Below are 144,179 nucleotides of genomic sequence, written 5' to 3' on the forward strand. Positions count from 1 at the left end.
TAACAGTCACTGACACATCATGAAGGACATACATGCTTTTTTAGGTGAACTAAAAATGTACACATTAAATATTTCCATTTCAATTTTGGGCATGGAAGCCACCTAAAATCCTACGCTAACAACTTTGTATAACACAATATATTTTTTGAAAAGCATCAAATTTTTATGCTTTATGCTGTCATTCATCATATTCAAATAAATGACAAATGTTGGCACAAAGGTAAAAGCAGTGCTCTAAACATGTCCATAAGGGTTTCCTGATGTCTAACTGGTCTTGCCGTCTGCCACTGGGAGGATTAAGTGTGGGGCTGAAGTGGTGGTGTGACCCCCTTCCCCTGATGTTCACTCTCCCTCTCACATTTTCACTCTCTACTCCTCATTACCATCAGTAAAAAATATCATCTTGAGAAATAATAACAGCTCATTGGATTCATCTGCAATTAATTCAGTACTGCAGAGATGAAGCAAACTTGTAACGCTGTGTGTGTGTTACTGTATGTGTGTGTGTGTGTGAGAGAGAGGGGCAGAGAGAAAGAGTTAAGCCCAGCATTATCTTTGCTCAGTTTGTGGCTTTTCCTCCATCAGCAGCAGTATTATTTACATGAGTCCCAGCAGGGAGCCTGCTTCTGGTCTAACACTTCAGCTGGTCTCTCGTTGGTATTTTGACATAACGGTTTAATCTAGATTGAGTGAAATAACAAGCACAACATGCAAATTCCTACTTTTGCCACATAATTACATAAGACATATCATAAATGTATCTTTTTCCACACAATTTTAAGAGATCGTACAGTTGGGTTTGGATTTCCTGGATGTAAGCATTATAATATTACTATACATTTTTTAACTGTGTACCCTTAATTACTTAATCCTCTTATGCCCCCTTCGGTGCGCTGAAAAACAGGGTCATCTGTGTGTGTTTATGTGCTTGTATGCACTGAATATCATGTGAAAATCTACTGTATGCGTGAGTGTGTCTAATATGCCCTGACACTTTACCCCACCCAAACACACCGCGACTCCACGACCTCAACTGATTTCAGCCCCTCCCTCCACCTCTGTCAACCTCTGAACAAACACTCAGCCAGGCCCAACACATCATAATCAGATCAAGATATATATCTATGTACTTTTGCACATGGGTGTAGATTTCGGGGGGGGGGGGGGGGGGGCATCTCCTTCAGTATTTGGAATATGTGTATTTATCACCCCTAACAATAACATAGCACTGAATTGTTGACAAAATTAAAGAGATTTACACCTTACCTTTTTAAGGTAATTTAAATATTACCTTAAACTGATGCACAAAAGACAGAATTGATGCATAAAAATGAACCAGAATGCTGATAACTGATGCTTTGTTCAAATCAATAAAATTAAATGAATTTTAGTGTAAACTGAGAAAGCTGTATCGTATCAGAAAATTTCCTGGTGAATGACCCCCGAAGCCCCCTATTTAAACAAAGCTTACACCTTTGCATGTGCAGTATTTATCAGCAGCTACAGCAACCACAGTAGCATCTTCAAACTTACTGTAAAACCGTTAATAATTTATTCACTAAAATCTTCTTTTCTGCAAAAATTTCAACATGCATATCTATACTTTGTTTTTCCTTTATCCACTGCCAAACAACCACTAGTCAGTTTCAGCTTAGTTGTTGTTGTTTTTTATATAAAATACACATGAATTATTACTTCAGTCACTTTCTGTTAAACCATTTCATAAAAGAAATTCTCTAGAATATTTCCATCTCCTTCGATCTCATGGCATTTTGGGCCTGCTGACTACACAGAGGCTTTGCGGCTGACTTGCTGGCTGGTTGAGTGTGACTGGTTGGCTTAGCGTCAGCTGTTGGCCCAGCCAGGCTCAGCTCAGATTGCTCCAGATTAGGAGATGGGGCACTCTGAGAGCAACTATGATCCATATTAAAGCTGCATAAAATGAAAATTGCAAAGATTTAGAGGCGGATCATAGGCCACAGAGAATTTAATCACAACCTGGCAGTGTGTGTGTGTGTGTGTGTGTGTATGCAACTCTCTGCATAATACAGAGCGCATAGTGACATGAGGATTATCGATGTAGGCTGTATTTACTTATCAACCCAGTGTTCCGAGATGTATCACAAATGTTTTATCAGAGCTGCAACTCCTTCTCTGTCATGGCTACCCGAGAGCGTGATGATGCATGAAAACTGTGGAGGTTTTTTTTTTTTTTGTTTTGTTTTAAAAACTGTGGAGACAAATGTGATGTGTTCACAGACAAAAAACGGACATGCATTTGTTCTGTGTTGGTGTGTGAGTGGGCGAGAGAGAAAGAGTGTGTGTTTATGTGTGAGCGGACGCAGCCGGGGATGATACTGTTCCGGTGTCCTCAACACTTGTAATCCCCCTAAAGCTTTAAATACTGTTACTGTGAATTCAAAGGGTAGTCTAGTAACAGATAGCTGAATCGAGGTCCTAAATTTTTGGTTGTAATAATTAAACTATATTCTCTTTAATATAATAATAAAAAAAAGAGTTCTTATACCTTGAAAAAAACTGCATCTGATGTAACTCTAACTTTTTTTAAACTGATTTTTATACAGAATTAGAGACTTTGATTTGGCATATAGGTGTGATGAATATTGTTATATGAAAAAAACACTGTATTTGGAGTGGTGGCAAATAAATATTACTAGATCAGAATCTAAGGATGCTTGCACTTGAATTTATATGATACTTAGTACTTCAACTGTTCCTCAGTACATGTCAAAAGAAAATATTGTACTGTTTCTGCACTACATTAACAGCTGTATTTACTTTGCAGATTAATACAAACATGCAATCAGGGCTTTACAAATGATGCTGTAGATGAAGATTGAACCATCAAAAGTTCTTGCAGTAAATCAGTTGTACTGATATTATTTCTGTACTTTCACTTGAGCAAAAATATTAATGCACTTCTATAGGTAAAAGAGATTTTTTTCATGGTGCTACTGTTACTCAAGTAAAAGTTTTTATACTTCTTGTCTGAAATACATATTAACAGGAATCCAACATATTATTAGCAAAGAAGAAGTAGGGTATTCATAGAAAATCAAACTCAATTTAATATACAGAACACATCATTAATAATGCTAATTGTTATCCATGAATCCTTGTGATCATGTGAGCTACCTAACACTACATCACAGTGCGGCACTTATGCATAATGGTGAGGTGAACCAGTTAGCTAACATTTACGTAGCCGACAACATTTAGGCCAAATTTTCGAGTATGAGACCCTGACTTACTGTCTACCTCAGAAAGCACTGGCAAAAGTGCAGAGGGTGATTCTAATGCACCTACAACTGCTGCTTAATTAGCAGCTACAGGCAAGTGCAAATGAGAGAAGACCTGAAAAATATTTAGAGAATTATCTCAAGTGCAACTTAGTTTTATACAATATAGGCCATATCTAGCAGGGGGGTTCTTGCTCTTTCTCTCTTTGAGCTAAGGGGTCCTTGGCCTGAAAAACGCTGGAGACCCCTGTCCTACACCATGAATTGATGTATAAAAGACACAAGTTGGTGCATAAATTATCCCAGAATGCAGGAAATTAATTGTTTAAATCTCAAAACTTTCTTCTCTTACTTTGATTGTTACCATACAGCTGTGAATTTGTTTTCATGGGAGAAACATTTATTTTATTTATTTCATAGGGTACACAGGGGACACGTCCTCTTCAACATTTAGAATGTGCAGTTGCCCCCCCTAATAAAAACGTGAATGCAGTAGAGAGCTTTATTTTGGCAAAATTAAAAGCACCAAATAAAAAATCAGAAAAGGCAAAAATTGGTGCATAAAGAATGCAGGAAATCAAGTGTTTGTTGCTCAAAATTTTTCAGCAGAGAACCATCAAGCCATTTCTAAAGAGGTTGCTATAAGTGTAATCTTTCTATACAATATCAGCAATTTTTTTTAAAAAAAAATACTCCTTTATGCTGCATTATGAATGTTTTTTGGTTTTTTTTGTGTGTTTGTGTGCGTGTGTGTGTGTGTGTGTTTGCAGCCGTGGGCTACATCTGCTTGAGAAACCTGACAGAATTCATGACTTGTGCCCTATTTGTGCTCACCTGTATCTATGTCTCCGTTACATCTAAACACAAATGATGTTGCCCACATGAATATCATTTCTTTCTCTCCTTTGCTCTCACTTTCATTGTCTCTTTCAGGTCTCTCTTCTGTTAGCTGCTTGCTCCTCTCATTTCTCTTCCCTCCCTTTTTCTTCCATTCCATATTTCCAAATCCCTCTCCAAGAGCACATTGCGTGTGTGTGTGTCGGCATCATTGTCGCACACACAAATGTGCACACACGCACATGCACAGAACGCAGACTTAGATCGAGCAGATGGTGACCGTATTCATTTTTTCCCCGACTAACATTAACCATTCATTATAGACAGCAGACTAAGCCAATCCCACATCCTCCCCCATGCAACATGTACACACACATCCACACATCCACACACATGTCCAATAATTTTGCCATCAGCCCATTGACAGTCCCAAAATCTTGTGTGCCCCTCAGTCAGTGTTGATACTCTCTCCTTCCAGACGGTCCCAGCTCTGCTCTGACTCAATCTGTTGACATTTCTGATTCCGTCCCCATGACTCAAATTTCTCCTCCTTCACTTCAGCAGCCCACAACAGGAATAAGGAGCATCTGACGCTTCCCTCTGCCTCCCCTACCATCCAATCCTGCTTTTTTTTTTTTGTCTTTGTTCCCTCCACTTCTGACTGTCTGGCTTCTTTTGGCAACTTCCCCATAAGTAAGAGACACAATCACTTTGTTTTCTTCCTTTGTTTCTCTTTCCCTCTGCGTCTCGTTTACCTCCTCTCTTCTCCGTCTGTAATCAAATAGAGAAAAAAAACTAAAACCTGTTAGGCGGTAAATCAGGTTTAATCTCTGGCTTGAAGAAAAGATGAACATTAATCCACATCTGTCCATACAAATGTTTACCGCTCATATTTCAGACCTCATTAGGCCCTGCTGTTAAGCTGCATGCTCACGGTTATACATGCATGCTGCAAGAAAAAAACAGTAGAAGACAGGCAGGGAGGCTAATGTGTTTGTAAAAATGTGTTTTCGTGTCAAAGTTTGTGTGCTTGCAGACATGCACGCTCACCTCTTTGGATGCCCCCCCTGTAGTGAAAGCCATCTGAGGAGGTTTTGGCCCTCTGCCTCTCTGTGTTGTCTGAAGGGTGCAGAGGCAGAGAACTCTCACACACTTAAACTAATGAGAGTTTTAGATGCAGTCAGAGAGCAGTGTGAGTTAGTGCTCCTCAGCCACCCGCTGGACATCAATCGCCCTACGGCCTGAAGGCTTTACTCAGTTCCTTTTGCTAAACTGCACCCATCGCTGACCTTTCCACACACTCTCACAGAGCTGCACGCACGCACGCGCACACACACACACACACACACACACACACACACACACACACACAGTCGAGGCATCCAGTGGAGTCTAAACTTTCTGTGATCTACAGCAGAAAGAAATGTATCAACATGGTCTGCAGCAAGCTCTTCAAGACAGAAGTGGACACAAAACACAAGCAGCTGTAAAAAAAAAAAATAAGTTTTCTGTTTTTTTAAAGGTACCCTGTGGAGATTTTGACCACTAGGAGTGCTATGGAGCAATGTTTTTACAAGTGGATTTTACAAATAAGTTCTTTTGGCTCTTATATGACTGTGAGAAAAAGCGAAAACATGGGATGAAGGCAATGAGCCGTGAAAGAAGAAATCACTCACTTATTAGCAAGTAATTGGTAAAAAGTACAAGATAATTCCCTGAAAATTAGTAAAAACTAAAACTAAATAAAATGAAAAAGACAGTATAAACAAACAACTAAAGCAAACAAGACATGGTGAAAAGCACAAAAAAAAGTATAGGATTTTGTAACATAATTTTAAATATACAGTAAGGATTATTAAGCATAGCTTTTCCTTGGCTTTTTTCTTTTTTTCTATACATTTTTTCCTAGCTTTTAAAAAAATACTTTTGTAAATGTAGTAATTTCTTGAAATTTGTGGAACATTTCTTATCAAGTTGCTCATTGTCTTGTCTCATGCACACCAATATGTTCAGGGTTCAAAAGTTTAAATACTTGTGAAAGGCGTCTGAGAGCAGCACAAGAGAAGTGATGTTGCAAAGAGTTAATATGTTTATTTTGTACTTTTTTCTCAATGTTTCTGATATTTTTTGTTGAGCACTTTGAATTGCCTTGTTGCTAAAATGTGCTATATATAAACATGCCTTGCCTCGCCTAACATGTAAGTGAGTAACATGATTGATTCAATACACATTATTGCCATCCAAACTGCTATCTCCAGGGCTAAAAATGAAGCCAACACAGAGGTGCCAAAAACTGCAGTTTCTGAAATGGCCACTTGAGGCTGGCTCCAAGAGTGGGTCAATCCCCATATGTGTGTGTGCATGTTACATCAGCCTGGTACAAAAACAGTTTTGGTCTCTGTGGCTCATTTCCCCTTTAATGACGACTGTAAGAGGGCTGAATTTTATATAATTTACCTGTTTACATTTTTCAGGGCTTAAAGTTAGAGCATAATTAAAGGCTGCTTTGAGTGACAGGTGGGTGCAGTCGGTTGACAAGTCGCTACCATGGTGACAGCCTTGGTTAGGTTTCATAATCATAGTGTGACCCCAAATTCACACAGTATGGGCAGTTGCTGTTGCTATGGATCTTCAGTTCATGAAAGTTCATTTTAACTAATTAGTTCACTAAAAAAGTCTTGTTGAGCATTTGGTTGTACTAAAAGACCCCCCAATGAGTTGGATATGACCATATTACATGACTACATGTAGTTTTAGTGGTTTTAAGCCTGTTTTTTTGCTAGCAAAAAATTGCATAAGTGTTACTATTATCACAATAAACTATAGCTTTAAGTGCACCATGTTAATTAAGCTGGCAGCTAGAGTTAGTTATCTCCACCCTCTTATACGGTCACTACTGGATCCAAGAAAAAAAAAAACCAAACAAAAAAAAAAAAAAAACAAGAGGACAATGGCCAAATGCTGCGCTCAAGGCCTCAAAATGGGACCTTTGTGACATCAAAGTGGCTGAGCCCATTATTTCTACAATAAATGCTGCAACCGTTACTGCCAGACAGTTGGTTGCACTAAAGAAGCATAACAAAGGCAGTGAAGAAGAGGACTGCAAGCTGAAAAACATAAATTAAAATCAGCTTTGAAAAGATTTATAAGGAAAAAAAATTGGTAGCCCTCAAGCATACTCACAAGGCTTTCAGTGAGAAATACTGCACGTAAACATCCCTGTGTTTAAATGGAAAGGGCACAGAAAAGCAATTACATTTTTTACAGGTTAATGCATTGCAATCCACAACTCAAGATGCTAAATGTTTTGTTGGGATAACTTTTTTTGAGGTGGTAAGTTGCATTCATTTTTAAGATGTTTTAAAGTGTCTTTATTTTAGACTTCTTGACAGAAACACCAGACTGTTGCATTGTGTTTTATCACATAACGATCACAAATTATGGCTCCTAAGAGTGTTAAAAATGAATTGGAGAGCTCACAGTCTCAACTAAAAATGAATATTATCATCCTCATGTTGTACTGCACAGCTATTGTATTGCATATCATGATTTTGTCATTATCTATATTTAATAATATTATTTCCAAAATAGATGCAGTGATAGCTCTACATGTTGGCTTTATTTGGTGGGATCATTGTACACTGTCAATGTTTTTTTGATTATGACTTCACTTACGACTATATTATACTCACAAAGGCCATGAACCTTTACTGTATGTGCTGACTGATGACTGAAGTCAATTAATTCATTAGGTGGAGGGTTATGATACTTGGCAGAATAATCTTTGCATGTGTTTGCTACATATATCACAGGTGTGTCAACATGCATTTGACTATGTCCTTATCTCTTCATTTTGTGTGGTGTGTCCACATTATTTTAGTACATCCCCTCCCCCAAAATACTGTAAAGACAAAACACATTAACACAACCCCTGTCTGTCCTTTTGTCTCCTCTCCATCCAGCCCCTCTTCTGTCAGTCACCCCACTGCCCTAAAACTGTCCTAAATGACTTAATCTACCGGGCGACAGTCCTCCACCAGAGAGGCTGCTGAGTGAGGAGCGGTTCTGTGCGCTGTAAGGGGATTGCTGTAATTACTGGGATCTGTGCACCGTATTTATCTTTTCAAGGGACGGGTGATCCTGCCATAAAAAGCCCAACATTTGGCAGTTAACTAATGCACACCATTAGATTGATTGTGCTGGATTTGTGTTTTGTGTGTGTGTGTGTGTGTGTGTGTGTGTGTCCCATATTTCCCTACTGCTGTCATGCTCTGTGATGTGTGTTAAATAATGCTTGGTTGTTCTCTTTAATCCTGATTAAATGGAGGTTAATGTGTGTCTGTTATACTTTTTCACAGACTCTCCAGCCGTGACCTTCCACGACTAAAGAGTTTGCATAAATGAACAGGCTTAAGAGACATGATTAGACGGAGGGAGATGCAGCGAGACAAGGCCGAGGTACAAGGTTCAGGTGGCATCAGTGTCTGTATTTGCTGTCTTGATGTCTCGCTACGTGGGAACAGCAGAGACAGAACAACTGACATTTAGTGGCAAAAATAGATAAAAATCATTGTCTGATATGCTCTTTTCTTAAACATAAACCTCAGCAGCTTTAAAAATCTGACATTAGGAGTACAATAAAACGGAGAAAATAATGAAAGAAAATGAAATTATCACTCTTCTTGGATGTGGCAGAGAAACAAACAGATTGACCACGCTCTTCTTTCCAAAATCCTCCCCCGTGCAGGCAACATGTTCCTCACGTCCATCTTGGCTGTGTTTTTTTCAGATATTTGGTGTCAGTGTGTGTGTGTGTCTGTCTTTGTGTGTGCGTACGTGTAAATGTGAGCATGGGTTTGTGTGTGTGCCGGGTTGTGAAGACGGAGGCTGCACCAGGCTGTCCAGCCTACACACAAACCGTCCCGTCGTTAAATCACCTTACTGTTCCATCCACCATCCACTGCCCTGAGCATGTTTTTCATTTGATGTGTGTTTTGGTTGAAATGAAAGACACACGGGGAGAGGAGAGTGAAAATAAAAATGCAGGGGTATCGAGACAGGAGGTATAAACACTGGATGTCAAAGTAACTTCGGACTGTGCTCTCTTTGCATTAATAAAACTAACTTTTGCCATCTTTGTCACTTCAAACTCTCTTGCACACACTCTCATTTAATCTCTCTCCACTCTGTCCTCTTTCTCCCACTTGTTCCTTATTAATTTTTATGTTTCTGACCTCGGAAACGGGCATGAGTACACAGATATATTACAGTAATTATCTAATTTTACAGTGCCATTAAATGTCACAGAAATCTAGAGTTATGGCATTAATACAATAAAGAGGGTTTGGGCCAGAGGGATGATAACTTAATACTGGACCAGTCTGTAGCACACTGTCTGCTATATATATTTGCCATTGCCTTTATAACAACAATGTGTTTCATAGTTAATTTGCAACTGCAAGCATGATATTCAAATCTATTGAAATCAGGTGAAAATCATAATAAAGGACATTTTAAAAGTCAAATGCAAAGTTTGGTAAATTTTAATTTGTTCTATTAAAACCCGTTTTATATTTAGCTGAATATTTTTGAGCACAATCATAGTTCTGCACAAGGGACAAAACATACATTTACATTCTCATTTCTTTTCCTCCAGAATTCAGATTTCCGACATATTATATTTAGATTCTCCTCATTTTCCCGGATCCTGGCCGGCAATAGTGTTATTTACTGTGGCTCTGACTGAGGCACATTTGGGAGCAGTTCAAATTCAAAGCTGTGCCAATCTCCTTTTTCTTTTTTTTTTTTTTTGTCTTTTTTCACCCCCTTCCATCGCCCTCCATTCCTCTCACTCACTCTCCACTCATTTCTACCTGCCTCTATCCCAGTAGATGGAGATGTGAAATATTTAAACACACTTTGTTGTTTGGGGACAATGCACTTCAGCAGATGGGCCATCGCCGCACAGACCCCAATGTATGCAAATCTCCATACAAAGCAGCCCAGGATGTTTTCAATATAACACAAGTGCCTCAGGCCCTGTTTTAATCCCTCTTTACCCGCAGCCAATGCACTGTTTCATCCAGTCAAACGCCTTAAGCGCTATGTCAACTTGGACATCTGGCCACATAACTGAACCAAAAAAAAGAAGTGTGCATGTGTGTTTGGAAGGGAGCATGTTTGTGGAGGGTTAGAGGGGGAGATGAAGGTGATGCAGTGCATGCTGTCAGACTGAAATATCTAGAGATGAAATTATCAGTGGCATCATTAGTGGCAGAGTACATCAAAGGAGCAGGCAGTGCAGTTTCTTCACCCTCCACACCAGGGGAAGCAGGTGCCAGTGCTGCTTTCTTCATTGTCTCTTAACTTGTTTTGCTGTTTTCTCACTTGTTTTTCTCACCCCCCCACCCCCCCCCCCCCCCCTACCCCCCACCCTCTAGGAATAAGCAACCACAACTACACACACAAGTGCATATGCGTGCACAGATGCACGAACACACACACACACTAGTGTACACAAATGTGGTAACACACGCGTGCCGCCTGCAGACTTTCTGGTCAAAACACTGATTTCTGCCGTTGTGACATCTGAAGGGTGCTACAGCACAGCCAGACACCTGGATACACATGGCATCTTTCACTACTGTGTGTCAAAGTCCGTGTATGTGTCTCTCTGTGTGTGTGTGCGTGTGTGTGTGTGTGTGTGTGTGTGAGAGAGAGAGGGTTTGTGTGCAAGGTGTGCACTAGGTGTGGGGGGAAGGTGCCATAGAAGGCAGCATCTCCCGAGGGTAACTCATCAGCTTTTCCTGGATGGACCACAAGTTCAGATGCTTGTGGCAATGTTGCATGTCCTCATTGACCTACATGATACAGAATGCACACGTACATGTATGTGGCACATACGTCCATGCAAACCTACATGTGTACATGGAAAGATTTATAAATTCACATGGGAAATTAAGGTCACATCTGATCATGCAAATACGTGTCAGTGTTTATGAGGATTGGGTGGTTTATTGGGTTTAATTTCTAATTAAACGTTGGCCGAACTCTCAGGAATGAGGGCTGACAAGCAAAATAAAATGTGTGAAAGACAAGAGATTATAATGTATTGGACTTCATGATGTTACTAAGGCAAAAAATATCGCATGAAGAGGTATGCTAAAGAAACCTTTCTCCTTTACATTTTGAATGCTCTCGTGTTTATTTGCATAAACAATACTCCGCAATTTTTTTGTAAATTATTGCACTGTATTTGAATTAGGATATTTTACTTTAATTTTACATTTGTTTGACAGCCACTGCTGCCGGTCATTTGACCATTTTTCACTATATTGAAGCTATTTTATCAGAATAATTCAGGAAAAATCTGTAAAATAAGAGTGTTTTTTTTTTCTGTTGAACTTTTAGTGCCATCACTTTATGGAAGGTGTTTGATAGTAATAATTCTGGAAAAATGCTGTAAAATAACAGTGTTTCACCGCAAAACCACTAATGAAAATGTCTTTAATAGCATGCACAATACTCTGAATTAGAAAATTTAACTTTAATTTATAGTTTTTGTTTGGCAGCCACTGCTAACAGTCATTTTTCCATCTTTAACTTCTTTTTTCACAGTTATTGATCTATTTTTAAAAATCATTAACACGCATGTAAAATTTTTTGTTTAGACTTTATACTAACAATGGAAGTCTAAAAAATAAAATTAAAAAAATTAAAAAGCTTTAGTAGGTCAACATGCAATAGGGTCAGGAGGAGGTTATGTTGGGGGGCTTGCAGTACATAAGGATGTGTGAAACACGTCTTATTTAGTTCATGCTCTTGATCTTTAGATACTCTGTGTTTTAATTCTGTTTACATTTTGTTTTTTGTTTACAGTGCTGTACCACAAACCGCACCTTTGGGGACATTACATTTTTCTAAGTCTAAGTGTTTTTATACAATATCTAAAAGACATTTATAACTATAGTTTTCACACACACACACACACACACACACACACACACACACACACAGGTTTCAGTGATGACTTTTGTGCCTTTGCAAATTACTTCAAAATTTACTTGGAACTAAAGATGTTAAATACCTGCACTTTGTTATTTACAGCTTAATAAAACAGTGAGGATTAAAATATAGCACAGGTCAGTGCTTAAATGATGAGAAATTAGTTCTCGATCAAGATCTTTTTCATCAAATTGTAAAAATGTGTTCAGGTTATGAAGTAGCCACTATATACCAGAGCTCTGTAAGCATATTCCTTTTGCACTGTGTTTGTAGCTGGCATGAGAGAGACTGCCTGCAGCTTGTGTGATGGTCTGTGGATATGTGTGGATGTAGGAGGGGGGGCGGGGGGCGGGGGGGGTCTTGTGTGTGCATGTGTACTTAAACCTCAGGCCATGAAAGTGTGTGTGTCTGTATGTGTGGCTCATTATGTGGATTGTGGTTGCATGTGTATGTATCGGTGCGTGTGTGTGTGCGCAGGGGGAAGAAAGAGTGTAGGTGAGTGCAGAAGACAAACCTGTCAGTTTCACAGCTGGTTTCTCTGGCTGCAGGGCTCAGGCCGGAGCAGGGTGACACTCGGCATCACAGCACCGCAGCACAGGGCCCGGGGTAAACACACCATCATATACTGTAGGCAGATGTACACACACACACATACCTTGGTTGGCTGCCCTCACCCTGCAAGACCAAGAGACCAGTGAAACACACCACCTGGGCAAGTCATCATATCTTGTCAAAGATTTTTTTTCTCTCTCTTTTTGGCTCGGTGGAGGTGTGAACAACATCACAGACCAGATTGCCTGGCAATGGGCTGACCATCATGTTGTAAGGAAGGGGTGGGGGGAGGTTGAGAGGAACACAGAGTGAGAGAAATAACAAGAGATAAAGTATAATGTAAGATGAGAATGGCTTTTCTTTTTATTAGCCCTGTTGGAGGATGGAGTTGGCTTGTCTCCCCGCATCATGAGCCATGGCTGCTTGATCGGCTATCGACTATCATGGCCACTCTTGACGCATTATTGATGATAGAAGTTGATGTGGACTATTAGCTGGATGGTCCCTTCCTGCGTCAAAAGGAGACGGTGTTCCCATCCTTTGGTCTCATTTCAGGACTCGCTTCATAGCGTGTTCCCAAGCGAAGTGGACTCTCTGTGGGTAGAAGAGCCTCAGGCAGTCCCCCTCCTCATCCCTCCCTCCAAACCAAAGCACCCCCACCCCCCCACCATCCCCACACATTTCCATCTCCACTAAGATGGAAGTGATGGCAATTTCTTCAGGGTATTAGAAGGATGTTGACCCTTTTTTTCATAACCAGTGGAGTTGACAAGCAAAAAGCACATCAAGGTACGAGAAAAAAGGACAGTTTTAGCACTGAGGTTAGGAGACATATTCATCCACAATGTGCAATGTCAACGTGTTAATTATGATTCTGTGGAGCACTCGCGAGTAACACAACGCAGGTATGCTCAGAAAAATAAGCAGCCACCTTGTGAATTCTGTTGACATTTTGGGGAGAAAGATCCTAAGTGGAGTCAATTATAAAAATAAAGTAAACATGTTGACAAGAGGAATGAAACTGTGTTTTGACTGCTGCTGTCAAGGGAGGTCCCCCTGTCTAAAGTTTACACAGCAAATGATTATGCCTCAGTGATTCTGCCCTGGATATGTGTGTGTCTTTGCGTGTGTTTCAGTGTGTGTACTCAGCGATCAACTTCTGCTAAATACTAATTACTGAATACTTAGTACGGATGCCCTTTCTATTGGGTCCCTTTAGTATAAACATTCATTATGGCTCTTTTTCTCCTTTGTACCCCCATCATCATTATTCCATCGCATCCCCCGAGGAGTGAGACAGAGCTGAGGCCGGGGCCGGACCCGGCTGGGGGAGAAAACACTGTAGAACCAGAGCGCCAGGACCTGGGAATGCACACAAGTGATATTTGTGCGCGGAGATCAAAAAGCGTTTACCTTTAGATGTTTCCCTGATATGAATATTCAACATCCTTATTGAAATCTAATTTGGGTCTCCTTGTCTCAGGGGTCTTTTCATCAGTGCCTGTTGCCTGAGGCCACTGCTGATTGACAGCCAAACTTTAGTAAAGAGCAAGCAGGAAAAAAGGGGAGATCTGGTGGTGTTGGAGATGTGAGCGGTGTGAAGCCGGGGAGAGCTGGAACAGATGAGCGGAGGGGTGCTGAGGGCGGCGTGGGTGGGGGGTGGGGGGGGAGTGGTGGCGGGGGCTGACGGGGGTGGGGTATTTAACCTCCTCGCGTGCATGCACAAACAGAATGCTGCAGATTATTAGGAACTATGAGGGAAAATAATAAGCAAAAGAGAGTTTTAAAACTATTTCTGCAAAGACACATCATTTAGTATTTCTTATTTTTAGTAAAATAGCAAAGATCTGCATATTTGCAATGAAGAGTAGCATAGGTGTAAAATGGGGAGCAGGGGACACATCCCCTTCAATATTTACATTTGTCACCAGTAGCAGGACTTTTATTTTGAATAAATCAAAGACATTTACACCATAAACTGATGCAAAAAAATGCACAAATTGATGTATAAAAATTTGCCAGAATGCGGGAAAATTCAGTACTTGTTGCTCAAAATTTTCTAGCAGAGAACTACCAACCCCCCCCCCCGCCATTTCATATATATATATCCCTAATGTTGAAACAACACCTTTGCTTTTTATTAGACGATAAATCAAATAGTTTATCAAAAGAAAATGAACAATTTTGATAATCCAACAGCTTTAGTGCTTTTTCATGCAAACTTTGGACTATTTGGAAAACAAAGCAATTTGAAGACATTTTACTGGATTCAAGGAAGCTTTGATTGACATTTATCATTTATTTTTTGTTATTTTATAGACCAGGCCATTAATTGATTAATTAAAAAAGTTGTCACCAGATTATTCAATAATGAAAGTAATTGTTAGTTACAACCCAAGAGCTGCAGGCCCTCAAGATATAGCGAGTAAAAAAATTCTACAATGTCAATTTCATCAGATATACTTGCTATTTAAAATTAGTCAAATTCTTTTGCTAATCAATGAATCCTTTTTAAGTGAAACTATGTAACAGTTTGTGGTTCCAGATGCTCAGTTGTGAAGATCTGCCACTATTCTTTGTCTCGTGTGATATTAAACTGACTGTTGTTTGAATTTTTTTCTGACACTTTGTAAACCAAACAATAACTGTGGAGTTTGTGTGATGTTAGTTGCAGCCCCGCTACAAATATATTTAAGCATAGATGAAGACTTCAGGGGGAACACAACAGATATGTCCCCCTCAATATTTAGAACATGTGCATTCGTCCTCACGCATAAAAACACAAAAGTAGCAGAGGACTTTTATTTTGATCAAATTAAAGGCATTTACACCTAAACTTAATGCAGAAAAGGCAGAAATTGATGCATAAAAAATCACCAGAATGGAGAAAATGTAATGTTTGGTGCTCAAAAGTTTTTGGCAGAGGACCCTCAAGATCTCTCCATTTCATATATATGCCCCCTCCAATGTTGAAATAAATCTATACTGGTGTATTTAAGCATAACAGAGTAATTGTTGTATTGGTATGTTTATCACACTCAGTGGCAAGACAGAAGCATTTATATATAACAAATATAGTTTAAATTGTTATGAAAAGCTTTGCTATATTTACACAGTGAGAGTATTGCATTAGTTCTCTTCTTGTCTTAAGCATCTGACGCTTCCTGCCAAAGGCATAGCACCATATTGTTTTCTAAAATTATATTTCTAAACATTTGTTCAGTCATTTGTCTCCGTTTCTGACTCAGGACCTGTGAACTCCGTAACCATTCATTTGGCAAAATAAGAGCAAGAAAAAAACAAATTCTGTGCTCTCACTGTGTCTGCAGGGGAGAGATAGACTGCAATGATGGAATACATTTGTATCTTTCTTTTTCTTGCTTATACAATAACAAATATTAGAGGCTGAAAACAGCCTGAGCTGCCCCTCTCCTAGTGCAGCTCTGAAACCAGAAAACAAACACTGTGAAGGAAGATTCAAACCAAACATACCTGTGGAGCCAAAAGAAGCTGATACAATGTTAGTTTAATAACAAAAACTGCAAGTGTTGGATATTACTTTGTTCTTTAGAGTCTAATACTCCTATCGCTGATGGTGCTGTACCATGTGCATGCACACACACACACACACACACACACACACACACACACACACACACACTATCCTCATCTGGCCAGTGGGCTGAGCATGGTTTAATGTTATTATTGCGCAGGTGTGGGTCTTGTCCCTCAGGGTTCCATTAAAATGATGCCCCTCTCAATAGCGGCTCCATTTGCTCTTTAGATTTAACACAGGCCATATGTCTAGCAGGAGGCAAACAGCTGATGGGGTTTAATTGACAGAAATCAACATATTTGGGTGTGTGTGTGTGGGTCTGTGTGTGTGGTGTACTAATGGTGGACGTGCTTGGGCTCAGGGGATCCCTTTAAAGGGTCAATTGTGTATCAGAACAGAGTTTGGAAAGAAAACGAAAGAAAAAGGAAAGAGGGCAAGAGAGAAGAGAGGCTGCAGAGACAGACACGAAGAGAGATGTTGATGGGAAACAAGAGTAATTCATAATGGAGACAGAAAAAAACCCACCACAGATTCAAAGCACAGTTTAGCATTGCAGGACATAACCCCGCACATCAATGTGTGAATACATTTCCTTCATTTTGAGCTGACACTCTTGTCCATTCCAGGAACACCGCTGTGTACAGAGTGTTAACTTCATGTTTCATCTCGCTTCACAGAGACACTGTCCCTGGCTGCAGTCAAATCATGTAAAATTACCTCTGTCACAGAGCTGATTTAGGCTCAGGAGGGAACCCAAAACAAATGAGAGTGTATCCACTGCAGGGCACTCAAACTTCATCAAATCATGCGAGACACTGGAATAATTCAATTTGACATACCACACCATTTTATGCTCACGTAAAGGTCCAGTGTGTAAAATTTAGGGGAATTTAGTGGCATCTAGAGGTAAAAAGTGCAGATTACAACCAGCTGAAACTTCTCCTGGTTAGATTTCCTTCAGTGTTCATTGTTCAAGAGGTTTTTGCAGGATGCAACATTATCCACGGAGGTTGCTTCCTCTCCAAAACAAATGAACCAGGCGGTTAAAATGGTAAAAATACTGAATGAAGCAGTTTTTTGTTAAAAAATGTGATGTTTTTCCGATATGGCTCATCATGGAGGGGCTGCTAACTAAGTTGGCTGACGTGAAAACACAAATGGCTCTGACTAGAGCCAGTGCTTGGTTGGTTTGTTCTGAGCTACAGTAGAGACCAGCCCGTTCTCATTCCCAATCTGTCACTTATGACCGTTGAGTTGGTGATTTCACCGACACCAACAGCAACATTTCGCAGCAGTATTGACATGCCTTCAGACAGCCTCAGTTTCAAAAAGCAGCTGGATAGCACCTTTCATGATTCACTGCCGGTCTGCCGGACTGCACCTGTCGCAGCGGTATGACACCCTGCTGGATGCCATCAGTTTGAAATGCTGTCGGTAATGAATTAATATAAGGAGCTGGAGAGTTCCTATAGAGTGGACATTCAGTTGGTCCAAACCAAAGTTTTTTTTGTTTTGTTTGTTTTTTTATCAACCTAACAATGCACTTGTGTTGGTCAAGGAAATAAACGTAATTTTTTTACCAATGTTATGAGTTTATTTTGAAACAGCAGAAACAGGTAAGATACCTAGCATGTCATATAAACATGAACGGCAACAATGGCGGTGCAATATCATTAATATAAAAATAATTTAGGTCATTTATACTTAAAGAAAGCTTATTTGTTACATTATACTCGTTCTTCCATTATATCCCCCTAAATCCTACACACAGGACCTTTTAACAGAAGTATTTCTTGTACTGTATATATTTTTGAAAACTAGGAGAATAGTTAAATGTCTTCTAAGTCATGAGGGATAGCCCAACATTAGGCTAACAGGCGCAACGCAATTAGCACATAAAACCTGTCAATGGCCCTCAATATCACAGCCCTCTAAGGAGCAGCAGACTTATAAAGCCTCCTGATCTACCACTACAAAGTCATTAATCCTTCCCACACAATGACCAGTCTTAAACAGGGCCTCTATATTATTAGGTAGTCCTATATGGCAGTTTAGATTTGCACTAATTAGCATTCAGATCAGGGACAGCAGAGGCAGCCCCTCCACCACAGAGGAAGGACATAGGATGAGATGGCGACACAGTGAAATGTCATTAACTTGATGTTAATTACTAATTAATGGGCTATTTCATTTACATGTATCTCTGGCTCTCTGATGGGGCTTGCCTTTACTGGGTTACTCTTACCAGCCCACAAGTTGGGGGAGGGTTTATCTCCCCCTCTCCTCTACACTCACCCTCACAGTGTTTCATCTCTGCTAATTAAATAGTGGGCCACTCATCATGATTATGTCTGCTTTTACAACACCATTTCCCAGTCAGTGAGAGCACTCCAATAAGTGACTGACCACCTTTTCGGCTGCTTTTTTGTATGTACCATACATCAAAACCAAAATTCACTGCCAACTTCACTCCACTCTGCTGACTTCTATCTGACTTGTTACTTTCACTCACTTGTGACCCCCTCCCTTTCTTTTCATCGCCACGCGGCAGCCACAAGCCACCCGTCTCCATGGCAACCTGAGCCATTCGGTCCCATGAGAAGGGAGTGGGTTGGGTTGACTAGCGTCTGGCCATTCGCACGTGGGCAGTGCCAGCTAGCCAACATGGCACACAGCATCCTGCCATATGGTGCCGCCACATACGTCCTGCTAGCCCGGACTCTGGGATCTGGGCCTGTAGCGAGCCGCTGGTGTGAAGAGGACAGACCTGCACAAGACCCTGTGCAGCAGCTGATCCACATTCAGACTTGGCTAGTAGTGCACAAATTGTTCTGAGCTTTCTCAGCTTCATAACCACAAAACCTTCCTCATCCTTTGTGCATATGGGTGTGTGAAACTACTCTTTTAGTGTGTTAATGGGTAACATTCCCTATATGTCATCTGAATGAAAACTTCAATCTACACAGAAGGCCTCCTCTGCATGGAGAGGAAAGTCTTCAGAGGCTCTATGGCACTATGTGCTCTCCTCATTGTCAATACTGTGCTGCCTCTCTGTGGCACTGCACAGAAAATACATGCAGCAGCCTGAAATATCTTACCAGCTCTTTATCTCCATCCCTCATAATAACAACACAATTGTCAAAAGAGCCTTTATGTTTAAAGTACCAGCAGAATGGAATAATTTATCTGTTGTCCTGGAAACTTCGAGATGAACTTCTCATTATCCATGCAGCTGTATGATAACTTACGTTTACATGTTTCTGACTAAATTTCATTATCCACTCACACTCTTCTGTTACCCATTGTTAGCCACCTTGTGATGTGATGTTTGCAAATTTTTAATTAATCAATGTTTGCGGTATATGTCCTTTTTTTCTTTTTGTTGTTGTTGTTATTTTTTGTCCAGCGTATCTGAAAGCCACACTTGAGTAAAAATATAGATATCTTACCAGAAAATGACTTCGTTAGAGGTTAACGTCACCTCTTAGAATAATAGTTGAGTTAAAGTCTTGAAATATCTAATATTTACTGTAACTAAGTAAAAGTAATAGTATTATATTAAATTCAATTAGGTATTGAAAGCAACAGTATAAGTAAATGCTGTTAAAGCCTACATTATACCTGGAGGAAAAGAGGTCTGTTTTACAACTTAAAGGATACAAAGAACAAAATTCTTTCCCTTCCACTCTTTCATTTGTCATTCCATTCGCTTCGTGCTCCTTCCTTCCTCCTTTCCTTTTGTAGTAAGTATCTAAAATACTTAAGTGAGATGAGCCAATGTGTACATTTTATTTAGGAAATGTAGTAGAGTAAAAGCTCAAAAATATAAAAAGTACAGATATTCCCAAAAAGTACTGATGTGCTGTAACAAAGTATTATTACTTTGTTAAATTTAACCACTGTTTATGTGTGTTGTCTGTCCATACATTGCCATACTGTACTTTCATCATTTTTATCTTATTATTCTGTCATTTTTCTATTGTTTTATAGTGACTGTGAGAAATACTGGGACCTCTCAAAAGAGAGATGGCACATGTCAAGAGATTTTATAATAACAAACAAATTTGAAGAGACCGGTGCTGACAAAATATATTTTTATTCAAAGTTAATATATGCTTTTAAATACAACACATCTTAAAAGCATCAGAATACTGCATTGTCTTGCGTGATTGTATTCTTTCATCATACATATCTTACATTTTATCAAAAAAGATTTGTCAGAAAGCTTTCAGGACCTGACAGTGAGATATGTTGGTGAACAAACTCCAGTTATTTCTCATGTAAATGTTTACATATTGCAGGATGTCAACACAGTAACGGGAAAAAAAGGGGCAAGCAGTGAAGGCAGCTGTAAAGAATGCATCTGCTAAGGCGTGTAAAACATCTGAGGAAGGTGCCGCGTTTGGTTTAAAAAAAAAGTTGATGGTTGAACATTCATGTAAATATGTTGTGTATCTGAAAGGTCTAGGCATACATTTTGTGTATGATCACCACAAAACAAAGTGTAGAAGGTGAATTAAAGCAACATTACTCGCAGATATCAGATCCGATATCAGATCCGATATAAAAATAAATAATTCTAAATAGTATCTTTACTTATAAATAGGGCTGGGAATTTATCAGTATTAAAATTATATGGTGATATGAGACTGGATATCATGTTAGATTTTGGATTTTGTAATATCTTGTTGTCTTTTTAAGGCGGTATTACAGTAAAATGATGTGATTTTCCAAACTTACTGTTCAATCATTTGGCTTTACCCACTTTGTCATTATATCCACAATACTGATTGTTGTTATTGTTATTTATAAAAAACCTCATTTTCTAAATATCACGTGAAAGCACCTATAGTCAAACCGACAATACTGTTTCAATATTGACATCAACGTATTTGGTCATATATATTGTGATTTAATTTCTCTCCATATCACCCGGCCCTACACTGACAGAGAACAAAGGTTTGAATAAATCTCATTCACTTCTTATACCCACATGTTTGCAACGACTGACCAACCCGTTAGACACATATTGGCCATTTCAGAAACAGAATCTATACCAACAAAATATTCAGCCAAAGGATACATTTTCAAATGTTTATAGAAAACATCCAAGAGACGCATATACCTTTGTATGTGAGTAACAAAATATCCCATAGAAGCAACACAACTCCAACAAAAAAGGCAAAAATGTAGCGATGTACAATAATCCATAAATGACACTGTGCGACCACAGTGAGAAAATCTCTCTCATTGCTTAACTAGGCACAAAATAATAAATGCATAGATTTAAAGGTACAAGTGTCAGGTAAGTATCTAGTTTGAAAATGAAATCCTAAGACTGTGCTGTGAAAAGCTAAATGCTACAATCTCTTCAACATTCAGCCAGAGCTATGCAGCTCGCTTTATGTTGCTACATACTTTGCAGTAATATCGATACACCCAATGTTCTCCGGATTTCTAATCCTATCACCCACCAATGCAACATTCATCATGTCAGTGACAAAGACAATTAAATTTCTCTAAATGAGACAGAATGGAGAGACTCTACCTCTGACACCATCATGACATGTGAACCAGATCTCTCCTGTGCTATCTTTTTTCCAAATACTGACATAATTTCATACAAGTGCGACAAGAAAGGTGGATGGATCTTTAAATGCCAAAAAAGCTGGAGATCCACTTTTCACCAAATTGATAATGAGGACCAAAGTGCAGGCCAGAAAAGAATAAGAGAGGAAACTGGACTTGCACAAGAGTCTATTAAAGGGAAACTATAGTTTTTTTTAACCTGGCCTCTCTTTTTCCCATGTTTTTGTGTCTTATTGACTAATGGAGACAACAATTTTTGAAACTGGTCCAGAATTAGGAAAGCCACAGCAGCGAAGCAGGCAATGTAATCCCTATAGGCAAATAAGCAGTGATGATTTATGACCACTAAAAGTGCTGGCTTTTGCCACTGAGCTAGGCTATATAGAAGGCTATATAACAGCCTATTTATGCAGTGACCTGCAGATCTCTCAATATTGGACCGATTTCAAAAACTGTTGTGTCCATTAGTCACATAATGTCTGTTACAAGTGTCCTGCCCCAAACTTAATATCATACAATGTTGAACGCTGGTGTTGTAGACTGATGATGAATTTTGATATGATGTTTTGTTAATTGAGATATTTGTCTGAAATTTTGTAGTACGGCCTTCACAATACTGCTGTTTTTTTCCCTATGTACTTTTTCGTGTATTCTCTATGTAATTTACTAGGTTGTTGATTGTCATTTGTTTTCCCACCCTGAGTGGTTTAGATGGTTAATCACACCTGCAACCACAGAGCTTGTTAACCGGTTGGTGTGCATTATATACAAACATGGGTGTCTCTTTAAACATTTTGACCTGACGAAGATCCAAGTAGGATTGAAATGTGGTGTGCAGGCGTTACTTTTTTCTTTAATGTACTCCATTCCTCCCACAAACACAAAACTATGGAAAAATAGTGTTCAGGTTGAAAAATACCAAAGTTTCCCTTTACGGTTATTCATACTGCATCAAACTGTTGATAACTTACTATGATTTTCTTTCATATTACCCAATCTATTCATTTTTCCTGTCACCTAGCTGGATATATTTCTTTTCCAAAGTTATTTTGAAATTGACAACAAGAAAAAAACCAACATAAAACCATATAAATATATAAGTACTCCAAATAATTAAGTGAGGTATTTCTATTACATGCAACCACATAGAAAGAAAAAAATAATTAATTTACCTTTGGTCTTTCTACTCAAAGAATAGTCTTTGAGACAACAAACAGGGAGAATGCACTCCGTCAAAGCCTTACAACTCCCCATGACCCCTTTCACCCCCTCAGACTGTAACAATATGACGAGCTTGTAACCATGGAGACGGGGGACTATCGAAGGTAGATCATACAGGACATTAAAGTGCCTGCCAAGTAATTAGTGGCTGGGTAATGAGGTGTCACTCAGACAGTGATGGGTGTGTGGGGCGTGCTAATAAAAGACTTCAGGTAGGCGAGGCTGGACTCTCCCCGACGTCACCCACGTGTGCTCATGCCACCTCCCCTCCCCCACCCCTGCAGGGTAAGAACACACCACCTCGGTCCGTCACATCTGTCAGAGAGCTCCTGAGACTAACACATCCATCACTCTATGAAAACACGTGAATTTCCACCTCATTCCAAATAAGACATTCTGTAACAAATATCGCGCATTAACAGTGGCCTGGCGACTGTTTTTCCACCACGTGCTGCACAAGCTGGGACCTGGAGGTAGTGTAGACTCTTTGCTTTCCGGTTCTACCCTGAACTGACGGAGCATCCTCTAACACAGCTGTGTTTTTCTAGGATTTGAGGCTTGAGCTCCACAAGATTTTTCAGTAACAGTGTGCAGACTCTGCTGTGTGCTTTTCAGTAACAGCTGCAGTTCTTCCTCACTCAGACGGAGTGCTGATCAAAGTGTCCCAGATCTTACATGTGGGCTTTATCCATGTGCCATCCATTGGTTCCAATGTGGGTAATGTCCTAGCTGCTGGTTGCCCAAAGTTGTATCTCCCTTGAGGGGTTAGCATGCTAGTCCTTCTGGTGGCTGCGGATTTAGATGTGGATGTTGTGGTGGCGCACCTTACTAGAGTCAATGTCGACCCGGCGGGCCTCAGCGAAGGCCAGGAAGGTGCAGAGGCCCAGCAGGTTGACTGTGGTGATAAGAGCAAACACAGATGTCCAAGAGCCTGTGGCCTCGATCAGATACCCCGAGAAATATACCAGTAGGACCCCTGCACAGAAACACACACGCACACACCATTAGTAGCATATCATCACAAAGATTTAAACAAAGCTCTCAGTAGCTTCAGTTTCTCCGCAGAGAAAATGTCACAGTCCATTACACATCCCTCACAGGACCAAAAACTGTCATCCTCTGTTCCCTGTATTATTCATCTGACAAAACCTCCATTATGCTCCCTTGATGAAATATGCATGGCACATTGGAGCCAGCATGACTGACAGCAGACACATCAGCTCAAAGTTTGAATTTAAACAAGTGGATGAATTATTTCACTTCACAGATCAGTGCAATTAAGCAACTGCAGGTGAAAGATTCATCACAGGTATTTGTTCCCAATGTCCCTGCCAGAAACTCACCTAAGAAAGCACCACATGTATTCATAACACCTGTAAGAGAAATGCACATACGCACATGTAAAATTCAAGATGTTTTTAAAATTGCAGCCATTCTTTAAAAAATGATCTTTCATATAAATGAAAATTTCATAAAGTTTTCAGAAATTCTGGAAATGCTTTTTTTAAACTTACCAAATAATGCTCCAGCACAGGAAGGAGCAAGATCTTGAACATTTACAGATACGCCACTGTAAAAGGAAAACATGTTATTAGCCATTTTATCAGGTAAATAAACCGCTAAATTGACTCTGACTTTCGTCAGCGTAAAACTAATAATCAATAATAAAGTATATCAGAAGAGAAAAAAAGACTGTATTCAGGGTAGTATTCAGCCAATTGCTGCAAGCATTTTCCGCTTTACTGCGACATGTGGTTGGTCCGTTACCACAGCAGCTACAACCCATACAGTCTGTGTCGTGGTGAAGTCTAGCACAGTGGTCTTGACAGAGTTGTTTGTACAGTTATTTAATATTTTAATCGTTTGAACACTTTTAAAATGTATTCCTGTAAAAACTGTTTGGACAGGAAGAGCCATTGTGGCATTTTATGTGACAGAATGCTTTCATTAATATGATGGGAACTAATAAAGTAGCAGAAAATATAAAATGTGGCATTTCTTAACCAATACCCAGCCCTGGTTACGCAACTGTGGATCTGGAGGGACCCTACAAATGAGAAATAAAATCTACATTTAGTAGTATTTAGTGGCATGACTTTTGGATATTTTTTTTAACGCCAGACGGGTGTATGAAGTTAAAAAAATCCAGACTTAAGAAAATTAAATAATGTCCAAATAAAAAAAATTAAAAATTATAAACAACTTTTCGAACGGCATCGCAAGACAAGGAACGTCAAACAAGAAAAACACTATAAACAACAGAGCTGATACTTCCACATACTTTTGGTCATGTTTCATAACTTTTCGGTTCTGCCTCTCATCCAAGATGTTCACCCACCCTGTCTTGGTATGCAATTGTGGATATGTAATGTGAATTGAAGGAAATATAGTCACAACTTAAAAAAACAAGACTGGTGGTAATATATGATTTCTTGATTTCATGAAAAGCTTAAATTCTTGTTAGCACATTAAATGTGTATTTAAGGTACACTTCACCCCCAAATTGAACCTGTGTATATAAAATACTCCCCGTGTTACCCTGGATTTGTAAAGACACCTTGTAAAGAATCCAGAAACCGAGTAAATTCTGATGAATTGAAGTCATAAGCAACCATGTTTAACAACAGGAAAACTACATCAAAACAGATGTTTTGATGTAGTTTGATATATCTGTTTTGATATCACACAACTCGTGTGTATTAACAGACAGCCCTGTCTGACGGGAAATTAAACTAAATTAGTGAAAGTTATCTACGTTCTCCTCAAAGCCACTCTGTTGACACAGAAACTAATCTTACTCGTTGAACTAGAAAGCTGCAGTCGGTCAGTAGTTTGTTATTGTGTGACTTTGGTGTTTTAAAGGGTTGGTTCGGTTAGTTTGTAAACAGATGTTTGTTGTTAACTCATGTAGGGCGGGGGCGGGCGGGGTGTAATCCTTAAATGTTCAACAGGAAAGGCTGCTATGTGGTGCTGTCCTAAACACTTTAGAAATCAATGTTATGGTTTTAAAATGATTTTAAGACAAATACAAAACACAACACATTAAAACCCAAAAAGGTGCTAGTTTCAGGGCGAGAGTTAACAGTGTAAGGACCTTCTAAGTGACAGTACCTGTGACTGAAGGTGGTGAGGCCCATGGTGGCAGAAACAAACGCTACAGCCCAGGGGAATGTGTTGTTGCTACACAGAAGAAGGGTGAACACGCTGGAAACACCCATGGAGAAAAACTAACAAAAGAACAGATGCACACAAAAACACATCAATTAAAATCTTATATCAGTCATTTTGTGCAAATACTGAAAGACATACAATAAACAGATAACATGCACAGAATAATATACAACTGCCAAATATTATACCTGCATCAACTTCCTCACAGAGGCTGTATCGAAGCCTGTGGGGATCAAGACAAGAGAATAGGACAGGCAATTACACAGCTGCTTTGTCAGTAAAAACAACTCTGAGTTCTTTTGTTGCCCAACCTTGACTGATGAGGTGGTCAGATAAGCAGCCACTGAAGAGGGATGAGGGTATGGCCACCAACCACGGAATGACATTGAACACCCAACCCTGCCGGGAAAACATATTTTCTTTTGCTCAGACGTCATCAGACGTTACATAGATTGCCATAAAATTTAAGATATTAGATATCCATGATCTCGAGACGATGAATTTGAATGACTGCGATGATCCTTTGACTTTTAAACTATCTAGTTCACCCAGCACGCATAACATTTTAAGAGGTGATGCATCATTATGACTTTGGACTCCTGACTTTTCCCTACAGCATGAGGTCCCTGGGTCAAAATTCAAAGTAGTCTAATACTTTGGTTTATGACAAAAACTGCAAACTAATGACACTCCCATCAGTCTCAGCTGTACTTTGTGTTTAGGGCTCATTAGTAAATTTTAGCATGGAAATAGGCTGACTTAAGATGGTCAACATGATCAATGGTTTACCCGATTTCAACCCAATCACCAGAAAAAATGTTGGCATTGTATGTTTTTGCAAACCATGGATACATTAAATTTGCATGCTATTTATGTGGAATATACGTTCAAATTTATTCCTCTACAATGCTATGGTTAACTTGTGGTCAGGTTTAGGCACAGAAACCACTTTGTTGTGGTGAGGAAAGATCATGTTTTGGATCAAAATACCAGGTTTTGGATGAACAATCCCTCTGGAAAAGCAGCAATGTCTTGGTAGTAAACAGCCACTTTCAGTGTCACTGTCCCAGCAGGAAACACAGGGGTGTCTCAGTGACAATCAACCATTTTTGGAAGCACTATCCATGCTGGAAACACAGCAACAGGTTGCTGAAAACAACTGGTTTTGTTGGTCTTGCACAGTATTCTGGAGCTTGGCAGATTTCCTGCCTAGACGGCACGCCATCCACCATCCGTCCACCTCTCAATGACAGTTGGCACATATAGGCCTACTATGTTCATTTTTGAAAAGTTTTAAAAATGAAATGTACAAATGTAACATATTCCTGGTTTGTAGAAACATAAAATGCCAACTTTTTCTTTTAGTGACTGCCCTGCTGATTAACATCAACATGCAAGCTGTTGCATGGTAGCCTGCTGGTGAAAGCATTTTGCTCAAAGCGTTGCTGTGCCCAAGTGCAATCTCACAGTCAACTCTTAATCAAAATTTTGATTTTAACCCTTGTAGCTATTTTACTTGAGTTATTCGTATGATCTTGGGGTCAAATATGTGATCATTAAGTAGCTGTGTTACCTTGGCATCTGGGAAAGTGTCTTTGAAGAATGTTGGCAGCCATGACAAAAGAGTGAAGAAGGTGCTCGCTGTGCAAAGGTGCGTGACAATCACGGCACTGTTCAGAATGAAGAGAGAGAAACAAACAAAATAAATGCATTGAAACTATATTAATAAATGCTGTAGGTATACCAAAGTTTGCACAGTGTTGTTGTTAACAAACACAGCGTCCCATTTATTTGAGCTCTGTTTCATGATTTGACAGAAAACTGCGCCTGTGCTTCGCGTTTGACGTCTATTGTTGTCCTGTATAAATCATACCCTTGTGAAGGCAAGTAGGCTAGCATGCGGTTGAAGCCAAGCATCAAGACCTTGTGAATATTTTAAGCTGACAGCAATCAAACTATCATCGAACATGTTACTCTCAAGGTGGATCAGATACATCAAATAAAACCACTGAAGTCCTCCCTGTCACTGGAAATGGAGCATATCAGTTGTGTTACAGCATATAAATATCCAGGCCATAGGGAGACTGGAAGGACACGAAAAACTCAATATGCAAGACATTAAAGGCAGCCAGAGACTAAAAAGCCAGATTTTAAAATCTGCTACATATAAAAGTTGGATCTTAGTCTACAGAAACTGATGTATTACAGAGACCTCCTTACTAAGTAATGATCTGTCAAGACTAAGATATGATTTCTACTTTTCTACATTCTTCCTTTTAAATTATTTTTCTGAATTTCTATGCCTACAGGCAAGGAGCTACACAGAGTACAAAATGCACACACACTCACACACCACACACTTCCTTTATCTTTATCTCACCAGACTGCAGGTTGTTTGAGGAGCCGTAACCAATGTCTTTTGGACAGTTTGGACTGGGGCCCACCGCTTCCCAGGGACTCCAGGGTGATGATAGGCCCTGCAAACACAGACGAACACAGGCACATGAGCACACAAGAGGACACTGACTCCTATTACACAAATAAGCAGCTGCAGGCAAGATACTGTCGGCACATTTAAAAGCCTCCCTTGCCTTCTCCTTTGAGCAGATATTTCCACATGCAGTAGGCCCATAGGACTGAGAGGAGACCTGACACGTAGAAAACACTCTGCCAGCCATACAGGTCCAACATGAGGGAGCCAGCCCCTCCAATCACCAGCGTGCTGCAGAATACGGTCACAACAAGACATGACATGTCAAACAAACACACCGTTTTACTTGATTAGGTGCATACACGGCATGCGCTTAACTTTGAAAAAAACAAATAACACGCTGTTATGAGAAAATTGTGTACACATCTGCAACTAGATAATAAAATCGCTGTTTTATTATTTTGGGATCACAATCAGCACAGCTTTCAAACGAGCATCTCCTCCTTTTGTTAACAGTGATTTCTGCAGAGCAAACACTCATCTCTTTCCCACTGTTCCCCTATTTATTACATAACGCTTGACTCACCCCAGGTAGGAACCACTACCCACAGTGCTCATGAGGAAGCCTCTCTCGCTTTCCACCACCTTTTGAGAGCACAGGCTCGCCAGAGAAGGGTAATGAACTCCTAAAAAATCAGGACACAAAACATGTTAGTGTATAGAAGGAAGTTAAAGGAAGGAATAAACAAGGCAGTAAAAGCAGGATTTTTACCATCTTAACTCACAAAACAAGTATATAAATCTCAGGGGAAATAAGAGCAGATGTGAAAAACACAGCAAATGCTTTGGCAAGTGCTAAAACATCAGCACCTGTGTTTTGTAACAAAGCCTTGTTGCCAATAAAGTGTTTTAAGACACACCTTTATCACCCCACCCATGTATAAGATAAATTCTTGGTCTCACGCCAGATAAACAAGACAAAGAAAAGATGCTCATGCCAGAAACTAAGCATGTTGGAAACTAGTCGCGGGGGTTTATATTTATAAATGCAGGCTGTTCCCATGCACTGTTCATACGTATACCTATGCAGCAGAATTCATATAAAACTCTCATACTCGAGAAAGGCCGCAATCACGTGACCTATGTGCAGCAGGAAAGGAATTTCAATTGGTATACAAAACAGAAGTCCATGTACGGAGGCAGGTTCGGGTTGTGGATGGGTCAAACAAACACAGTCACCATGTTTCTTTCCATAATCTTAATCTAGATAACTTTACCTTAAGTACGTAACATGAAATTGCCCAACTGTGTTTCTTTTCCTAAACCTAACCCACATAACTTTATGCTAAATTCATGAATTTACCTTAAGTGCTCCTCTACACATGTTTAAGATTTTTGGAGTTTTGCGCAGTGTTGTTTTTATCATATTTTCCTGTTTTTTCATTGCAACAAGATCACACCATTCGTAGGGCACTAAGATATCATATGAAGCACTGTATGAGAATATGTTGATACATTTAATATGGTGACTCAATAAATAAAAGTTATCCATCTTTCTTTAGATAAAATACAAGTTAAACTTTTTAATTCTGAAGTATCTTTCAAAAAGCCCTTTGACACTGCATAAAAACAGACATTCAGACAGCAGCACGCTCGCTCGACTACCATTTTAAGACACATTAATGTGCACTCATGTTGTCTGCCTAGATCTTACCCTTAACACAGACAGCAGACTTTTTATTAAGCTGAACAATTACGCCCTTTCCAAATCTTGAAAAACGTGTACACACCCAGCCTTTGAGGTCTGGATTATGTTTCACATCAACAACTTACAGTTATCTCAAAGTGCAATTTGTCTGAGTCACACTGTCCATTTCACCTTGCAACAAGCCCATGAGGAAGCGGGCCAGTGTCATGGAGAGGATTGGCTGGGAGCAGAAGTGGGCCAGGATAGGCGTGAAGGCCGTCATCGACCCCCAGGCTGCTGCAGACAGCAGGAGGACCTTCTCACCTCCCACCCTGTGAACACAGAATAAAGACAGACCGACTGAATAATGGGCTTAAGGCTGTGAGAGGTGACACAAGTCTGATCAAGTCTGAAGTACTTGCCCTGCCAAAGACGTTTTTTTTTTTCGTTACATTCACACAAGTAAAGTCAGTTTATTTAGACTGTTAGCTTTGGTGTGGCAACTCCGCAGGGAATAAAACTCTTATCTGCTTATGACACTGTGAGCTTATAGGAGTAAACAACATGCTAATACAGAACAGACATGTAACTTTATTCACTGTATTATCTTTCCAGTCTAAGCAAACACAAATGGGCTGTTTGCGTCACTGCTAGCAATGTTCTCATGCAAATTATACTTGATTAGCAGGAAACTAAGACAGGTGCCAAATGAAAACAGGCTTCCTGTCAGCATTCATCTGTGTACACACAAGAGAGTTCAGTTCACTAAGGCCACTACTATCTCACAGCATGACGATTGTTTGAGCTCCAATGTTCCCCACCGGTCACTGACGTAGCCTCCGAGCACTTGGGTGAAGCAGTAGCCCCAGAAGAAACTGCCCAGCACCATGCCAGTCTCCCTTTTGCTCCAGTTGAACTGCTCTGCCATGCTGACGGCACAGATGGGCATTGCCACGCGGGCGCAGTAGAGGAGGCATGTCCCGAGCAGCAGCACAACTGTCCATACCCTCGCCACTGGCCTGCACAGGAGGGAAAGCAAAATGCATTGAAAAAAGGCAACATTTGAAGGTAAACTTTGGACTTAAAACCAGTAAGGGACTACCTAACTTTGGGAGGGAAATACTGACCCTAATTTGGCTGCAGTACTTTCAACATCAGTCAAAGGGGAACAACACCTAAATTAAAAACCCTAATATGTTATTCCCATGGCCGAGGAAAGTTAAATAAATATTTGTGAACATGAGCTACTCCCTCTCAAAGACATTAACCAAATAAGTAAACTTGTGAGATCATAGGGTAAAAAGTCCAGGGCTGCTCTGTATGCAATGAATGTGAGCCTGATTTTGTTGACCGACAGAATGTGGGTTTTTTATACCACTACCATTTTTCTTTAGTAGGCCTAGAGGTCTCAGCTCATAAACAAAAAATGTACACAGACCGAATTACCATGACATATTGCTAGCAACAACAATCACTCCCAAGCGACTAGCAATTGATTACGATTGTGCAGAAGTGAGAAATTATTTTCACTCTTAATTGTAACACTTAAAGACATATAATTAAATACAGACGTCTGAACTATCTTTTGTTTCTGCTGATACTATCGTAAGCACTTTGTTGTTTTGCTTTCATCTTTAATAATCAAATCTGCCGAAACTTAGCAATATGCTTCTATGGGGCAGCAGTAAATCATTATTTTGCCACATAAAAGTAAAGGTGTAACAATCTATCAATCTACATCAGCATATTTGACTTAATGAGCAGTTGATGGAAGGTGTAAACATTATCCATATCATGGTTGATGCTAGAACTGATGAGGGGGCAGGATCTACGCTGCATGTCATCAAATGCTCACAGCAGAATCAACCAATCACAGCACTGTGTAGTTTCTGGCAGATTTTTCTTGTTATCAGTCTTATAGACTGTATACAATATCTGTGTCTTTTGTACAGTCTATGATCTGTCTGCATCATTGTTCATTAGTGTGATACCTCCGCAGAGTTAGATTCTTTTTATTAAAAAATTGGAGAAAGAGTTTATTGTTCACACTATGGCGTGGCATCACAATAACAAAGATTTTTAGCAAGCTAACATTAGATATAAGCTGGGTTACATTACATTAGCTACAGTGCTGCAGGTTAACTTTAGTTTTTCTGACTGCACTCTCTTTCAGAAATTTGATAACTCTGCCAGGTTAACTCTCCATGAACAGTGACTTAATTAATATTAAATATATTTATTTTAGTAGAAAGTACAATATTTCCCACTGAAATGTAATGAAGTAGAAGTATAAAGTAGTCCAATGAAATTACCGAAGGAGAGCTGCCTCAGATTGTAACTAATAGCTACATAACCTAAGTAAATGCAAATCAGTATCATTAACTTAAGAGGCAGCGACGCTCATCATTGTGCCATCAGTAACTCCTTGTGTAAGCAGTACATTTAACTCTTGACATAATTTCTCTTTCAGCTTCAACTAAACAAATTACTTAAGTGGTTAAACAAATGTGTGTTTTGTGACATGTTGATGTTGTAACCACATGTGAGCTGATTTAAAAAGAGGTCTGGACATTCAGGCTGAATATTTAAACATTTGATTTGAGTGAGTCTATATAGTTACTATATGAATCGGTGCAGTCAGACAAAACTGAAGTCATCCGTGTTTTAAAAAAATCTACCAAAAACTAGACGCTGCTGTGATTGGTTGGTTCCGCTGTGAGCATTTGATGACGTGCAGCGAAGTTCCCGCCCCCCTCCATCCGGACGATCCATTCGAGCATCAAGACGCGCTTTTATTTTGAAATTCTGTGACACAATCACACAGCGTCAGGCAGATGATGGCGAGGAAACAAGAGAAAGGCGGTGTGGAGAGTTATTTACTGTGGAGAGTTATTTACTCATGAATAAATCATCAATGTGGAAATATTTTGCTTTCGGAGAAACTAGGGGTCAACACACAACGGCCATGACATATGTAAATAAAAGCCGCACTGAGGAAACATGACGTCCCTGCCGGCAACTCACGTAGCTAACTTCATGCAGCAACATTAGCTGCTCTGTTGCAACAATTTTCGGCTGAAAAAAAACGTACATGGAGACAGAAATTCATCCTTGCTGTTCTGTCGGGAGATACGGAGACCAGTGGTGAGTAAGCGAAAGCATATATATTGTGTGTAAATTGGTAAGGTTGTGGTCCAGAAAAAGCTTGCTCGCCGGTGAGCTAATTTATGCAGTGTGAAATGCCATAGGCGTATGCTAAAAACATTAGCATGTCATGTCGGGGAAACGTGACTTTTAAAGATAGCTGTTTTTGTCATTGATACTTGATAGTTATCGTTGAGCCTAATTTTATACTTTTGTTCAAAGATCTTCTTATTAATCCACGTTTTGAGGATGTTGGGAGAAGTTTGTCTTCAAGTTTTAGGAAAAAGGTCATGGTTTGAGTTAAAATGAAAACATTTTTTTCCAGAGAGTGTTTTCAAACAGAATCAACCAGCTTTTCAGAGCCAATACCGATTATTAGTAGATAATGAGACTGATAACTGGTATTTGGTAGCCTCGGGGTATGCATTTACAATGAAATTGAAAATGCCTCTGTCAATATTTAGAATTTGGAATAAAACAAACTCCAACACAAAACTTTGTTTAAATGCCTTTAGCAAAAAAACAAAACAAAAAGCTGAAACGTTGAACATCAAATACAAGTTCTCAGCATTTTTCCATTTCCAAGTCCAAAATAAATAAATAAATAAAACTAGTTTGAGGTTTTACAAAGTAAAGGTTCATCCCATGCTGACAATTTCTTTTCACTTTTTAATCAGTTAACTTTATCAGCAATCATTACAATACAACATAGATACAAGTAATCAGCAAAATGCCAAATATCAGCCTCAATAATCGGCCAGGCGGATAATCTTTCGACCCCTTTCACTCTGCTTTTTGGAGAGAGTTGTTCATGTTCACTATTATTTTTGGCCTATATTAGACCATAGGAATGAATTTTTAAAATGGGTGTAATTTCCCTTTAAAGTTGCTTCTGTCTTAATTTATGCTCACACATTTGTCAGTTACAATTTGGTAAAATTACAGAGAATACATCCTTAATAATAAAGGAAATGACAAGGAGTGTGGTGTCAAAACATTATGATAACTACTTCCCTATTAAGGCGCTATTTGAACTATGTGGCACGACATCTAAGAGTACTGAACCATGAAACGCCACACATGATACGTGTCATCTTACCCTCCGATATAGAGGTACTTAGGTTACAAAATGTCTATATTACAGATGCAGGAAAATTAAGAGCTATAAAGCAAAGAGTTGCTTAAAAGTATCGATTCTGATCTGCGTTAAATTACACTTTTCCGAGGGAATTTCTTAGCCTGCTATGTCGCTAAGACATGTGTAATTAACCAGGAAAAGAAGCAGCACTGTTGAATGGGTTACCTTGTCCAGTTGGTGTTGTGTTCAGGCCACTTCTTGTGACATCCAGGAGCTCCGATCTTGTCAGACGGATGGTTTTCCTTGTGACAGACCAAATCTGGATTATAGTTCTTGCCATATTTTTGAATAACTGCCATTCAACAGCGAGTTAACAGAAGCCCCCTTTTCAACCGCGTCGGCTGTTAACTTTCGATCTCTTTCCGGTCGATCAGCCAGACAAAAAAAGTAAAAGAAAGATCAGACCTTGGGATAAAGTATGTGCGCAATCATATCTCTACGTGTAACTATAGTCCATAACCTGTAAGACTGGACTGACGGGAACACAGGCGACGGTCGCGGAACTGAGCAAGAGGAGGGAGTCTGTTTTTCCTGATGCCCTAGGAGGAGTAATCCACGTGTCAGTTTTTCTCTCCTGCCTCCTCCTGCCGCCGGCCACGCAGTTCTTCTTTTGATCGGTAGGGTTGAACTAGAAGTGATTTTTTTAAAGTCTTTTTTTATTTAAATAAAAAATCAGCTGTCTGGTCAGCCGATCCAGTATGATCCAAAAAACGCCAGAGAGACGCCTCTGGCTCCGGTCCCTCTTCTATCATGACGGTGCAATATAGAAAATGTTACTGTGTCGTCTATGGGAGCATCGTTTGAGCACCAGGATGTAGTCTCCTCCTGACCCGTCCTTGCCGGATGGAGACGTGAAGGTGCCCGTGCTGAGGAGCTGCTGAGAGGAGCACAGATATGCGCAGTGTACCTACAAGGTTGTTTAAATGGTCCGTCTGCCCCTGGCTCTTTGAGATAGCAGGCAATCGTTATGTAATACTCTGCATTTAGCACAACTTTTAGCTGCGCTCCTACAGTCTGGATGGTGCTGGAGGAAGTACCCACATCCTTTACTCAAGTTAAAGTAGCAGCACACCAATAAATACACCGTCATAACTAGTAACTATGTAGTACACAATGGTGAAAGTAACGCAGATAGGTTGTATAACTCAAGTAAAAGTAGCAGTACTACAGTATAAAATACTGTTACAAGTAAATGTTGCGCATGCAAAATCAAAATGTATGTAAAGGTACATAAGTACATGCCTCAAAATTTACTTAAAGTATCAAAAGCAAAAGTACTCCTCATGCAAAGGTGATCAGTTTCAGATTAATACGTATTTATTGATATATAATTAATATTGCATGGACATCATTTTATTGCAGCTATTAAATGTGGGGCTTTTTAAAATGATTTTTTATTCTGCTGGGTAGCTTTGCCTATAATAACATTTCAATGTATTACTTGATTTATATTTTGTATTAACAATCTAAATCTGCAAAGTACCTAGTAACTCAAGCTATCAAATAAACTTAATGTTGTAAAAAGTGCTATAATTGCCTCTAAATGTAGTGGAGTAGAAGTAAAAAGTAGCATTAAGTGGTATAACTCAAGTAAAGACAAGACAAGGCAAGTTTATTTGTATAACACAGTAAAGTACAAGTATCTAAAAATATGTATTTTAGTACAGTAATTGAGTAAATATAGCTACTTAGTTAAATTCCACCACTGATGATACATCTTGTCCAAGTAAAGATTTTTTATGTTGAAGTAAAAGAAGGTCAATTATTTACAATTTTGGATTGTAACTTGTAACTAAAAAAAAAATGTATTTAGGATAAGTATTTCCATTTCATGCTACGTTATAGTTCTACTTCACTCCTATTTAGAGTGAAATGTTCCACATTAATTGGACAGGTATTTTTTACTACTTTAAACAGAAAAGATGTGAAATCATGGGATCTGCTTTCATAGTTTTAAATACATAACATGGTTAAATAGCTCCACTTCCAGCAAATACAACAAAAATGGATACTTATACTTTAATGCATTGGTAATAATACACCAATAATGTATGGTATGACAGTACAACACATGAATAGGACATTTTTTTGCACTGGTACTTTTGTGTTTGATACTTCTTACATACCTAAGTGACACTCTCAACCTTAAGTTGTAGTGAAGTATTTATGTATTGTAGTATTGCTACTTTTGCTTGAGTAAAAAAAAATCTGAATACTTTCTTTACCATTCTGAGTGCAATAATTTACATATTATTGGATTATTGTTATTGTTTATATTGTGGCTGGTCAAAGTGGAGCTTATTTAAACTACTGAGGTAAATGGGTAGTTTTATCTATAACAATGCATCATTTGTGTTTTTGTGAAAAATCTTATTAAGCAAAACAACTGGTAACATAGCCATCATATAACTGTAGTGAAGCTGAATGTGCATTGTTTCTCTTTCCTGTGTGTAGTGAAGTAGAAATACCATAAATGGAAATACTTGAGTAATTGTACCTTAATATTGTACTTCAGTGCAGCACTTGAGTAAGTGCACTGAGCTTTCCCCCTCTGCTGCTGTACCACTTTGAAAAACCCAGAATTAAAAACACGGCAAGCTTTAAAGTCCTTTTTGACTTACGCAGTTTAAAAATTAACTTTTATTGCAAAATAATATCCCAGCAAAAAAAGCACATCAAATATTGAGAGCTACTTATTCCATACATGTAAATAATCCATCTGTAAAAGTGTCTCCATGTCTGTGGACATAGATTTATCCATTCACATCTTTTAATATCATCTGTGATATTTTATACCGGTATGAGACTGAGGCTGCCTTTAAGCTCACAGTCTCAGTATGCTGCAAACTTTTTAGCATTCCAGGAATCTTGCCTTGTCCCACTTGTTATGTGCTACCGTGATGAAAGTTTCTCTTTTCTCTGCTCTTGTCTATGTCAGCAACTTTTTATAATGTCTCAAGCAGTAATGCAGTACGAATCCTAAGCTGAATTTAACTTTCAAAGTCACAGTAGTTTGCAAGATCCCAAGTATCTTGCTTTGGCTATTGCCGTCACATAGAGTACGAGCTAAAAACTACGAGCTGAAATGTGTATGTCTTTTGTAAGGAAAAAGTATGTGTTTATTTGAGGCAGTGCACACCGAGCCAACCATTTTCCCTGAACATCAAACTGGTCACACACAGAAAGTGACAGCCTAATTTAGGCTTTATTCACAACCGCCTATGCCAACAACTTTCCCTGCCAACAGACAGAAAAACTAGTGAAACTCAAATATACTAATTTTACATAAACAATCATGTAAATAATATTACCAAGTAAAATAATGGGCGTGTTACTTTAGTGTGAGAAGTCTCTTTAAAATGCCGTCAATCCAGTTTGCATGTTCTAAGTTATTAAAGTATCAAAAAGCAACCCTTACAAAAAAAAGAAAAGGTTGTACTCTATATGAGTCAGTTTTTTGGGGTATAAATAGATAAAGGAAATGTGTCCGTTTTTTTATGTTGTGGTATGTTTTCACTGTGGGGTCCTTATTTTGGATCTTCGATGGTTCCCTTGCTGAGGTCTGTCATTTTGGGATACTTCACTTTCTTTTGGTCGAGTTCATTTTGAGCCCACAGCAGTAGCTTCAGGAGCTTGGCCAGCTTGGGTGTTGACTCTCTGTTTTCATAGTCTAGCACACACTGATTCACCTCACTCCATACCTGAAAGACAAAGACACAGACATGATATTACTGCTTATACTTCTAAAACTGAACATTGGATCATAGTTAGATATCGAGCCCCTATTATGTGTAATTGATTTGAAAATTGGGTAAGAAGGAATTCAGGATTTGCATGAAAATTCTAAATTGCTATCACTGAACAGTGTCCTCATGCTGCAGGCAACAGAACAACTGTCAACTGTTTCAATAAAAAATAAAAACACAGAAGAGCGCAAAACAAGACAGGTATGAGTTTTGCAAATATCCTTTGAACTAGCCTTTTGTCTCTGCATCATATTCAGAAGATCTCCAAAAGGTGAATCCTCAGGGTTGTCGAATGCCAGCAGGGCCAGTGTTCTCTCCATCTCGGTCAAACACTCTCTGCTCTCCTCCCCCTGCTCTGCTAACTGAGACTGGGCAAACTCTAGGGCAGCTTCAGTTTCCCTCAAGCGAATCAGCTCAATCAGATGCTGCTGCTGCAAACACCAAAAAGGCCAGAGGGTGCAACAGGGAGTGAAAATAACAGAAGTAAGAGGACAAGTGGTGCAAATTACCAAGAGCACAAAACACAGGTGTCTGCAAAATGAGAGGCATGTGTTTTCATTTACCTGTAGATGGAAGTAGAGGTAACGGTTCGTATCCAGCAGCTCTGGGTGCAGACTGTTGATCAGTGCGATGGCGTCCTGGATCTGTCCCTTCAGGATCATCTCTCTGATCTTAATTCTTTCATCTAGGGAATCCAGGTCGACACTGGGCTCTATTCCAGACTCCATCCTGAACTTCTCCGCTGCCTCCTTGAACCCCTCTGTTGAACAGAAACCGTTTTGAAATCCTGCATATTTCACATCCAAGCATTTATTTGCATAGTTTATAGACAATCACGAACAAACTGTAAGTAATAAAAACCGGTACTTCACCTGTCACCAAGTAGTTCATAATGAGCCTGTTCATATCAGCTCTCTGAATATGGACATTGTTGAGTTTATCCATCCACTCTTCCCTTGTTACGTCCTCCGGCTTCTCTGCATAACTCATTATGATAATATCCTAAACGAGTACAGAAGGATCATCTTGTGAGTGGACAGAATGACATTACAGGCACTTTGAATACTGAACTCAAGGTTAAGACAATTATTTAACGTTATAACCGTGTTAGTACGCAGCTCTTCAGCTTGACAGAAACACAACACCGGAAATCCTAAGTCACTACAGTTTGGGCCTTCGACGAAAAAGACAACATTGAAGCCTGACTTTCGTCAACACGAATCAAAACAAAGACAACTTCCACCGTTTTCGGTGCATTTATATCATATACGAGAATCCGAAGCGTGTGCTGTTTTGTTTTAATGTCTTCGATCGACGAGTATTAGCAGTCATATACAAGTGTTATCGTTATATATGTATCACAATACCTGGAAAATTGTCCGCTACTTCCCAGCAGTAGCTAGCTAGCTAGCGGCGGAAAGCCTCTTCCTCTTCTTCTTGTTCCTCTTGTCTGTTTCCGGTACCGTAAACTGCTAGGCAAGTGCGCACTGCTGCCCCCTGTAGTAAATCAAAAGCATTGTATGACTGTTTGAGCACGGAGGTTTTACATTGTTTATTCTCTTAAATGTGTTTTAAATCCATGACATCCCATTTAGATTCAATTCATGGGTTTTTGGCATGAATTCCTTTGTAAAGTTGAATGAACTAAAAAAACATTTTTACATGTAAAGTAAGAAAAAGTTCTCAAGTAAAGAAAAAGTACCGCAAAATTACTTGAGTGCAATGCTTGAATATATTGACTTATTTTCATCATTGGAAACTTAACTGGTTTTATCTTTTGATACTGAATTAAATATCAAATAATCAGTCAGCTTCCATACCCTGTTTTCTATGAATGTATTTTAAATGTTTTTTTCCCCTCTCCCCACCTGTTACATCTGCTAGTTCTGTATTTAATATATTTAAGAATGGAAGCATGTGGTAAGACAAGGCAAGGCAAGGTAAGGAAAATTTATTTATATAGCACATTCCAGCATCAAGGTAATGCGGTGCTCTACATAAACCATCAAAAGCATGGAGGCATAGTGCAAAAAGCACAATCAAATGACATTTAAATTCCAATTAAAACCTCAATTAAACAGCTAGAGAATACAAATAAAAACAAGCTAGAAATTGCTTGAAATTAGAAGTTGGTTATAAAATACAGAGTTACATGGCAGTGTAAGCAATAAGTATTTGATTTAATAAAAGGCAACGCTGGTGGTCTTCAATCAGAGGAGGAGTACTAGGAGGCTTTCTAAGTATGTGCATACCAGATTGTTATTTTTAGGCTATTTATTTTATGGTTATTTTTTTTGTAACATAGTTGCATCAGTACATCAGCTGGAGCAGTGAGCACATGAGACTGAGAAAACACTTGAAATGAGAGGTTCTAAAGCGACATCTACTGTTGTAATCATGTAATACACCAGAACCCCTCTTCAAAGGAAGACAGAAAATATCAACAGTTTGTTGAGAGGGGCTGCTGAAAAATGCAACCTATTCATAACCATGTAAGTTTTTTTTTTTAAAATAAACATCTAAATGATTAGGTTTAAATTTATGCATTTTCATTATTTGGTTTTTTTGGTGGCCTTGAAGCAACTAGATGCTGTAACTACCTATGTATGCTTAAATTAGTTAATGCAGAATATAATTTGTGGCAAGATTTTTGGGCAGCCGTCGGTATTAGGCATACAGAAAAATTAATCCACAAATACATATGCTCCCCTTTCCTCCTTGTAAATAATAATAATATTAATAATAATAATAACTTTGTTTGTATAGCACTTATCCAAACAAGGTTACAATGTGCTTCGCAAAGTGTATGAAAATAAACAAAATAATACAGTTACGATAATGTTTAGAGCTAAGAAAAGTAGTGTGCACAGAGGCAAAAACAGAAAAAAGGGAAATAAACAAAAGTTACAAATAACAAAAATGCAAATCAGGCATTAAAATTTAGAGCTTTCCTATAAAAAAATATGTTTTAAGCAATGATTTAAAAACAGGTGATGACCTGACAAGCCTAATCTCCTCATTGTGTGCAAAGTGTGGCCACTGTCTAAACATGATTTATGGACTAACAGCAGGGCAAATTTCTGTGGGTGATATTTTTCAACCTAAGGCCTAATATAATATTAATGCATATATTTATTACTAATCCTCAGTTTGCTGTTAGCAACAAGCCCCGCCTCCCTCACGTGGTTACCATGTTTACAGTTTCTATGGTAACAATGCTTAACTTTAGTCTATTCTGATGCTTAGTTTATTGACACGAGCTGTTAACAAACTAACCAAATCGAGAAGATATTGAATGATCGAGCAGGTAAAACGATGGCCTGTTATTATTTACTAAAATTACCTTTTGGAATTGCCACTGTGGCATAACTTCTGTTTGTTCATTGTCAAATGTGACAAGATAGTGAAGTGAACGTTAGCTTAACATAGTTAGCCTACTAATTACCAACAGCCGTAAACGTCAACTTAGCCTCAAGTTTTGTTTTTTGTTTTTTTTTTTTGCTTCCGGTTCTTTTCAGCTGCTTGTTGCCAGAAATGGCTACTTCTCCCGGAGATTTGAAAGCCCCTGCAGTGAAGGGCACGTCAAAGTTTCCAGTCCTGCCCCCGATTGAAGATGAAATGAAAAAGCTCGCTGCAGCAAAGGACGAGCAGGCGAAGAGGATGAAGGATATCAAGAAACTGCTGCGGCACAGGAGTAGTCAAGTGCAACAGGAGCAACGCCAAATGATATTGTATGTTTTATTTAAGCCCCTCTGTGACATATCTTTTGTCAGTACCTCAGTGACAGCCAGAGAAGGATCCCACTAGCTCAGTCAGTTAATTATTATGTAAGCAATAGTTTCCAGTAATGCAAGGATACTCAGCTTGCTTTGCTTGGGGGACATTTATGCAAAATGACGGGAGGCCAGGGGTCAGTCGCAGCAGCCTCGTGCATGTTTTTATTATTATAGTACATTTCTATGATTTTAGGATTATCTAGGATTTTAGCTCATTTTTATGATTTTAGGCTGTTTCTATGATTTTAGGACATTTCAAGAATTTCAGAACATTTTTCAGATTTTTGGACATTTCTAGGATTTCAGGACTTTTGAGGCTTATTTAGCTCTGACTTCTGTATGGGGGCTGCAAGGGATCCTCCATTGGCACTCTATTTGATAAACAAGCTCTGTTTTGATGCTGTTTTATGCACTTTGGCACCTGATGTATACTAAAAGAAAAAAAATCCAAGTGTGAATCACTTTATTTATTATTATGAGTTAGATCATGTTTGGGAAACCACCGACAACCTACTTGGGGCCAGATTTGGCCGTAAATTGGGTATCACTGCTGTAATGTGACTAATGTGACAATTTGTTGACTGAATTGTTGCAGGGTGTCCAGAGCAAAGGAGGCTGACAGACAAAGGAAAGAGAGAGGAGTAGTTCGCAGCCTGTCACCAGAACCGCAGTTTCCACCCTCTGTAAGACAAGTATTCGGTTGCAAACATTTTGGTTAAATATATATACAAATATTGCACAGTATAATGTGATATATCTCAATACTTCCTTTACAGATGCTTAGTGAGGAGCGGAAACGTAGGGTATGTTTTCTTTCTGAATTTCACAATTGCAGAGCCCAAACCCTGTTTATCTGCTCATCATGCCCTCTCTTATCTTATTTTGGTCCCAATTGTAGATGAACTATACATTCCTGAAGCAGTGCATAGAGAGACGACCATTTGCTACAATTCAGCAGCAGTGGTTGGACTCCATTGTTGCCCGAGTCTCCTTCAAACTTAAAGAGGGCCCTGAGAAAAATAAACTACTGCAGGAGCTCTGTGAGGAAGTCAGAGCTGACTTCCTGAAGGTGATTGTCAAGCACACAGGTATTGTTAAATATTTATGTATCTATGCATGTATATGCAGACTTAGGGAAAACCATGTCTCATAATGCCATATCCACTCCCTTAAGTGGACTCAGTACTAAAGAATCCAGAGACCGGAGGACCCGTGTCAGACAAACAGACAGCTGCCCCACAAAAGTCAGTGTCTAATGTACACAAATGATCTCTTCACTATATCCGAACATTAATTTGTCTGTTTTAATGCTGTGTTTTTTTTTAAAGTTATATTCCCAATATATTTGCAGAATTCTGGATTTCTCCCAACCTTGGCATGACAGCTTTATCCGAAGCCGCAAGATAATAAAAGCGAATTTGCACATTCTTCATCCAGCAATGCAAACTGTCTTGGATATTGGCTACATGACATTTTCTCCACTGGTCCTGGTTGATCTTTCAGGATGCAGGTAACACACCACGGATGCAACATAGCGCTGCTAAAATAAGCACGTAACTACAATATTTCACGTGAAGATTTGCTCAAGTTTCTCTTTTAATTATTTTTGTTTCAGGGCTTCAGGACCTGTGGACTGCAAGAGCCTACAGAACAAAATGGCTGTGGAGTGTAAGCGGACAGAGGATCGTATCATGAATACCTGGTTTCCCAAAGTCATCCACTTATTAACAAGTAAAGAAACACTGAAGGGAGTTAAAGAGAGGAAACTTGACTCCTTCTATGACTGTGCATCCACCCTCATCTCCAATCAGGTGAGATATGACATAATTTTTGGCTTGATATTGATTTGAGAAGAGCAAGAATGAACAGTTAAAATAATTTAACCAAGGTACTTTCCCTCATTGGCACGCTTCATGATGTTTGTTTTTTGTGTTTTAAAGAGGTATGGCTACAATAGCTTTCTTTCTATGAGTGCATTTACTTAGACATACATAACCCGTTTATGATTGGGTTTTTGGAGTATCCTGTCTACATGTTTGAATGTGTAAACAGCATATTCCATTTATGAGAAACCCAACTATGCTAGCTGGAGTACTGTGAAATAAACTGGCATGTATACGAGGAATGTGAATAACCCGATCTCTCTGTGCTGATGTGAACACCATATTCCGAATATGACATAACTGGGATAAACCTCACAAACAGATTATCCATGTCCATGTAACTACACTCTACGTTTGTTCCTTGATTACAAATTTAGATTCTTGGACATTTTTCTTTTCTAAATTCGCAGTTGAAATCCCTGCTACAGACAAGCGTAGAGGAGTTTGTCAGTCTGTTTGATCCAAGCAATCAGCACCGTTTGCCTCTCTTTCGTATGGCCTTAACCTTTGATGATGAAAAAATGGAAATTTATCCCACCTTACAAGATCTGGAAGCTTCCATTTTTGAGATTCTTAATTCCATCACAAACACACTGCAGGTAAGGTTATGTGTAGTAGCCATTTAAAGAACAATCACTGATTTATGGCACATTTTTCATGTAAAAAAATAATTTTCAGCTGGAATTGATATCTTTGGCACTGATCCACAGAAAGTACAGACGGTGCAGTCATGGCTGACACAAGCCACATCCTCGTTTGTGGATGCTAAGGTGGCTTATCACATGCTAGTTTGGGCTCAAGTCACCGTGAAGACAGCTGTTTACAAGAATCTAGAGGAGCCTGGCAAACATTTCCAGAACTATGGTGATGTTTCAATAATTTCCTGTCTCCACCCCATTAATTTTGATTCCATTTATTTCTGACTTTCTTGCTTCATTTTGCAGTTGACAAATATGACTGGTTAGTCAATGGAACTGCACAGGCCAGGGTGGAGAAGTTCACAGAAGAGGAACACTCTTTTGATGAATACATTAAGGTAACAAATCATATAGTTTTTTCCATGCTGCATATGTTAAAGACCTATTATTGCCTTGTTTTCAGTCTATATTCTGATGACCATCAGTGTGTGATCTCACTGCTTTTTAAAGCAAGTGGAGGAGTTTCGTGTTCTGTCAAAGGAGATTATCAGCCTCCCAGCAAAAGCCCACTTCTCGATGGTCCATCTGGACTGTGAAGAGCTGAAACAGGGGCTGGCCAACAAAGCCAAAAACTATGCTGAAATACTTCTGAAGAAACTGATCACCAGCCACCGAGAGCAAAATCTACAGTGAGTCACTTTTTGTAACATTTTTTAACAAAACTGCCCATCTGTGTTTAAAATGTTCAGATTTGTTTTTCCTCTTCAGATTATTTCTTACAGTCCTTTTTTGTGTCTGTTCAAAGGATCTGCTCTGAATTTGAGACCATCAGAGAGAATGTCCTGAAAATACCGGAGAGTACAGAGGATATGACTCAGATCATTGATCACATTGATTTCAATAAGACAAAGGGTATTGCAGAACTAAATGAAAAACTAAAGGTAATTAACATGATGATGCTGTTGTTTCTTACACCAAAGAATATTGATTTCTGTTGTCTTATATCTTTTTTAACATAATTTACTACCCCACTGCTTTTTGACAGGAAGCCTACTGTAGACTGATCTACCTCCTGGATGTCCACATCATGGAGCCAGATGATCTGGAGCTTAATATGATTGTCTTTCTCTGGCCGCAGAAAATCCTTAAAGTCTTTGAGCTCAGTGATGAGGTAATGCTCTTGTGTCAGTGCAGACAACAGTATATCATGATTGGTTTTGTTTTTGTTTTGTTTTTTTTTTTAGGATGACCTGATTTTGGATGAATGTCATTTTCCAGGTGATGCAGAAGGCCAAGCAGGAAGGGGAGCAGGAGCTGTTGGCTAAAAGAGAAAGATTAATGGTGCAGCTGGAAAAGTTGGGACGTAGGATTGAGGACTACCCACTTTGCTCTGAACTGGATATGATGCAGCAGGTACAGTGTCATTAGCACTTTCACATAAAATTCAAGAACTAGGTATGATATGTTGGGAAAAAACATGTATTTGCTTTCTTGTAAAGACTAAAACAAGAAGATCAATACCACTCTTAAATTTGTCCTTACAATATGAGGCTACCAACAGCATAGACTGGAATAGGGGGAAACAGCTGGCATGGCTTTGTGAAAAGGTATCAAAATCTGCTTACCAACACCTTTAAAAATCAAGAATGTCACCACGCCTGGCCAACCACATTATTATACATACGTTCTTGTATGGAGTAAACAAACAAGACATAATATATTAATTAGTGAGGCCTGGAAGTGCTGGTAGGAGGATGCTATTCGCTTCAGACCATGGATGTACATCTGGATACAAAACCCAAGATGGTGCCTGTTTAGTCCAATGAGAATTGCTCACCTGGTGCATTTGACCTAAAAATGTCTGCCTTCCCTCATAACTTACTTACACAAGCACTACTGATTCTCTCGCTGGCCCTGCCCTCAAGCTCCCGCTCAGCTCATAGACTTTACTCAGTGATTACATCACAGATTTTAAATCACTTTTCCTGCTTCAAGGAAAGTTTTATAAATATTGAACCTACCGGAATCAAAATGTATACTAGAAAGAGTCATAATTGGCCTTGTTTGGACTTCGCTTCTGTACTGACAACAGGTCTTCAGGTATCTCAGGGGATTTTTGCCGCAACATTGTGAGTGGCCACCGGAAATAAATTGGAAGCAAGGCTGTGCGGTGTTCCTATGGGCCTGCCTCAGACAGAGGCAGGCTAGCTCTTTCCCCCTGTCTTTAAGCTGCCAGCCAGCATCGTATTAAATGCACAGATCTGAGAATGGTATTGATTACTTTAAAAAAACATAAACCTGAAATATTTCTAAAGTCATATTTAAATATGATTCCTTGTCAGTGTCAGTACTATGTAAGTAGAATTGGACTTGTACAAGAACATCATAAAACCTGATTTTAGTGTGATTTAACAGTTAAAAGAATGTAATTGTCTTATCACTTTTTCGGCAGTATATAACGGATGTCAGAACAGTTCAGAAACTTCTCCAAGAGGCTGAGGAAATGATTGTGGTTATTAACAAAGAAGAGGCCTTTTACAAATGGGACCAGACATCTTATCCAGAAGTTGAAGTCATCAAAGACAGTATTGAACCCTATCAGAAGCTCTTTGGATTTGTGTTGAAGTGGCAGCGCACAGAGAACAGGTCTAATTTCAGTCTGAAGTTCTGTTGTGTTTTGATTAAAACATTTCCCCTGATAATCTTTGTCTTCTTTGTGAATAGATGGATGGATGGTTCCTTCCAGGACCTAGATGGTGAGAGCATGGAAGCAAAAGTGGATGAGTTCTTCAGGGAGATCTTCAAGATGCTCAAGTTGTTCCAACAGAAGCAGAACAAAGCTGAGCAGGAGATGGAGAGGACAGCTGGGAAGACCAGGCGACGACCTAGTGAGAGTGATCCAACAAAGGCGGAGAGCCCCACAATACTTTTGTGCTCCACTGTCATGGAGCAGATCAAAGAGTTCAAGGTATCATATGTATTTCACATTAATGAAGTCTTGCAGTAAGTGTCTTGTTTGTGGATGCTAAACCATGACGTGAAATGTGTTTGCATCTCCAGAATCATATCCCTGTAGTTTCCATGTTGTGCAATCCAGGCATCAGAGCTCGCCATTGGGAACAGATGTCTGAGATAGTGGGCTATGATCTCACCCCTGACTCTGGTACTACACTACGCAAAGTTCTCAAACAAAATCTGGCTCCTTACCTGGAAGAGTTTGATTCCATCAGTGCTGCTGCTAGTAAAGTGAGAACTCTAAAAAGAGTTGCTTCTACAAAACCTAAATATTAAAACTTGTGCTGACTGCTACATAACCCCAATATGTGTCTCTACAGGAGTTTTCCCTGGAGAAGGCTATGCAAAACATGGTGCATATTTGGGATGGCATCTCTTTCCACCATCAACCTTACAGGGAGACTGGGGTGTCCATCCTGACCGCCTTGGACGAGATTCAGACAATCCTAGATGACCAGATTGTTAAGACTCAGACTATGAGGGGCTCACCGTTCATCAAACCTTTTGAAAGTCAGATCAAGGTGCGCTTCAAGTTTGAGAGCGTTTATTCATCTGATGGTAATGAGTAGCTGCACAATTTGCATTGGTGTTGGGGTAACTTCAATCCAATCTTGCAGATATTTAAGTTTTTGTTCTGTGACTTCAGCAATGGGAGGAGCGCCTGCTTCGTATCCAGGAAACCATAGATGAATGGCAGAAGGTGCAGGCCCAGTGGCTTTATCTGGAGCCCATCTTCTCTTCTCAGGATATTATGCAGCAAATTCCAGAAGAGGGACGTCTTTTCCAAACTGTCGACAAAAACTGGAAAGAGGTCATGAGACATTGCATTAAGGACCCTAAGGTAGCCGTTGAGTTTGTGGTGGACACATTATTCTGAAAAATAGAAAACCTGAAAAATAAACTGTTTCCATTAAGTGATGATTTGTAATTTTAGATTCTGCCAGCAACCTCACTGCCTGGTTTGCTAGAGAAACTGCAAGATTCAAACACCCTCCTGGACAGCATCATGAAAGGACTGAATGCCTATCTGGAGAAGAAGCGTCTGTTCTTTCCACGGTAAACAAAAAGATTTTGCAGTGTTTCTCTTGTCCAATTCTTTGTTATTAAAACAGATTTTCCATATTGACTACCAATACCGCTGCCAGGTTCTTCTTCTTGTCCAATGATGAAATGCTGGAGATTCTGTCTGAAACCAAGGACCCACTGCGAGTGCAGCCCCATCTGAAGAAATGCTTTGAGGGTATTTCCAAACTGGACTTCCTACCAAATCTGGATATCCAGGCAAGGCAGTCCCACATGTGGTTATTGATACATGACTTCGTGGTTGATATACTTTAATATAATTGTTAAACTTACTATTCTTGCTCAGGCTATGTATAGTAGTGAGGGGGAGCGTGTTCAGCTAATCCAGCTCATCTCCACATCTGAGGCCAAAGGAGCTGTGGAGAAGTGGCTGGTGCAGGTGGAGGATGTGATGCTTCGCAGTGTCAGAGATGTTGTAGGCCGGTCCAGGGTGGTGAGATCACTGTTCCCATTCCTCAAATAATACACTGTACTGTAACTTGTTAACTCTAATACCATCGTGTTATGCACGGCTGATATTCTGCATATTCTGAAGTTCCCCTTATGCATGAACATTAATGTGAGTCAGTGATTGTGGCTGTATTGACAGGCCTATGCTGAGACAGCACGGAGCCAGTGGGTCAAGGAGTGGCCCGGGCAGGTGGTGCTCTGCACCTCTCAGATTTTCTGGACCATGGAGGTTCATGAAGCCATCAGAGCAGGAGCTGATGTAGGTTTTTTACATCTTTTCTCTGAAAATGTTACTTTTTGTTCGCTTACTAATGCAGCTTAAAGGGAAAGTTCACAGAGAAAAAAAATCAAAAATACATAGTTCTCCTCTTACCTGTAGCGCTATTTATCAATCTAGGTTGTTTTGGTGAGTGTTGGAGATATCGGCTGCAGAGCTATTTTCCATCTACCGAACTACACCCACCAACTGTATCACCGCGCAGATAGAAGCATGCCTCTATTGCTAGTACACCAAGGAGGATTAATTAATGTTTACATCTTGTGCTGTCACATTCACGAGCCTGTCGTCCATGAAAAGATGCTTGCCTTGTTCTGTGCAACGATTTGGTTGGCAGGTCTAGTTTGTTAGACAGAAAATAGTTTTTACATGAAACTGTTTACATCAAAATTCTAAAATAGTAATTGGGCTCTTGTTCTCTGTAGGGTTTAAAAAACTATCATCAGCAACTCCAGAGTCAGCTGAATGACATTGTGGAGCTGGTGAGAGGAAAACTGCCCAAACAAACACGGATCACTCTGGGAGCACTGGTCACTATTGATGTTCATGCCAGGGATGTGGTCATGGAACTTATTGAGAAAGGTACATTATGGAACTGTATGCAGAGTTGACTCTGACAGAGCTTTGCCTCAGTTTTGTAATAGCACCAAGAAAATATGCCTGAAAAATAAGAGTATATGTGTCTTTTACAGGTGTATCAAATGAAACAGACTTCCAGTGGCTAGCCCAGCTTCGTTACTACTGGAGCAATGACAATGTTCGTGTTCACATAATCAACTGTGATGTGAAGTACGCTTATGAGTACCTGGGGAACTCACCACGTCTGGTCATCACCCCACTGACTGACAGATGCTACAGAACACTGGTAAAATATTTGAGAAATAGCTTACTTACATGTGAATATTTTTTTATTTGAATGATGCCGAGTGATCAGAAATTTTAATATTTAAGTCCAAAGGTCTTTCTTTGTTTAAGATTGGAGCTTTCTACCTGAATTTGGGTGGTGCACCCGAGGGTCCAGCTGGAACAGGAAAGACGGAAACCACCAAAGATCTAGCCAAAGCTCTAGCTGTGCAGTGTGTGGTCTTCAACTGTTCTGATGGACTGGATTACCTCGCTATGGGCAAAGTACCACCAGCAAGAATATTCTTAATTCTAATGCCTTCTAAGCTATAATGCAAAAGAAATCATTCTTACAACCAAACTTTTGGTGATTTCTTAAAGTTTTTCAAAGGTCTGGCCTCGTCTGGTGCATGGGCATGCTTTGATGAATTCAACCGTATTGAGCTGGAGGTGCTGTCTGTAGTGGCTCAGCAGGTTCTCTGCATCCAGCGGGCCATCGAGCTCAAGTTGGAGTACTTTGACTTCGAAGGGACCATGCTTAAACTCAACCCCAACTGCTTTGTCTCCATTACAATGAACCCTGGCTACGCAGGACGCTCAGAACTCCCTGACAACCTCAAGGTCTGTAACTAGTGAACAAATATTTTATCAGGCATTGTGGGTTGGTACTTTCAGTTACAAAAATATTTTCTGTTACTACATCTACTCTGCATTATTGGTTATATATATATTAATTATATCTACACCATCTGCGTCCACCTCTTTATCCAACTACCGTATACAGCGTAATGAATTGATGAGGCTTTTACCCCCTTTAGTGTAATGTAACATAATAGTAAGAAAAGTGTGACTGCCCAACATTGACACTGGGTGTTTGTAGCTGTTTAAAATGTATGAAATTCAATTTTATAATTATTAAGGTCTAAATTGTCACAAACATTTGATCTATGTTAATGTATCCATCTTAATTTATTTATTTATTTATTTTTTTTACCTTTTTCTTGCACTTACCCTTTGGCAAAATGTAGATTACCCCAACTAGCTCTAACAACCAGCCTACCTCTGCACAGGACTACATATAAAGGACTACCTTTATTCTCACCTGAAATGCTTGAATAAGAAAAACATGATTTGCCCAAAAATCAATCCTAAGTTTGGTTAAAATGTATCTTGAAAAGGTCTCAAAAAGCATTAAATTGTCTGAAGGTGTTTGATACTTGAATTTTCTTTTCATTTCTCTGTTCAGGTGTTATTCCGAACAGTGGCCATGATGGTCCCCAACTACGCGCTGATAGCAGAGATCTCTCTGTATTCATATGGCTTCCTCAATGCCAAACCACTGTCAGTAAAAATTGTAATGACCTACAGGCTCTGTTCAGAGCAGCTGTCCTCCCAGTTCCATTATGATTACGGCATGAGGGCCGTTAAAGCTGTACTGGTGGCTGCAGGAAACCTCAAGCTCAAGTTTCCTGATGAGAACGAAGACATACTGGTATTTGTGCTGATATGGATGTCATTTGCAAAATTATCCTCTTCTGTATGCCCTAATTGTGATCTCCTCAAGTTCGTCATTTTTTTGACCCTCTCACTTTCTTTCCACATATTGTCATGTCAAGCTCCTGAGGTCCATAAAGGATGTTAATGAGCCCAAGTTTCTCTCCCACGATATTCCTCTGTTCAGTGGAATCACCAGTGATTTGTTCCCAGGCATCACCCTTCCTGAGGCTGACTACCAGGTCAGATATGCCACTACCTTTTTTTGTCCTTAATCTAATCATTCCTGTGTACTTATTAATATTGTCATGTATATTACAATAAGCAGTATTTCCTGCCCTTGGCAGCTGTTTCTGGAGGCTGCTGAAGAGTGCTGTAAAAAGCACAATGTACAGCCAACACAGGTCTTCATACAGAAGATGATCCAGACATATGAGATGATGATAGTCAGGCATGGGTACGTTGTATTTCATTTTCACTGTATATTATGAGAACCTGTTTAGCGTGTTTCCAGTTATACAGTGTACCACATGACTGAGGCAAAGCTTAAAGGGAATATTTGAAACATATCATTGTGTGAAGATTTCCTTTTTCTTTGTATCAGGTTCATGCTGGTGGGGGAACCTTTTGCTGGGAAGACCAAAGTGCTGCACGTTCTCGCTGACACGCTGACTCTCATGAATGAGAGAGGGTATGGTGAGGCGGAGAAGATCATCTTCAGGACACTGAACCCAAAGTCCATCACCATGGGACAGCTATTTGGACAGTTTGACCTGGTTTCTCATGAGGTAGACCTGTGCCTTAAAGCACCTCGTATTTATTCTGTATCACAGATGAATAAGTACATCGGTGTATTTGCAGTATTGATGTATATCTTTCTTCCTATTTGTCTTTTTACTTTTTTTTCTTTTTCTCATTATAAGTGGACCGATGGGATTGTGGCCAACACGTTTCGTGAGTTTGCATCAGCTGACACACCAGACCGTAAATGGGTGGTGTTTGATGGTCCCATAGATACACTGTGGATTGAGAGCATGAACACTGTGCTAGATGACAACAAAAAGGTGCATAATACACAGTAAAAATGTTTAATATTAACTTATGTACTTAGGTATATTAATTTGTATTTCACATACTTGACTTGGACCTTTTTGGCTTTTCTCTTCCTCCACAGTTGTGCCTGATGAGTGGTGAGATCATCCAGATGTCAAATCAGATGAGTTTGATTTTTGAAGCAATGGACTTATCACAGGCCTCGGTGAGTTCAACATTTGGATATAAATAAATTAGTTACTTGGTTATACACACTAAACATTTCACAATTGCTAAGTTATTTGCTGGATGTCCACAACATTGCATTAATGAACATTTAATAATTAAACAATGTGCTTGATAAGACAATGAACAACTTTTAACTGACAATTAACACTGTATCTAGCTGGACTTATCTATTGTTCATTTGATTATTTTCTTCCTGTGCAGCCTGCCACAGTCAGTCGCTGTGGGATGATTTACATGGAGCCGTCTCAGCTGGGCTGGGAGCCTTTAGTAATCTCCTGGATGAACAAGCTTCCTGATGCTCTGCGGAGCCCAGACAACCGCTCCCTGCTGCTGGAGCTCTTTCATTGGCTCCTGCCACCTGCCCTAAGGATGCTACGGAAAAATTGCAGGGTAAAAGACCCCAGGCCCCAAAACAACCCAGACATAAATATCTGTAGAACATTTAGAAGTGAATATTTTTATTAGATAGAATATACAGATGTTTTTTTTAAATACTAGATTATATTTTTGTTTACAGGAAGTTGTTCCCACTAGCAACAGCAACACTGTGGTGTCCTTGTGTCGACTATTTGAGATGCTGCTCACTGAACCTGTGAAAATGAGTCCTGGGGATAAAAATATTCGTACCTGGATCATGGTAAAAGGACTGAAGCATTTGTCATTTTGAATCTGAGCTTTTACTTCAGCAAATGTAGTAGTACTTCTAGTACAAATAAGTCTAAAAATGATCTATTACAAGTAAGTACTTAATTCAAAATCTTACTTCAGTAAAAGTACAAAAGTATAAGCATTAAAATGTACTTAAAATAACTAAATGTGTACGTAACCATTATACAGAATGGTCCATTTCAGAATGATTTATGTTCTATAGTTGGATTAAAATTACTGATGCATTAATGTGTTCATTACTGAAATGTTGCAGCCAGTAAAGGTGGAGCTATTTTTAACTAATTTATATACTCCTGGATTGTTTGACCTAACAAAATTTGTTTTAAAAATCTGAATCTGCAAAGTACCTACGAGCTAAAGTTGTCATATAAATGTAATGACATCAAAAGTACAATATTTCACTCAGAAATGTAGCGGAGTAGAAGTACAAAGTTCCATAAAACTGTACCTCAATATAGTGGTTTAGTAAATGCACTTTGTTACTTTCTACCACTGTTTTGAATAAAATTAGAGCCTTATTTATTGAAAAGTCTTGCTTGCAAACATTTGCACTTCCATGCCTTTTTTACGTAATTATATCTATGTATGTATGTCTCCCCGTCCTTTATGATGATTGCAGGCAGCTTTTGCCTTCTCGCTGGTGTGGTCTGTGGGCGGCAGCTGTGACGCAGACAGCAGAGAGAAGTTTAGTGAGTTCTTCAGGGGGACTGTGTCAGGAAAGACAGAAGACCACCCTATCCCTGCCACTGTGGGTAAATGGGAGTGTCCAATGGATGAAAAAGGCCTGGTGTATGATTATTTCTATCAGGTATTGTTTAATAACTTCATTCACAGGTGTTTCACTTTTGTTTAAATCAGTTAATCATAGTTTAATATCTTGAATAGTTTCAAGGAAAAGGCTGCTGGCTTCATTGGAATGATGCCATCAAAAATGTCAGCCTGGGGGACAAAAACACCAAAGTGCAAGAGATCATTGTTCCCACCATGGACACAGTTCGCTACACCTACCTCATGGACCTCTGCATCAGCTACGGAGTGTTAGTGTTCTCATTACTGCCTAAAATTATTGTTTGACTTCTACTTATACTATATATGCTGGTTTATATGTAGTAGTTCTAATATAATTTTACCCTGGATTTATTTACATATCACCTGTATTTTTTACAAAATCTTTTTTTCTGTTTATCTGCTTAGACCTCTCCTGTTTGTTGGTCCTACTGGCACTGGAAAGTCAGTGTATGTGAAGGAGAAGTTGATGAACAATCTGGACAAAGACCGCTATCTACCCTTCTTTATCAATTTTTCAGCTCGCACCAGCGCCAACCAAACTCAGGTCAGCATGTAGGAAGTAAGGATGAAAGAATGGCCCTATGGACATTTCTAGATTGCTAGGGAAACATTACTAGATATAATAATCTAGACACATAAATAAAAGGTAAATGTTGAATCTGAAATTAAGTTGTCATTTCTGTATTTATTGCATCCTTCAGAATATCATCATGTCCAGGTTAGATAAGAGAAGGAAGGGAGTGTTCGGGCCGCCCATGGGAAAGAAGTGTATCATCTTTGTAGATGACATGAACATGCCTGCACTGGAACAGTTTGGAGCACAGCCTCCTGTGGAGCTTCTTCGACAATATATGGACCATGGAAACTGGTATGAACCATCCACTATTGGATCTTATATCAACAGACACATTTTTAAGCATGTAAAAATACTTTACTATGATTAATATTTAGTGTATTGAGAAATTCTAGATCTGGCCTCCGCAACATACACTACCACTGTAGTAAGTTTTGCATTCTCCAGCATTGGCATAGCACTAAAATGAAATATATAGATCAGTCTGACTATGCTAGACTAGTGCTTGGTTGACTGGTGAAAGAGCATTGTGCATCAAGATGGCTGAAATTAGCATTAGTGGAAACACCTGAGAAATCACTTCATACATGTTTGTGCCTCAGTCAGACTCAGATGGGTGCCTTTGCCACTGTTTTGTCAAATCTGTTCCCCTGTTGATTTCCATATTAGACGACTGACCTTTGTAATGTGACATACCTAATCTGGCTTTCCTGGCATATGTTTAAATCTCAGATTTTAGGAAGGTCCATAGACATTGCCCCCTTCAGTTGAAAAAAATGTGAAAAAAACTCTCTTATGACAAGCTTTGAATATATATATTCAAGTTAGTATAGACAAGGTCAGACATTTTAGGGGACGTAAACCCAAGAAAAACACATTTTAAATGGAGTATTGTTAAATAAACAGACAGACCTTTTTTATTTGCTCTGGCAGGTATGACCTGAAGGATACCTCCAGGATCTCTCTTGTCGACCTCCAGCTCATCTCAGCTATGGGCCCCCCTGGTGGTGGGAGGAATGCTGTGACATCCCGCTTCCTGCGACACTTCAACATTTTTAGCATCAATGCTTTCAGTGACGAAACGATGGTTCGCATCTTCTCCAGTTTGGTGGCCTTCTATCTCAGAAACAGTGAATTCCCACCTGAATATTTCACTGTTGGCAACCAAATAGTGACAGCTACAATGGAAGTGAGTCCCCTAAAACCACACAGAGATATCACATCAACTCTTCAAATGAGGTGGATGTGTTTCGTGCTTGTGTAAATGGCTCTTATTTATCATATCTTGTCTTTTCCAGTGCTTTAACTCTTTGTATGGGTTTAATTCCCAAAGGTGTATAAAAAAGCCATGGAGAATTTACTTCCAACTCCAGCCAAGTCTCACTACACCTTCAACCTACGGGACTTTTCGCGTGTTATTCAAGGCTGCCTGCTGCTAAAGAAGGACTCACTGGAGAACAAACGCACTATGATACGCTTGTTTGTCCATGAGGTCTTCCGCATCTACTATGATCGCCTGGTGGACGACAAAGATCGAGCGTGGCTCTACCAGCTGATGAACAGCATCCTCAAAGATCACTTCAAAGAGTCCTTTGACCAGGTGTTTGATCACCTGAAACAAGGCAGTAGGGTAAGTTGAAATTCAGTCATATTAGCTGTAGAGTCATATGCCTTTCTGTTATTATGTTTCACAGTATACAGGAAATGCAAGAAAAAAGATTAACTGTCAGTCCTTGCTGTGCGGGAGCTAAATAACATTTGATGTGTTTTTTTCAATACCAGTACATGAAACATCAACAACTACATTTGTGTTCTACTAATACAAAATATAAGCACATGAAACAAGTAAGAAAAATGTATATTTTAATTTATGCCATACATTTTCTTACTTTCGCAGCTGGTTGAGGAAGACATGCGGAATCTTATGTTTGGTGACTACATGAACCATGACCTGGAAGATGATGAGCGTTTGTATGCTGAGGTGCCCTCAATGGAAAGCTTTTCTCAAGTGGTGGAGTCGTGTCTTCAAGAATACAACCAGATGCACAAGAATCGCATGAACCTTGTGATTTTCCGGTAAGCAATAGAGTCAATTCAAGTACACGCACAGCGAAAATATTGGTGTGTAGCTGTTTAGTATCAAATGTTAAAATTTCATCAGAAAATAAATATAAATATAAAAATATATTTGTTTTTGAGTGAAAAGATAACCAAATGACTTAACCTGGTTTGCAATAAGTCCGTCATATCAATGACACTTGATTAACTGAGAAAACAATGTGGCCATTATTAGCTATGTCCTGGAGCACCTGTCTCGTATCAGCCGTGTGCTGAAGCAGCCACGAGGAAATGCCCTCCTTGTGGGAGTGGAAGGCAGCGGACGTCAGTCCATCACCCGTCTGGCCACATCTATGGCACACATGACCATGTTCCAGCCTGAGATCTCTAAGAGCTATGGGATAACTGAGTGGAGAGACGACCTCAAGGTCAGCTTTTTGTTTCAGGACAGACTTCTGTGTCCTTTAATTCTGATGCATCACATGTATTATTTCTCTTTTTGATCTACGCTTGTGATTTTTCGGCATTTTCAAATGGTTGTGGAAGACTTTTAATTAAACCCTGTTTCCTTGTTTTTATTTTTATTTTAGATGCTGCTGAAAAATGCTGGGGTGAAAGGTCAGAAGACGGTTTTCCTGCTAACTGATGCTCAGATCAAAGATGAGGCTTTTCTAGAAGATGTGGACAGTGTCCTGAACACAGGGGAGGTGCCCAATCTGTTTGCCATAGATGAGAAGCAAGAGATCATGGAGGTAGGCTGTCACAAACTCTGTGTATGCCTTTATAGAGCAGTGTATACCCTGTATAAAGGACAAACTCATTTATGTTTAACATGTCTTATACTTGTCGTTCTCCAGACAGTACGACCCATTGCTCAGGCTGGCAACAAGAATCTTGAGTTGAGTCCTTTGACTCTGTTTGCCTTCTTCGTTGCACGCTGTAGAGAGAACCTGCACATTGTTCTGGCCTTCAGTCCAATTGGAGACGCCTTTAGAAATCGCCTTCGCCAGTTTCCATCTCTTATTAACTGCTGTACCATTGACTGGTTCCAGGTATTGTATAGGCACAAAGATGTGGTGGGATCACTTATACTTTGTATTAAGCAAAAATACTGCATATGATACAGGCAAGGTCAGCAAGAACCATGGCGATATCAGGGTTAGCACTCTTGGAATGTGTCAGGATTGTGCCAGTGTGAACCTGGCTCCCAGGAAGTGCACTGGACTTGCCAAACAGCCATTTGGCCCAAAATAAGTTTTCCATAGACTTACATTGGGAAAGATTTGTAAAGTGGTTACATTTTTTTAAGCCCAAGTGAAATTACTTGTTTCACTTTTAGGATTTAATCCATTCGGTTTGATAACATTTCAAAAGTCTAGAAGAACTGCATGATTAAATCATTTTATTCCCTTTTAAGTTGGCAGAGGACTAAATCGTAATTAACCAGCTTAGCTGGCAAAAGGCTCTAGTGTGCCTTCTCTAATGGTGCAATGATTTAGAAGACACAGGTACTTTTACACCCAGGAAGTTGGACTTTTTTGGCCTTATGTGCCACTATGCAACTTTTTAATTTTTGACACTTTGTTTATTTGGTTTCATTTCACAGGAACCATAATACAATCACCTTCAATTAAGTATGTTTACAGAGTGAACCATTTTTCCATTTTTTTCACTTGAAACAAATAAAAAATAGCACTTCACTGTCATAGGAATGAACAAGGGCCCGCTCCAGTGCTGTATCCAGTTCTCTTTATATATCCATGGTGTGAGCACTTTCTTAGCCTCAGGCTAACAGCTTTCTTAGCCTGGGGCCAGGAGCAGTGTGAAAAGCCTACAACAGACAAAATAACTGTTTATGTATGTACCCATGTATTTTTCATTCAAACAGTTAGTCATGTGTGATCCCTTAGCCAGAGATAACATCATAACAAGGAAAATGTAGAATAAATTAGTTAAGATGCCAAAATACACTGTTCTTAGTGTCATCAGTCTGTCTTTGTATGCTTTTGTCTTTGTTCTTGTCCTCACTGTCCCTCCTTCTTTCTGCTCTGACAGCCATGGCCTGAGGAGGCTCTTGAGCAAGTGGCTAACTCCTTCTTGAAGTCACTAGAGATGAGTGAAAATGAGCGTCAGGAGGTCGTATCCATCTGCAAAACATTCCATACGTCTGCGAAACAACTCTCACAGAGGTACAACATGTGGTTAATTATAAGTCTTATATTCAAAGGTAAAGTACATTTATGAGTGCTTAATTCCACTGTTGTTTTCATTGCAGATTCCTCTCTGAGTTAGGTCGCCATAATTATGTGACACCCACATCCTACCTGGAGCTGATTGGAGCTTTCCGTCTGCTGCTCACTCAGAAAAGAGACACTGTGATGAAAGCAAAACAGAGGTATACCAACGGTCTGGATAAACTAGCCTTTGCTGAATCTCAGGTATATGCAGCACAGATTTTTCAGGATTTTTTTAAAATTGTAAAACGTTTAGCATACCATTCGTTCAGCTCATCTAATTTTTCTCTGCAGGTTGGTGAGATGAAGATGGAGCTTGTAGATTTGCAGCCCAAATTGGAACAGGCGAAGATAGACAACAACAAAATGATGAAGGTGAATACCTTCTTTCAGCCTCAATGTCTACCCTAACCAGAGCACCAGTTTATATGGATGTACAGAATGTAATTGTTTAATGTGTTGACTTTCAGGTCATTGAAGTTGAGTCTGTAGAAGTTGAAGCCAAAAGTAAAGTTGTGCGTGTTGACGAGGAGGCTGCAACTATAAAAGCCAATGAGGCTCAGGCTCTAAAGAATGAGTGTGAAAGTGACTTGGCTGAGGCCATACCGGCCCTGGAGGCTGCTCTCTCAGCCCTGGACACTTTGAAGGTTTTCATTCTTCAACTGCACTGTACCAAGTTTACCCACTCAGACCATCACAGTTTAGACAGTTGAGTAAGTTGAGCTGTCTGTTTCGTTTCAGCCCTCTGATGTCACAATTGTGAAGTCGATGAAAAATCCTCCTTCGGGGGTGAAGCTGGTGATGTCAGCTGTGTGTGTGATGAAGCAGATAAAGCCGGATAAGATAGCTGATCCAGCTGGAACTGGAAAAAAGGTTAGACTGAGGAAAAGAAATATCTTACAAGATACCATGATTGTCTGTCAAAAGCATTTTAATATGCTAACTTATAGTAATATGAGTAACATATTCTATATTGTCTAGGTTTTAGACTACTGGGGTCCAAGTAAGAAGCTGCTGGGTGATATGAACTTCTTACGAGATCTTAAAGAGTATGACAAGGACAATATTCCAGTGAGTATCAGGAAAATTACATTCCTAAAGTAGAAATATTTTTTTTTTGCTGTGACTTATTATGAAGTAAATGTTGAATGCACGATGTAACGACTACAGAAAATTGACATCACCGGTGTGAAGACAGGCTCCCTAAAATCCTTGATTTCACTGGGCATGTCTATCTGCTACTGTGTACAATTTCTTGGAAAAAAGAAAGCTTGATTTATAGCGCATCAACCATTGTGCAGCCAAAACAGGAAAAGGATAGATATCTGTAGCTATCCCCAGCTACCAAAAAGTATCAATTTACTATTCCCAGTGGCAATATGGCAGACAGTGGAATAACCTGAGTATCTGTAGAAACTCAACCCAGTAAAAGGAAAAGAGTCCTGTTGCTAGGCTCTGAGGAAAACATAAAGTGATTTGGTTTTCTTTGCAATAGCACCGCCAACAATAACACCACCTGGAAATTTAGGGGGAAAAATTTGTCTGTTTCCACATAAATTAATTATTTAAAAAAAACCCAAACTTACATGTGACTGACTGACTAACTCCTCTATTTTTTTTGCAGGTCCCTGTGATGCAAGAAATCCGTAGTAAGTACATGACTAATCCTGACTTTGACCCTGGTATCGTGGCAAAGGCCTCCTCTGCAGCAGAGGGCCTGTGCAAGTGGATTAAAGCAATGGAGGTGTATGACCGGGTGGCAAAGGTACACTAATGTTTCTGTCTTTTCATAGACCTCTTACCTTGACTCATCTTAGATACACATGCATGTATTCTTTCACTTATTCTTTGGACTCAGCCACTCTTTTCGGTTTTAGGTTGTGGCTCCTAAGAAGGCCAATCTCGCAGAGGCACAGGAGTCCCTCGCGACTACCATGGCCCTGTTGGACCAGAAGAGAGCTGAGCTGAAGGAGGTTGAGGACCGTTTGGCTGCCCTTCAGAAAACCTTCAAGGAGAAGACAGAGGAGAAGGCACAGCTTGAGTTTCAGGTGGATTTATGTGCTAGGAAGTTGGAGAGGGCTGAGAAACTCATTGGTGGTCTTGGCGGAGAGAAGACCAGGTCAGGATGTTGCACAAAAATATTCTGTTACTTTGGGGGTTTTTTTGGGTTTTTTTTACAAATACGATCATTACAATATGCCACTGACTTAATTAACTTCTGTCTTTAGATGGTCCAAGGCAGCGGATGACCTGCAGAATACGTATGACAACCTGACTGGGGATGTTCTTATTTCCGCTGGTGTGATCGCCTACCTGGGAGCCTTCACTGCCGGATTCAGACAGGACTGCACCAAGTCATGGACAAAACTCTGCCAAGTAACAGTCCTCCAACTCTTTATTCAGAGTTTTTTGTCACTTTCTTGGAATATATTTAATTGTTGGTTACCTTTCTTTTCAGTCTAAGAACATTCCATCAGCAGATGACTTCTCTCTTAGTAAGACTCTCGGAGATCCCATTAAGATCAGGGCTTGGAACATTGCAGGCCTTCCCAGTGACTCTTTCTCTATCGATAATGGTATCATTGTCAGTAACTCACGCAGATGGTGAGTCTGTATTGCTGGAATAATTAATGAAGTTTATGCTCAGTCTCTCACTACTTACTGCTTCAACACAGGACAAATACATAGTTTTAAGTTAAAAGTGAAAAAAGTTAATACAATTCAGATTTAAATAAATCTCCTCCTTAATGTGTGTGTTCTTGCAGGCCATTGATGATTGACCCTCAGGGTCAGGCCAACAAGTGGGTAAAGAATTCAGAGAAAGACAACAACCTGAGTGTGATCAAGTTAACAGACGGGGACTACATGAGAACTTTGGAGAACTGTGTTCAATTTGGTACACCCTTGCTGCTGGAAAATGTTGGAGAAGAGCTGGACCCCTCGCTGGAGACACTGCTGCTCAAACAAACCTTCAAACAAGGTGCTGTGGATGTGTAAAGGCTGCCAAGGAGGCGACTGAAAATTGTACTTAAAACTGTGAAAATTTGAACTCATTTCTTGTTTCACTTAGGCGGTGTGGATTGCATGAGGCTGGGGGAGAGTGTGATTGAGTACTCTTGCGATTTCCGTTTCTACATCACCACCAAGCTGAGGAACCCACATTATCTGCCAGAACTGGCCACCAAGGTGTCTCTGCTCAATTTCATGATCACCCCAGAGGGCTTGGAGGACCAGCTGCTCGAGATTGTGGTTGCCAAGGAGAGGTAGTGATCATAAAATGGTCACATTGTTTTATCAAACAATATTTATATAGTGCCTTTTGTGCAAAATTGGAATACAAGATGCCTTACAATACAATGAAAATAATACAATTAAAATAAATGGTAATATGAGGACGTTATAATGTAGGAAATAAAAGATATGGTAGAACAGGGAGAATGTAACACAGTACAAGGGTACAAGGGTACAAGTGTAGATTAAAAGATTAAAATACGCTTTTGAAAATAAAATAAAATGGATTCAGATTTACATTAAAAAAAGTGTTTAAGATTTTTTTAACTATATATAGACAGTTTAATACCCTCGGCTACACCATTTAAATACTTTACCATTTAGCATTTGTTTCTTTCACTTCATCTTCTCTACAGGCCAAAACTGGAAGAGGAGAGAAATGCACTAATCCTGCAGTCAGCTGCCAATAAGAGGCAGCTAAAGGAAATTGAGGACAAAATCCTGGAGACGCTGCAGTCCTCTGAGGGAAATATCCTGGAGGATGAGAGTGCCATTCAGATACTAGACTCTGCAAAGATCATGTCCAATGAGATCAGCAAGAAACAGCAGGTGTGGGCAATGCACAAATAACTCCCAAATGTTCTCTAGAGAAAATGTGACCCGGATTGTGAATATGGCAAATCTGATGATTGGTAATCTAACTTCCTACTGTTTACGTATTCCCCAGATTGCAGAGAAGACAGAGATCAAGATAGCAGAGTCTAGAGAGGATTACAGAGCCATTGCCAAGCAGTCCTCCATCATGTTCTTCAGCATCGCTGAACTCGCCAATATAGACCCCATGTACCAGTATTCTCTCAGTTGGTTTGTCAACCTCTACATTAACTCCATACAAGACAGGTGAGTGATACAGATGAAGTGCATTCTGTCCCAAAAGAAGTAATGCACTGAGACCTGTGTTGACTGTACCAACAGTTTGTAGGGGTGGGTGATGTGGCCCTAAAATAATGTCACAATATTTCAGGGTATTTTTGCGATAATGACATGATGATATGACAAAATGTGGAAATATATTTTGTAGCTAATTTCAAGAACATACAATTGCAACATACTTAGTAAATTATTAAAAAGTTATCACATAGGATCATTTCTTATCCCTCTTTCTTTTTTCTTTTGGAAAAATTCCAAAACTATTGAGTTTTTCTTCCCACCTGAACCTCTGCTCTTCCTGCCATGTCACTCAGTACTGAGAAGTAGACCCCCCCCACATACACATGCACACACACAGACTTCAGCTTATTTTGATTGGCTGTTACGTTAGAAAGACTACAGCACAAGTGTTTTTGTCGATCCTCAAGTAGGCTTACAATATGACAGGCTTATGATAAATTCACCTGTCGATTCCTGCATGCACATCACAAGAAAGGAGAGGGGTAGAGAAACACTGTGCTGCAGCCAGAGGGGTCGCTGTCATATCATTATGTCAGCAAGTCAGAATATTGCCATTATAGCAATATAGTATTTTTTTTATCATGTTAAAATTTTTTACCAGTATGTACTTTAATGTTATGATATGGAACATGTCTGTTTCATAATTACAGGCTTGAATATCATGCAGGAATCGTAAAGTTGACAAAGTGGTTATTACAGCAACTTGCTTTCCACATGCAACATTGTTTATGATTAATGACAGAGCGACAGCAAAAGTATCCCTATAAAGCCGCTGCAAAGGATTGGGATCATATGAAACTTTTTTTGGACCTGCAGATGCGATCTGTACACACAGGAAATGTGCATTTTTTGTACTGTAACATCATATGAAACATTTGTAGACTATAAATATGTTAAGTTGTACTCTTAGCATATTTGACTGAAGTGAGAGGAAATAGTTGCAAGAGACTTTACTTCAGTGATACTGAAGTTGCATTGCCCAGGGCCCAATTTTGCAAAATGACAAGAGGTCAGGTCAGTGTTTTTTTTTTTTTTGTTTTGTTTTTTGCCAACAAGCTCTCTTTTAATACTTTAAACTCTGGCACCTCATTTACATTCAAAGTACAAAACAAATTTCCCAGTGTGAATTAATATATTTTCAATGTAAATTAGAATATTGTAGGCGGGCCACCTGGCACACCATCATGGGCCAGATTTGGCCTGTGGGCTGTAAGACAAGTTTCACTGCTTTACTCTGTCAGCAAAGATTTAGCTGACATGAACTTTAAGCACAGTCTTATTTTTTAAGAGTTGATAGTTGGTCTGTGTTCATCTGAAGTTTCCAGTGTTTTATCTTTTATTTATCAGTAACAAGTCCAAGATCCTGGAGAGGAGGCTTCGATACCTGATCGATCGCTTCACCTATAACCTTTACTGTAACGTCTGTCGCTCTCTATTTGAGAAGGACAAACTGCTCTTTTCCTTCCTGCTCTGCTGCAATCTCATTCTGTAAGTATTAAGGGGGATAATGGTCAGCTTAATTAGAATATTAGAGTTTGATCTCAGCTTTTAACCACATGCACAGATTAAGATATACTATGTGAACTTGTGCTTTCATCTTCTTTTTCCACTCAGAGCAAAAAAGGAGATTGAATACTCTGACTTCATGTTCTTCCTGACCGGAGGAGTAGGTCTGCAGAACACCATTGCAAACCCCGACCCCAGCTGGCTACCAGACAAGAGCTGGGATGAGACCTGCAGAGCCAGTGAACTACCCGGTTTACAAGGAATAAAGTAAAAAGCATCACTTAAGCCACCAAAAATGCTTTTTTATGACCTGTGTATATGACTACAAAGTCCTGTCTGTCATAAAGTCCCTTTGACTAATGGAATGAATCTACATGTTTATGCTACATTTATTCCACAGAGAGGCTTTCATCAAAAGCCCAGGAGACTTTAAACCTATTTATGACAGCGACGAGCCTAGCAACACTCCTCTACCCGCTCCATGGTGTGAAAAACTGAATGACCTGCAGAAGATGATTATTGTTCGCTGTCTCAGGCCTGATAAGATAGTTCCAGCTGTGACTAAATACGTGACGGGCAAACTGGGAAAGAAATTTGTCCAGCCACCTCCCTTTGACCTGAGTAAGAGCTACCTGGACTCCAACTCCACCATCCCACTCGTGTTCGTGCTGTCTGCAGGAGCTGATCCCATGGCGAGTAGGTCCCTACAGTGCCAGTGAGTGACTGTCAAGGTTCACTGTGATGCTTCCCCCAAAAATAACAATATCCCTCTGCAGGCTTATTGAAGTTTGCCAATGACAAGAACATGAGTGGTGCAAAGTTCCAGTCCATCTCTCTGGGGCAGGGCCAGGGTCCCATCGCAGCCAAAATGATATCCACAGCCATGAAGGACGGGACATGGGTGTGTCTGCAGAATTGTCACTTGGCAGTTTCCTGGATGTCCACCCTAGAGAAAATCTGTGAGGACTTCAGTCCAGCAACATGCCACCCAGACTTCCGCCTCTGGCTCACAAGCTACCCTTCATCCAAGGTGAAGCTCAGTGCATTTTATTCAGCAGATATGTAGATTTTTTCTGTTAACAGTCCTAAAGAAAAATCATCCTTTCTGATATCAGTTTCCAGTGACCATCCTGCAGAACGGGGTAAAAATGACAAACGAGTCTCCCACAGGACTCCGACTCAACCTGCTACAGTCTTACTTGTCAGATCCTGTTTCTGACCCGAAGTTCTTCAATAACTGCCCCGATAAGGAGCGGGTGAGTTTAAGTTTGTATGTGAAAGGAATTTGTTATTAAAAAAGGTTTATTATACAGTGTGGATGCCAATCTTTGACTCTTGGATTTCTTCATTAGATTTGGGAGAAGCTCCTGTACGGACTGTGCTTCTTCCATGCCCTTGTTCAGGAGAGGAAGAAGTTTGGTCCGCTGGGCTGGAATATTCCCTACGGCTTCAACGAGTCTGACCTACGCATAAGCATCAGACAGCTACAGGTATTCACTCAGAGTTTCAGAGGCCACATTTTAATATCACAAGGACCTAAAACTGTATTTAATTTGTTTTCCCCTTTAGCTGTTTGTAAATGAATATGATGAGGTGCCTTTCGAGGCCATAACGTACCTGACCGGGGAGTGTAACTATGGCGGTCGTGTGACAGACGACTGGGATAGGCGACTCCTGATGACCATCTTGGCTGACTTCTACAACAAGGACGTCATTGAGATACCTCGTTACCCTTTGTCACCTAGTGGCGAATACTTTGTCCTGCCTAAATCAAACTATGAAGACTACATTGAATTTATCAAGGTAAGAAAAAAACATACACGAAGAAGTTAAATATGTGTTTTTTTTTCTTTGAAAATAGTACTTGGCAATATAGAGAAAGTCATTATAGTGATGAATATCATGGAATTTGATGAAGTGGATATAGGAAAGTACAACTGCTAAAACAATCTGCAAAATGCAAACAATTCCATCACTGTACTTTAATATAGCCTTTAAAAACAGGAAACAGAAAACACTTGGAATACTTTGATATCCAAACGAAAGAACACTTTGTACATTTATTTCACAACAGGTGCGCAGGAGAGACAAGTAGTACACAATTTCCAGTCAAACTCTTGGACATGGTCTAACTTGCAAAAGAAACAAATTTATTGCAAAGTTTAGATAGCTAGACGCTTAGTAGGTCTATCCTGGTTACCAAAAAATTGCAATGAAGGTATTTCTCTGGCAAATTACTCAGTATGCAGTAGTTTGTTTCCAAATTGTGATATTACAATATCAAAAGTCGATATATTGCCCAGCCCTATTTCTATATAATAACTTCCAACTGAGAAGCAATTCCTCTGTTGTATTTTAGGCGCTTCCCTTCAGCCAGCATCCAGAGGTGTTTGGGATGCATGAAAATGTCGACATTTCTAAAGATCTCCAGCAGACAAAGCTGCTGTTTGATTCACTGCTACTCACCCAGGGTGGAGGAGCTAAGGGAGGGGCTAGCTCTGGGAGTGACAACACACTGTATGACATAGCAAATGACATCCTTACCAAGGTAATAATTAATCAAACCTCTTTTTGCTATTTTTTGGTGGGCATGTTTTATTTTTCTGGATGGGAAATACACATGGTACCAGTGCATGTGTAGCTTTCTAATAACTTGCAAATTTCTGTTGGTGTTTTCTTTACCTTGATTGCAATCTACCTGCATTAAGTTGTATTTTTTTAACTAGCTGACTTCCTTATTTCCCACAGCTCCCAGCCAACTTTGACACAGAAGCTGCTCTCCTGAAGTTCCCAGTGCTCTACGAAGAGAGCATGAACACTGTACTTGTGCAAGAGATGGAGCGCTACAACACGTATGGACAAACAGCTCAGTGCAGAACATTAAGACATACAGTACATCATCTCCCATATGACTTAACTGCTGTTTCTTATCTCTCTCTCCCCTTCTCAGGCTGTGTAGTACAATCAGTGTGAGTCTGCAGAATCTGTTGAAGGCCATCAAGGGTTTGGTGGTAATGGATGCTGAGCTTGAGGCAGTTGCGGGCTGTTTGATAGTTGGAAAGGTCCCGGAGAAATGGGCCAAGCGCTCTTACCCCAGCCTTAAGCCTTTGGGCAGCTACATTACTGACTTTCTCTCAAGGCTCAAGTTTTTGCAGGTGAGACTCTATAAGGAGTTCAGTGTGTAGGATTTAGGGGGATTTATTGGCAGATATGGACAAAAATATAATAAGAATGCATTCCATATTGTATCATCACCTGAAAATAAGAATATATGTGTTTTTGTTACCTTAGAATGAGCCGTTTATATCTACATAGGGAGCAGGTCCTCGTCAATGAAGTGTGCCAAAACAGACAAACCAACACTGTTGGCCACCAGCGAAAAAACACTGTTTGTAATGTGAAACCTCTTTGTTTAGTGTTTTTACATAAGTCTGTTCGTTGTGGAGAGGAAGAGACCACTGCAAATAGCTCGACATCCGCTAAAAACCTCCTGAGTTACACATCTCCAACATGCCAAACAGGACATACTGATTTGTCACATGAAACTGCTTGATACATTGTTTTTACCAGTTAAATCACCTGGTCCGTTTGTTTTGGAAATGAAGAGACCTCTACAGATGATTCGGCTCCCACTAAAAACCTCCTGAACAATAAACATTGAGAGGTTACAGCTGATTGCAGTATGCAATCCATACTGCTAGATGCCACTTAATCATACGCACTCCCCATTTAATAAAGAACATTTAGATGAATAGGAGACAGGACTGTTTTCTTTAAGTTAAATTTCTAATTGTACCTTTAATCTCCCTTTTACTTGGTGTTCTTGTAGGATTGGTGCAACACCAGTAAGCCTGATGTGTTCTGGCTGTCTGGCTTCTTCTTCACCCAGGCCTTCCTGACCGGGGCTATGCAGAACTACGCTAGGAAATACCACGTTCCTATTGACCTGCTAGGTTTTGATTTTCAGGTCAAAAGATACACACTTTGTAATCCCTCTGTCTCCACTGTAAAGATCCTCTCCTAGAGGAAAGATCCTAAGAGTATACTGATCTGTGTTTTTCACATTTTCATCCTGCAGGTTCTTCCAATTGATGAGTCAGACACATCGCCTGAGGATGGTGTTTATGTTAATGGATTGTTTCTGGATGGAGCTCGATGGGACAAAGAAAGGTAGATGCTCATACTAGGGTTGTTTTTAAAGATAGATAATTGTATATTATCTTAACAGTGAAGTGCAAGGAGACTTGATTAACCTGTTTTTCTCTCTATCCTCAGTGGAGTTCTGGCTGAGCAGCACCCAAAAGTCCTGTTTGATGTGATGCCAATCATCTGGATAAAACCCAGTAAGTAAACAACCATATTCTCCACTCTGCCAACTGTGTGACAAATCAAATGCATTGCCATTCATGTTTTAAGGTGTCTGTTTTTAACACAAAAGTTGTTGCTGTTTTTCCTCTTCATCTTCACTGGATCTGCTTCGTCTCTGCTTCCTCCTCTCTAATGCAGCTGAAAAGAAGAGCATGGATCAAGCTCAGAGGCTGTATATCTGCCCGCTCTACAAGACCAGTGAGAGGAAGGGAACCCTCTCCACGACAGGGCACTCCACCAATTTTGTAATTTCCATGGTGTTGCCCACTAGCAGGCGTCCTCAACACTGGATCAAGCGTGGTGTGGCCATGCTCTGTCAGCTTGATGACTAAAATCAGACAACAGATTAAAACTCCAGCTGTGACACTTTTATGTCTTTTTTGTTCTCTGTTTCTTCACAATTCAAAATTAAACATAAAGTCTTTTTTAACCAACTAGAGTATATTTTTTGAAATAATGTATCCCCATACAACGGTCTGAAACTGTGTACGAATTAGCCCCCTGCGGATGACGTTAATTACCAAAAAGTAACTGTTGTAAGGCTTGGGAAAACAAATATGTCCACAACCTACCTCAAAATGATTCAAGGTTCACATAGTTCCAAACACCGGCCTCTCAGGCGAAAGTCCGAGTTTTGTGACTGCTGAAATACGTTGATCATACACGAATGACTGCCATGATTACATGGGTTATATGTGAATTATGGTTCATTATCTTTCTAAGCAAAAGGTACGAACAGTGCACGCGAACAACTTGTTGAAAACTATGACTAGAACATGTTTGCAGATAGCTCTGGAGAGGTGCCTGGAATGGTGTATTATACCCTTTTCAGTTTAAATATGCTTGCTGTTCAGTTGCTGCTACAAAATACAAATCTAGACAATTTTCTGACATAATTTTCTCCAAAAAATTTAACTGACAGGCACATGGAAGTAACAAAATGTGCATCAGGTGCACTGTTATGTCAACATATGCCTTTTAATCCAAAGCAGGTCCTGAGGTAATTCTGAAACAAGTTTTTAAAAAGGTGTGCTGTATTAGTTTTACTTCATTTAACAAACCTTAGAAACACTGCATGCAGCCTCCCTGCACAAAACATACATGTTTATTGAATATGTGGACCCAATGTACTTAATTTGCCAAATGATGATTATTGAAGCACTATTTAAGTTTTGACCCCAGTTCACAAGAATACTTTCCTGACATTGAGCTGGGTAAGTGTCTAACATTGCTGTTGGAACACATTTGCAGTTATGTACTGTAACAGCATTGTGGCCACAAACAAAACGTAAAAAAAAAAAACAAAAAAAAAAACTTTTAAAAAGTAAAATCAGATGGCGTGTAATGGGAACGAGAAAAAATAGTAAAGACAATCATTGATGTCAAACTAGTTTTGCTATAAAAACTTGCTGATCTTGCTTGCTATTCAGTGTAAATATTCTGTACACTCTCCACTTTTCCTGCCTGTTAGGGCCTTTGTTTCTTTTCTCAATGCCCACTTGCTCCTGTTTGTCATCTGCCTGTCTCTTTGTTTTTCTCTGTGCTGACAGACTTGTTAATACTTCACAAGCTATTAATGTTTAGGCTATCATCTGTTGCATCTGTCATTGTTATTACAAGCTTTGCTGTGTGCACACGAAACAGTGCAGCAACATTATTGGTATAACTGTTCATGGGAATGATCACTAAATAAAAAGGGAAAAAAGGGAACTTAATACACACCATATGAAAATTTACACTCACACTAATTCATGCATATGTAAATAAGTGCCTGCTGTGTTTATTTTTAAATAATGGCTTCTGTGTTGTGAGTGAATGTGGACATGAGCTGAATGGTGGCAGTTGTTGCTGTGCTCAGTGGGTCAAAGCTAGGTGCTGGCTGTAAAGACCCCGTGATCTGATATTTATAGGGAGAGAGATATAAATAGCTGCAGTATGTGTGGGTACTGGGGAGCCAACTGGCTCTACTGTTGTAAAAGCCACCGAAGGTGCACAGCCATTTGACTGAAGGTAAACACCAGACAATACATAAATAATATTGCTAGAGAAAACCTAGATTGTTTAGTGTTGAGTTCATAGTATATAGAACCTGTGTGATTTGTAGCTGCTGAATTTCCATGTTATGTTGTTGAATTTCCAGGTCATGAGTAGCACTTGTGATACTGTATAAATGTCTTGCTGTAGCCTAGGTTTTAACATGGAATTTTCTCTGCTACTTTAAGATTAATATTTAAATCATTTGTACAGAGGGGAGTTTTTGTTTTGCTGAGAGAGGAATACTGCAAACTGAATACCGATACTGAATACTGCTCCCACATGGCCCGTAAAGTAAAGAGCTACTGACAAAAAAAACTAGAAAAACTAGGAAAAAGCATGACTGTTCATTGGAATCATTAGATTCAAAATCATGAATGCATTTTAGTGTCACTAAACTCATTTTGACTTAGTGCCTTGTCTTTTTCATGAGCAAGAATAAGACTGACTGCTGCTGTTCTTTCCTTGCTGTAACTGCTCTGTGCTGTAGTTCACTTTTCCCTGTTGGTATTCAGGGCTGCAAGTGGTGTGCAGGTTCTCGTGTGCCAGATTTAATGGTTTTGTTTACCTTATGGCTATGTCTCTCCAGAGCAGCTGCCTGTACATTGACCCTTTGTGGAATAACAGATGAACACAGAGACAGAAGATGACTTTTATCAATCGGAGGATGACTTGGATGAAGATGAGGCAATGCAATATATAATTGAACAAAGTCTGATTCAATATAGAAAGCTCAAAGGATTGAATCCAAGGTTAGTCTCTAACCACACAAATATTTCTCTCTACAGTGTGTATCTGTTGATCCTTTAAATTTCTCTTCATAGTGACCTGAAACCAAGTGAAGACCCTGATGAGATTTTCAAAGCAATCAAAGAAGGTAAACTGAACTGATTTTTAACCAGCTGAAGATGAGGCAGATTATCATTAATCCTGCCAGATGGTCTGATATAATGTCTGTCTTCATGTTTAGGTGATGAAGATGCCCTGAACAGACTGGCAGTGCAACCAGAGACCTTGTCCAGAGTTGATGAACGAGGATGGATCCCGCTGCATGAGGCTGCATCACAGGAGAATAAAAGGATACTCGAGATTATCTTCTCAGGTAATGATACTAATAAAGGTATGACTGTGATGATTGACCTCTTTTTAAATTCTTGTATGTTGATAAGTTGTTTCGTCCTCCAGCATCACCTCCAGGTGCAGCCCAGTGTCGTACTCTAAAGGGTGAGACACCGCTGTTTCTGACTGTGGTTCATGGACTAAGAGAGAACGCTACATTCCTGTTACAGAACGGTTGTAGCCCAGATCTACAGAATGATGAGCAGGACTCTCCATTAGTGGCAGGTATGTGACATCTGAATTCAAAATTCACCTTGTTTAAAGGTCCAGTTTGTAAGATTTAGGGGCGTCTAATGGCAGAAATAGATTATAAACTTCACAACTATGTTGTCATTATATGACAGTCTTCTGATACTTAAGATAATCGTGTTATCATTACCTTAGAATGAGCCGTTTATATCTACATAGGGAGCCGGTCACAAATTTGAGATTCCTAGAATAGTGAAGGCATGACCCGCTCTACTCACCCTTCGATTGGCGAGTACTCATTGATTTTGTTGGTTGAGTTGGTTAGGTTTAGGCAAAAGCAGTGAGATAGGGTTAGAGTGAGAATGTAAGGGTAGGCCAATCAGAGGCAGAGTAGAGCAGAAAAGAGCGTGTCATGCTTTTGCTATCCTAGGTAATGCAAATTTGCAATTTGCAAAAAATGCAAACATTTATCTAACCTTGTTTTTGTTCTGCTGCTTTGTTTTTACTGTGCAAAATAAACAAATAAAATAAATAAACAAGCAGGTCCTCTGCTGCGTTCCATTCAAAGTCGGAGGTCGAGATTTTCCGACCTCCTACGAGAAAAAGTACAATGAACGCCACTCAAAGTCAGAGTTCCTACTTGTGACCTGGGGGCAAATCCATGTACCCCAACTTTAGAGGTCTGACGTCACACATCAATGGTAACATCCATGAAGGCCACGGACGCGCACATTGTAAATGGTAAGAAATCAACTAAAAGGCAATGTAAAGCATATTTGCATGTACTTAATTTAAAAAATCATGTACTATTATATAGTAAAACCTGTTCTGCATATAAGCTGATGTCAAAATATTAGTATTTATTTATAATATTAGTATGAAGATTAATATATTATTAAAATATAAGGAGGTGGCCCTGCTGACCGGCCCCAATTGTCCATGGACTAGCCACAGAAACACCAGTTTGTCATGTTTTTTCTTTACATTTGGTGTTGTGCACCTGAAACGCTTGGAAGTTGTAAGTCGTAAGTCTGACCTCCGACTTTGAATGTAACACAGCATTCTTCCACGGAGTCCGCCATATTGTTCTACATTAGCCCAGAATGGACAAACCAAACGCTGGCTTTAGGAAGGGTCATTCACATTTTTGTGTTGCCCGTCGTAGTCCTCCTACACACTTGGCAGACAGAAGAATTTAAATTTATGCAGCCTCACTGCGAGATGCCTCTTAATCCTACTCACTAATCCACCAACAGACACATTAAGATATTTGCTAATTCTAAATCTTCTCTCTCCTTCTGCTTTTAGCTATTCTGAATGACCAGTACGACTTGGCCACACTGTTGCTTCGCTACAATGCCAAAGTAGACCAAACAGGACCACTCAGCAGGACAGCTCTACATGAGTGTGCTTTTTTAGGTCTGGATAACTTTGTCTATCTGCTCCTTGATTCTGGTGCAAACCCAAATGCATGCGACATCAAAAAGAAAACTCCACTGGCTCTAGCTGCACATAATGGACATCTGAACGTGGTGGAGGTCCTGTTACAGAAAGGTATGAGATAAAGTGGTTTTTACTTTATTTAATGAGTTGACTTTCCTGAGGATAAAAAATCACTCACAAAAGTTGGCAAAAAAAATCATACAAGACAGATACTTACTGTTTTTCAAATCACCAATTAAATGTAAGTTCTTATTTGGATCTGATTTTGTAGGGGCCAGTGTGTTTTGTGAATCAGAGTCAGGCACTGTCTTGTTCGATGCAGCAGCATCAGGAAACCCTGATGTCATCTCCCTGCTGCTGGAATATGGAGCAGATCCCAACCAACCTCTTTACAGTGGCCACCTCCCAATTCACCGTGTGGCCTACCATGGACACATACTGTGAGGAAAAACTATGTTACAACCTTTAGCTTTCCCACTTTTAAAGTAGTTTGAACCATTGTCATGTTCTAAAGGGACAGCTCAACTCTAGAAATCAAAAATGCATATTTTGCCTCTTAACTGTAGTACTGTTTATCAGTCTAGATTGTTTTGGTGTGAGTTGCCTAGTGTTGAAGATAATGGGCTTGACTCAATTATAATAAAACTACATGAGACTTGGATTGCGGTGCTCAAAGCGACAAAAAAAAACCCAACACATTTGAAAAACTCAACAGTAGTGTCTCTTTCCAGAAATCATGACCCCGTTACTAAACATAATCCCAGACCTTGTTTTGAGCAGTTACATGCTAGGAACTATTTTCTCTCTACAGAACTACACCCGCCAAACAAATCACCGTGCAGAAGGAATCCTGCATCTACTGCTGTCTCACCTAGCACCACTGAGCTAGCTAATGTTACAACTCGGCCAAGAAGCACGCATGTTAACATCTCGCGCTGTCATGAGGTTAATCCTCCCATCGCTAGTACAACATAGATGCACACTTCCTTATATGCAGTGATCTCTATGGCTAATATCTCCAACACTTGGCAACAAAACAATCTAAATTGATAAACAGCATGACTAGTCAAGGGGAAAAATATGTCTTTTTGATTTTGGGGTAAATTGTCCATTTAAATGAGAACTCCTCTTTGACAGGGCACTGGAGCACCTCATCCCAGTCACTAAACTGGAAGCTGTAAAGGAAAGTGGGATGAGTCCTCTCCATTCTGCAGCTGCTGGGGGACATGCTCGTTGTGTGGAGATGCTGCTCAAAGCTGGTTACGATCCAAACTTCATGCTGCACCCAAGGGTGCGTCGCAACTATGATGATGAGCGCAGGTCTGCCCTCTTTTTTGCTGTGTCCAACAATGATCTCCAGTGCACCCGCTTGCTGTTAGAGGCTGGAGCAATGGTGAACCAGGATCCTATCAACTGTTTGCAGGTGGCTCTTAGACAGGGCAACTATGAACTGATCAACACGCTGCTGAAAGCTGGGGCAAATGTAAACTACTACTCCCGTGTCAACACCACTCACTTCCCCTCAGCACTACAGTACGCTTTGAAAGACGAGGTCATGCTGAGAATGATTCTGAACCATGGTTATGATGTAAAGCGCTGCTTTGACTGTCCGTATGGCAACACTTCCCATGACTATGGTCCTTGGACGACCTCAGTCATCAAAGACATGGTGGTGAGGCGAAGCTTGTCTGTGAGAAAAATCGTGCAAAGCATTGAAACAATATGAATGAACTCCACAGGGGAACCAGTGGAGTATACAGTAACATGTTCTTTTAGAGTTGTGCTTAGACTGCTATATGTGTTTGTCTCCTTGTAGTTTTGTGAGGTGATAACAGTGTCCTGGCTGAAGCACTTATCTGCTCAGGTGGTGCGCATCATGCTCGACTACACCGACCACGTCTCCTTGTGCACCAAACTTAAGGAAACCTTGGAGGAACAGAAACAGTGGCCAGAGATCTGCCACATTCAGAGTGAGAACCGATTAAGTCTTTTCTACCTGTCAGCAAAATTTTAGCGTTGATCATTATGTGCATTCATTGACTTAATCAACGTTATTCACACTCAGGAAATGCACGGAGCCTGAAGCATCTGTGTCGGCTGCGGATAAGGGAGCATCTCAGCCAACTGCGCTTGAAAGGCCCGGTTTTCATCAACTTCCTTCCTCTTCCTCCTCGGCTGAAGGATTACCTACGCTACAAGGAGTTTGATGTGTACAGCAGGGGCAGCATGGTTAACCCATAGTGGCAACAGTGACAGTTGCCACAGATACCACTGTGTCACTGACAAAGACAGTCAGTTTCCAGTGTCTGTTTGCCTCTATAATGTGTGTTTTGGAAATCTGGGAGTTTTTCGTGGTGATGTTTTATGTACTTTATGCAATATGTACTTTTGAGTCATTTCTTTTTTCTTTTTTTTGTTACTGTGACTCCCCTGGTTAAATGGGTCAATGGGTCCTCAAGAAAATGTTGAAAAAAACTGCAAATAATGTTTTATTGTTATAATTATTATTATATTTATTATTACTAATAATAATAGTAGTAGCAGAAGTATCATTATTATTGTTATTTATTATTATTATTATTGTTATCCATTCATTGTAACAGCTTATCCTATTCAGGATAATTCCGGGGGTTGGAGCCTATCTGCGTTGACACTGGGCGAGAGAGGCGGGGTAAATCCTGGACAGGTCACCAGACTATCACACGGCTTACACCTGCAGGCATGGGTGGATTATGAGATAATGGGCCCCTGGGCACAGATATGCAAAGGATCCCACCACCTCTCCTCCAGGAGCAAGATGCACAGACTCTGTGGTGGTTTTGTGTCTCTTTGTTTGCATTTTGGATCGGGCTTGAGGGTTGTGATCCTGTTGTGTATTCTTGTGGTTGTTTTGCATCTCTTTTAGGTAATTTGGTGTCTTTTTTGTCAATTTGTATCTCCTTGTCGTCATTTTTTCCCCATAGAAGTAATTTTGTGTCCATGTTTGTTGTTTTGTGACTCCTTGTAGTCATCTTATTTCTCTTTGAAGTGAACTTGTGTCCTTTCATGTCATTTTGTGTCTCTTTGTGGTTGTTTTTTGCCTATTAGATGTAATCTTTTTTGTTGTTTTGCGTCTCCTTGTGGTCATTCTGTGTCTCTTTGAATAATTTTGTGTCTTTTTTGCCATTTCAAGTCCCTTTTTTGTTCATTTTGAGTCTCTTCCTGGTTGGTATGTGGATATATAATTTGACATTTTGCAAGTGAAGGCCAGAAGGTCCCTTGACACTCTTGTCCCCTGCCCAGTAGGCCCTTTTTCGTAATACATCCATGCCTACATGTGATTTATAGGCACCTATTAACAAAACCTGCATTTCTCTAGACTATTAATGTAATTTTTATGATAGGGTGGCCATTATAATTACAGCAATGATTATGTCACACCCAGAGTCTTATTTAATGAGAGTGCTTGATTTTATAATGTGAATACAAAAAAATCAAAGGATAGTTGGCATTAAAGCATAAAACCAGGATGCAATTAAAATGTTTACAACATAAACAAAAACATTTAATCTGCACATTTTTTAGTCTTTCTTGTCAGATGGATGGCTGGAGGAATTCATGCCTGTTTGTCATCACCTGGTGGTAAAATTAAGTATTACAAGAGTGGGGTTAGTTCTGTCAGTTGCTGTCAGCTGTTTGACTTGTTAAGTTTAGCCAACTGTTTTGTTTGGATTAGTGGGATCTGCGTGCTGTGGGAAGTTAATTTTAAAAACATATTCTACGACAACTGCCGTTATTAGAGAGTTGGCAGTTGTTCCTGTTGTTGGAGAATGTTTGATCAGTGTACCATGGGCTTTTTAGTGTGTAGGCCTTTATCAGATTTCTTCTACTAACCATCTCAGTGTGTAGGGTAAATGTTGGGGGAAATAGGCCTTAAATAGGTAAATAAAAAAGATTATGAGATGAGATAAGATCATTTATGGAGCCTCAGAGGGATAATTTGGATTTCACAGCAGCACAAGGACATCAATAGTACAGATAAATAGAAAAGTAAAATAAATAATAAAAGGGGGAATAAAAAAACTAAACTACAATAATAATTATTACAATTATTAAAAGTATAAGAACCATACAAGAGCATATGGAGACAAAGCCTGAGGTAAAATTACAAATGTTGTGATTAAAAGCAGCAGGTTTCTGTTAACAGAGACACCAGACTGATTATTTGATTAAGAAAATTGATGTTGGTGTTTTTCTATATTAATATAGACATGGTATAGATATATAGTATAAGTATACGTTTAGTTATTTGCACATGCATGTGTAATAAAAACTAAAAAGTTTAAACACTGCAGGAGACACCTACTCTTTTAAATAACAATAATCATCATACATAAAAAGGAAAGACAAAAACAAAAACTGAGCAGTAATACAAAATTGCTAAAAATGTACAAATGACAAAAAAAGTTTGTATTTGTATTGTAGATGCATTACAAATGAATCAATGAAGTGCTACGAGTTTTTGCAAAATTGGAGTCCTTTTCCAATGTCTCCTGAATAACAATAATGTAGATGTTAATTGTAGTGATGGAAGTAAATGGTTCCACAACATAACGTAACATAAAACATAACACAACACAACCAAAACATCCAGGCTTTATTTGTATAGCACTTTTCATACAATCAGACTGTAACACATAGTGCTGTATAAGGACCACTTTTAACAAGAGTACTCATTCAAACCAAGAACTGAGGAAACACCACCATGAGCCAGAACAAAATTAGAACAAAACTCATGGTGAAGCATCTTTTTATTGCTATGGTCCACGTCTGTGGAACAGCCTGCCTGAAGACCTGAGGGCTGTAGTGGGGGTTGATATTTGTTAAAAGCCAAACTAAAAAGGTAGGTTTTGAGTTTGCTTTTAAAAATAACATAACATAACATAACATAACATAACATAAGAGTAAATTAAAATGCGTATGTAGCAAAGATACACATCATATGTAGGCTGTATAATTCAGTAGTCCAGCAGAAAATGGCAGGATTTCCCATATTTGGCTGCATCCTACACTTCATTCTTGTAGTATGGATCAGCACCATGTTCATCCACCACGGCGTGAAGAGTCGCGGTTCACGGATCCGCCGCTGGGTGGCGCGGATTCTCTCGTATGTAAACATAGTGACGGCAGCGTTTTGCAGTGGTGGAGAAGAACGTGTACGTCATTTTCACAATGGCGGAGGCTGGGTGAGGAGGAGAGTGTGTGTGTGAAGCGGCGCCGTAATCGTTAGAGCTACATTGCCCGTTATACGTGCACGGTGCCCGAAAATGGCCCTGAACCCCAACGCGGTGGGGAAAAGGGACTCAGAATGTACCGAGACGGACGATATCCAGCCGGAAGGCGGCGAACCCCCGAAGAATTCAGCCGCCACCTCGGCCACAGCCAACCAAAATGGCGATCAGCCTGGATGTGGAGACGGTGTAATGCCCGACCAAGAAGCCCCTGAGCGGCGGAGGAGAGTGCAGGCAGACGCCCGGAGCTTTAGCAGCTCTCCTTCGCCGGGCCAGAGACCGAATTTCCAAATTCCGAGGAAGAACAGAGAGCGGAAAGGTGGTGCCATATCGCTGCTATTTTGAACAGAGGCTGTCCTGTCTTTGATAATTCTGCTGCTGCATGTCGCTAGCCTGCTAGCTCGCTAGCTGGTCTCGCTAGTTTTACGAGTTTAACAAAATGTTCACTGACATTTTAGGTTTATATCAAACCAGCGTCACTCCATTTGAACACGCGGATAGTGTTGACTGATGCAGCGTGAGATGTTTTTGCACACGTAGCTTTGTTAGTCCAACCCAGGTATCCAAGTTACCACACAGAGCACTATCGTCGGGCAGCTAACGTTACCTTCCTGTGAAGGCGCCTGAAAGCAACACTTTGAGGACTGCCTGTTTGAAAGGCCACCTTGTTTCACCTTTTCACGAGACTGTAGTCTTATTGAGTGGTGCTGCTGGTGTCATGAGTGTGTTGCAGCCGTCACCTGACAACATGTGCGTGTCTCATTGACCTCAGTGAAGGGCATGGATTTATCCACCCCACCCGTCTATTTCAAATGTTTTCACAGTCCCATGTCACTTGTGATGAAATCCTATTTAGGCTGTCACTGAAATATCAGAGCATCCCCTTTGCACCCCAATACCCCTCAGAGTACAATACAACCACTGTTGCCCCATCATGTCCCAAAAAAGCTGGTGGTTGTTAAAAACCTTGCTGCCATGCACCAGTTATTTGTATACATGCAAAGTTGAGTTGAAGCTGCTGGACTTCATATTTTGAGCCTAGTTTAAAGGCTGCTCAGCAGGTTGCACATGCATGAAATGTTTTACTGCCCGAGTTTGAAACTTTTCACTCAAACAGACTTGGCTGTGCGTGCACTCCAGTCTTCATCCTTTTGCCTCACATGAGCATTGTTTGCTACTTTTGTTACCTCATAGCTTTGAGCCTGATGATGCTCTATCCAGTAGTCAGACAGTGATGGTTTCACTTCATTGCATATGGTTGCCTTGACATAACCCTTATGTAAACATGGACAAATGCATGGCTGGTCACCCATACAGCAGTTTGTTGATGTAAGGCAGGGGTGCCTAAACTTTTTTGAGTGAGGGCCTGATAAGACAATGTGTAAATACCTGTGGGGCCACCTGCTTATCACATCATACATGTTGTTAAAGAAATCACATACAAATGACACAATTATGCAACTGCTTCATCTTGAAGTGAAACAGTATCCTAGCAGCAACCCTCGATGTCAACTTTATGTTTCCTTACTGTGGTCATGTTTGCTACCTTGCAGGAAATATCTTTGGTTAGTGAACCATTAGTTTGCTTTTTTACTGTCTGTTTATGAAAACACACAGTTTGACTATGTAGTTCCTACATGGTCCATGTCTACAAACTAAATGCTTTTCCTGCCATTTTGCAGTGAATGAAAATACATGCAAAGGGATCTTGCTTGAATAACAAATATTATGTGTTCAGCTCTTTCTGTCAAGGGCATTTCAGTAACCTGTTGTCAGAAACTGAGTTGAACACCTGAGAAATAAGTTCAGCTTAGGATGCTGCTGGCTCATTGCAAACCCTGTGAACTGTACATCTGGTCTGCAAGTATGTCACTTGTTCTTGTACCAAATGTCTTATGCATGGGAACATGCAACTTTTTGACGTTGAACTAAAGTCTTAACTTAGGTCGTGTGTCCTCTTCAACACATTTCAGACTTTTTAAATCCATGCCGTATTACCCCATAAATGAGAGAAGAGGATGATGTTGCTACTTGAGATAGTTTCACTTAAAGTTCTCGTATGGTGTGCTGCTTTTTTACTGCTCCTCCTCTGCACATGCACACATGTCTACGTTGCAGATGCTATATGCTTATCTTATTTACCTCTCTGTGTGCAGGTTTGTACAATTTCCTGCTCCCCGACAGCAGAGAGTTTGAGGACCTTGTGAAGATAGTCTCTTCGTTCTACCTAGACGCATCGTCACGAGGAACTTTCTCCTACTGCAAGGCCAGGCTCATTCAGAATGAGCTGCTGGAGAAAGAGGTTGGTCATTGTCTCTCGTACCCTACAATGTCAACTTGAACCTTGATGGAACCTTTTTGTGTGTTGAAACCAAATATAGAAGAATCATGAAATTTCTCTCATTTGTCATCTGCTCCCCTTTTTTGTTCCAGTTCATTGAAAAGCGGAGAGAGATGAAGCAGGAGGGGCGGACAGAACAGGAACTGACTGAGTCCTACTGCTTCCTTTATCCAGACAAATCCAAGGTATTGATGATGAGCAAGTTACAAAGCATTTTTTTCTTTTTATGTGATGATTTTGAGCTCTGTATGTTCTCTTGTATGACTAGCTCCACTGGATCTGTGATAAGGGTCTGTCGGTTGGACACACGAGGATTACTACACTAGGGAATCCATCAAAGGGTAAGTAAGTCTCTTGCATGTTGCTGTTGCCTCTCATGATACTGTTTAGAGGATAGACAGCCTCATTAGTGTCCTGTTTTGATGGATTTCAGTTTGAAACTGGTCGATAGGCATAGATGGTGTTTGAACAGCACTTTGACCTGTTAAACTTGCAGCTGTTGATAGATGATACATGCTATATTATCAGCAGGGAATGGCTCTGATATATGCAACAATATATCACTTATATACTGGTTCAAATGACTACCCGTTCAAGGAATGAAAGACTTTTCTCAAAATATCAACAAGTAACTGACAATATTGTTATGGTTTATTTAGGGCTGCACGATCAGCAGGGTCTTTTTGGGTCTTTAAAAGTCTGAAAATGTATTTTATTTCAATTTCATGAATATTATTATTACACTTGACTGTGTGAGGTCTTATTATTGTTTTCAAAATAAGCGTCAAGCGTTTAACACAGAAAAGCTTGACTTATTTTGAAAACAATATGTTACAGATCTGAAAACCTGCCTCTGAACCCAGTGTTGTTTGTCACTTCATTCTTGCACTTACCTGATGACAAAATTTAGATTACCATAAATATAAGCCTTGTCCCAAATAGAATCCCAGTTCCTTTTACTAGCCCGGTGTGGCCACACATTTTGACAAACAAATGCCTGTCTCTGTTAGAGGCCTCGTCTGGTTGCCATTAGGTTGATTTTGCAGAAGTTCTTGGAATGTATAACACCGGTTTGTCAGCTTTATTATCCACGTAGATTGCGCATACGAAAGTTAATGTTTTAAGTTTTGTCAATATGGACATGCTACAAACATAATTAGCTTGGTAGGATTCTCTACAATTCAATCATTAAGTTAATTTTACTGAAAGCATGAGCACCAAAGAAGATAATTTTGGCAAAGTAAACGAAAGAAGCAAAAAATAGGTATTAATGAACAATTTGATTTTATTTACCATCTTTGCTTTGCAACAGTTTTGTATGAAAGAAATTAAAAGGCTGTCCCATGTAGAGGCCTGTCCGAAAGAAAAGCTTGTTGAATTCAGTGGTTTAAGCAAATAATATCCCGGGCTATTAATGGAAGTTTTATGATAACCCAACTCACTCTAATAACTGTGTGTCTACATAAAGCCTAATTTTGTATGAGAGAACACATATTTACTTATAATCCTGCAATGCTTGAATGAGAGAAAGATAATTTGTCCAAAAGTCTGACTTAAATATGATTAAAAATCATCTTCAAAAGGTCTTACAAAGCATTGAATTTAAGTGTCGGATACCTGTAGACACTCACAATATTTTTGACCAAATACGTTGATATTGATATTGCATCAACATTGTTGGGTTGATTTTGTGGGTTTTCACAATATATTTCCACGAAAGATTTTTTTTTTTGTATTACTTTTTTTAATGTATTTTATTATATGTGTATAATATCGACATTTTGCCCAGCCACAGTTTAATTTTTGTAGTGTAAATGATATTTAAATGCGATGGAGTATTACGCTTTTCCTCTAATTCAGTTCTTTTGTCATTGCAGGTGTTTATGTCTCCAAATATTCTGATCTGTTACAAATGAATCCTTTTGAAGTGGGCTCATCTGGAGACATGATCATTTTTAAAGTTATGAGGGTATGGCTTCCAATCTGTTTTCATTATTTGATGTTGATAGATTTATAATTCTTGTGGGACCTTAACCTCACCAGCATGTTTTGTCTCACAGGGCCGAATAAAGCACATACACGAGAACATGCCGAAGAACGCCATGGAACCTACTCCTAAGTTTGACTGTCATTTGTCCAAAAGTTGCAACAGGGTTACGTCTTTGCTGTCTTACAGGGCTTTTGAGCTCACGCAGGTAAACACCTTTCTTTTATTCACTTACAGCATATATATGTTTATATATATGTTTATGTTTGGACAGAATTTGTAAGTTTGAATGTGTCTTTCTTGTTGTCTTTCAGCAATATTTTTTCGAGTTTGCATTCGATGAGATCAAGATGCGGCCCAGACATGTGTACCCCTACGCTGTGATTTCCTTTAAGTACAAAGGCAAGGAGGCTGCAGCAACTCCTATGACTTCACACAGGTAAATATTCCTGCTGGAAATGGTGAAACTCACCAAGTATCTTCAGTGGTTGAGGAAGTTTGCATGGCATTCTGTGTTTGTGAATAGGCTTTTTTTATCTCTCCGAAACAGGTTTAACACTATTTCCCCGGAAGGAAGTCGAGGTAAGATATTAAAAAAATATATATATTTGATAAACATTTAATAAAACAAAATGCCTTTATGTGTTGTCTTGAATAAGTGTCAGAAGTGAGATTTATGTAAAGGCTGTTTCACACCAGGAGTGGAAAACACTCTGCTGCCTGTCTGCAACTGCTTTACCTGAGATCTGACTTAAACACTTTTATTGGCATGCACACGACTGGTCAGTAACAGAAGAGTGCATATTAAGTAATGCATCCTCAAAATTATCTAAATTTGATTCAACAACCAGTGCAAAAAATATAAATAAGTGTATGTGACAAAAATATGCCTTTTTCAGTGATAAACTGGCAGAAATTCCAAGTTATATGAGCTCCTCTATTTCTTTGTATGTCACCTGACCCTTGACCTGTGCTGTTAATTGCATTGCAGGGAAGAGCTGCTACACTGTGTGGAGTGGTCCACTAGTGAACAAGGGTCAGGAATTGTTTCCAATCTGTTTACGATCCTCCTCGCGTCCCTACCTCCCTTTCAAACTGTGAGTACACCTTCAGTCTCTCATATAATTATGTGCATCCCTAGAAACTTCCACAGTGCCACTAGAGTTTCCACTGTTAATCATTAAAGACGCATTTTGCCACAAAACATTATTATGTGCTATACTTTACTATACTTTAACACTGCGAATAGGAAATCAGAGCTCACGTCTTGAGTAATATAAAGACGTTGTTTTTGTCAGGGTTTATGATTTACTCTCTCATAAATCTCCACAAAGGCCTGAGAAGCTAGAGGTGAGTCGAGGCATGCAGCTGGAGCAGGTGAAGCGAAAGATTCCCTCTGTGCTCTTTTCTTGGGACACCTACAGCGCATCACGGGAAGGTCAGTCCTGATCACACCTATGTGTATACCTGTATTTGGAAAATGTCTGGGATGTAGCCGGTAATGCTATAAAGCTATTCTAAATGCATACATTGCATTGCGTATCACAGAAACAGCTGTTTTACTCTATTCATCGATATAATTATAATCAGTGAGTTTCTTTTGTGTGTTTATTTTTTTGTTTGTTTACATTTGAAGCTTTTATAGAGGTTTACAGATTAGGCTTTGAATGTCTTGTCATATTTTATGTCACCACCCTTAAATCCTCAATTTGTATCAAGTGATTCATCACATTAAATGAGCAAGTCATTTTTTATTAAATCAACTTTTTTTAACTGAATATAACTTGTCTGTTTTGGCATCATAAATTCCGTTTAAATTTTGGATTGAGGCAGAATATCTTTTTTTCACATACTAAAATGCTGTGAAAAGTCTGTCTTTTTCAATAAATTTTGACTTTTGGACTTGACAACACTATGGAGTTATTGGAAGTAACTCCAGATAATAACACAAGTCGAAAACAATCCTACGCAGCCACCACTGGCATCAAATTCAACCGATGGTATAATAAGAAAATTATTGTGCCATCATTATTATTATTATTATTGTTATTATTATTATTTTATGTGAAACTGTGCAGAAAAACCTGGTTTAAACAGAATAAATAGAAAAAAATGCCATGCTTAAATGTTCATTTAGAATTCAAATACAACGCCATGAATGAAGCTTCTATCTATTTGTTATAGCCCTAATGAGCTGTGGTTCTGCTTTGTATTCCAACTTGCTTGTCTTTGTCTGCAGTGATGAAATGTGGGATGTCCTGCAGCCTGTTTGAGGTGGTGGATGGAAAAGGCAAACCAACCAGCGGCAGCTTGGCAGCGTTGGTCAACAAACTGGAGAGGGACAGGATGGTGAGTCACTCTGTAGCTGTTACCTACCAGCCTCTCATGCATGAAAAACCTACAAATGATACGGAATCAGTTCACCAAATCACAGTTTGTCTACAAAATGACCTTGGTGTTGAATTGATCAAAACATTTTGGATGTCTATTTTGAACAAAAAGCTGGTCCTTTGGGTGCTTCTGCTTCCAAAGTTTGAGAAAGCACACAGAGAAAGACATAAATAAAAAAAAATGTTGCATTTAGCATCATTGTTTGATAGAATTAAAGTAGTTTTTGTTCCATAAACATTTCTTTATTCTCATTTAACAAGAAAACAGTGCAGAGAGATCATCTGTGTAACTGTGCTGCTTTTGTTTTGTTTTGTTTGTAACTATAAACAAATAAAATAAATCCAGGTACAAGTATACCCAAAGGAATAAGTGCAAACCTGTCCAGCAACTTACTGATGTTATAATTTATAGTTGCTCATATTACGTAATGAAGATACACCGTGGTACTTCTGATGACAATATGTACTCTCCTTGTTCAGGTGCTGGTGAAGTCCTTGTTTGACAGGGGCTTTCTCTTCCTGCTGTCCTCTGCGCAGATGGTTGAGTCCAAAGGTGCCGAAAAGCTTTTACTCTCCTCTCATAATTTTCTGTTATGTCAGTTGAACACCTACTTGTTGCCTTTGGTGAGGGTTCATCTTAAAAAAAATGTGTGCTGTTTGTTTCCTAGAGAGGCGGGGGCGCGCTGAGAAGAACCTGCAAGCATTATTCATCTTTCAGGAGTCAAGGATGGTTGTCAAGTACAGTAAGTATTATTCAACACCTATCCATCTCTTTTCTGCCCCAGTGGCAGCATCTGCATAAACCTCCCAACTGGAACGTTTTATTAACAAGTGGAGAATGTCTGGATACAACAGGTTTGGGGGTCCCCTCGGTCATGGAAAACCCGGAAAACCCATGGAATTTCACAAACACATTTTCCAGGGCTGGAAATGTCATGGAATTAGTAAAAATCATTGAAAGTTGTAGAAAAGACATTTGATTTTTATATCATAATGAAATTGTTACTCTAATCTTCGGTGGATAACCTTCTGTCATGTAATGTAGCGTTTACCATCACACACATTTCTACATTTTATCCCTGGAAAACGTCTCTCCCCTCATGTATGCCAGCCAGCTGAAATTATGTTTTAATAGAGTTATTAAGGTCATGAAGAAGATCTTTACGTTTTACGTGAGTCTTAACATATGTGTCATCCCTCATAGCATCCAGACTGTTCGAGCCAGAGCCGCTGACGGTGGAGCCCCAGCCTGCTATCCCTTCCTCCTTGAAACCCTTCATCCCTGCTCTGCACTACGCGCTGTTTAAGCTGCGCCCCAACCCGGGCAAGGACCTGAGCCTGGGGGTGGAGCGTCAGGCCACCGATTACCTAAACCGTATGGATTCAGGCACGGTGCGGCAGTTTATTCTGCCTGAATATAAATGTAACGTGGACGAAAGGACCAACCCGCTCCCAGTGCCCAGGCCTAAATTTAACATGGATGCTGTGCTGCGGTCTTATGTCCACAACCCTGCCAACTACATGTTACCTCTGAACAAGATGAAGGACATCATTGAGAGAATACGGAGCCCCGTACCCGTACCCGTACCCTTACCCATACCCACACCCACACCTGCTCCGGCCCCAGTGGAATACAGCCCTGTTTCTGACTGGGGCGGCTCGGACAGGGGCTCAGACAGGGCAGAGAGACCTACAGAGAGGCTGCCCCAGGAGAGGCCACCCCCAGCACAGGAGAAGCCACCCGCAGACAGCGGCAGGCGGAGGCAAGGGTCGGGCCATTCAAACGGGGCACAGTCGCAGCACAAGTCTGACGCTGACTCCCAGCCTCAGCCCCCTCAGAGGCTGCGGCTGTCCCAGAATGAGTACGATAAAGACAAGATGAAGCAGTTGCTCAAACTGATTCAGCTTCATAAGAAAGCACTAGTGAAGGATCCTGGGAAGGAAAGGGGAGAGGACGGGGCTTGGGACGCCAACAGTCTAAAGAGGAAGTTTGAGGGAGATGAGAGGGGGGGCATGAACAAACACCCACGCACAGATCTCCTGAGCAACGGGGAACCCAGCAGAGGTGAGGAGGGCTGCAGCTGTCTGTGTTGCTTGATTTTACACAGTTTATTTTAATTTTAGTTTTTTGACAGTTTCTACCTACTGCTTCCAGAGTCAGCCCCTCTGAAAGAATGAATGAATGTTAGTTTCACAACACAGTCTGATTAGTTCTTAGTAATTGCATTGCAAATTAGAAAAACATTGCTGCCCAGTGGCACTAGATCAACAGGCAGTCAGTTTATTGGTTTATGAATGAAATTACTTAGATTGTTTACATTTTTAAATGTCAAGATGCATTTTTGTTGCTAATCCAGACAGCTGTTCGTATTCGCATTTCTCCACCTTAAATAAAAACGTTTGAGTGCAGGAACACACTTCTTTACATTCCTTGTATGATCTGGGTTCCCACAAACCTGGAAAAGTCAAGGAATTTGTAAAAATCATGAAAAGGTTTTTGGAAAATTTTGCTGTTGGATTGTATCTTGACAGTGAGATGTATCTTGACAAAACAAAAAAGGGATTTTGAAATGACATTAGATCATATAGTCTGATCTATGTCTTTGATCCCCAAAAAAATCAGGATCATCTTGATCACAAGAGAATGGTGAACTTAAGAACAAAATACAAAATACTTTGTCAGTTGGTCAAATATCTACACATCTGTTGACATTTTGCACTTGATTTGTTTAACTTTTGCAGTGATAAAGTGGACACAAGGCTACTGATTAAGTCTTTCAGTAAAGTGAAGAGAGGGAACGCAGGGAGAAAATGAAAGACGTGATGATAAACAAACAAGAAAGGGGAAGAAAAAAATATTATGGGAACTTGAAAAGTCATGGAAAAGGTTTTGAATGTTTGTCTATGAAAATGTGTGGGAACCCCCGTATGATGCACATAAACACTGTAGTTTTTTAAGAGCTCAAGATATTCTTGTACAATAATATACCAAATTTAGCAAACACCTCTAATTAATTGTGTGTATCCTGCCAGGAGCCCAAGCGGATGAGATGGGAGAAGAAGGCGGACAGAGCGACAATCTGACCGCAGTGATGGAAAGCATGGGTATCTACGACACTGACCTGAGGGCTCATGGCAACACCAACGCCTCTGCAGTCGGTGAGACCCAGCGTCTTCTCAAGATCCTTCTGGCTACTCTCAACAAAGCCGTGGCTCAGGGTTCAATGTCTGCGCAGTCAAACCACGGCGAACCATCGACGGGTTCAGGGAGGGGGGAGCCTGCCATCCCGGAGCCTGATCTGAAGAAACAAAACGAGCCCGTGTCTCAAACAAACTACACAGAGGTGAGATGTGAACAGCTGATTGTTGTGTTGTTATTTTGAAGTATTTTACCATGAATTCAGGGTTCCCATAGTCATGGAAAATCTGAAAAAGTCATGGAATTTCACAATCTTGTTTTCCAAGCCTGGAATAGGCATGGAATTTGTGAAAATCATGGAAAGATTTTGAAAAGTTGTGAAATTTTGTTGTGTGTAATGAAATTGTTACAGTATTCTTCTGTGAATAACCTCCCACAAAATGCAATATAACAGCAAAGTTAATATCTGAAGCTGTTTGTTTGTTTATTAAGATCCCCATTAGCTTCTGTGTTGAACAGTTGCTACTTTTCCCAGGGTCTCCATTATTTTCATTGACAATATTTCATTTACTAAATTACATGAACACATATAACATTCATACTCACAGTTGGACTAAACACATTACAACACACAACAATCAACACACACTCAAAGACCGTCTGATATATACAGTAGCTCTACATAATGATTTATCTCTTCAATAGTTGAGTAAATAAAGTACCTAGAAACGTATCGATTAACTCACTAGAAAAACTAGATAAATAGCTCAAAATCTGTTTCAAATCTTTAAGACCATCAAAATTATTCATATATGGTGTTCTACTGTTGACGAAACATTTCTCTAATATGCACCTGTGTGGCTTTTTTTTACTGTATGATTCTTCATTTTCTCGCTGTCTCCGTCTCTCCATCCACGTGTGCCAGCTAGCTGAAATTATGTCAGAATAGGGTTTGAATTTGATATGTATGAGAAATGACATGCATGTAGGGCTTTTTTATTTATTTCATTATTATGGGTCCTTGAAAAGTCATGAAAAAGTTTTACATTTTTGTCCATGATGATGAGTGCGAACCTTGTGAATTAAATGTGGTTCTAGATCTAAAAATATCTGCGGGTGTTTTCTGTGTTTAGGAGGACATGGACTGTAGCCCTGGTAGTCCACTCAGCGCTGGCTCCCCAACAGAGCAAACTCACACCTCAGACAACCCGACCTGGGTTAACCCCGCTGATGAAGGTATCTAAAGCCGTCGGCAGTACACGCAAATCTCTCCCTTGAAGGCATATTTAGATCTACTTCACAAGGCATCACAGTGACAAGTGCCCTATCTTTTTTTCCTCCAGACAAAGCACAGCCTTTTCCTGAGCCAAAGCCCGAGCCTGAGCCAGAGCCGGAGGCTGTGACGGTGGCAGAGAGCTACCCAGAGCCAAAGGCGCCTGCAGCCGTGGAAGTAAAAAAGGCGGCTGCACCACCCACGTTACCAGTCGCAGAGGAAGTTCCCTTCAGGCCCTCCATCAGCCTAGACACCATTCTGAACCAGGAAATTCACAGTCTCACCTCTGACATTAAAAACATCATGACGGCTCATCGCATCTGCTATTCTTCGCAGCTGCCCCCGCGGTTGCCTCCACGCCACTGCTGGCTGCCCAGCAGCTGCTTCTCAGAATTTGTCGTACCCTACGTCTCCCCCGTCCCCATTCAGGGACATGTCAAAGCACTGTGTGAGAAGATGGACAAGTTGATCCCAGCCCCACCTGCTCCCTCCAAGGTCACTTCTTCACCTCCCCCAGTTACAACATCTAATCTTACAACACCGCCCCCCACCCCTATGCAGACTTCCAAAACTAAAGCGGACCTCTCCCTTTCAAAGAGCACCACCCTTTCACAGAGCAGTAAAATGGGCGCTGTCAAAGGGGCGGTATCTACGAGGTCTAAAACAGAGGGCTTGTCAGCGGAGTTGGGGGGAGAGATCTATTCTCCCTCTCAAGTCACAACAGACTCTCCAGAGCACAAAAACCCCGGCTCTGCTTCTGGCAGTGGGTCCAGCCTGCTGGCCGGCAGCCTCATTGGTCAGCTGAAGCCTGAAGTTTTCAGCAGCCTGGTGGAGATCTTTAAGGATGTCACCAAGAACACAGTAAAATTCTACATCTACTCCGGGGACGAGGGGGAGGAGAGCACCGTCTGCAAGGAGATCAAGGTACACTACGAGTCTTAATGTGGTTTTGAAAGTAGATCAGCACTGTTTTTCACAATATTAATTAATCTATGTGATGTGTTGCTTTGTACAGTTAATTGTTACGTCCATAAAATGTCAGAAAAAAATGCAGAACCAGAGCCCCGGATGATGTCTTTAACTTCCTTGTTTTGTCCATTCAAAAGCCTAAAAAGGTAGATTTTCAGTGTATATATAAATACAAACTCCTCGCATTTAAGAGGCTGGAACTGCTTGTTATTATTATAACTTTCTAACTATTATTATAACTATTATTATAACTTTCATTTGATAAAGTACCCCAACTTTAACTAACTGCTACTACTAACTAGTCTAAATTTGCTAACAATTTTCTGTGAATCCTTTAACCCTTTAAAATCTAAGCAAATTGGTTATTATTTTAAACAAATAATCAGGTAATTTTCTTGTCATCTTTTACTAATTTCTTACAATTTGCAGAACCAAGTTACTCAGTCAACCAATGTCCTATGTTCCAAAGGTTAAATAGCTTGTGAAAGGCATCAACACAGCACATGAAAACAGTTGCCAAATCCATATTTCAAGTGTTTAATCAAATCATTTCAGCCATACTTTGAAGTGTCATTATTGCTTATGATCTTACCTAGTTGCACATAGATTTTCTTTCATGTTCCTCATTTTTACTCTTCACTTTTATCACTGCAGTCAAAGAGCCTTCTGCAGTAGTATATAAATTGCACAGGCATACACAAGTGCAGTTCAGATTGACGGTGGGGATGTGAAAGGCCACACTAGCTCCTCTTTGTCACTATGTGTTCCACGTCTCAATGCTCAGCTCTTTCTGTATCTGTCAGTCAGTCAGTATTTGTAAGTGTAAGAGAGAAGGACACATTCATCTGTCTGTCTCTAATAATTATGTCTCTCCCCGTCTGTCACAAAGGAGTACTTGAAAAGTCTTGGCAACCGTGAGTGCAGCCCGCAGACATTTCTGGAAAACAGCGGCAGTTTAGATAAGCTGCTCATCATCATTCAGAATGAGGACATCGCTGCACACGTGCACAAGGTACGAACACCTCCTGACACCCTCTTAGTTTCAGTCACGGTCTCATGGCACCAGCTGATCCAGACAGAGATCAAACCGGAATAATCGCATCCTAATTGAATTTATACATCTGCTGCAGTGTATTGTTTTTTTTTTTTTAATCTGCTTGCTCAGTTGAATTATGTTAATTGACAAGGCTTCATGCATATTGCAACAGGTTATGTATGTCACAAGGAAACATGTTACATTTATTTTTTATGACAGTTTTAGCACAAAATGTAATAAAAGAGCTCATTTGTAAAAACCATCTTCTCACCCTGCAGATCCCGGCTCTGGTGTCTTTGAAGAAGTTGCCTTCAGTGAGCTTTGCTGGAGTGGACACTCTGGACGATGTCAAGAACCACACTTATAATGAGCTGTTTGTGTCTGGAGGCTTCATGGTGTCTGATGAGTTTGTCCTCAACCCTGACCTCATCACACAGGGTAAGTTTTACTTTTCTTTGTGGCAGCTGTGCGAGTTCATGGGAAGTGATCAGTCGGACGATGCTTCAGAGCTTGTGTTGCTTGTTTTTGTCCAGAACGTTTGCAAGGGCTGCTAAAGTTCTTGGAGGAGCAGAGCACCCCTGAACACCCCTGGCAGTGGAAGGTGCACTGCAAATCCCAGAAAAAGCTCAAAGAACTGGGGAGGTCAGTATCTCAATAGGAGCTTATCCAAAATATGGGGTTCCTAGGGAGCCTTTAAAAGTCTTAAAAGGCAATGAATTTAATTTTTAAAAAAATAATGCCTTAATTAGTATTAGAATGTCTAAAAACAGTCTTTTAAAAAAGTTGTCAGACATGGGAAATAGGATTTTATTAATAGTCTTTTTTCAGTGTTGCATTTTAAAGCTCAATTTAATGAGTAACTTCTATTTATTTATTTATTTATTTATTTTTTGACATTATTTACCGAATGCCTGTCACATTAACATCACACAGATCAGGATAGCTGAACCAGGAATGCAGAGAAAACTTGCTCGTGAACACCAGCTATTTTCCAGATTTATGTTACAATAAACATTTGGGCGATAATGTCCCTATATAATTGATGTTGGTACATGTTTTTAATTTTTATTTTTTTTTTATTTTCAGCAAAATAAGCTTGCGTCAGAATTAAACTGTGAACAAACAGCACACCAATGTATCAATCTAATACCGTTCTCTCGTAGGTTGAACACTAACGCCATGGGGCTGCTGAACCTCCTCACAGCCTATCAGAAGAAGCACCTAGTGGAGTTCCTCCCTTATCACGAGTGTGACACCGCGTCGCGTCAGGCTCCAGACCTGGAATGCTTGATTAAGCTCCAAGCTCAGCACACACAGCAGCGGCACCTTATCTTCCTCACAGGTACCTTCATCCTCAACTTTGACTACAGCTTTTCCTCTGTCTTCTGACAGGATCGTAAAACTACAACTTTATGTGTCCGCATTTTAGTAAGCGGTGGACGATGCTTGACAGCATTTGTGACACATTATATTATATTATAAAGTTAAAAAACTCCAACACTTACTCAGTACAATAATCTGCGTCTAGTGTAACAAAGTTGTTTAATGTAGTTGTGCGCCGAAACGATAAGTGTCCTCACTATGAAAAATTTTAAAATTCACCTACTCTGTGCTGCAGGACAGAGCTCCACTCGGGGTGAGCTACAAGGGGCCTCAAGTGTTTGCGTTCCGGTGCTGCTCACACCGACACCGAAATGGCTTGACTCAGTTAATAAACCCGTAAATAATCATTGGGTAAATTAATCATTCCTGTAAGACAGCCGCAGCAGCAGGATCATGATAAATGGAGAGAGAACGGGGGGCTGAGCAGACCGACTCAAACTCCCGAGGTGTTGGGTTCAATGACCTTTCTATGCACTGTTCTGTGCAAACAGAAGCAGAGCATACTAACTCCAACAAATCAAAGATTTAAGATGTATTTGGGCTTTTTATTCTCAAAAACATTTAAGTGACATTGGTCCTTTGCAAAAAAAATAAATAAATAATATCCGAACCCCTAAATTAAAAAGGTTTCTACACTCTTTTGAAGGTAGTTTGCTTTCAGGAGAGCAGATGTGGAACAGCCTACGATCCTCCACAAAATATGCTATAAAATGATTGCTGCTTAAGGTAGCAGAACCACCACCCTGTCATATCACTTTAAGCACAACCTTGTGCAGAACACTGCAGTTAAGCTACAGACTCCACTTTGAAAAAGACGGCCACACTAGCCCCCATGCTGTTCTGCAGTATGTTATACAGTACACTAGGCATTGCAGTAATAAATGTTGTCTTTTGGTTTTTGAACAAAATAGGCAGTTTCACATTCATTCAGTAAGTCAGTCCAACTCTAAATAATAAATAAGTAAAGAAAAAAATAAACATTGAAACAAAATGGATTAATATTAAAGGTAACACTTCATTTCGATACTCTGCCTACAACTTGAACTTAAACTAATACTTCACTTTCAACCAAATTACTCTGAGAATATGTAGGTATTTCCATGAATTATCACATATACTTAATAAATAATCTGTTAAGCATCTTTGGATAAAGTGAAACAGTTGAATTATTGAATCTCAACTAATAAGTTGTAAAAATGTTACAAATACTCTAGAAACTATGTATAGGCAGACTATCTGGATTAATATTTACCATGTCAAATAATTACATACAGTAACACCTATCACCTGCAAAATGTATTTCAATATAAATTGAATATAAATTGTGTGACTAATTAATCAAACTTAACAAGGATTACATTTTCAAAGACTCAAATTTTTAGTGTAACGGTACACTGCTTCACCCCATGTCATCAGAAAATATCAGGAAATTCTGAAGAGAAATTTTAAAATCAAAGGTTGAGCTACATTAATATTAGTTAACCAGAATGATCACATTGGTATGATCTACATTTCAAAGGGTGAAACAGTCATGTTATTTTACAGAAAATTTGAAAATGTTGAGATATAGATTGTATATCGTGACATAACTTAAAATATCTCTCTATATACAGAGGGATTATTTATAAGCCACATTGCTCAGCCATATGCTGAGGTTTTGCTGTGATGTATTTTTCTTGAAACCATCTAAATTAAATACAATATTCCAGTCATATAGAAGTATTCACTATAATTTTGACAAAATGTCCTTGTCTCATTTAAAATGTTGACAAAGTTTTGCTTGTTGCGATGTGTTTTTACAGAGAGGCCATTTGAGATGTTCCTACAGTACTCCAGAAATGGAATAGTGATCGGTAGCATTGACGACGTGATGAGCGGTTTCCACAGCTTGATTGGCTCCATCAATCAGAATGAGCTTCCAACACCGCCCTCCACAGGTGGGCAGCGTCAACAGCAGGACTCAGCACCAAAACACTCAGGATTTCTTGTCATTTTGTTGGAGTGTAATTGCTTTGCTAAATTGCCTTTTGTTATCTCACCAATTAAAGATGTCTGTGCTGCCCAGCAGAGTTTTCGAAACACATTAGGTGCTGTTAATGCAACTGTAACACATTTGTTTGATAATATCTTCCTCTCCACTTTCCCATTTCTCTATCTCTGCCCTCTCCTGCTCTCCCAGTAGTGAATGATGAGTGTGTGGAAGAGGAGGACATGTCATTAGACTCTGACGATGGCGAGCCAACCACCGTGTCAGATCCTTTACAGCAGAACCGGGCGGTTGAGAAGGGGAAGCCTCCGCAGCCGCCCCCACCAGAAATGGAGGAGTTTCGTCCTCCGCTCCCAGAGCAGCAGGCCACCCCAGAGAGAACTCCAACGCTGGCTGACTACAGTGCCCTGAAAACAGCCATCTCTCAGTTCAAGGCCTCCAACCAGATCGGCATAGGCCCTTCAGACATCGGCGGCTTGTCACCGGGAGGGTTCCCTGTGAACCCGCACCAGAGCTTCCTGTGTCCTTCGGCCTCGTGGTCATCCTACACTGGCTCTTCTAGCTATGCGGCCTCCCCTGCCTATCCCGCCTCACCCTGCAGCAGCACCCAGGAACAGGAATACCGCCCCCCAGTCCCAGCTACAGCCTCCGCCACAGCCCCAACCCCATCTGTAATGGCCACAGCCCCAACACCACCTGTCACCGCCACAGCCCCACCCGGCACAGCTATAGCCCCAGCGCCACCTGTCATGGCCCCAGCCCCAGCCCCACCTGTCATGGCCCCAGCCCCAGCCCCACCCGTCATGGCCCCTGCAGGACCTCTAGCCAACCTGGCTTCCCTCCCTTTGGAGGTCAAACCTCCCCCTCCGCCTCATCTAATGATGTTAGGCCACACGTACGGCTCGGACACTGGAGGATCTGGGGCTGCTGGAAACTCTCCACACACCACCTCGCTCCCTTACACAGACCACAATGACTCAGCCCAGCCAGGTTACATGCCTGGCATTGTTAAAAATGCCAGCGGGACCCCCACTCAGCACGACAGGACACTCAGTGGACCTGGGGAGGGTCTATGGGGGACAGCAGGGACCAGCACTTGTCAGACTGCTAGCAGCAAGGGTGTGGTCACATCCGGCCCAGTGGACCCCACCGGGCTCCCTAAGTTTGGGGAAACCGTCAGAGGCAGCAACCCTGGTATTCAGGGGGGCAGGACTCAGGTGAATTGCACCAACAACCTCAGACCGCCTGTGGGTATTCCCACAGTGGCCACCAGGGGGGGCTCAATAGTCAGACCAAAACTGCCTCCACATCCCATGTGCGGTGCTGGCTATGGTGGTATGGGTAGCATCCCTGGACAGATGGATCATGGGCCTATGCGAGGTGGTATGGGTCCTGGTTCTTTAGGGAGCTATCGAGGGAGAGGAGCCCCACCAGTAGGACTTTGGCCTCGTCCAGGACGAGGACATAATATGGGGGACGGGACAGGAGGTGGACCCTGCTCTTGGGGTTACCCAGCAGGCAGGGGCAGGGCACAGGATTACTACTCGGACTACACATACACTCACAACTATGCCCCTGAATAGACAATCAACGTGACAGAGGGGGCAACACAAACGCCGTACTCCAGAGACTAGAGCTGGCTGAATGTATATATTTCCTTGTCATAAACACATTGATTTAATTCAGTAAATAAGGATCCTGGTTTTCTACAGTAATAAAAAATTGATACAGGCAGTGCCGAGTGTCCTACTATCATGTAAACTGTACACTCTTTCCATGTGAGCTGTTTGAGACCCTGTTCAAACCACTATATTTATATTTGCCAACAAATGTTAATGGCCTTCCAGCTTCTCGGAATTTATCTCGTTATTTCTGTTTGTCCAGGTTTTGAAACGGTTTGTGAACAAGGGGAAAGGCTGATATTTTTTTAAGGAAAAAAAACAAACTAGTGAATGAAATTTCACTTTTGCTGTTGGTTTTCTTTTTTTATTTTACATATTTGGTTGTCCTAAATTCTATTAAAATAAAACATTTCAAATCTTGTTTGTGAGACCACTTTGATGACAGTGTCTGGCAAACTATTAAAAATATAAATCACAGCTGGCTTACTGTCCTTTCACTCTAACTCAATACTTAATTTAGCTAGCTACACTTTTCATGTGCAGTCTGAAGATGGACGACTTAACCCTTTGGTTTGATTTCTTTCTAAAGCATGGCAACGGCAATGACCAACTTTGCAACAAATGTCCCATACATTGCAAGAAATTATTCAATGTTGGCAAAGTAAAGTAATATTTATTTAATTTAAAATTAAAAAAGGATGGGAAAATGATTAGAAAAGTGTCAAAAATAAAGCCAAAAAAGCCAAAAAACCCACATTTTTTCTTAACTTTTCTTGCAATTTTTTGGGCTGTGTGTTAAGTTACCCATTGCCTTCTCCCTGTGTTTTTTGAAAAATGAAACCATTTTGCTCATATTTAAATGGTTAAACTCATAAAGTAACACACCAAAAAAAAGTATTTTATGGTAAACACAGCAAAAGTAGAATGATGAAATTAAAATGTCAGATTTCTACAAGAAGGGTCGCATTAATGGCCATTAAACTATTGTATTAAATAGCCCTTAAATACTACAGAAATAATTTCATGACAGACAGAAGGCACCGGGCACTGCAGTAGAAATCAGTTAAATCTATTTTCTCCTGCAGGGTAAGCTGTGTGTGGAGAGCAGTTTGGAAGAAATGCAGCACTTATAAGCCTTCTGAGACCTCATGCTGAGTGCCATTGGCCACTCAACTCCTCCAACACTGAAAGGATCATTAGGAGTCTTGATGTCCTCTTTGTGGGCTTATTGTAGTGTCATTAGCTCAGCGGCGTGTCTGGTGGAGTTAAACACCAGGGGGCGCCAGTTCCTCTTACAGTGGGAAATAGGTTAACATTTTATCTCCAGAGCCCCATTCCAGTTGTGTAATTCATGTGCCATGGAAACTGAGAATATTTTTTTTTTTACCTCATTAAATCAGTTGCAGCTAAGATGCATCACACAAACACTGAGCAGGATGTTTTTGTTTTTGTTTTGTTTTTTGAAAACAACCTACTTAACACAGTTCAATTTACACCTGGAAACTTACCACAAATTAAGTGGAGCTGAGGTTTTTTTCAAGCTCAGGATGTTTTTATTTTATTCTATTATTATTATTATTATTATTATTATTATTATTATTATTATTAAACCATTTCACAAATTATACAGTGCATTGTACAGGTATATAATTCATTTAAAAAAATGATAATTATAGTAACATCTGAAACAATTTCATTTATTTCAGTACATTAAAAAAACATAAAATCAACACAACATTAAAAAAAAACCAATAATACAGATAACATTAAATTGTCTGAGGGAGATTTTAACCAAGACATTTACACCTTATGTGTTTTAATTAGGTATACATTTTCTGAGTATTTGAGAGGTCTTTATTGTTTTTTTGTTTGTTTTTAATGTAAGCAACAGAGTCAGAGAGATATTGTAATTCACTACTAAAACAAATGGATATTGAGAGTAATTTGAAGCACTTTAGCTTTGTGAATTTGATATTTGCCAATAATCTAGACAAGTTTAAGAACATCGTCAGTGGAATGAGAGCCTGCATTACAGTTTGAAAACAAGACCATATCTTCCAAAATTGGTGTCGATCTGTTAAAACATGTATACCTCTTCAGAGGTGTTAATGATGGAGGGGATAACACTTACTATTGCTTTCATCACTATACAAAACTGACAGATTTTTAAATGGAAATAACTATAATCATATGAAAAATAAACTTAACATACAACATAAAACCTCAGACAAGAGTACAGTCTATAATGGATATAAGAAAGGCATTTCATTAAATATCCGTGTACGTTTTGTATATTTTTTTTTACATAGTGTTAAAATGCAGACAAAGAAAATAGAATGTAACCTTTCTGTCAAACAAATGACAGGAACATACAGTCGATTTAACCCTTTGAAACCTAAGGCAATGAGCAAGAGGAAACCCGCCACCCCTTTAAAAATGGCAAAAATAAACAAACAAATAATCGTAAAAGAAGACAGAAGCGGAAATGACTCGGGGGAGGGTGAAGTGCTTAAAAAATCTTATAATTTTCTAACATAATTTTAAATATATAATTCTGATAGTTATAGTTTTTTTTTCTCTGGCATGTTTTTCTTCTTTTTTCGTCCCAGACATTTTCCCCTTTTTTTTTTTTTTTACTATATCTACTGATTTCTTGCATTTTGCTGAGCATTTCTTACCAAGTTGCTCACTGCCTTTGCCATGTTTTTAAGAAATCACGCCACTTTGCTCTGGGTTCAAAGGTTTAAATACCTGTGTAAGGGGACTGAAAGTAGAGGGCGCTCCGGGTTTCAAATGGTTATTTCACCTGTAGGAAGTGATGTTTTGGGCCAGGTTGGGACCGTAAACACAACGCTGTCATGTCACCTGTCAGGCTGATCAGGCTAACCTGTTAGCACACAGCGTGATTACACATCCAGCAGATACCGAGCAGCGGTGATGTTTCAGGCCTCCTGATGGATGTGAGTTCAATATTCACTCTTCTTTCAGTTGTCAGCTGCTCTCCGATGACTCTCGGGGGAAATATCTGTGTCATTAGTGGCTAAATATCCCGCCGTGTTCACCAGCTACCATAAGCTTTATTAGCTTAAGTTGCTTACTTAGTTTGCGGTCAGTGGCTGCAGCACACAGAGTTCATCGATGCTTTTTTTCCCTGAAGGCTGCAAAAAAGACTCATCTAAGACGTAAAAGTTGAAACAATGAGCTTATGGATGTAGATGCGCTGCAGAGTTGGGTAATAATTTGTGCTCATCGCTATTTTTAGTAGTGGAAAGTAATTGTATTTCAAAGTTAACGTTACTCAAGTAATGTTTCTGTAATATTAGGTAAAAACACTTTTGAGGCACTGACGCATTTCTGTTATAAGTCATGCTCTACTTACACATAGATAGGCCCTACATTTCATAATGCATTATATGTTTACCTCACTAATAGTAACCATTGCATGTAGACTGTTTCACAGCTATAATAATAACAACGACAATAATGATAATAATAGTAACTTTATTTATATAGCAGCTTTAAAAACAGAGTTTACAAAGTGATTTGACAAAAAGGCAAAGCAGTAGCAAGTGGGTTTTTTGCAAAGGAAACATTACTATAAGAGCCAAAAGATAATGCCAAATTAAAAATTTAATAAAGTAGATTTAAACAAGGAGAAATAATTACTAAACAAAAATAGCGACAACAACCTATACCAATAAGAATTAATACAATTCAAAGAATATTAGCTGTAAACCCAGAAATTATAGGCTAGTACTAATAATAGAATTAGACACAATTGAGACAGAATAAAAGAATAAATTATAAGAAAAGTTAAAACAGATTAATTAAAATAGACAACCACATAAAAGCAAGCCTATAAAATGGGTTTTAAGAAGTGATTTATAAGTCAATAGTAGTAACTAGTATCTAGTATTTCACAAAAACTAGAATGCTTAAAGAAAAGTAAAAAAAGTTAGTTTTGTGTAGCAGAACTTTTTTTTAACCATCTTATGACAACCCAGATTTATCTGGTGATCCTAGATGTGGCCCAGTAGGATTTACTGGAGCAATTAGTCTAAGTAAATATGAAGTATATCAAATTAGACACACCTCGACAATCTGCAACAGAAAAATGCTGCTTACACATTGATGTGTTAGTATTAGAAATCTCATAAAATCATGAATAATAAAAGTCTATATCAATTCAAGAATCAAGATTTTAAAAACGTAATCGTCTATCCCATAGTGACAGAAAATTGCCTTTGTTTGGGGGCTCAAACAACATGAAAAAGCATTCACACCCATGATACTCCCATAAAAATCACACATTTCCATAGATCAATAAGAACTACAGTAAAGCTACATTAAAAAGTAATGACTATCTTGCCTTGTTTAGAAAGTGTATTGCAGTGGAAATAAGAGTTTGTGTAAGTTGTCCTTATGGCTTGGGGTATTCTTTTGCTGAAAATACATATGTACTTTTACTTAAGTAAGATTTTATATGAAGGAACTTCTGCTTTTAATGGAACATTTTCTGCATATTTCAATTTGGTACCTTTAATTGTTATTTTTTGTGTGTTGTGTAAGAGAGGGCAAGCAAAGAAAAAAATCATTATATGGTCTAAGCCACCGTGGTGGCTTTTGGTGGTTGGGTGGTTTTTTATTGTGCATATGACAATAAACTTCTTATCTCTTATCTTGAATGAAGGATCCATACAGCATTCCAGCCAGCCATATAATTGCATATATATATTATATATATATATTTATATATATATATATATATATACAGCATCAGCAGTGCTGCAGATAAGCTATGAGCTTCTCACCCTATCTGAACCCAAAGCTGAACCCAGCCTTCCTATGGAGGAAACTCAGTTTGGCCTCTTGTGTCCACAAACTCATTCTCTCAGTTACCACCCACAGCCAATGACTAGGAGTGAAGGTGAACGTAGTTGGACTGGTAAATCCTTCCGGCTCAACTCCTCCTTCACCACAGCCTGCAGCACTGCTGATGCTGTGCCAGACTGCTTTTTTCATCTCGCACTACATTTCACACTCCCATGTGAACAAGAGACACCCGAGCTCCTTGGGGCACAAACTCACTCCTAAGCCAAAGGGAGCAATCCACCATTTTTCAGCTGAGAACCACAGCCTCAGACAGACTCTCATCCTCACCGCTTCACACAGGCCTACAAACCATCCCTGTGTGTGCTGGAGGTCACGGTCTGATGAAGCCATCACAACCACATCATCTGCCAAGAGCAGAGATGCATTTTTGAGGTTCCTAACCCTGACTGTGCCTTGAAAGCCTGTCCATGAATATTACAGAGGGAATCAGGGACAAGCGACAACCAGTATCCACTGAAAACATGTTTGTGACGAGTATGGGGACGGAAACTGCTCTCATATTGGTTATACAAGGACCAGACTGCTCATAGCAACATCCCCGGAAACCCCTTACTCTTCGCAAGACCCAGGCTCCGTGGTCGTAAGACTTCTCCACAAAGCACATGAAGGCTGGAAGGACAAACTCCTCTGCCAGCTATATGGGAGTCTTGAATTTCTGGCTCCTCCACAGAGGACGTGCTGGTCGGGTTCAGGAGTTTGTCATAGTGCTTGTTCACTGCTCGATAATATCCACAGTCTGGGTCAGCAGTTCTGCTCTAAGCTCTGCCTTTGAGATGAGGAGTTTTGTTTTGAAAGAATGGTTTAAACTGACCCGTGTTTTTTTAAGTGGACTTTACATATTGAAATAAATCACCTTATAATCTTTGTTAAAATCATCTGACTTATTCTGACTAGCAATCCCTTCCACATTCATATAGTCATTTGCAGTGTTTAAATGTAACAAAGTAATAATGCTTTGTTTTACTCTGCTACTTTTCCTTAATAAAATGTATACTTTTACGCCACTACATTTGCCTTACACATTTTAATTACTTAATGCAAAGTAGGGGAGGAAGGAATGGATGGATGAAAGAAGGAATGGGAGGGAAGGAGAGATTTAAATTTTTTCTTTAAATCTTTCAAGTTGTGAAAAAATAACCTTGTGTAGGTGTAATGTAGGCTCCATACATCTTACGTTAGTGAGTTAGATCTTTATTTTGAAAATGGCAAATTTTAATGTAGAAATAACCATAATTCTCAAAATTCTGATTGCTTGCTTTTTTTAATTATCAGCATTTATGTGTACTTTTACTTTCATTACTTAAGTATATTTAAAATGTAAAATAAAACTTAAAATAATTAAAATTACTTTTGATACCTATACAGTAAATCAGATACTTAAGACTTTTACCTAAGCAATATTCAAAAAGGTGACTTTAACTTCTACCAAAGTCATTTCTGGAAAGAAATCTGTAATTTTACTCAAGTGTGGCTTTTATGTACTCCATGCACCACTGGTGATTTGACTTCAGTTTCAAAATATAATTTAAATAGTAATAATTGGATTAGGGAATCCAGGGGAAGAAATAAACAATTGTGTGTTTGCTTTGTGCATTGTTCCAGAGTTGGTCAGATGGGATCAGTGTGCTGTGGAGTTTCTTGGTGGCTTTGCAGGATGTAGGCCCAGGGCTTTAGGCCAGAATGAAATGTAGCTCTGCTCCTGTATGAGCGTAATCGAGTATCACTTCTCCTGTTACGTGCCTCAACACCTCGGATTGTGGAAATTCTCCAGCTCTACTGTTTTATTTAGCTTGCAGCCCATGAGCCAACATTGCCTCTGAACGGGGGTTGACCAGGGAGAGGTAATGTAGCTGAAAGATTGCATATCTAGACCTTTTCATTGCTATTCTGTTGCTGAGGCAACAGCTTTGGTCCTTATTTACTTCCTGTCAGTTACTGCATCAACAAAAATTCCAACAGGGAAAGTCAAAGAGACCCTTTTAAAATGTTTATGTTGTGATGCTTGAAGGCTATTATAGCCCCTATAGATGCAAAACTTTGTGTTGTGATAAACACCGTACATTGTTCACTGAAACACACTGTTTTTATTTGCAGATAAGCTTCTGCCATGTTGCCTCATGTCTTCTGCCTGCAGGCGTGCAGCTCTGCATGGGTATGTATGAAATATCCATTTTATTGAGAACCTGGCTAACTTTCTGTTGCATTGCATGTGTATTAGTGCAATGTACATATTGCTATATTGCTATGTAATAACTTTTTAAATTTTTATCAGGATCTGTGTTATGACTGTTATGTTTTCTCTCTGTTTACTGTCTGTTACTGTCTTGTTGCTGCTCTGCATGTAATTCTCAGCTGTGTGTCGTTGCTTCATGCTGCTTGCATGGCTATTTGTGCTAAAAAGCTGTATTTTGGGCAAATCTTGTACTTTTTACTCCACTACAATTGTTTGACAGCTTAAGTTATTTTTCAAATTGAGATTTTTGTTTGTTTGTTTTGGGCTCCAATACCCGATTTTGTCCAGAAAGACACAGCTGTTCGATGTCCCCACGTCTCATGAAAAATACTCAGTTTTGTCAATGGAATCACAGCTGTCCCAATGTCCAATTAAAAATACCCAGATTTGTGAAGCACTTTTACTTTTCATAATTCAAGCACATTTTGCTGATTATACTTACATACTTTTAATGATGTAAGGTTTTGAATGCTGCTGGCAATTGCTGTTTCTTGATGCTGTTGCTAAGCTTTGTAAGCTTAGCTTTGTGTCGTTGCTTCTCGCTGCCTGCATGGCTGTTTGTGCTAAAATGCTGTTTGTTGTTGCTTTGTTATTGTTTTGTGCTGATGTTGTGCTGTTTCTTGTTGCTTCTTGCTTGTGATTTGTCTTGAGAATTCCTGTTTGTCACTGCTATTGCTGTCTGCATGATGTCCTGCTGTTGTTGCTTTGTGAATTTCATAATTTTATAGGTTTCAAAACAATTTGCCAAAGGACTCCAGTTGTGCCAGCTGGCTAACACTGGCACATTAACAGAAATGTTGATTAATGTGTGTTGTCATTATAAATAGAATAAAATAAATGAAATGAAATAAAGCGATTGGACGCACTAGACAATAGAAGCAACTGTCTTTGCACAGATAAAGGACTTCATCCAGTATCGCTTTATGAGGCTTTGTCAGCCACCCATGTGTCTATATGAATATTAGAACTATGAGTATTAGTGATACCATTGCATGACAAAGAATTAACAGCGACTCTGTGATGTGTTATTTAGATACAGCAGTGCTTTGAGCTAAATACTTACGTTTGCATCTTAACATGCTGATGATAAGCAGATATAATATTTATATTCTAGCACTAAATACAGGATAGGACTGGGACTGGTGGGTCAGTTGACATAAACGATAATACTCGACAAATTGCAATATGGACCTGATGGTGGCACTAGAGGAAAAGTTGATGTATCCCTAAAAATAGAACAATTTGTGAATGTTTTTACCAAATTTCATGGCAAAATCTTTCACAGTTGATGAAAAATTCATTAAAAACCAGAAATGTGAACCTCATTTACCCCTTTTTCACAGAATCAGCTCTGGTTCTTGAACTGGTTCTCTTTGGGGTTCTTGGAACCTTTGTGCTGTTTAGCTGGGAAACATTTTTACCAGGAATGTGTCATAAATGGAGAGCATTGTACAACGCACAACAGAAGGCAACAGTAGATGCAAAATGGAAGATTTCATTAATGACATGAATGCTTTTTTTCTGTTATTTCAGACATTTGTTTTTCCCTTAAATACATACATGGACCAACTGTTAATCAAAATGCTGCACGCTGTTTTTTTTCTAATGATTTCTCACTTGATTTCTCCGTGCTCTCTTAAAAAACCTGTAGAATATGACACTGGCACTAACGTCATCGCAATTCGCAGTTTAGGTCAAGGAAAAGCTGCTTTTTTTGGGTTTCACGTAAGAACCAGCTTTTCAGGTTTTTAATCAGTTTATTCTTCTTCCAAATACCTCTGAACGGTTCAAAATTAGGTGCTGGAACCAGAGCGGAACCAAGTTAGTGTTGGTGAAAAAGGGCTTAGAGTGGTGCTAGAGCGAAAGTCAGGAGTTCACCAAAGTCCTAAGTATTCATTGCCTGAAGTAATGAATGTTTTTACAACATTTTGTGCCAATCCATCCAATATGCTACTGAAGACCATAAATATCAACCTGCAGGCTGCACTAGATGATCACCAAAGTCAGCAAGTTTCATTCTTTGGGGACCATGAATGTCTGTTCAAAATGTCACAGCAATCCATCCTAGAGTCAGTGAGATATTTCAGTCTGGACCAGAGTGGTGGACCAAGTGACAGTGCTTCCCTAGAGCCATGCCGCAAGTATGGCAAAAGAAAAAAGAAAAGAAAGATGAGAAAATAGCTCCATAAATTTCATTACTGAGTCTCACTAACACTATAAGACATTGTAGATAGGCTACCTATAGTGTCTCTGACAGCACAGGTCTTTTTTTAATGGAAATAATAAAACCATATTTCATCACAGTTCATTGTTGTCTTTTAGTGGACAAGTGTGACAGATAATAACAAGGAAAGCACCATTACCACATGATACAATAAAGCTGGTGGCAGAAATGACATAATCTTAGCACAGAGGAGAAATAAAAAGACAAGAGGATGTTGTAGAAAAGTGGTCATGAGCACAAATATAAAACTTAAAATATGTTGAGTCATTGTGCTTGTCAAATCTTATAATATCCAGCTAAATTCTACTCACTGAAGCCCGTAACAGCCCCAGAGAGACAGTGAGCCAGTTTACAACATGCTGAATGGGTTAGATGAGGGCGTATCGCTGCATATACTTTTTGTTTTGTTTGCTATGAAATGTGATAGATCTATACATTTGATTCATGAGTTGGTCATGTGCCCCACAGTATTCGGACTGAGACCAGAATGTTGTTTGACTTGTCGGACATCCAGCTGCTGCATCCTGCTTGGAAACACAGAAAATGGCCTGCGTTCACATCCAGTGCAGAGGTATGATAAACAGCCGGTTGTCTGGCGTGCAGCAGTCCACATTTATTTTAGTCTTTTTTGGGAAGCAACTGGCTTACCTCCTAAAAAAAGATCTACAGTGTGGTATAGCCGCTCGGTGGACTGCTCTGAAATGAGTGCTGTGTGTTTTTCTCAAGCACATATTCCGAGTAAAGTGTCCAATTAGAATGAAATAAGGCTTTTAGTCGGTTTGGTGACATTTGGCCTCAACAGAGCTTGTGTATGTGGGTGTCATACATTTGAAGGATGTATACATATCTGCCACAGCTGGATGCCTCCACTTCTGCCTGATGACTGTTTTGACAGTTCAGTAATAGCCTCTGTTGACAGTCAAGGCAGCCCTCCACTCATGGAAGCAATTCAACTGGTGCTATTCAGAGTAAAACACCCCTTACACAGTAATTAGATTCTTGAATAAGATGATTTTGAATCCCTCGGAGCCCTGCCGAACTCGGGAAAACAATTAATCTGGAAAGGGAAGTGCATGTTTTAATTGAAGCCTGATGGAGTGTTTTGCTTTGGAGAGGGGCATCTTTTAAAGCATCAGCAGGTTGTTCCTGTACATCTGGGTAATTTATTAGTGCGTTTGAGGATAATTTGCAGATAGACTGAGCGATATAGTCTGGCACCTTTCTGTGCAGCCTGAAAATTCTAATGTGGCATTTTAAAGGAGCTATATGTGACATTCAGAGTGCACCTCTTTAGCCTTTTTTACACAGATATCTCACTGTAGGGTAGCTGCAAATTCCCTTCTTGTATGCCACCTTTGCTTTTTTTTTACACAGAAAGTGTGCCGGGTGTGGTGTAACACACCAGCAACAACAGAACGCCGTTACTCCATTATGTCTTTACATAGCAGATTGTTGTTTGCTGCTATATTTTGCTGTGGATCTTTCATACAGCTCCTTTAACCTTTTGAAATCTTGGCATATTGGCTTGATTTCTTTTAAACATGGGAAGCAAGAAAACCTTACCCAGAAATTACCCCCCCCAAAAAAACCAAAACACGAAAAATACAAAACAAATGGGAAAGCAAAAAAAAAAGGAAATGAGCTGAATTCCCTGAAAAAATTACAAATATCTCCATAAAAATAAATTTAAATATATACTTATGCTAATTTTAAATATAGAAATTTAAAAAACAATAATACTTTCCGAAAGCTACAATTTTCGGTCAGAGTTGCTCATTGCATTTTCCCCCATGTTTTTGAAAGAAAACTGCACCAATTTGCTCTGGGCTCAAAGGTTTAAATACTTGTGAAAGGCATCTGAAAGCAACACAAGAAAAGTGATGTCACCCAGGTTTCAGAGGGTTAAAGAACAATTTCAGAACATTTCTGGAAACTATATATGTCTGTTTACCACCTCCTCATGTTCTAAGTGAGCAGGAATATGTGTAACTGTTTTCATAAAGCAAAAAGCATTCAAATTATAATGTGCTTTTTATACTTATTTATAGTTATTTTCCTAAATACACTGCTGAAGCCTCCCATTATCACTTAAGTACGTGGTGTCACAAGGTTAAAATGAAATGCTGGATACCAAATGGCATCAGGATACCAACTTCAGTCATTCCAACTCTGACATGCTGCCTACACTGAGGTTGAGTCCCTAAATCAGCAGCGTGGTTACATAACCAGGGTCACCTGTGGACCCTCCGTGAAATAGAAAGCCCTTGAATAGAAATACTCACATCATGTCCTTTATGTTTTACCCGTCTGCTAATCATATCAGAAACAATAAATCCCAACCCAGCTGCGTGTGTGCTGTGTCAGAGAGCAGCACCAGATTAGAGGGATTTAAAAACACTGAAATTGACAAAGCACCTGTTTTTTATCCTCGTGGTAATATCCTAAAACCTCACCCTAAGGCATCACGACCATGTAATGTCTCTAATATACTGTCTCTGAAAAACAACGGGTCATGTTTCTGATGTTACATCACACACGTAGCCTTACATAATCGTTGTTCAGGAATGTGAACATTGCTTACCGCTGTGAAAACTTTGCTAAATATAACAAGTCAGTAGCAGTGTGATTAAACAGAGTGGTGCATCACAATACAGTGCTCTCCAACAGATTTTTGCTTAATCCCCCAGAGTTTAATAGTGATGAAACTGAGCGCTGTCAAAGAGCTCGTCTGTCCCAGTTTCATGCACGGCTGCCCATTTGATTTTAGATTTCCCCCTTTTTTGTGTGCGCATTTACATTCAAGCTGCACAACAATATTATTCTCCTCGGGCTTGAAAGGAGTCAAGTTTTAATTAAGGATTTAGAAATAATCAAAGGCTCCTCCTTTAACGACATGCTCTGCTTTGTGAGATACACGGTTACTGACATCTTCTCTTTGACATTATATGAAGGATTACATCTAATCCTATTCAATCTCGATGCAATCCTTAGTCCCACCCAGTGTTTGAATTAAGATTAAACCACAATCTCAAACATTATGGATGCATGGATTTAAAGAAATTGATTTGTTTCTTTTGAGGTTTCTCTCATCAGGTTTTAAATATCCCTTCATCCCCGACCACCCATATGCTCTCTTTGGTCTTTCATGTCATCGACTTAATGTTCTCATCCCACACACTTATGTTCTTCCATGGCAGCGCATGCAAGTCCTTCTTCAGCATCTCTCATCTCTGGTATTGCAGTGCGTAATTCTGTCATCTGAAACATGTTACACTGAATTAGAAAAACAAACAAACAAAAGCCGTAAAAAAAGTAATGCCCTCTTCGGGTTTTTCGTCAGAGCTGCTTGAAGTATTTGTCACTTCAGCTCAAATTTTGTGGTTATGTTTGTTCCGCAGTGTTCAAAGTGCTCTGCTGTGTTTGATCAAAGAGATGCTGTCTTTGAAGAGCAGTCCAATTGCTGTTTGTTTTCGGTGTGTTGACACTCCTGATTTCTGTACTTCACTATTTGCCAGATAAGCAGAGAGAGAGCAGATAGAGTGTCATTGTTTTTGGCTGCCGGATTAATGCAACAGGTTCATATGCGATATGTTTATGTATGATGGATCACTGCAGGATGCACCTCTGTTTTCTGCTAGATAAGATTTTTAAATGTTTTCTGAAAGCTACAGCTTCTGCACAGCAGCATTTATTGCTTTTCTTGCCGTATCTTAATTCCTCTTTTTTTATAATGGATTTGCTAAAATTGCCTTCGAAACCAAAACTATATCAACAGAGGAGGCAGGAGGAGGAGGCTGATCTAAAGGGAACAAATCCTTTATTAGGGACACAGGCAACAGAAGTCTTCAGGAGTTGGATAGAGTTTCAGGTGCTTCGTGTTTAAGCTACATATTATAAGAAATATGGGCTGTATATTATAAGTTATCTTTAGCCGATGCAGTGCAAGTGCCTATCTCTACCACACTAATTATAGGGCACCTCAACTCAACCAAGATACACACAGGCTGAATTTACTTCCTGCAGTCCGTCACAGTCATGAACTTGCAGCGTTTTTCCGGGACTTTTAATCCTCGTTAAACGCTTTCTGAGAAAAGTGAGCTAGATTCACTCTCTGATCCTGCGGGAAATATTCCCCCCTAGTGCCTTACCTGAGTACACAGAGAAGTTATTAGCTGATTTTTAGGGCCGGTAATGGCTCTGCTGTGATTTAGCAATGTCAGTACACTGAGGGTAATAAACCACAGTTGAAACTTTCATTTCGACTACCAGGCTGGATGACAGAGAAGAGCAGAATTGGAACAGGAGATATTGCTTTTTTTTTTTTTTTTGCTCAGGTCTTTTAACTGCGGCTGGCAGTCAGGAAAGAGACATGATGTTCTTTTTTTCTTTTACACCGTTAACACATTTGTCATTGCATCGAAGTACTAATTCCTGAGTAAGGAGTTTTGCTTTGTCCAGAGACCCACTTCAAAAAAGGAGAAGAAAAAACCTTGTTGAGCATCAACTTTCAGGTGTCCACTCTGTTCCCTCTTCACTCAACATCGGCTCCATGAATGCTACGTGCCTGTTAGCTTGGATTTTTTGCTGGTCTCTTGTGTAAGGGGAGAAAACAGAGGATTGGGTGCTCGTGTCATAGGTCGCGATCGGGATAGCTGTAGCTTTGGGCTGTTTACAGCAGCTGCAGCGACACGGAGTCAGGTAGAGGTATATGAGGATGCAGATCATGGTCACCACGCAGCCCAGCAACGTTGTGTAGCCGGTGTTGAATGGCTCCGCTGAAGGCAGCAGCACCGTCACATTCACCTCCCGGGTTGCATTCATTGCCTGTTTAATATCCACCGCTGTGCACACGTACAAGCCTGAGTCATTGACCTTGGCTGCTTGGATCTCTAAGGTACCATTAGGAAACAGGCTAATTAGCGTGTCATTTATGCCAGGGTGGGTGATGTACCCCTTGCTGGGGGAGAGCCATGTAAATGAGAGGTCTGTACTTCGTAGGGGTGTTTGGCAGTCCAAATGCACTCTCTCTCCCTCTAAAATCACCACGTTGGAGAGGAGCACGGTCACTGGCATGGAGACGGCTTTTTCCAAAGTGCAGTTTTGGAAAAAGCGGGAGTGTCGCAGGAACCGGATGGACGCTCGCGGGTTCCCATAGACACTACAAGTGTGCTCATCCGTAAAGTCCCTCAGTGAGTCATAATCCCTCATATTCCAGTGCCAGAACACGCTGTACATGGAGCAGTCGCAGATCAGAGAGTTGTTGTGCAGGTACAGCCCCCGCTGCACTAACCCGGGCAAAGCTTTCACATCCTCCCATGGCAGACGACTCATACGGTTGGAAGAGAGGTCCAGCATAGTCAGGAAGGGGTGACTGTGGTCTTGGATGGAGAAAAAGGGGAAGTGTGTTATCTGGTTGAGGCTGAAGTAGGCCTTTTTCAAGCTGCTCAGGCCGCTCAATGTGCCGGCCTCCACCTGTGTGATCTTATTATTGAAGAGAAGGAGCTCCTCCAGCCTCCACAGCCCCTGGAAGTAGTGTTGCTCCACCACATGCAGCTTGTTGGAGGACAGGTCAAGGTGTCTGAGGCTGGAGGCGTTGTTAAATACCCCGTGGCCAAGGGAGCTGATCTGATTGTGGGTCAGCCGGAGGTTCTCCAGCCTGGGCATCTTTCTGAAGCTGCTTGGACCCAGCCAGGACAGATGGTTGTGGCTGAGGTCAAGGGTGACAGAGAAGGATGGCAGGGACAGAGGTAGCTTGGCCAGACCACTGGAGCCACAGCTCACTGTGTCAGATACACAGAGGCACATGGAGGGACAGGTTTCCTCAGAGCTGCCGAGGAGACAGAGCAGCAGCAGGAGAAGGCGTGGATTCAGTACAGAGGTCATGTTTCTGCAGGTCAGCTCTTTAAAGTACTCTAATCCCTCTGGTGTCCCCTGGTCAGGTAAGAATCAAATGAGAAACAGCACGATATATTAAACAGCTATTCTTTTCAATCCACCTGCTGCTTTGAGCTGTTCTATAGATGTACAATATGACAGCAAGGTTAATGCCAAACAGGAATCCTCTGTATGTATGGCAGAAGATGGAAAATAGTTCAAATTTCACACCTACCCCTTTTAAATCACAAATATTCACCGCAGACCATTTAGAGATATTTCAGAAATAGTATATGTCATTATTATTTATTTTGTTGGTGCAATAATAATTGAAAGGCTGCAACAACTGATAATTTTCATTATGAATTAATTCTTTTTCTGGATAATGGATAAATCATTTGGTTTCTTAAAGAACAGATTGAAAATGCTCCTCAAAATTTCCCAGGGTCCTATTTTATCTCACAGTCCAGTAACTAAAGATATTTAGCTCACTATGACAGAAGATGACAAAAAAACTATTTATATGCGAGAAGCCTGAACCAGAGAATTTGGGCATTTTCCTCTTTAAAGGTTTAGTGTGTAGGATTTAGTGGCCTCTAGCGTTAAGGTGACAGAAATTAAACTTCTCCCGTGTGCCAAGTGTGTAGGAGGACTATGATGGCTGAAAACGCGTAACGTTATATTACCTTACAGTGTACTTATTTTAAGCTAAACCATGATGTTTTTCTCCAAACCTAACCACATGCTTCTGATGCCGAAACTTAAATAAATCTAAAAATTCTTTATCTATGCTCCATCTACGCTCTAAGTTTATTTTGAAAAAGACTTTATGCATTCAACATTTAGCATAACCTGTAAAAAAAAAACAAAAAAAAACCCAGGTATATTTTAAAGAGACTATGCATGTAGCAAGTGTAAATTGACATGCTATCCCTAAACATCCAGAACTGATGCAGAAGGGGTGCCTAGTGTGTAATATTTTGATGTGATAGACCACTGACGATATTTGAAGATTTGGACTGTGCAAATATAAACAGCTCATTCTAAGGTAACAAAGATGCAACAATTTATATTTTAAGGTGATTACAAACCAATGACTACTATATACCATTTCTGGCAATTGATGCCCCTGAATTCTACATGTTGGACCTTTAAAAATAATTCAAAATAATTAATTTGATATCAAAATATTTCCTAATCAATTTCCTGTCGATGTTGAAAACAGTATGTTGAAAACTTTTAAACAAATTTTGTTTAAAAGTCATTTGCACGGATACTTACACTTAAAAAAGACGTTTCTTCTCAGTTTTTATCAGGTTACTTGAAGTTGAACATTTTCAGAGAGCAATTCAAACAGATTTCCCGCCACTGACTGTGTGACTGTAAGTCTGTATGAAATTGGAGGCAGAAAGGGGAAAAGTTCATACCACTTCCAGACAAGTGAGCAATTTGGCTCACTTACTTAATCCCATTCTCCCTTCTAAAAAAATTCCAAAAACACTTCAAACTACAAATCCAAAGTAAACTGCTTAACGGCAACATGAGGCTCCAACTTTCCTGGGCTTTTTCTTCCTCGAAGTTGTATCCCATCAATGAATACCCATAACATTGCTGTCTAATCCTTATCTTCTCCTCAGATCCTCCTCCCGAGGCGCTCGAGGAACAAAGCTTTCGCCTTTCTCCTCAGCCAAGTTTAAGGTCCCCCTACCGGCTTTCTCCTCGTCCCAAATGAGACTGCCGCTCAACAAACATCCTGCAGTGCTTTGCAGTGTATAACAAACAGCACAGAGCTCACTTAATCTCCCACAATCCCCTCCTCCTCCTCTGTGTCATTTAAGAGACCAGCCTGGTGTCTCCCTCTCTCATCATTAAGTAATGATGCTGGTGGCTGCCCTTCTCTCTCTCTTATCTTTTGCTTCTTCCTCTCTCAACAGTATCAGTTTTCTCACAATATTCTATTAATATTCTATTCCATTAAACTTTTAGTGTGTCACTTAATAACAGATTAGTAGAACCTGGGAGATTTCCTCATGAATATTACATGCGTTATCCGGTAACCTTTCACCAATAATCCCAGAGGACTGAAACTTAGCTACTGTATTTTATTATTTGTGTGTGTGTGTGTGTGTGTGTGTGTGTGTGTGTGTGTGTGTGTGTGTATGTGTGTGTGTGTGTGTGTGTGTCATTTTACTTATCGTTGTAAATACACCTGTTCTTTCTTGAATTTGGTAAATCCCGTCCGTCCCTCTTCATCTGTCGTCCTCTGTTGAAAGCTTTGCTGACTGTGAAGGTCTCTTCTTACCTGTGCGCCTCCTTACCTTGTCGTTTCTATTTTAGTGGTTTTTGAGTGGATGGATGTTTGCCTACCTCTGTCCAGCACACTCACACAGTCACACACACAATCTCTGTCTCTCTAAGTGCCTTAATCAGTACCCCCCCCCCCCCCCTTTTTCTTTCTGAGCCCCCGACATCCCTCCTTCTCCTTGGCTGTGGGTTTGACTGGATATATGCTGTCCATGCTGCTTGGTCATGGTGGGCCTGACAGCTCTGATTTCTGTCACAGTGAATTAGCTTTGCCTCCCAGCAGCCACCTCCTCACTGCTACCCCCAACCCTCCTCCACCCCCCCACTTCCTATAAGTGCTTGGGGCTTTGACTGACTCCCACTCATTCACTCACTCTACGGCACACCGAGGCACAGAGCCGATTCCCCGTAGATTCAGGCTCGCCGGATGGGGTTCGCTCCTCAAAAGGTGGGCTGATGGTAGCAGATGTGGAGACCACGGAAAGATGGAAACTGAAAAGCAGGCATGTGAGGTGGCAGTCTCAGATCAGTTTAGAATATTCCTCCTCAGCGTTTAAGAATAGGATTAAGGCTAAGAAAACACATTTGGATGTGTTGAAATGAACAAGCCATCAACCATCTTTGGCTTTGTGGCATTACGCACAATCTTGTCCCAAGGCTAGTCATCGGCTTGGCTGGAACATGTAAGAAATATATACGCCCACACATGTACATTTGAGATATGTTAGAAAAGGATTCTAAACAGGCCCTCCTTGTAGGTGTTATGTTTATGTGGGTTTATATCATGGCTCAAATGGCCCTGAAGTAATGCGTCTCTTCTCCTGCAAATTGAACTTTGTCCTACTGTAAAGAAAACCTTCATCTGAGCTGCTTTTTAAATATACATGTTTCATTGATTTAAGGTATTATGTAACATCCTGTTTGTCCAACGGGCTGCTCCAATCATGTATGTGCTGCTTTTCTAAGTCCCTAATTGTAAATGGATCACATAAGACCTATAAACCAGTGGCTTCATCTGCATAAGCTGGTAATGATTCACGGTTTGCTGCTCTCTGAAACAATATGAGCGTATGAGGCAATTTGAATAAGGTGCATCATCTTGCCAGCATGATGTCAGTGGCTGCATTTGTTTTTAGCTGCAGTATAATTGTGCGGGAAACATGTTGATTTTTCACCAGCAGGCTCTTGTTTTGCTGCTGTTGACATAACAATGACATACTTGAACATTTCAGTGCCTCATTATTTTCGGAATTGACTTTCATTCCATAAGGGATTTGTCATTTTCCCCGGAGATCGATTCAATAAAAACATGAACAGGTAAACAAGATGGAAAGATAGTCGAGTTTCTGTGCAGACTTCAATTCATTTGAGTTTCAGTTATTTTAGCCTTTTACTCCTGATCGCCTCTCATCATACAGTATCAGTGCACGTGGTTGAACCAGAATGACGTCTGCAGGAATGTCAATATTAACACCTTCTTCATCTCTTGCCCCTTTCTCCCACTCTGTGTGGACTGAACATCTTTTCTGTGAGTCTCTATTTGTTTCTGCATGTTCCTGTTGTCAGTCTGGACTGTGTGGCTCTAGCCTGCTGTTCTGCAAAATCCCTAAACTAATCAGTATCTCTGTATCAAGCTGCTTTGCAAATCCCGCCTTCTCCTTTCGCATATATTTGATTAGACTCAGCGTATGCAAAATAGTGCTGTCAAATCAGCCAGGTTCAGAGTGGACCTCAAAGCTTAAACCCTGACCCTGATGCATCCTGCCCCCAGCAGAAAGTGATTTTCTCTTTACCATCTGCTGCAGAGGCGAAGGGGGAAAAAAAGAAACACAAAAACAGCACAGGGAAATGTCTGCTCTTATCTTGCCCTTGAGAAGCAGCGGAGCTCACTAAGAGTCGATAATGCAAAGCTTTATATTCTCAGATGCAAGAGGGATGTTTTTGTTGAACATTAAAGCACTGGAAAGGAGGAATGCAGACCTATATTTAAGACTTTCTTTCTCTGTACTATAAAATAATATGAGGCTCATAAAGAGCAAGGCTTGACATAAGCAAAATCCATATTGGTTGAATACCAATGGCTGCTTTATAACTTCCTGTAATCTGTTTTAAAAGATAAATAGAAACCTAAAGGAAGGGAAATAAACAAGCTCTATGTTAGAAAAAACTATTTGACAAAGTGACAGGGTATGCACTGAAATATCCAACACCACTAACAGCAACTCTGTAAACACTGCAGCTGAAGGGTTTCCGTAGCCTCTGTCTGCCAATTCTGAACCCCTCAACCTGAACATACACACCCCTTGTTCAGTGTTTATTCTGCCTTTCAACAGCTTTTTGTTAGCATGGCTGACAGCCAGACTCTCAAATATGAATGAGTCAGTGCCTGGATAAAGATTCGGAGGATTGAGTTTTATTTCTTTTCTCTCGGCGGGTGAATTTGCAGTCTGGATGAGCCCTCTGTTGAAAAGGAGTTTCAGACAGTGCAGAATTGTTTGCTTGTCACGAGGAGCTGCTTGGATGCTCCATATGCTGTGTATTCATAGTGATTGCAGTGCATTATTTGAGAACGTCTTTCTCCAAACCCCCAAAACCTGGTGAAATGGCGGGTTTGTATGTTGCGTAATGCTCAAAGACAATGTGAGTCTGTCTTCTCCAGTTAGAGCTTTTCTATACTCAGCCCATCTGGCAGATGAGGTTTACTGTAAATGAGAAGAGACAAGCGCACCATCTAGTGGTGTAAGACTCAACTGGAGAGGTGAAGCATCCAATGCACTCTTTCATTCTCCCACTCTCACTACAAGTGCAACGCGAAGTAATAATGGAATACAAGTACATTTTAAGAATTTCTATTTATAGAGCTATTAATGAATAATAAATAGGGCTGTGCCAAAAGTCTGTTTTTCATTCGAAGCTTCTATTGAGGTTTGTGAGTAAAGCTTTATATGTCTGTCATCATATTTTATGATGTCATCATCATCCCTAAAAAAGTCCTTGAATAAAAACCTCAATTTGAATAAAGCGATTCATCGGATTTAATTAGTCTTTTTTTTTATTTAATCAGCTTTCTTTAATGAATAATTGAAATGTATGCTGCTGTTAGATTGCTGCTAAAAGCCCTGTTAATAATGGTGTGTTACTCTGTTTTGTGTGTGGTAAGTAGGACAGCAATCAGTTTTGTGACTGCAGTGAATATTTTTTGAAAGGCAAAATTTATGAAGTTGATCTATATAAAGATGGACAGTATGTCTCTGCTCCCTCCTGCTGTTCAAAAATGAAGTCGAAATATCCCAGATACAGCTGCCACCATCTTGCCTTGGTGAGGTCATTTGGAGCAAGTGTCTGCACACTGGTGATCTCTGGGTTGCCAAGTTTCCACCTTTACACCTGTCCAAACAATTGCACAGCAGCACCAGTGATCAATTGATGCACACAGCTGCCAGTGTTGACGTCAAACCCCTTTTTTATACCATCAAGTCACTAATATGGGGGGGGGGGGCTTATGACCTATACTGCAGCCAGCCACTAGGGAGCGATAGAAATGTTTTGGCCCCACTTTTACGGGAGCTGACATGTTGTCTATCTTTATTATGCAGTCTGGATTCATCACCAACAAATATGGATTGTAACAGCATTTTTCCTTACATTAAAAAACTTGTTGTCAATTTTAGAAATAATTCCATCAGTCTTTTTTGAATACATTTTGACTTTTGGTCTCTACAACCTCCTGGAGTTATTGGAAATTTTTGGGTTGGAAACAATCATACACAGCCACCACTGCAATCTAATTCTACAAATAGTATAATACTAGTAATATTAGTGTTGCTGACTCTTTATCTGCAGCTGTGCAGAAACAGTGGGTTTAAAAAGAATGAACAGACATGCAAAAATAAAGCACAGCATTCACTTAAAATTTGAATGCCAGTATTGAACTATTCAGTACAAGTACAGTAAATACTACTTGAAAATTTGCACAATCAGAACTGAAGGCTATTCTCAGAATTTAGTAGCTCAATATTTTGGGAAAATAACTTACTGGCTTTGTTGCCCATAGTTAGATGAAAAGACCCATAGCAGTCTCAAATGGAGAAATATGAAGCGACAGCGAGCAGCAATTAGCTCAATTTAGCATAAGAAAAGGAGCATGGGGACACAGCTAGCCTAGCTCTGCCCACAGAAGTGTAAAAATGACAAGTTGTGTTTTTTCTGAGGAGTTGAGTGCTTAAGCACCTTAAGAAAGGATTTCTTGTCTGTGAGCACATTTTGTTTGTACGGATTAAACAAACATGGTATATCATGTTGCTTAGTGAGCTATAGAAGTGTTAGCAAGTGTTTCTGTCTGATGCTAGATGTTTATCCCTGTTTCCAGTCTTTATGCTAAGCTAAGCTAACCGGCTTCATATGGAACAGATGAGAGAGTCGTGTCGATCTGCTTATCTAGCTTTCAGCAAGGAGGTGAATAGTTTTTTTAGTAGAGAAGTTTTTTTTTTCCCAAAATGTCATACAATTCCTGTAAGATTCATTGCTTCATTATTTCATTGATTGCATTTATGATAACATTTACAATTTTGATATTTTCCAGTTTCAGATCCCCATGATTTACACTGTGTAAGTTTGGCAGAAACCAGAACTGATTATTAATTTGTAAAAAAGATCTCTGACTGCTTACGTGTGCAGATGTTAAGCTGCTATATTTACACTACCCATGAGCACAGGAATTAAGCATAACTCTTGATTATAATGCAAACCCACGTCTTCACGCGTGTCAATACACAGACAACGGCGTGCGGGAAGGAGGGCTCAGGGTATGAACAGCCCCACGTCTCCTCAGCCTCTATCATCTGCGCTGATTGTTAACGGATTTCAATTAGGACTCACAGGAGTTAATATGATTGCTTGCTGTTTACCCTTTCTAGCTTCCTACCATGGAAGCCAATTATGCATGAGTAGCAGTAGATGAGAACTGGACACTGCTAATGGCTCTGCGTCTCCCTTTGTGTTCACATTACCGAAGGATATGGGTTGTGAAATGAGATCACTACTGACTACTGTGCTATCAGTGATTGTGCTATAAAACATTATGGGCCAGAACATAGTAAATTGTGTGACGTGACTGTGGGGTGGCAGGCTGTCTGCTCTTCCCCTGCTCTTTTATCTGTTATCCTCTCATCTGCTTCCTCTTCTTTTCCCCCATTTTTGTCATCTCTTGTTTCTCTTCCCTGCTCTCATATCTCCTCTCCTCTCACTAAAGCTCTCTCTCGCTGCCTTCCTTTGCCTCTTGTCCCTTCTCCTCTCATCCTGTACTCCTCTCCCTTCGTTTATCCTCTCAACTCTTATCTCCCCGCATCACCTTTTTACACCTCTCCTCTCAGCCTTTCATCCCCTGCCCTGCGGTTATCAACAGAGACAGACAGGACATGAGCCAAGCCTCAAGCCTCTTCCCCCTCCAGATCACTTATGGTAGATTGACGGGTCGTAGAAAATCCATTATGTCCTAATCAATAGGGATTAATGTACATAATATAGAGATTTCATATAAATCACAGCCATAAAATTAATCATTATCTTATTACTCAGGGCATCCATTGCCCATATGTCATCGGATAGGCCTGATTGCAGGTGTCCTTGTGCATGGCCATGAATGCAGACAATGGGTTTTACCTCTGCTGTGCTGTTCTGTGAACTGGGTTCCCACGGTCATGGGAAACCTGGAAAAGTCAGGGAATTTCACAATGTCATTTTCAAGTCATGGAATTACTAAAAAAGTTTTTTGAGTTTTGGAAAAGTCATAGAATTTTTTGTTGTTGACATAATGTAGCTCTAATGTGTGTTGACTCAGGTCAGCATGATATATCATTTCAGCATAGATATTGCAATGTACAGTAGTCACATTGAAGGGCGTGTAGTGTCAAGTGAGGCAGATTAACTCGAACAAATTATTTGCTGCGTGATTTAAATGAAAAACTCGCCCTGTTCTCATTTTACATGACTAATGGTTGGTTTGTTATAGGAAGTTAGACTTCCTATATTGAGCTATGAGTGCTATGTGTGTGTGTATGTGTCTGTGTCTGTGTGTTAGTGCATTAAAAAAAAAACGTAAACAGGCTGGAAAGTGCCTTAGACACAGCAGTGAAGTGCATGCTTTCCCACAATTGAAATTTTATTATGGGTCCTTGAAAAGTCATGGAAAGGTTTTGAAATTTTGTCCATGAAAATGTGTGGGAACCCAGTGTGAAGAATGAGTGAAGCTGAGAGAATACGACACGAGGTAGCTGTGGTTAGTTTTTAATTAGTAACATGTAAAGAGAGGACTGGCAGAGAAAGAAAAAGATTTGAAATAAAACAGCAAACGTTTTATGTGTATCAGGTTTATCTGCACTCCACACTCAAGATAGTGTGATGGATCCTGCAGCCAGCTGTCTCCGCCACCTGAGCCACGTCGCCGTGTTGCCTGCTCCCTGCTCAGACAGACACTGGGGGACATGAGGGTTGATGAGCAGTTAGCAGTTTCATCAAGGATCTCCGGGGCCATCCGTGGAAAATGAAACCATCTCTGAACAGGTAACTCAATTTAACTCGTGGCCGCCTTCTCCGGAGCTACAAGCACAAATACTTTCCCAGCTGATGAGATGAGGTAACAGAGCATGGCCAGAGTCAGTGAGTGCAACAGGAGAGGCCTGCTCCAACCAAATTGCCTGGACATGGTCAGGGGAGGCTTTTCCACCACTTTTATAGATGGAGAAGCGGAGACTGAAGAGTAGAAAGACTCTGGGTTTTCTTTCCTTCCTTTTCAATCAATAAAATAGACTGGCTTTAATCATGGAGCTATTGAGTGCTGAAGCTCGCAAAATAGAGAGTTGGTCTTCTGGAACCATTCCCAACTTGTCCCCCGTGTCAAAGGCATTTGCCTGCACAGGAGGGAAAGTACTGTATTTGGAATGAATTTATAGCAAAGCCGATGAAGGGCCAAAACTTTTGAAATGTATTTTTCAATTCCACTTTGTGCTCCACACACAGAAATGAATGGCTTCTTTTTTAAAAGGATGTGCAAAAAAAAGAAAAAAGAAAAAAGAAAAGGAGCACCGTACGTGTTAACTTTTAGCCTCACTGGTGGAATGAAATACATCAATGTCAAAGTATTCCCTGACAAGTAAAAGTCCTGCATTAAAAATCATACCTAAAAGTGTTGTATGAAACTCTGGAGAAATACTGTTGATTAAGTGTCATTCTCAGGTTTCAGATACCAGTGTTTTGGGTTGGTAGTTTGACTCAGTATTATTAGATTTAGAATTGCAAAAGTTAATGTGCTCTATAACACTTTATGTTAAGATCCTTGTCATAAGGGTTAGTTAACAGGTAATGAGACTCTTCAGTCCTCATAAGATATTAATTAATGTTATGTTTTAATAATACTATATAAGTGTTAATAATGGCATCATAAACACATTTATTGTTTGATTAGAAATATCACTTATAACAAATGCATTTACAATTTACAGACTGTTTAACAACTTTAATTAAAGCCTCTAAAAATATAAATATTCAATACAATTTTTGATACCATAAAAAATAACACGATGGCAAGGTTTTTTTTCACTGGTAGTAGCAGGGAATAGCAGATTGACTGTAGTAAACATTAACAATAAGAGAGAGTAAGGAAGCGCAGCTGATAACAGTGTGTCGATACTGCAGAAAATGAGTCTTAAAACTGTTTCAAATATTCAGAGTTGATATTTATCAAGAAATTATTGTATTTGACATCACTACTAACTTACCTATTATGTCATCGTTAAACCTTTCTGATGCTTTTTTTCTGCTTTATCAGGTGTACTACATACTTTTTGATGCAGGTAGAAGTTAACTATACACTTTATAACAGTTAAGCATGCTTTTTGGAGCTACTGTATCTAAAACAGTCAAATTATAAGCTCATTTTGCAGAAAAATGGTGTCTGTTACTGATTAGATATATACAGTTATATTTATAATTGCTTATTTAACAGCTAGGCAGTTTAATTCAGTGTTCAAACGATGATTAATGGGGTAGAGGGGAGGAAAAGAATTGTATTTTTTTTCTGCACAAATTTATAGTTATATTTGGACTTTTTGCTAATCTTTGTTTTTTTCAGGAAATTTTGGATCTTTTTAACATTTTTTGGGCCTCAAACAATCATTTAAATGATACCATTTGGGAAGTTAAGAATTTGATAATAAATTAGGTTTAAATCTCTCATCAGTGAAACTGTTATCAACTTGTAGACATCTGAAACATGACAAGGGGACCCAACTGTGCACTGCTTTCTTTTTAAGGGCTCACAAGGCCACAAGGTTGAGAACCACTGCTTTAATCTCTAACTATGCAATATATTTTATATGTGCTGATAATGTTTTTATGTCTTCGCGCTGGTGACAGCCAGGGCCAGAAGCATTATGTTTTCAAGTTGTCCGTCCCTTTCTTGTAAATGTGATACCTCTAAAACGCCTTGAGGGAATGTCCTCAAATTTGTCACAAACATCCACTTGGACTCACTAATTTTGTTGATTGATTTTGTTGGACAATAGTCGAGGTCACTGTGACCTCAAAAAACACATTTTTGACTATAGCTCAAGAATTTGTATAGCAAAAAAGACAAAATTTCACACAAATGTCAAATAGGATAAAATGATGAAGTGATTATACTTTATATCTAAAAGGTTAACTTCACTGTGACATCATAATGATGTTTTGCTATTACCCAACACCATAACTCAGGAGCGAAAGAGACATTTGGTCAGATACTGAATTGGTGACACTAATCTTTGGTATCCACCTTGAACTGTGCTGATTATATAGATCTTCTGTGTTGCAGGGTTGAAGATATGTTTGAAGCATTCACTTTTTAGAATTTGTAGCATGTTTGCAGCAACATCTACATTTGAAGCACTGTTTAAATACAGAGTTTGAATACAAAACCTGATCTTTAAAAAAAACTATAACTATCGCTATCAGCTGTAGTAAAAAGTGCAACATTTCTCTCTGAAGTAACCACTCTTTCTGAAATACAGCACACTATATCATATAAAATAGCATAAAATGAAAAAAAAATTGCTCTTAAGTACCTTCAGCAGCTTTGAATCGAGGAGTAGTATGTTTGGAAAGCATTCCAACTCTAAAATGGATCGCCACATTTTAACAATTAGCTTCGCGGAGAAGGAGGTGTCACTCAAACCATACACTAGAAATTACTCTTATTAGACCGTTTTATAATTGTTCTCCAGCTAAATTAGATAATGATCACATTGACCTTTCCACCATCCTGCTTAGTAGTCTGAGATGGTACATTCAGGAAAGCGAATTTAATGAGTGCAGTTTAATGTGTGGCTCAATAATGCTATCTACTATTCTATTATTAATCACAATAAAAAAAAGTTAGCTCTGTTAATTATTGCAAATGTGTTACAATGAAAATGCCGATGTAGCTTTAAAGCCTCTAGGTAATTCAGAGAAAGTAATGTATTGTTCACAGTGAAGGAAGTCCTAATAAAATGTTAAAGTCAGCTACAACAGCAGATAGATGGTTTGGATGTTCACTGTCTTTCAGTAAAGTCGGTATGACTCCATTAGAACACATTAGATGAAACTTTAATGTACCCTGTGGGCAAATTGGGTCATTACACCTTCATGTTGGAGGGAGGCTCTCAACATATACCATATATTGGCATCCTACATAAAGGAGCAGGGGGTGTAATGAGAGAAAAATACTTTCCTTTAATGACGAAGTCCAGGTTCATGTCTCTGTCACATTAGCATCTTTCTTGCTGAAGTGTCCTTGAGCAGGACACTGACTCCCTACCATCTCCAGACATGTTGTTTTTTTTGTAGCTGAACCACAAGATAACAGAATAATAACATATTAACTTTATTTATATTGCACCTTTCAAAACAGTTTACAAAGCGCTTTAACAAACAAAGCAAAGCAGAGGCAATAAACACCTGAGGCAGTGTAACAATAGAAGTCAGACAGTTATGCCAGATAAAGGCCAGACAAGGGTTAAGGTAGAATTAAACAATAGATTAGGGTCAGAAACATGTTAGAAAAATACAATACCAAAGAAAGGCAAAAAACACAGAACATTAATAATAATAATAACAATAATAAGCAGGATTAAGACAGAATAAAAAGTAAGTAATAGCAAGTCTATAAAACTGGTTTTAAGAAGTGTATTTAAAGAAGTCCCTCATTCTGTGAATAGAATAGAATAAACACAACAAGCAGACAGGCACGCACTGATCACCTGCAGTGATTCTCATCGATTATTTACTAATGCAGACACTAATTCTATTTGAAAACAAAATGCAAAGGAAAAATGATGTGGTGCCGCTGGTTCTAAAACTGAGCCAAGCAGCCGTACATCATGCCTCTCGCTGTCAGCCACACGCTGTGAAAGTGAGGCAGAAGATGAAAAAGAGAAGGGGGGATGTGGGGCGGTGGGTACGAAAACAGGATTGAGTGAGACTGATTGTAGCCTGCAGAGGGCAACCATTAAGCTCACCAAATATCATTATCAGATTTTCAATACGGTTGCAGCCATCAGATAGTGAATGCAGTCAGTGTTGCTGCTGCTTCTCCTTCCCGCTCCAGCTGCACCAGGTGCAACATGTTTTTGCAATTCAATCTGGCTACAAGGCCACAAGGAGGCTTTACTTATTGCTTAGATCCCAGAACAAATCATAAGCCCAGCAAATATCAGGGGCTGGGCTGCCTGGGGAGTGGCTGGAGGCTCAGGGGCTTGGATGTGCACTGTTGTGTGAGTGATTACACAATGATTACCACCCGCTGCGTGCTGTTGTGCTGTATGTACGCTGCGGTACAAGGGCACTTGGGGGATTTACAGTGTTCTTCATTATCACAATTTAAATTGCTTTGCTGATAAAGTCTATCCAAAATGAAACCATATTTCAATAGATTATTTCACCCCCCCCCTGCAAAGCCCCAACACTCATCACAGGCCAAAGCTAATGAGAGATAAGAAGCTGGAGATAAGAGAGTTTGGGCTTGCGGGTTTTTCTTTTGCTTTATTGTGCAGAAAGGTTATAAAAGACTATTTAGTCTCCGGCGCACATATCAAGCCGGCACAAATCAACCGAGTGAGCGTTGGTTGGTTTGGATAAAATAAGAGAAGAGGGGTACCAAGGAATAAAAGTGGGAGCCCATCTGTCAGTGCAGTCTGGCTGAAGTTGGCCCTCGCCTCTCTGTTTTGATTATTTCCTTATCTCTCTCTTACTGGCTGGCGGTGAGTAACAGTGACCCGCTGGATTGCTTCCTAGACCATATTTCTTAGTCTGACTCCTGCATTGCAATCCATTCCTAATGTCAGTGGATTTATTCTGAGGCTTAAAATCCCACAAAGCAGCAAAAGAATGACTTCCCAAGAAAGAAAAATGATCAGATCGACTGCCATGTAGAACATACAGCTAACATGGCGCCATGAGAAGGCTAAATGTGTATGGTGTAAATGATGAAAACAGAAAATTTAAACACACACATGACACAACACTGGGACTGGTTTCTAAAATGTAGACTATGACTTAGATCTATCTAATAGTCAGACTTTGGGTATACATCTAAATTCATCCACTCAACAGAGCTGTTAGTTTTTGACTATCTGTAGCAGAATTCATTTGACATGAATTCTTGGTTTCAAACTAAACTAGGATTACTGCTCACAGTTGTATGCCTTTGCAAACCACTTAAGTTGCAGTTACAAGTTACATCTATGTTTGTGAAAATATGGATGCTTTATACACTAATCCTCAACCTGACAGCACCCAGATGATTAGTGTCACTGATTCATTATCTGTCCAAATGTCTCCCCTTCTGTTAGTATGATATGATATAGAATAACGGCCAGAAACATGTTTTTTTTTTTTTTTTTTTTTTTGCTGAATCCTATTATGTCATAGTGAAATTGACCTTTGACCTTTTGGACATAAAAGGTCATCACTTTATCATTTCATCCTAGTAGAAATCTGTAGTAAATTCTGTCATGAGGTCACGGTGACTGTGACTTTTAACCACCAAAATTTAATCAGATTATCGTTGAGTCCAAGTGGGTGTTTGTGCCAAATGAAGAAATTCACATAAAGTGTTCTTGAGATAATTGCGTTCATTAGAATGAGACAGACACAAGGTCACAGCGACCTTGACTTTGACCTATGACCACTGTAGTCTAATCAGTATATCCTTGACTCAAAGTGAGTCAAGTCAAATTCGTGCCAAATTTGAAAAAAAAAAAAAAAAAGTCCATCTGTACCATTCTTGAGATATTACGTATGGAAGAATGGTACAAATGGACATACAGACAACCCAAAAACATTATGCCTCCTGTCTTGGCTATGACCAGTGCAAAAGCATAAAAATATGGCTGATTGAATAACCGCGTCATACCGCTTAGCTCCCTAAAAATGTTGGCCTTCTAGAAAAATTCATCAGTTACAAAAGGCATTTAATTGGGAAAAGTCAGCAGAGAGTCTAACAATACAGAAAATAGAAAGCGTAATATATCATCACAGTTTATTCCTGTTGCAGCGCTGAGCTGCTGCGGCTTCTTAATGTGGCGGGGCTCAGTACTTTTGCAAATTCATCAGTCAGACTGGTAGTTGCCTTCGTTAAACCTCTGAAGATGCCTTCACTACTGTATATTTTCAACAAATTACATTTTCCCTTTTTATGACTTGCCGAACTACACATTATGAGCCATGCTTTTCTCTATTTTGTCATTTGGTGCCACTGGTCAGCAGGTGTCACTGTCGTTACCATGGAAACACTGGTAAGCAGATGTCTCTGAATGTTTCTATGGAAACACGGCTCTAGTTAACCTGAGGGTATGTTGGCTAACATTTAGGCTTAACATTATTTTTTTGAAACAGTTTAACTTTCATCAGGCTCATCTAAGAGCAAAATGAAGACTCACAACACAGATCAGTTTAAATGTATTTTTGAACTGGATACAGAACTCTAGGAAAACATCATAGTCATGCAGGGGCCCCAGGAAGGCCGCCCTTACTTCCAGTTTTTCATGGTTTCCACTTGCTGTTTTTAGCAAAGAATTTCCCTCCAGCCACATAGTCCCAATTATCCAAAAATCCCTACCATTATTACTACCATTATAAAAGAGAGGTCTGTCAAACTGTTGACAGGATACCCCAAACTGCAAATAAGGTTGATCATGAGTCTATTTATTATGGATTTTTTAGATCCTTGCAGATGTTATTATACCTTTCCTCAAGCCAAGTCAAGCAATATTTAAAGTCAGTGTCATCATCACAATGTAAAGTCTATATACCTGGTGGGAACTTGATGGTGGGGCCACCAGGAGAAACAGCACTGCGCTTATTCAGTGGGCCACATACCATGGAAATAAACATGGAGGCTAGAGACTTTGGCGTATGTGCCGGGTGAGCAATTCTCATTAGACTGAAAAGGCACCACCTTTGGGTCGAGTATCTAGTTCTCATAATACACCTTTAAATCACACACATACAGATGAAACATTGAGAAAACAAAATAAAAAGCAGTGCCAAACACAAAAAGACAGCAGAAACAAATCTAATGTAAAATAAATGAATTATTCTCTACCCTGTTTTGCTCTGGCTGGTTAGTGTAAAACTTCTGCTGCGCCTGGTGGGCATGTTGCCACAGAAACCCGACACCACAATTCTGGCATCCTAAGAAATACAGAGAGCTTCCCCTGATGGTGATAGACTTAATCAGCATTGTCTGAACGCATTTGGCAAGGGCTTAAATGTAACAGATGTTCATTTGTACAGTCGTATCTAAAACTTTAAACAATCAAGCTTTAAACAATCAATCCGTTATTAGAGCAAATTAATTTCTTGTTGTTCGACTTAATAGTTCAGCTGTACGATCAATCATAACAAAACAATAACAAAATTACAACAGATATATATCCGGTTCCTAATTATGATTGTTTGAGCCGTGTTGGAGACCATTGTAAAATACTATGTATGCACAAAGCTGTGACCACACATCAACAGTAATATTGCGCCAGGTAGCCGTTGTTTCAAAAAAATCAGATTTTGTTGTGAATTTTGACATACTGGGCAGGCTAATACTGGGTTAATACTGGACGTGGAAGCGCCCAGATATGTTAATTGTTGCAGAGTTGCCTGTCAGCTGTTGCCTGGCCGTTCACACAAGGAGCAAATTTCTCCATGCCAGTAAGCAGCGATTCTTCTTCTTCTCTGCTTTCTTATCACACAGAGAGCTCTGTCCCTGCTTGCCTCTGTGTCTCTGGCTGTGTGTGTGTGTGTCTGTCTGTCAGTGTGTTTGCTCAACTCCCTCTCTGTAGACTTAACTGACAAGCTTTGTGGAAGCACTGGATGCATATTTTATTATTAATCATGACGAAATCATCATATCTAATACAGAATTTACATCATTCATAATAGAGTATTTAGTGTGATTTCCTCCCATATTCATTTGTGGCTCATGGAAAAAATATACTAAACGCCAAAATTATCTAGCTATGCTGCGGAGCTAGGGGCTTAGGTGTGTCCAGTGTGAACGGTCTGACTGCTCAACAGTTTCACTGAAAGCAAGCAGCCAGCGCTCTGTTAATGAAATTAACAAGAGACAAAGTGCAGCATGCCAAAAACACCCCGTCAGCTGTTCTAAAATCCCTGTAAACCATGGCCTCTTGTGGCTTATTGCTTAAATAAAAATTTAAAACTTGATTTGTATTTTTAAAAAGCAGTTTGTTTGGATACTTATACGGTATACAGGCATCTCTGAAACACACATACACACACTGACACACTCTCCATTTGCCAAACAATCACTCTTTGCCTTGTTACTCTACGGCTGTGATTTTTCTCCGCCTGGATTGTGTCCTGTCCAAGTAAACAGTGTCTTTGAAGTATTCCCCCAATGTTAATAGCCATGGCACCTTTAATGATGAGGCAACAGACAAGGCCTGGGAGAAATATTAGCTCAGCAAGGTCACAGCAGACAAGGTCCCATCTGTCTCTGTGCAGCCTCGGTGGATCCCAGGCCCTTACATTACTGTGGCCCCGGGGCAGGGAAAATGGATCATCAATCTGATTTAGAGAGACTCTGGCCAATGCTGTCATTTCCAAGCTGAATAATACTAGTTTCTTCTCCCGTCACCTTTCACAGGTAAATTCGTATTGGCTTGTGATGTTAAACTGTCTCATGTATGGCGTCGCTGAGCCTAGAGCTTCAGAGACCTCCACATGGCATTACATCACACCAACATGCCACACCGCGGCACTCTGCAGCCGCCACGGTCATCACTGCAACACTGGAGCCAGGGCAGTAAAAATAGAGCAGAAAAAGAAAGTGGTAATATCTGTTCATTTTTTATACACTGGTGAGTGTACTGCTGCTGTGTATTTGAGAGTAATTTGTTTCCATGGTCGTGAAGTTTAAAATCTGTTGGTAAACTCGATGGCCAATCACTTTGCTCCAACTTCACGAATGAGACACCGTGTAAAACTGGATCAGCCTTGCCTTTAGTGCAAACACTTCTCCCTCTAACATACACAGAAAAACACACACCTCGACACTCTCCTGCCATGGAATTTGGTGTTGTGACTGACACAGTAGAAATGTGGCGTAAGCGGCAGGCTTCTGTGGCCACACAGCACTGTTGATAATGAGTCTGTAATCCATTTGATAGCCTCTAAACAGGGTGAGATTCTCATGAGCCTCAGCCAGGAAAGGCAGCCAAACAGCTCCCTGAGGTAGAGATTACCATAAAGAAATAAGCATGAAGAGGAGCACCGGTCTAGTGGCAGGCAGGTCACTGCCGCTCAAACCTCTCCCTGTTGGAGAATCTTTGCAAAAAGAGAAAACGAAAATGAAAGGGTGGTAGGGATCCCACTCTTGCTGATTTCTGTCATCTCCTTTTCACGCTGGTTTTCCACTTCCTCCAATACCGGCTGTCGTCTTATCAGCCGTGCCCACCTATGAAGCCTCCTCTTAAGCAGCTCCTGCATGAGGAAAATGTCACGTTTGTCTGCCAGTGTAAATTTGCTTATCTTATTCTGAAAGGAGCCCATGAGAGGGAAGAGGTTGTCTCCACAGAACGGAGGCCTTAAGGGATCTTTTGAAACCCAGTTCTTTTCTGCTCAGCACCCCTCTAATGTGACACAAATCCCTCCAACAGAGGAATGGCTTCTCCATTCTCGGGTTGCTTCAGGTACATTAGTTGTATTTTTTTTTTTTTGCCCTGTGTGTTGCGTTGAAGCACAGCAGAGAAACAGCAGGGGAACCCCGGCTGTTACCGCTGGCTGGGTGTTTAAAAACCTTGGCAGCTGCCCAAGAAGCAAGCGGGTGGCTCGCTGTGCTCCCGCGCTCTTTGAACCTGATGCCTGCAAATCCACACATTGTTATTCACCTAGAACTTGCTGTTTGGTTGACTTCCAGACCCAAACAGCATTATAGCAGGTCTGCTCTGTTATAAAGACAGAGTGCAATTAAGTCCAGCCCACACCGAGAGGGAAAACAATATAGCACTCTCCACTGACATTGTACTGTGTGAAGGTGCCTCCTTGTCAGTTCCATCCTGCTAGCAAATAACAACAAGATGCCTAAAAGTTGCTGGGTGGTGGGATGCACAACCAACATAGTAAAGAAGTCAGAACTGCAGAACCAAAAAAAACTGAGCCTGAGACACAAATGAAACAAAAGTGGATACAGGCAATCAGATGTTAGGCATCAGCAGGAAGAGTGGGAAAACTGTAGGATCCTGACACTCGGTAATACAACGTGTCAAGCAAACATTTTGCTAATTTGACCAGACAGACTGTAAAGGTTGATGCTGACTTTCAGGCTGCCCCCTGAAAGTCTGAGACTCAAATCATTAGTTTGAGACCCTCAGTCGACTGCATTTGGTTAAAATCGAGCAGTCGTTTTTTTCTGTGCAATGTACTTGTAGGGACGTTTTGGTCTATCATCATTCCTTGAACATAAACTGTGAGAATAACTGACTGACAATATTGAGTTCATCTGTATAAATTTTTCTCTGTGGAGGACATCAGGTGCGAAAATAAACCTTTGACATGCTGGAATCTAATGCGTTCAGCTGGCTACAGGCATTTATTAGTTTCATCCATTATTTGCATATTGTGGTGTTGACTGTTTTTACCTCCAGTGGGTGTGGCTTTTACAGTGTGACATATTGCCCTCTATCTTTATCTAGTCATAATATCAACATTACTGATAATTATTCATCAGTAATCTCATTATGTAAACATTTTTTTGAAAGCTCCAGTAATCAACTCTAAAGTATCACTGCAACATCGATATCGAGGTATTTGGTCAAAATTATTGTGATACTTCATGTCGCCCGGCACCAGCGTGAAGTGTGAAGCAACCTTTATTGACAATGGCCATGATCACTACTTCATGTTTCATGTGCAAATTCCTGTTTATAATAGTCCCTCTCTCGCAGCTATATTCCTCCACTTGAATTAAATGCATCTGGTATGTAAATATAAGCATATTAACAAACTCCCACTCTTCTAAATAAAATGCACTTATTCCCAGTGCTCAGTTTGAACCTTGAGATTTTCTTTTGCAAGCATAACATATTAAACATAAATACAACAAAACAATAACGCAAAATTACATAATAGTCCTCCAATATTGAGTTCCTTTTTCAGTGTGACTCAAAGACAAAACTTTGTTCTGTTTGATAAACAAGTTTCCATCGACCTTCACTAAGTGCCTTCAGTAACTGAAGAGCTAAAGCCCCTTTTTCATCCGCTAGATGTTCTTTTGTGTTGTACCACAAGACCCGCTCCACCTTTTGGGCTTGAACAAGTTCTTTGATGCAGCTTACTCCCAGACAAAGTCTTTTCTCAGTGACTGACTTTGTGGACTTGAGTGCATCTCTGACTGAATGATTGTCTGTGACACAGGCTATGGGTGTAGCTTGTTCAGCATCACCAGTTGTCAGCTCAGAGAGGAGTATCGTCAAAAAGGTGCATTGTCAATTTCATCAGACACTGAAAATGTTCTCCCAGCATGTTTGCTCCGTACAATTCTCTTGATTCTCCTTGACTACTAAGAAATGGGGGAAAACTTTCCATTTCCTTCTTTTTAGAACAACAAGGTATAACTCCATCTGAAAGATTTCAAAATGAAGCATCACTGAATACAATCATCCTCAGAGCCCTGTCTCTGCTGCAGTACTTAAAGTTCGCAGTTATCTTCTTGGACCTAAGTTTGCACACTATTTGTTTGCTTTACGAATAGTCTGCATAGTTGCATTTCTATGCTTGATGCCAAGTTTCCAGCATCAAACATGACATCCAGCCTGCTCTGTCTTGCATTGGCCTATCTTGGACCTGAGTTGATTGTTTTGCTCTGCAGAGAGAGATGGGTCTTGTTCCATAGGATCCATATGTATGGGCTGTATATGCTGAGTTTCCTGCTGTACTTGCACTTTTCTGCCAACAGTCAAAAAGTCTCTTCCCCCATAATATAAGTTGCCATGCTCCTCACGTTCCTCTTGGAATACAGAGATGGGGTATTGCTTTTTTGGAGACACTTTGAGCCCCCCCACCTCTTTCCCATATGAAGTCATGGCAAGTACCCCAGTTACAGTGAAGTCCAATAAAAAACTGCCCTATCAATTTTGGACATTTTCCTCCTACTCTCAGCACCATTTCCTTTACTTTATTGCACCAGCATAGTGAAGCATCTGCCAGGTCATACACACACTTTTTGAGCTTGATGTAAATGTCACATGATAGTTTCATTCCATGTAGAAATGACAGTTTTATGTCCACAGAGTGAGGTGTCCACTGTCTTTGAAACATCACTGCCACAAATAGCCGATGAGACTAAAGCACATGTGGGTGAGTCCTTTTTCAGCTCTGACACTTGTGACTCCTCAAAACCACGAGCCACAAGCCGTACTCTCTGTACTAATCTACTGAGTGTCTCTTTCAGGCTGCATACCCATCTGGTAGAGATGCACTTTTGTCCCTCATCCTTAACTTTCTCAAACACGTCATCTCTCCAGTTCTTTATCTTTTGTCACAGATGCATCCTCACATACATCTGTGCAATTAGCCTCTGTAACAGTAGCTTATATCAGTAGTTTTTTCTACATTTGACATCTCAGTTGACTCTGCAGTGCCTGCAACAATGGTGGCCTCAATGTGAAGCAGATTATAGCAGATTTTGTTTTAATGTGTCGCTTTGCCAGCTCCGCCTACAACTTTAGCTGTGTGTAAAATACCTCTGTCTCTGTATTCCACAATTTGTCCTGTTTTATTACTGAATTCAGTTTCTTGCTTTGTACCACTATTAGCCCCTCTTTATGTGCTGGCTTGGCCTGACTAAGCTTGACTTGGTTTGACTTGGCGAGTCAGCCCAGCACGACAGGGATTTGCAGGGGTGTGTACCTTTATTTGAGAAAACGTTTGCCTTGAGTCAATTATGTTAAAAGTAGAGCCCTCTTTTGCACTTTTTTTTACCATTGCACTGTGCAGAAGGGGTGTAACGATACATCAGTGTTGATAGATATATAGCTTCATGGTCAGTGATTCTATATTATTGATGCAAAGTCAAAACGCTGATACATTTTGTCATCTTTGAGATGCTTCTTTTTTTTATTCCCATGGAACATCTTTGGCACCATTTCCATCCAACGGCACCTCCTTCCTAAAAGCTATTTTATTCAAACAGTGCTGGCAGCTTAATGACAAGCAGCCAAGAAAAAGACAATGAGGATCTTTACTGATATTGTCTCCTACCAATCGCAGGCCCCTGAATTTGCTTTGCATCTGCTTGCTGCGTGAAAAATGAAGGCGGGTTAATAGCATTAACTTGTGGCTGAATCAGCCATGAATGATGACCATGCTCATCTGACTTCATCTCAACCCACCTGGAGGCAGCCGGGTATCAATGATTTGACTTCGGAGATGGTCTATTTTGGGCACGACTTGGTACAGCTCGGTATGTGAAAACTGGAAATGGAAATGTAAATCAGTGCGGCATGGTTTTACTCGGCATGGCCAAATATGCCATTGAAAAATCCCTATTTGTGTCTCTGTATTGTCATTTGTGTGTTGCTCCACTTCATTGTGCTTCCTAGTGGTCATTCCTGGTCTCCATTTGGCTTAACATCTGCTGTGCCTGTGTTACAGTTTCTACCGCGCCCTCTCTGTTATTGTCAGCAATCTCCTTTCCTCCTTAATGTCTGTGTTATTTTCTGTATCATCCATTGTGACATCTCGGTCCTCGTTTCCTGTGTTCGCTTTTCTCAGTTGGAGATAATGTACCCTAATGCAGGTCCCTCCATGTCTGACACACACCACTGCACTGTCCTGACCAATGACAACTCCCGCTCTTTTCCACTCTGAACAGTCCACTCACTTGTAGTACACTTTGTCAATCATTTCATATTTCTCCTCTGTGTGATGTAGGGTTTTTTTCTCCACAGTGCTCTCTGTATTCTTTTTGAACATTCTGCTTCGGTAAATGCCCTTCACAAAGCATGTAAAGCAGAGATGTGTTTTGCCACCCATACACTTTTTGTTGTGCCCTCCAAAGCTGGAGGTTTATCATTTAGCACAGAGGGCAGGTTGGGATTCTGTCCAAACACCAACTGATGTGGGCTGTAGCCATGGATGTTTTGCATGATGTTCTTTAGACATAAGAGCCCAATTCAGTGCAGTGTTCCAGCCACAACCGACACTTGTCTTCACTTTCACTATGATCCCAGTAAGGGCCAGTTTATACCTGGTATTTGCATGTGTTTTGGTGATTCTAGCACAAGTGGCAACCAAGACACATCACCATTTACACCTCTATCTATCCTGCATCTCCAGCTGACAACTTGTGTTCAGATTTCATTACTGCCTACGTCATGCTACAAGGTCATCCATACTCACGCTAGCCGCTTGCCAGTCACATTAGCAGTTTTATCAGCTCAGGGCGCACAACAGAAGCACACCTGGGTGCCCCATGTATAAAGCCACCGTGTCCTGCTCTGATGGTGCAGCACCATGTCCTGCACTGATGGTCCTTGTTAGAGACGCATCAGGACATATTAACATCAAGGGACAGGAGAGTAACTTAGAACCAGACTGTTGGTGAAATTATGTTATTTGGATGTTGTTAGGATGAGTGATACAAGCAAAAATGTGAGGCAAACTACAAAGAAAAAAGGGCATGTGGATGCCTTTCCTCTCAAAGAAAGAAATATAACCTTATATTTCTTTAAAAGAGGACTCTTGAAAACAAGAGTTACCAATCTTACCTAAACAAAGTCAAAAGCGAAAAATGAAAACCAAACTATCCTAAATTGCTTAGTGGTAAACTGGAAAGATAAATGAGACAGCACCCTTGCACTTAGTCTCTCTAACAAAAAAATTCTGCTCAATGAGTGCTCAGTCAGTTTTTTTTTTAATTTAAAACTGAGCCCAGTCCCCTAAATGGCTTAACTAGTGCCTCAGAGCATTATTGATCAAATGCAACATTTCTTATGAACAATATCACAATAAATAATATTGAGAGGCTCGCTTGCGGGTGGAGAAGTTTCTAGGAAGGAGTTTATCAGTTTTCCTTCCACTTCTCACTTAACAACAATCCCGCTCTCAAAACTGATACAGAATCATGGACTTTAAACCGTGGATGCTGAGGATGTGTAAGTAACATAGGATGTTTTCCATCTGTCTGTGAAGTGGTGCAGCAATGCTAAGTTAAAGTATAAAGTACACAAGCACTGCTGACACTGTGTAAACAAACAGGTAGTCCGCCATTGTTGTCATCGTTTTAGGCTCGTGCTCATTAAATAAAGCAACTATGGGTTTTACATATAAACAGGGATGCAAAGTAACCACAGTTTTAAAAAAAATATGCACTTTAGAAGGCATTTCAAAATACTGCAGTTTCAGTAACCTAAAACTGCATTTGCATGTGGATGAGATGCCAAAATGTTGAGGAAAATACCTGTTTTCAAAAGTATCTTTTTATGTATATACAGGGCCTCAATTCATGCAGATCTACAGCCACAGTCTCATTGTGTGTCAGACCAAAAACAGGCTTTGGTTTTGTCTTTCTGTATCTTTTGACATATTTCACATTCATTAACAGTTTTCTTTAGGATGATGTTGCATTCTGTATATTTGTTACCTGAGCTATTAAGAAGCCTTTGCAGCCTGTCAGCAGAAACATGACCAATTTTTTTATGAAGCTTCATCAGGATTTTGTGCCTTTCTGCTGAATTTATTTTTTCTGAGCTTGTCAGAATTTCAGCCTCATTCTGGCTTACCTCATCATCGCTCTTGCCTTCATTGCCAATAATATTCACACAGTTTTGACCAGAGCTTGTAAAGTCAAGTTTTACAGGTTTGTTAAACATCACTTATGTGACATTTTTTATACCCAGTTCTCTTTTCGTGGAGGCTTTACTCAAAAGCAGTGGTGTTGGCTGGGACTCCCCCAGTTTCAATGACACTCAGTCTGTCAAGTTTTTACAGGAAATTTTCAGCCTCTTGGTGAACCACTTTTTCATCTCCAAAGTTAAAGGGTCTGCAACAGTTTCTGTTTTCTCAAATCCTTCATTTTGATGTGATATAGCTCAGTGATGTAGCTAGTGAGCCATTCCTCTCAACAAACAGTCAGTGTGCATGCAATGTCTATCTCTGCTGAGCCCAAACACTGTCATTAAGATTTCTGCCTCAGTGGGAAACTCTTTTGTATACAGAGTGATGTTGCACTCCTCGAACTCATTTATTTTACTTTCTTCAGTCAGTTTCACTTGCTCACCTCTGTGTGGACGGTCCTCAGCCCGGTGCATTGTGCTTTGATAAAAACTACATGTTGATCTGCGACCGTACCTGCCCAGCAGGTTTGTGCCAGGTAGTAGTGACTTTTGTTGATCATTTTGAGACCATGACTTTCCTCTCTGTTGTCTCTGCTCGGTTATATTTGCATTTTCCTGGTTAATTACCCTTGTTGAACACAGATAAAGAAATGTAAATACCTCAGTGGCCACTGGATCGTACGAAAGTGTTCCCGCCATTCTTGAGAGCGCAAGACTTTCCTGTAAACAAATGCAAGAAAACAGAGACTGTGCTTTTTTTATGTGGAAAAATCATAGATTGTATAAATAATCGATGTAGCTGTCATTACTTTACCCATAGGTTTGTGTACTCCTGTTTTGAAGCCTTAAATTCGGCATTTTGGCCATTGCTGTCTTGGGTTTTTTAGAGCTAGAATTGATCCTTTTTGGACAAGCGACTGGAGCTGTAGAGGAGTGAAGAGTGAATCTGACTGAGAAGCCCTGACATCATTGGGAGACGGCCTGTCACTCAAGTGGCCCCACCCTTAAATATGCAGAATTTAAGGCCCTAATAAAATTTAAATGTTTGAGTTATATAGATATTTACCCGTCGTACAATTTTCATGAATGTTGAAATTAGCTATTGAAACAAAAACGTTTCTTTGTATCATGCTGTAAACGTGTTTATTATTGTTGTAGAGTTGGGCATTTTAATATGGGGGTCTTTGGGGATTTACTCTGTTTTGAAGCCAGCCTCAAGTGGCCATTTGATGAATTGCAGTTATGGCACTTTGCTTTGTTTTTCAGCCTCAGAGGTTGCTGCTTTAATAAAAAGCATTACAACATTTACAAACGTTTCTCAAACATTTTCAGTTGTTTTATATTCAAGGGTTTATGATCCATGTGTAGTAGAAAAAGAAATTTTGTCCCCAGTTTTTTAGAATCTTAATAGTTAGGCTATAATTGCATCTGGTGACTCAGTAGAGCAGTTTGTGTTGGGCTGACATGAACTGAATGTTACATGGTGGGATATAATTAATTGTCATAAGGAATTGTGAAAACATGTTTGTAGTTTGTGTGTGTTTGTCAAGCCTGGAGTTATCTCATTTTCCTTGGTAAATGCTTTAGGAGATGTCCCTATATTATATAATTTAATGCAGAAGTATACAACTTTTAAGCTAGTTAGTGCACTTGTAAATTAATATGGTGTTTATTATTTATTTCAACCTTTGATATCAATTTGCCAAGAGAAATGTACTTATAAAGAATAACATCAAGGCTTTAAATTAAAAGGAAATTAGAGGAAAACAAAAAGTATTGACTGAAAAGGTGTGGGCTAAAGTTTGAGCTTATTATATCGACCCTTTAGCATATTTTCATGAGTAACTCATTTACTACTACGCTGACACATCACTGCAATAGGCTGGCACAGTCAGTGTGTTATCTATGTTGTTTGTCTGTTGTTGAAAGCAACACTTTTTCCTCATCAATAGTAACTTTATCAATGCGAAACTCAGATTGTTCCATGCCATTCGAGCCAACTGTCCGCCTTTCATATCCAAGCTTGTGCATCCAAGTGACCTGTTGTTCCAAATTCAACTTAAGATACCGCCATAGATATTTAATTTTCTCTCAAAATCCAGCCAAAGTTTAAAAAAGGTTTGGACTTTTTCTTACCTGAGAAACAAATCATCAAGTTTTGTTGGTAAAATGTTCATCCCAGTGTCTACGTATATTCAAAGCATCTACCAGTATTTCCATAACTGTTTATCTCAACACTCCCAACAGCGCCAAAGCCACCACCACTAGTGCTTGTTTACTTTTCTCAAGTTCCTCTATTTGAAACAGAGCTTTGATTCTTTGCCCCGATCAGATTGGGCCCAACTCGCTGGGCTCGGGCTGTAATTTTTCAGAATTCTCTCGGGCTTGTATCGGGTCAGGTTCACTCTCATTCCCCAGTGTTTAGTTTGTTTGTTTTAAATGCAGACCCTATTGTCTGTGTAATCTCATGAATAATGTATGTGCTCTGTTGCCATCAACCCATCCCGACTCCAACCTCTCATTAATGAGCAGAAATGTTATACAATCTCTGTTTAATATATATTGCATAGGACAGTTTTTGGGCTGTGCTGAACACTCGGGATAAAGCGCATGTCACATATCATGTCACAAATGTCTTTTACTGAGCTGAAAAGACTTTGTTGACTTTGGCTTTTGATAAAGATCTGGTTTCTAATGAGACTCAGGCTCAATCATAGCCCTCAGTCCAAATTGCAACTTCATTCTTCCAACTGTCATATGGTTTCCCTCAGTCAAAGGTTGGCGGTACTCTGTAGTCGCTAATGTTCCTCTGCTGCCGCTGTTCCTCAACAAGAACTATTGAAGAAACTCAACAGCTCCTTCACTGACGATGGCCATATTCACTACACTCCTTATTTGCAGCAACAACCACACTTCCTTTTTATTCCACAATAAGAGCCCCCACTTTCTCCCAGTATATAAGCTCTCATACAGGCAGTTATATTTAGCCACTTGAATACAACACAAGTAGTGTAAGCATATTAACATGCTCCGCACTTTCCCAGCATTTAACTCAGCCTAGCTCAGGTCTTTATTCTTTGCATCGCATCACAGTTTCACATTGAGTCCAAACATCCCTGTAGAATTCCCTCCCTCTGCACGCTGTGTGATAGCGTTCTTTTGTTCTCTCTGGCAAGGTGAACATTGTCAAGGGATCATTTAATAAGAGAAGGATTGCTTGGAAAGGACAAGAAAGGGCCTCAGGTGGAGAACCTCCCCCTGATGAGGATTAGTTTTTATCCTGCATATGCAAATGACATTGATTAAGCCATAGACAGTACTTCCCTTGCTTCAGTGTGGCATTCCTCTCCTGCAGGTAATCTCTAGAGAAAGTACTGCAATACAGCCGTGGGAGACAATGCTAATAGCCAAAGATGAACTGCTGTCATCACGATCATCATTTGTGGCTCAGAGACAGAGGGGTGGTGGCAAATTACGTAGACATGTCATTGAACAACTGGTGTTTGTTTTTCCTGATCTGCATGCTGATTAGCATGATAAGTAACATATTTCTGTGTTGCTGAAATGCACTGGATGATTCTTGCAGTCCATGACTATACAGTCTTATCGTCTTCCCATGCTGGGACTTTTAATGTCTTAATCCCTCAGCATATTGCAGGAGATTATCTTTCTAAAATTAACTAGCCCCTTGAGACTGCAGAGATAGCGGTTGCTTTTTTGCCACTTGGCGAGTTTTCAACAAACAAAGTGGCTTATTGCATACGGGAGAGCGTACTCACATTAGCTTTTTAAAAGCTGTAAGATTATAGGACTATTATGCTATTTCCACTGCTGCTTGGTGCGTTCAAATAGAGGAAGTGTTTGTGTGCAGGTTGGAGGATTCTTAAGAATATTTTGGTGTTGCAAAAGCTGTTTGGCAGCATATGTGCTCTGCATGTCGCCGCTGTGCTGCAAAATAAAGATGGAGGAATTCTAAAGGGGTGCCAATCCCACTTCAGTCCTGGTGTGTCTGGCATTTATGAGAGGTAGTCAATCTAAAATTACCCAGAGGTAAACTTTAGTCAAAACATTTTGTGGAAAATATGCCTGCATCTTCTCTAAAACAAAATATAGATTAATCATACTTATGGCTGCGAGTAAACAAGATTTAATTAAAGCGCATTGATTCCAATTCTGGTTCTTATATTGCCAAAAAGCACCAACTAATCCTCAGTATAGCCGGGGATCCAAGAGAAAGACACGTCACTAGACTCAGCAGGTTTTCGAAAATCACTACTAAACTCTTTTATTGTATATGCAAATCTGTACTTCTCATTTAATATAATAATAATGATAATAATAATAATATTGATAAGTCTATAAAAATGGGTTTAAGGAAGTGATTTAAAATACTGATTGTGCAGGCCTTATCTCTGCAGGCAGGTCGTTCTAAAGCAAAGGGGCCCTTATGGCAAAGGGGATCAACATTTCTGTTGTTGTGGCCGGACCCAGATGAGCTTTTAAAGTGATCTTAAAATCTTAAAATCAATTCTAAAACAAAGAGAGAGCCAATGGAGAGAAGCCAGGATCGGGTCGATGTGATGTCTAGCTTCTCATTAATACCGCGCATGGTCATAAGTCTCTCACTTTATAGGTCACCACATGTCTGCAGCTAAATGTCCACTCTTGTATAATATCTAGTCTGAAGGAGGGATGTGCATGAGTACTCGAGGTACTCGATTATATGTCAGTATTTGTTCAGTGTATAGAGCTCTTGTTGCCACCCCTCCCAAATGTGACATTTATTTTGTTTTTACTGTGTAAAAATAAAATCTTTTATAGTAGAGCTGCGAGCAGTGTATTCAGTGTCTGAAATTAACTTTGCAGGAGTGTGAGCTCCACACCGGGTCACAGTTGGTGAGAGACGTCCTGCATACACACAATGACAAGGCTAACAGTTGGCATCACAGGGCTAGCATTACCTAACAGTTATTAACTGCTTTAATTACGAAGCCAAGCCGTTTCAGCATCTGTGTGTGTTTGTTGGGACTGTTGGACTGGTGTTGGATGGTAGCCACTGCTGCTGTGTTAGCTCGTGCTAGTCAGGCAGACGTTGACCTGAGAAACTGAGAGGAGGGCAGCTCGGAGACGGTCCTTCAGTGCTGTCTTTAATCCATGTAACGTTAATGGCAGTAACATAAAGTTTGCAGATTTTACCTCATGCTAACTTTCAATTTATGGTTTAATAGGCTAATTAATGTTTGGTTGTTCAATACATGAACTTGTTATCCATCGTCAGACAATTTAAACTCCTATTGCAATGTCAGATTTTTTTAAGTACTTGAGTACATGATGATACTGTATATAAACTGAAGTACTCAAAAATGGAAGTCACTTAGCTGCCATCCCCGGTCTGGAGAGGTAAATGTTAATAACTTGGTTAGAAATGTATTTTGCATTATGCAGCTCTTTTTTTGAGATTTTAAAGCAGCATTATGTAATTTTTTTGTTTACCTCAAAACAACTTCAAATTTTTGATGGTACAATGACTCATAATAGAGATATTGGGGCCTCTTTCATTCCCACTTCAAGCCCTGTATATCTGTTCTTGCTCTGCGTACTGGTCGATCTTCCAGGAGGAGTCTGTAACTCTTTATAGCACCAGCCAGTTATGCTGTTTGACATTGCTTTTCATTATATTTTCTCAATTCTTTATCTATCTGTATTTAAGATAAAGTTTTAAAAAAGCAAAAAAAAAAAAAAAGCTTGGTATTCTCAGTGCGAACATCAATACAGAGGCATAGAGACCGGGGAGGATGTTGACAGAGGAATCAAATAAGAGAAAGGGAGAGAGTGACTAAGCAAGAGGTCGGACAGGAGTAAACTAACAAACTAATTCAGGGTTGCAAACTGTTTACACTGTCGTGATGTAAGGTGTAGTGATCTGTCTCATGGCTTATGGAAAAACAACCACAATCTGACAGCAGAGCCCTAAGTCCCTGCCAGTGTTATTAGGAGTTATGTAGAGTTTTGAAGTTGGATGCCAATATCAAATTCAAACACATAGAAATGTGGTCTGAAAACAGTAGCAGTGTTTCTGCAAAACTAGTTTTTTTTATCATTCTTTTTTTTGTTATTCTCTTTGTCATGTTAGTGTTTATCTCTGGTGTCACAATATGCAGAGTCGTATTTATGTTAAATTCTGTAATAACTCTATGCTGTCAGTTTACATGGTTCTTTGGCCAAACCCTTCAGCTTGCCAACCAGTGCATGAGTACAGCCGTCCATGAGACTCTGCGAGACACCAATAAGGTTACAGCCTTTGTTGAAATCTTTCATGGAATTGGAAGCAATGTACATTTAACTGTAGACTTGTTGTTGTTTTCCAGTTAGCCATGAGACTGATTGCTACAGCTTACATCAGGACAGTAAAAGCAGTTTGCAGCCCTGCAGGCATAATTTATATTTACAACAGTGGTATACCACAATGAAACTATAGGGGTGCCAAATGGCAACAAAAATACCAATTCTTGCATAATATTGCTTTTTAAGCCAATTAATTTTAAGGAGAGCTACAATGACAAACCAAGTGGGATGTGAAGCAGCCAAAAGTATTTTTATAGCCTGGTAACCCAGAAAATGTTCTTACTTATTACTGTTGTTATTA

The 144,179-nt window shown here is 39.9% G+C and overlaps 6 protein-coding genes across 7 annotated transcripts; 3 read left to right on the forward strand and 3 right to left on the reverse strand.

Annotated features, from left to right (window-relative positions):
• Positions 1-20,289: 20,289 nt before the first annotated feature.
• On the reverse strand, positions 20,290-35,549 carry slc17a9b (solute carrier family 17 member 9b). The gene is made up of 13 exons (XM_042491590.1): positions 34,756-35,549; positions 31,130-31,327; positions 30,501-30,640; positions 29,208-29,307; positions 28,782-28,912; positions 28,571-28,667; positions 27,764-27,860; positions 26,502-26,589; positions 26,379-26,413; positions 26,131-26,246; positions 24,534-24,589; positions 24,363-24,392; positions 20,290-23,995 (listed from the first exon to the last, which is right to left on the reverse strand). Exons 1-13 carry the CDS (start codon positions 34,887-34,889, stop codon positions 23,817-23,819), a joined length of 1,401 nt encoding a protein of 466 aa, XP_042347524.1. The 5' UTR covers positions 34,890-35,549; the 3' UTR covers positions 20,290-23,816.
• A 1,658-nt stretch (positions 35,550-37,207) lies between these two features.
• LOC121946999 (glucose-induced degradation protein 8-B homolog) lies at positions 37,208-39,773 on the reverse strand. Its single transcript, XM_042491856.1, has 5 exons — positions 39,704-39,773; positions 39,209-39,338; positions 38,900-39,096; positions 38,570-38,767; positions 37,208-38,291 (listed from the first exon to the last, which is right to left on the reverse strand). The coding sequence occupies exons 2-5, from the start codon at positions 39,324-39,326 to the stop codon at positions 38,118-38,120; spliced, it is 687 nt and encodes a 228-aa protein (XP_042347790.1). The 5' UTR covers positions 39,327-39,338; positions 39,704-39,773; the 3' UTR covers positions 37,208-38,117.
• A 2,097-nt stretch (positions 39,774-41,870) lies between these two features.
• Positions 41,871-69,788, forward strand: dnah12 (dynein, axonemal, heavy chain 12). Its single transcript, XM_042491299.1, has 73 exons — positions 41,871-42,067; positions 42,708-42,795; positions 42,889-42,915; positions 43,011-43,200; positions 43,287-43,356; positions 43,464-43,622; positions 43,728-43,923; positions 44,406-44,594; positions 44,706-44,859; positions 44,940-45,031; positions 45,144-45,322; positions 45,439-45,574; positions 45,679-45,804; positions 45,912-46,046; positions 47,086-47,279; positions 47,358-47,601; positions 47,694-47,879; positions 47,969-48,169; positions 48,295-48,489; positions 48,583-48,704; positions 48,794-48,929; positions 49,018-49,164; positions 49,321-49,440; positions 49,884-50,040; positions 50,151-50,323; positions 50,434-50,586; positions 50,683-50,922; positions 51,548-51,793; positions 51,918-52,037; positions 52,143-52,252; positions 52,400-52,583; positions 52,719-52,859; positions 52,970-53,053; positions 53,278-53,466; positions 53,594-53,713; positions 54,365-54,553; positions 54,631-54,782; positions 54,940-55,078; positions 55,236-55,402; positions 56,042-56,297; positions 56,442-56,738; positions 57,006-57,184; positions 57,402-57,594; positions 57,757-57,918; positions 58,024-58,218; positions 59,222-59,355; positions 59,442-59,604; positions 59,695-59,775; positions 59,871-60,047; positions 60,142-60,273; positions 60,382-60,471; positions 61,025-61,165; positions 61,278-61,519; positions 61,629-61,776; positions 61,859-62,004; positions 62,166-62,380; positions 62,471-62,663; positions 63,048-63,240; positions 63,359-63,531; positions 64,930-65,070; positions 65,197-65,355; positions 65,489-65,784; positions 65,865-66,118; positions 66,204-66,344; positions 66,441-66,578; positions 66,658-66,891; positions 67,448-67,636; positions 67,837-67,940; positions 68,039-68,243; positions 68,918-69,055; positions 69,167-69,258; positions 69,364-69,431; positions 69,595-69,788. The coding sequence occupies exons 1-73, from the start codon at positions 41,871-41,873 to the stop codon at positions 69,786-69,788; spliced, it is 11,910 nt and encodes a 3,969-aa protein (XP_042347233.1).
• Positions 69,789-71,403: 1,615 nt separating this feature from the next.
• Positions 71,404-76,589, forward strand: asb14b (ankyrin repeat and SOCS box containing 14b). The gene is made up of 10 exons (XM_042491981.1): positions 71,404-71,466; positions 72,080-72,242; positions 72,315-72,367; positions 72,461-72,592; positions 72,676-72,834; positions 74,107-74,352; positions 74,513-74,681; positions 75,379-75,913; positions 76,058-76,211; positions 76,307-76,589. The coding sequence occupies exons 2-10, from the start codon at positions 72,118-72,120 to the stop codon at positions 76,480-76,482; spliced, it is 1,749 nt and encodes a 582-aa protein (XP_042347915.1). The 5' UTR covers positions 71,404-71,466; positions 72,080-72,117; the 3' UTR covers positions 76,483-76,589.
• Positions 76,590-79,445: 2,856 nt separating this feature from the next.
• On the forward strand, positions 79,446-98,058 carry tasorb (transcription activation suppressor b). Of its 2 annotated transcripts, none has more exons than XM_042491611.1 (23): positions 79,446-79,830; positions 81,668-81,813; positions 81,945-82,037; positions 82,121-82,193; positions 83,730-83,821; positions 83,913-84,047; positions 84,154-84,278; positions 84,390-84,421; positions 84,831-84,936; positions 85,174-85,277; positions 86,079-86,188; positions 86,710-86,782; positions 86,898-86,972; positions 87,434-88,294; positions 89,263-89,573; positions 90,502-90,604; positions 90,712-91,565; positions 92,500-92,622; positions 92,925-93,084; positions 93,180-93,288; positions 93,810-93,988; positions 95,832-95,966; positions 96,209-98,058. In XM_042491611.1, exons 1-23 carry the CDS (start codon positions 79,548-79,550, stop codon positions 97,597-97,599), a joined length of 5,673 nt encoding a protein of 1,890 aa, XP_042347545.1. In that variant the 5' UTR covers positions 79,446-79,547; the 3' UTR covers positions 97,600-98,058. The 2 variants fall into 2 exon arrangements, with proteins under 2 accessions (XP_042347545.1, XP_042347546.1); XM_042491612.1 differs by having other exon boundaries at positions 96,212-98,058.
• Positions 98,059-111,488: 13,430 nt separating this feature from the next.
• Positions 111,489-112,871, reverse strand: LOC121946573 (amphoterin-induced protein 3-like). Its single transcript, XM_042491195.1, has one exon. The coding sequence runs from the start codon at positions 112,869-112,871 to the stop codon at positions 111,489-111,491; it is 1,383 nt and encodes a 460-aa protein (XP_042347129.1).
• Between the last annotated feature and the right edge of the window lie 31,308 nt (positions 112,872-144,179).

The sequence above is a fragment of the Plectropomus leopardus genome, chromosome 8 (assembly GCF_008729295.1).
Source record: "Plectropomus leopardus isolate mb chromosome 8, YSFRI_Pleo_2.0, whole genome shotgun sequence".
Classification (NCBI taxonomy): Eukaryota; Metazoa; Chordata; class Actinopteri; order Perciformes; family Serranidae; genus Plectropomus; species Plectropomus leopardus.

Bases quoted from the DNA above. Each gene is read 5' to 3' on its own strand.
- slc17a9b (XM_042491590.1), bottom strand. From the start codon at position 34,889: ATGGCAGTTATTCAAAAATATGGCAAGAACTATAATCCAGATTTGGTC. The intron at 28,913-29,207 runs GTGAGTCAAGCG...CGTATTCTGCAG, and splicing joins GGTAGTGGTTCCTACCTGGG to CACGCTGGTGATTGGAGGGG. The intron at 23,996-24,362 runs GTGAGTTTCTGG...GTTTCTGTGCAG, and splicing joins TACATGTGGTGCTTTCTTAG to GGGTCCTACTGGTATATTTC.
- LOC121946999 (XM_042491856.1), bottom strand. From the start codon at position 39,326: ATGAGTTATGCAGAGAAGCCGGAGGACGTAACAAGGGAAGAGTGGATG. The intron at 39,097-39,208 runs GTGAAGTACCGG...TCTGTTCAACAG, and splicing joins TATGAACTACTTGGTGACAG to AGGGGTTCAAGGAGGCAGCG. The intron at 38,768-38,899 runs GTAAATGAAAAC...TGGTGTTTGCAG, and splicing joins ACCTCTACTTCCATCTACAG to CAGCAGCATCTGATTGAGCT.
- dnah12 (XM_042491299.1), top strand. From the start codon at position 41,871: ATGGCTACTTCTCCCGGAGATTTGAAAGCCCCTGCAGTGAAGGGCACG. The intron at 48,930-49,017 runs GCAAGGCAGTCC...ATTCTTGCTCAG, and splicing joins TACCAAATCTGGATATCCAG to GCTATGTATAGTAGTGAGGG. The intron at 49,441-49,883 runs GTAGGTTTTTTA...TGTTCTCTGTAG, and splicing joins CCATCAGAGCAGGAGCTGAT to GGTTTAAAAAACTATCATCA.
- asb14b (XM_042491981.1), top strand. From the start codon at position 72,118: ATGAACACAGAGACAGAAGATGACTTTTATCAATCGGAGGATGACTTG. The intron at 72,368-72,460 runs GTAAACTGAACT...CTTCATGTTTAG, and splicing joins TTTCAAAGCAATCAAAGAAG to GTGATGAAGATGCCCTGAAC. The intron at 75,914-76,057 runs GTGAGGCGAAGC...GTCTCCTTGTAG, and splicing joins CAGTCATCAAAGACATGGTG to TTTTGTGAGGTGATAACAGT.
- tasorb (XM_042491611.1), top strand. From the start codon at position 79,548: ATGGCCCTGAACCCCAACGCGGTGGGGAAAAGGGACTCAGAATGTACC. The intron at 82,194-83,729 runs GTAAGTAAGTCT...TTGTCATTGCAG, and splicing joins ACTAGGGAATCCATCAAAGG to GTGTTTATGTCTCCAAATAT. The intron at 93,289-93,809 runs GTCAGTATCTCA...GTTCTCTCGTAG, and splicing joins AAGCTCAAAGAACTGGGGAG to GTTGAACACTAACGCCATGG.
- LOC121946573 (XM_042491195.1), bottom strand. From the start codon at position 112,871: ATGACCTCTGTACTGAATCCACGCCTTCTCCTGCTGCTGCTCTGTCTC.